The sequence below is a fragment of the Felis catus genome, chromosome B1 (assembly GCF_018350175.1).
Source record: "Felis catus isolate Fca126 chromosome B1, F.catus_Fca126_mat1.0, whole genome shotgun sequence".
NCBI lineage: Eukaryota > Metazoa > Chordata > Mammalia > Carnivora > Felidae > Felis > Felis catus.
Window position 1 is genome coordinate 157157571 of NC_058371.1, and position 144179 is coordinate 157301749.

At 33.9% G+C, this 144179-nt stretch overlaps 1 long non-coding RNA gene across 1 annotated transcript; it reads left to right on the plus strand.

Moving 5' to 3' along the window:
- The first annotated feature begins 15193 nt into the window (after positions 1–15193).
- Positions 15194–98848, plus strand: LOC123385061. The gene is made up of 3 exons (XR_006597076.1): positions 15194–15325; positions 87935–88095; positions 98633–98848. It is a non-coding gene; the product is annotated as an uncharacterized LOC123385061 (long non-coding RNA).
- The last annotated feature ends 45331 nt before the right edge of the window (positions 98849–144179 follow it).

The window sequence follows — 144179 nt, forward strand, 5'->3', positions numbered from 1 at the left end:
GTATAAATATTTTCACATAATAAATGTGATTCTGTAACTATGAGCTATATGTATTATATTCAAAGTAGCTCACAAGATCATTTAAAAATCTCTCCCACATGAAAATATGAAATATTCCTCAAGGTAAAAATATTCATGATTGTTCTGGTATTCTTACTTTAACATACAGTGTCTATTTACTATGTCAAAACTTTTGCCTGGGCAAGATAAAAAATAATAATAATAAAGTAAAACAAATGTTAAATTATGAATGACATATGAAACTAATTTCCTTATAGAGCTTGGCAATCATTTAAAAAGAAAGCGTAGGGATTTTATAAAACTATATTCACTTCATTTATATAGCAAATTATACTTATTTTTCACATCAAAGAGTCTGAAAGAATGGCTAGTAAAGGTTTGTCATAATGAAATGCATATTAAACTTTATCTGAATCAAAGTTACAAAAACAAGATCGTTATTTTGAATGTATTATCTAAATGGAAAGATATCTGGTATATGAACCAATTGATTTGTCCTGGAGAATTAGCCATTAAAGTAACAGTAACATCTAGACGTAAAAAAAAAAATCAAGTATTGTCTTGCAATGCAGTGATTTTTTTTTCCCTTGTACTAGAAAACAAGGAATACGGATGTGCTCAATAAACAGAGTTCTCACAAATGTGGGAATCTTTCATTTTTGTAAGCTGTCATAGGTGCTTGTTTGATTTCACTTGTACTTGGAGAACTGATATGGTAAATCATTAAGAAAAAAAAAGAGGAACTCAAATATTTCTGCTTCAGGTTTTAAGGAAAGTCAACATGCGATTCAGTGTATTTGGAAATGGTTGTTGTGGTGACACAACACCAGCAAAACTGATGCTAATAGTAAAGTGAAGAAGAAAAAAATGAATCATTCATGGATTGTTTTTTGATTCCCCAGCTACAGCTGAATTGACCTGTGCTAACCTTTTACAACATTCACAGGAAGAAACACTTACTGTTCAGAGCAGGGAACCACCCATTTTTACACCCACATAGTGCCACCAAAAAGAACTATATTATTTCTGCAATGTATTTTCAAGAGCTCCATTGTAGATATTGTTTGTTTCCATTAAGAGTATCAAGTTTGGATCATAATCAAGGGCTAGCAACAATTAACCCACAAGAGGACAACTAATGGGAACTTACCACCAAAGGTATTAAAAAAATGTTTCTTTAAAACGTAAACACACTAGTAAAATGAATACACTTTTTTTTAAATGAAGTTAAAACTAATTTCCAAAACTAGAAGAGCCTTTAAGGCAATTCATAGAGTTTATGAAATTCTTAGATGATTTAAATTAATTCATGCCTTTAGGTTACAACTTTATGTATCACTATTGCTGCTTAACTACTACTGGGTTTTCTCCAATATCTAAGAAGCTAAGAGTTTTATATTGCTCTGAATTACTGTTTTTAGAATTAAAAGACTCTTGTGGCACATACTGAACTTGCAGCTCTGGCTTCTGATCTCTGGAACTATAAACAATTTTACAACAAAAATCCCGTATAGATAGATGTATTTTCTTTAGGTATTTGGAAGACACTATTAATTTCTGCTTGTCTCTCTGAGAGGAAGCATTAAGTAGCTTTTCTAAATCATCATATTCCTCTCCAAAAGCACATCCTTGGCAACCAAGAAAAGATCTACGGAGCTCACCTAGAAGCTTAGTGAGTTCCCATGCCTGCTTGTGCTTTCTGTCTCTTGCTACATCTCTTAACTTTATTATAGACTTAGGTGGATATACACTATGGAGTCCAGGAAGTCTTTTCAAATACCCAACCCAATGTAATCAATGCAATACTGATTCCATTTTTTTAATGTTTATTTATTCATTTCAATTTTTAAAAAAATTTTGTTCATTTTTGAGGGGGGTAGGGGTACACAAAGAAAGAAACACAGAATCGGAAGCAGACTCTATGTTCTGAGCCAACAGCACAGAGCCTGATATGGATCTTGAACTCATGAATTCAAGCTCATGACCTGAGTCAAAGTCACAGACTTAACCAACTGAGCCACCCAGGTGCCCTTAATGTTTATTAATTTTTGAGAGAGTGCAAGTGGGAGGAGGGGTAGAGAGAGAGGGGAACAGAGAATCCCAAGCAGGCTCTATGCTGACAACATTGAGCCCAATGTGGGGCTCAAATTCAGGAACCAGAGGTCATGACCTAAGCCCAAGTTGGATGCTCAACCGACTGAGCCACCCATGTGCCCCTCAATTCAACACCGATTTCTAATTCAATGCTATTTAAACATAAACTCCTAAAAATAGTTGCATTTTCTTTATACAGAAAATCTCTGATAACTGCATGTTTTTCTAAATCTACATTTGGTTCCCATTTTATTATATTATTATATTGATTAATTTATTATAATTCTGTATGCAAACTTTCTCTGAAGAAACAAATACTAAACATGTTCATTGTTAAAGTCCATATAGTCTATAACAACAAAGAGTAACTCCTAAACTCTGCTAATAGTGAAAAGAGCCATAGATAATATGTAGAGGAATGAACTGTCTTCCAATAAAATTTTATCTACAAAAACAGGCTGATTGGCTCCATATAAGCCTTGTGCCCACACCTACCATAGAGGCAAACATTATGCAAAAGTAAAATTTTCATCATTGGCTTCATATTCACTCATATACATATTCATCCTCATGTATTAAGAAACATAAATTTTATTTTTTTTCAGGTATATTATGTGAAATGTTAGTGCTTGCAGGATTTCCTAGTGTTCAGTGTTTACTTGTGGGACAAAATAAAATAAAATAAAATAATGGTTCCAGAAGTCACAAGTTTCAACTTGAACCTTAAATTTGAATGTACTTTTGAAGTATAAATGTGTCCATCTTCTGTACTTTAAATCCATAATCATATTAACGTCAGTTTTTTGTCAAGATCTTTTTTAAAAGTTGTTAGGTTAATGTAATTTGTATACTAACAAAAAGCACATATATGCATTTCCTCCAGATTTCTGATACCTGCCAAAATAAAAATGTCATAACGATGTAGAAACTGACTTCTATCATATAAGATAAGTCACAATATTTCCAACAACTACCCTAACACTAGTTATGGCAGTCTTGTGAAAAATGACACTGATTTGATTCTTGTGATCTAGATTTGCATGTGCCATCTTTATGTAATCAAGTAATATTCTAATCTTTTTTTTTTTTTTAGCCAGCAATGAAGGCAAGAAAATTAAAGGAACACATATATGAAATGTTAAAAAAAATTATCTTTATGACTTCTCAGGTGATGAAATAAAAATTTAAAAGGTATGTTTGCTTATGTTTCTTACTCCTCTCATTTCCATATTATGGATATATTTGTAGAGAAATATTTTAAGACTGAAGGTACCTAAAATCATAAACATATAGAGTCAAGACATTAAAAATTATTGAAGTTCTAGTGACTAGAAAGGGAGAATAACAAGTGCATCCATACATTCATAAAATAACAAAATGTGCTGAGAAAACAGATGTGAGTTATAGGTATTTAAGATAAAGATTCAACTTAATTAACACTAAAGAGGAATCAAGCCAAATCATCGTAACCAAATGCTTATGTACTAAGAAGTTTGTTTGCTATCTATCCATTGTACAACTTACAATAATTCATTATCCTTTTACATTTCATAATAATGTAGTTTTTATGTCAATGTGAGGACCTAAATATTAAAAATATGGAAATAAAATAAAACAAAATGGCTTTTAAAATATAACCCAAAATCAACCTACTGTAAAATGACAGTAAAATCTGCCATTCTACAATTGTATCTCTGACTCTTGTATTTTTTTTTTCAACGTTTATTTACTTTTTTGGGACAGAGAGAGACAGAGCATGAACGGGGGAGGGGCAGAGAGAGAGGGAGACACAGAATCGGAAACAGGCTCCAGGCTCCGAGCCATCAGCCCAGAGCCTGACGCGGGGCTCGAACTCACGGACCGCGAGATCGTGACCTGGCTGAAGTCGGACGCTTAACCGACTGCGCCACCCAGGCGCCCCTCTCTGACTCTTGTATTTAATAAATATTTCATATAAAGGGCTCCTTCCTCAGTCTTTAGATTTAGTTTTTCTTTGGAAGTAATTTTTTTGCTTCCATATCAAATGATCTCATTTTCTTTGTCTCTGCCTCTTATACTTGAGGAAAATTAACTTCTCCCTTCTTCCATAGAGAATCATTCTCTTCAGCCCACTTACACCTAACTCTCCCTGTTAACTGGTGACTGTATTTATAAACATGGATTCAATGGAGTTGAATGACTGCCTAGGTTGAATACATGTTTTATCCTGTTCCCTGGGTGTTAAGTGCAAAACGCTTTGTTTGTTTATTTTATGAATGAAAAGTGGAAATATCACTGCAGCAAGTCACTGCAAAGTGTACACGGTAGTAAAACTGCTCTCCGTTCTCTTTTCTTTCCATGTTGGTCTAATTGCAGGTAGAAACTTGTTAAGAATAAACCAGGGTAGGGGTACCGGGGTAACTCAGTCAAGAGTCCGACTTCAGCTCAGGTCATGATCTCGCGGTTCGAGGGTTCGAGCCCCTGTCGGGCTCTGTGCTGACAGCTCAGAGCCTGGAGCCTCCTTTGGACTCTGTGTCTCCTTCTCTCTCTGCCCCTCCCCAGCTCATGCTCTGTCTCTCTCAAAAATAAACATTTTAAAAATTAAAAAAAAAAAAAAGAATAAACCAGAGTAAAGCTTCAGTCCACTGATGCCATTAGTTTATTTTATAAAACTTATTTTTATTTGAAAATTATGTCAGGGGAAAAAAAAATGAAAATATGTAATACCAGCGTAGCTATCAAGATAATGTCAAATCATGCCCCAACCTAACTCTACCCACATTTACAATTAGAGACTATAACAGGAAACTTTTTTAAAAACTATTAAGATTTTCTACAAAAATGTAATGAGTTCTGATTTATTATTGTTACTATAATTATTTATTATTATTTCTACTAGTACTTTAAGCTCTGCTGAATGTGTATTTTTCATCCATAAGAAAACATTTCTACAGCATTTTTAATCGAGACAAAGAATCTAGTGTCTAGAACTTACTCAAAAACATGTTTATAGACTTGTTATCTCTTGTCACAGTCTGACATTTATGTTCAAATATTTTCAGTCATCTGTATTGCACTATGCTTTCTAAGGAAAGGAATAGAACTTCAGCTAAAAAATGTTGGCATTTTTGCCAAACAGTGGCTATGTTAATAGGAGAATACCTCCTTTGTGACTCACATCTCTATGTGTGGAAATAGGAAAAGATTCTAGTAAAGATCTTTTTTGTGTAGACTTCTGAAGTACTCCATACTTTCAGAAGAAACTTTTTTTTTAATGAAAGAAAAAATACAAACAACATGTGGGTCATTGAGGTAATGGGAAGAGGTTTTAAATATCAAATAAATGTAAAAGTAAACTTAGGATGCCATAGTCATTCCTTCAGAAAAATATTTTTCCAGCTCTTTGTACCAAATACATTTCCAATAGTTTGTGCCAAACATATTTGGAGTTGTGATGGTGTGATGTTCTGTGGATTTAAAAAACACAAAAGATAATTTTTTTTTTAGTTACCAATTTAAGCATTGAAAAATGTCTTAAGTGTCTAGAGTGGTATACAGAGGACTTCACTGCTGACCTGGTTGCCTTCATGGGGTAAGGTAAATGAAGAACAGAGAATCTTACAGTAACTTTTCTTTTCTTTTTTATTCTTGGAGAGAGAGGGGGAGGGGAGGAGCAAAGAGAGAAGGAGACAGAAAATCCCAAGCAAACTCCTCACCATCCGCACAGAACCTGATGTGGGGCTCGAACTCACCACGTGTGAGATCATGACCTGAGCCAAAATCAAGAGTCTGATGATGAACTGACTAAGCCACCCAGGCACCCCAACTTTTGTTTTTCATATAAGACGCTCATAGATGCACGTAAGTAAGATTTAGTACTACATTTGGTCATTTCCATGGATTGAGCCTCGTCTGATGAGAAAATTAACCATTTGAAATGAAAACAGACAATAGTCTGGACAAAGCATACTGAGCAGAGTTAACTAGTTAGGATATCTTCTGTTAGCTCATTTCCAGAAAAGCCATAAAATGATTCAAAGAATCTCTATGTTTAATTCAGGCACAAAATATGGACATTCAAAAGATTGATGGGTCTAATAAAGAATTAGTTAAGTGACTGGCTAGAGCTTAACTATTTTTAGAGCACTTTGGTCTAATGACATTTAAACAGAAAATATAAAATTACCCCCCCCACACAAAATCAAGCAACACATAGCTGGTATTAGTTATTTGTTCTGACTAAAAACAGTAACATTTGTTATTAGCTTCTCTATGTTAAAATAATAAAAATTATCTCAATGGAATACAGGCAGTCTAATTCAAAACCTGTTTGTATTAATACTATAGTGCTGAATATAAATCAACCCAGATTAGATACCTACTTCTAACAGTAGTAAATTTTTAATTATCTATTATTTATAAAGTTAACTATAATGCATGTGCAAGTTAAATGCCATCATTCAGGAAGGAGGTTTAAAGCTTTTTTTCTATAAATCTTCCCTGTTTATATAAATAAACATGTAAAAAAAACAGAAGCCCACAATTGCAATTCCGTCATTTCTCTTATATTTTAAGTCTTCTGGCAGAAAAGAAAGTATTATAAATCTACAAAGGGAATGAATATGTATTATGCATCTACATATTATTTGTAATATTTATCATTTAATTTTAACATGAAATAGGCTTGCTTGTCTCTGATTCTTGATGGAAAAAATAAAATTCAGAGATAAACTTTATAAGTTAGTAGTTTAACAAGTAGTTAACTTAGTAGTTAACAGGTAGCTACTCAAGTTTTGAAACCAAGCCTCTGTTAAAACAAAGAACATTCGGGGTGCCTGGGTGGCCCAGTCAGTTAAGCGTCCGACTTCAGCCAGGTCACGATCTCGTCGTCCATGAGTTCGAGCCCGCGTCAGGCTCTGGGCTGATGGCTCAGAGCCTGGAGCCGGTTTCCGATTCTGTGTCTCCCTCTCTCTCTGCCCCTCCCCCGTTCATGCTCTGTCTCTCTCTGTCCCAAAAATAAATAAACGTTGAAAAAAAAATTAAAAAAAAACAAAACCAAAACAAACAAACAAACAAACAAACAAACAAACAAAACAAAGAACGTTCTTCAAATGTTTTGTATGATTCACAACCTGGACAGATTGATCATCTATATGATGGAGACCTGGTTACCAGTGAGTGCTCTATTTCATTTGACTATATGTGGCCCAAGTAATGGCAATCTGTTAAAAGATAACTTAAAGATAAAAATTATGATTTTGATTTTTATTCGTCACTACTCCACAAGATTGAGAGACCTTCAGCAACTCATTTAAACCCTGTATTGTCACCTTCTTGTGTTATATGTGAAATGTAATAATATTATCTGAAGGTAAATTATAAATTAAAGATACTATGAACTCTAGAGTAACCATAAATATTTATTAACAATAGTTACTAAGTCAATGGAAGAGTTACAGTGGAATATTAAAACATAATCAATTGATTTAAATAAAAATAGGAGGGGGAAAGAATGGAGTAGATAAATAATAAAACAAATATCATAATGGTAAATTGAACTATATCCATGTAAGTAATAACTATGTAAAATGGAATAAATGCCCTTTTTAAAGGTAGTAATTATTATACTAGATTAAAAAGCAAGACTCAGCTACATGATATTTACAATAAATGCACATAAAATATAGAGCTGCAGACTTAAACAAGAAAAAAAAAAAACCTGAGAAGTTATACTATGTAAACCCTAATCATGAGAAAGCAAGAATGGATAAATTATGTTAGGCAAAGTTGACCTGACAGAAAAGAATATGAACAGAGATAGATAATTTTATGATCATGAAGGTTAACATTCATTAAGAAGATATACAATTGTTGAATGTACATGTGCTTATTAATAGAAAATCAAAATACAAGAAGCAAAATAACTTCATGAATTATAGGGGGAAATAGTTAATCCACAATTATAGGCATAGATTTCAAGATTCTTCTTTCAATAATTGAAAGAAAAATAAGTGGAGAAAAAATTTAGTGAGGATAAAAATATCTGAACCTATTATTTCTACCCTAATTCCTAAAATATAAAAGAAGGTAACACTTCCCAATAAAAAGGATGAGTTACATTTTTACCATATGTAAATCAATAATATATGTAACACATTTTATTTTACCATACTTAACAATATGCCCAGTCTTTGTATGCCCTTAATGATTTAAAAAATATATTAAGAAACACTCTTAGGAATTGCATTTTTATATTACATTAAAAAAAATCTGAAGTGTTTTTAAGTTATCCCTATTATAAAATTTATTAAATTCAATGTGGAACATATGAAAAGCCTCTGAGGAAGACACGTGAAATAAATAATTTTTGTGAAATTGATACACTGAAGAACAATATATTACACAGGGTTCTAGGCTCCATATCCCAGATGTGTCTGCTAGGCTCACCACTTAGTGTTTAGTGCCTACTACAGTACCTGATCTACACAAGTATTTTACTTTTCTTTAAGTTTAGGTATTGGTTTTGAGAGAGAGAGAGAGAGACAGAGAGAGAGAGAGAGAGAGAGAGAGAGAGAGAGAGGGAGCAGGGGAGGGGCAGAGAGAGGGAGAGAGAGAATCCCAAGCAGACTCTGCACTGTCTGCACAGAGTCAGATGTGGGGCGCAAGCTCACAAACTGTGAGAGTTCATGACCTGAGTCAGAGGCTTAACCAACTGAGCCACCCAGGTGCCCCAGTATTTTACTTTTCTATAAAATGTTTCAATGATTAGAAATTAGCACAATTGTTCCTTAAAGAATAGTAGTTAATAAACTAAGGAAAGAAGGAGTAAAAAAGATAGGTTGCCTTTCTCTAATATGAAAAATAATGATTCATATAGAATATAAATAAGTTGAGATTTATGAAAAATATAAATTTGAAAGAGGTGGAATGTGGTTCAGGGAGGGGAAACAATTATAAATCTAAAGAACTAGAGAGAGATTTAAGAATTGAAAAGAAATGGATGGTTAATGTCCTTATGCAATGTTAAGTGAAGTTTATATAAACTTAGAGTAGAATAAGATGATAACAGAGGCCTGAAATTTCAAATGTGACCCCAAAGATATAAGCCTTGAAGTATAACTTTAAATAATAAATAGCTCATCAAAGTAAAACATAAATAAAATAGAAGGTAACGGACAATTTGAAAAATGTTCGCTTGCAAGGTAAATGTCAACATTTTCTTAAATAAAACTTACTGTAAGTCAGTAAGATTAGTTCCCCGACAGAAAATTGAGTAAAAAGCAGCATAAAGACGGAAAAGGAGATACATGTAAAAATATGAAAAACTCCTCAATATCTATGGAATCAAACCAATGCACATTTAAGTAGCAATGAGGAATTTTGATTTTTCAGATTGACAAAATTAAAATGAATAACAATGTACATTCTGTTGAAGATGTGGATGTCGTTCTGTTGGAGTTACTATAACAAAAATACCTAAAATGAGTGGCTTATAAACAACAAACATTTATTTCTCACAGTTCAGGCATCTGAGAAGTTCAAGACCTTGGCTATAGCAGAGTAGGTGTCTGGTGACATCCTGCTCCCTCGTTGATGGCCACAATCTCATTGTAACCTCCCATAGCAGAAAGAGAACTCTGTGGGACCTCTTTTATTACAGCATTAATCTCATTCATGAGAGATCTACCCTCATGAGCTAACACCTCCAGCAGGTCCCGGCTCTTAATACAACCACATTGGGTATTAGATATGAATATGAATTTGGGGGTGGAGGGACACAAACATTCAGTCCATGGCAGTGGAAATCGAGTACTGTCAAACACTTACTTGTCATATGAATATTAGGAATGCAAGTATGGAAATTCATGTCAATATTTATGCTCCCAAAGAAAGAAGAGGCAAGGCATGGGGAAAAGAATATGATTTCTTTACAAAATTTACATAAACTTTGGTCCAGCAGTTTATCTTAAGGAAATTATCTGACAAGTGTGCAAAGATTCATTTTTAAAATGAATTCATGAATCATAACCCCTATATTCCCTTTCATTTGTGGAACTCTATCTGCCAGGTAGTGCTCTTGGTGCTGGTGTGAACTTGATAAAGATGTATGTATAATAATATCTATTGCTACATTATTTATAATATTGAAACAATGGAAGCAATCTAAACATTAATACAAATACACTGATTATATTATATACACATAGGAATGTTATTCAGCCACTAAATAATGATATATGCATTTACTTAAAAGAACAGAAAATTGTTTTCTTTAATAAAATAAATATATTTGAATATAAATGATGTGAATAATGAGATCTCTTATTTTGTTAAAAATGTGCATTTGTGGTGTATTTACAGAAGGTTACTTTCCACATTTTTTTTCTCATCAGTCCTTTTATTTATGGAATAATGACCAAGATTTACTTACATAATTAAGAGAAAACTTTCCAAATAATGTAAAATACAACTTTTGACTCACAACATCCTTGAATTTCTTATATTAGTGCACATAATATTAGAATGGCTTTCAAAATGACCCACAATTTTTGTTTTTAATTAAGAGGCTTGGGTTCAGTCTCACACTGAATTATAATTTTAGCCTGAGGACATCGCACATATATTTTTGAAAATCTATGACTGCAATTCTAATATGCACCTCCAAATAAGGAACACTTAGTGACAAATATAGGCAAAAATACTGCCCATTTACTATTATTTACTGTTGGGCATTTTGGGGATAAACACAAAGGTTTCATGTGGCTCCTGTTCTCAAGGAGTTTACTTCCTATTAGAAGAATGGAGGGAGAAGGTGGATAAATTTGCATAAATCAGGTCAGACACAACCCAAGACATAATTAAATTTGTAGGAAATGGCTTCCAAGTGGAAGTTTTAGGAGGCTTCATGGAAATCATGTGGTGGAGACAATATAATGTTTTAACTGAAGGGGCTGGTATGTGAAAAGCCAAAATGAGAAACAGTGGGGGAAATAGTGGGGCTAAGCAGTTCAGTTTTTTTTTTAATTTATTTATTTATTTTGAGAGAGACAGCAAGCGTGCATGCAGGTGTGGGAGGGGCAGAGAGAGAGAGAATCCCAAGTGGGCTCCATGCTGTCAGCGCAGAGCCCCGAGGTGGGGCTTGAACTAACAAACCATGAGATCGGGACCTGAACCAAAGTCCAATGCTTAATGGACTGAGCCACCCAGGCTCCCCAGAAGGTCAGTTTACATGAAGCATGGGACTCATGAATGTGAAAGCTGAGACCAAAGCTCAGAAAAACAGAGTAGGGTAGAACATGGAAGTCTGGAATATCCAGTTTATTAATTTGAATTTCAGTCTATAGACAGTGAGGATTTTATTGACAATTTGGAATGGAAAATTGACATGAAGTGAGATTGATATTTTTTAGTTATGAAAAGAGAACGTTAAATAATTAGAGTAGAAACAATTAAAGATAGACAAAACACTACTGGCTTTAGCCAGGCTTTTAATATGTAATTCAAGAAGCATTTTGCCTTTATCACATCAGCCTATCAGCATTTGACTCTCCAGAGCAGCACACAGATATCCAAAAATATAATCGGACCATGTGACCTTTATGACAAAGATAAATGATAATGATAAAAAGCACTCAGATATCTGGGTTAACTCAATTGGACTTGAACATTTATATTCACAGGGGTTTCAAAATTTTCCCATGTGTGTCATAGAGGAGAATGACAAGAGAATAGGGTCACATGATCAGTTAATACCAGCATTAGGAGAGAGAATGCCAGCTCTGATGATTTGGGGGAGAGAGAAGCAAGTTTAAATTTCATCATTTCAAAATGACTTAAGGGGCACTGGGTGGTTAAGTGTCCGACTCTTGACTTCAGCTCAGGTCATGATCTCACAGTACATGAGCTTGAGCCCCGCATTGGGCTCTGCACTGACAGTGTGAAGCTGGCTTGGGATTCTGTATCCCTCTCTCTCTGCCCCTCCCCCATTTACTTTCTCTCTCTCTCTCTCTCTCTCTCTCAAAATAAATTTTTAAAAATGACTTAAAATAAAATTAATGACAGGGGCGCCTGGGTGGCGCAGTCGGTTAAGCGTCCGACTTCAGCCAGGTCATGATCTCGCGGTCCGTGAGTTCGAGCCCCGCGTCAGGCTCTGGGCTGATGGCTCAGAACCTGGAGCCTGTTTCCGATTCTGTGTCTCCCTCTCTCTCTGCCCCTCCCCCATTCATGCTCTGTCTCTCTCTGTCCCAAAAAATAAATAAACGTTGAAAAAAAAAATTAATGACAGAAATCCAGAGAAAGTGATAGTTTAAAATAATATGTGTATATGCACTTTTGTACACCCTGAGAATCAGAATCTAAACAGAAACAATGAAATATCTCATAGTGTTTAAGCCAGACTTGGTTTAAAACCTGTTTTATTTTCTAGGCCTTTGTTTTCTAATCACTAAAATGAAAATAAATGAGTTAGTGCAAGTAAGATACTTCGAACAATGCTCAGATTATGGTAATGGCCAGTAAGTGTTAATTGCATATCATTTTATAGTAGGGTTCACACAAGCCACATTTGTTTACATAATGTGACCTGGAGATATTTTACATGAGCGATATAAAGTGGATAAGAGAATGACAAACACCACAATCTAATCTGAGACACTCCACACACACACACACACACATACACAGCAGGTCCTCATATCAATTTCAACCTACCTTATCCCAGGTAGAGACAGCAATCTATAACAAGTGCAAAAAGGAAATCATACTATTTTTTCTATACCTTACCATTTTCCTTTTTCCTTTGGCAAATAAGTAAGTATTGCTGTGTTAAAACTGAAATATATATATATATATATATATATATATATATATATACTTCCTATCTATCTATAATTTAACTATGATGTATCAAATGTATTTACATAGGTATCTATCTCTCAATAGGTAGAGAGAGAGACAGAGAGAAAATACCCCATGGCTTTTTTAGTATACCTGAAAAAATGTTGATTATAAAATTATGTTAATGAATTAATTGCTTTATTTGGAAAAAAAAACTATTTCCAAATAGATTTAAATTATTTCTTTCATTTTATAAGTATGTACCAATCACAATATCTGAATACTGTGAGCTTTTTCTTATTAGTGACCAAGAGAGACAGGAGCTGATTCTTCTTCTAGTGGCTAAAAATAGAGTTGATGCCCCAAGAGATACACATATTTAAATACAAATGACCACAAGAAATGACCTAAGACAGCACTGGCTGTAAAATAAGCAGTAAAAACTGTAAACAAAATAATACATACTCTGAGTTGAAAAGGGAAAAATCAGTGTCCTGAAGCAGTGCAAAATGAGTCATGATAAAATTGACCTGTATTATACATGTTGAAAGATGGATCCAGTAAAACACCAGCCTCTGGATTTTCCAAACTAAGCAACCACAGGATGTGCTGTGTAATACAATAATTTCCAAAACAACATTTAAAAAAGTACTTGGAGACTTATGGAAGCTGATGAACCATATCTTAAGGTAAGTAATTATTTTACCAAACCAGGTGGAAAATGCTGGATTAAACAAAGGTACCACAGGGGTTTTAGCATAGGGGTTTTTCTTTCCATAGAGTCATAGTGGAAAATAGATATTTTTCCTAAAGTTGAAAGTCACATTGAGCTGTACTCAAAGTTTCTACACAAGGGAAAAACTAATTTTTTTGATCAGTCCCTTAAAGTAAATAAAAATTTCTTCAGCAGAGCATAAACTGGATTATAAAATGAAAATAATTATTTAACTATAATCTGGATACCTAAAACTGATGAGATCTCTACCCTCCTCTCCTGCCCCCTACTCCCATTTAAAGAGTTGAAATATTTGGTTTCTCAAGATCTCATTATGTTCGGAATCAGGAATCAGGCACGTTCTTCGCATTTCCCTCTCATTTATATCACATGGCAGTAACCAAATTTAAGTAGCCACACATGAGATGATTTCTTTTGCAGTCAAATTTCTTGCTGCACTGAGAGATGAACTTTATAACATTAGAAATATCTAATAATCCAAAGAAAGGAAGGTTTTACAGTACCATTCTAGTGGTCTTGTTCCTGTATCCCATGTGTGTGTGGAGTGTTTGGGGATGGACTTAATGGGTTAGTTTTTAACAGCCCCAAAGCTGAATATTTTTAATTCGTAATACAGTCGATTAAAACAGTGACAAAGAAAAAACTAAAATGGGAGAATAGATAGTTCAGTTCATGAGGTATGATACAACCCCCAACCCCAAATCTTCAGGAAAGTTTAAGTTTACAAAATGTTTCCAGAGATACTATATCTGAACTAAGGACTGGAGTGTCCCAAAGCAAGAAAGCCCCAGCTGCAATCTGCAGTAGGTGAGACTTTTAACTCTGTGATACATGCAAAGCATGAACACCTGAGTGTGGAAAAATTTCCCACCTTAGGTGAGCAATTCTTTGAGCCTCAACTTGAGCCTTTACAACTCTATTATCTTTCCATTTCCACTAAAAAAAAAAAAAAAAAAAAAAAAAAAAAACATCTTTGGCTTGGTCGCAACTGTGTTTAAGGCTCTGAGGAGAGTCAGAGATGAATAAAAATGTTTAATTTTAAAATAATAAAATCTGTCCTGGAGTCAGCGGAACATACTGACAGTAGATGACTAATCCATATGGCAGTTGTAGTTTCTCACTTGAATGAGTCCTCGTTGGCAAATTGCACAAGGGGAAAGGAGAATTATTTAGACATTAAGAAAAAGGAAATAAAATGCACGTGTAGCTGAAGTACATATTTTTGAAGTGCAGGACTAAGACAAAATGGAGACAAGGTATTGGTCATTAAGGTATCTTTTTTTTTTTTTTTCATAAAAAGTAGGGAACCTAAGATAAGTGTGTAGCAGGGAGGGGATTAGGTTGGAGAAGAGGCATTATGTTAGGCATTGTTATGAACTGAATGTCTGTTTCTCCCTAAAATGTAGAAGTTAAAGCCCTACCCCTCTACCTAGAAGGTGTTGTCTTTGGCAAGTAATAGAATTAGATTACATCATGAGGGTGGAGGCCTAATGAATGGCATTGATGCCTTTAAAAGAGGCACCTGAGATTTCACTTCCTGTCTCACTTGGTGAGGATACCAGAAGTAGGTTGTCTGAAGCTCTGAAATACAGAAGACGGCTCTCACCACCATTCTATGGTGTTGGCACTCGAAATCGGGACTTCCCATCCTCCAAAACTGTAAGAAATAAGTTTCTATTGTTTTTAAAGCACTCCGTCTACAGTATTTTTATTATAGAAGCCTGAAGGGACAAAGGCTCTGTTATGCTATTGAGAACTAGTGGTGAAAATTGTATTTTCCCGTGTTTTAGCGGAAGCTTTATAGAGAGTCTACCTTAGCAATGCTAAATTAAAAAGGCTGAGAAACATTAACTCATTTCCTCTTATGAATATCAGACTCTCTTGATTTAGGCTTATTCCAGGAATTTGGAGGTAGTATTGGTATACATCAGTGCCAGGAGCTCAGCTGAGCTGGGAGAGAGAGCTGAACGGCCAAGTGTGGGAGTAGGCAATTAAAGCAACAAACCAAAAATGAAACAGGCCTCTACTTACTGAAATGACATAAGCAAGAGTCTAAACCCGGAGGAATGAGGAATGGCCAACTTCCCCATTTCATTTTCCTCCAAGAAAAGATGTATCAGTAGAGGCTTGGGTGGATCATCACCAAGGTGGGGACGCTTCACTGTGGAGGATGCCCAGGATAAAAGTCTCTGGAAGGTTTATGGACTCTGAAGTACTAAACTTGGGGTAGGGGGAGGATGAAAGAGTAAGGCCAGGAGAGGAAAGCACTGGGACTGATTCAGAGCAAGGGGAAGTGTCCTCAAAGTTATCCTCCTCACCCCCAAAATAGTCCATCTCAGCAGAGGCTGCAGAAGGGGCCCTTGGCCAAATGCCTCAGCTAAAGAGACTTTGGAATGAAAGGACCTGTGCTAAGGATGTAAACATGGAAGCATCATGACCAGCCAGAGGGGCCTGAGACCCTGGTTGCCACTGCTTTCCCAGACTGCAATGTGTGGGTTATGGTGGAGTTTAGTGTAGAGAGAGCAGCTTTCCTCCACAGGCCTGTCAGATAAAGCCTTTATAATTGCCTATTATAGCAGGTCTGAAAATAACGTGCAGGTTTTTTAACCAGGAGCTCAACTCCTCAACCAGTTTTTCCATTTGAAAAATAAGAGTAATTACAATTGTTTTTACCTATTTCACAAGAGTATTGAATGATTTTGGTGAGATACTTGCATATTCAATTGAAAGGTCAAATAATGAGCAAATATTACTGTTTTTGAAAAGACATTCTTACAATGAAAGAGTCTACAATAAAATGAAAAACTGGTAAAAAAAATTACTTGTGATTTCATCTATTAATGGATTAACATGATTCATTATTTAATTTTAGAAGAGTGAGTCCCCAGGAAAACCACATATAAATTTATCTACTGTTATAGAAATGTCAAACCAATCCTGATGTATTGAGTGCTATAAGAATCAAAAAGATAATAAAATAAAAAGCAACACACTAGAACTCTTTTAACTTTTTAATAACCACCCCAAAACGAGAGAAACATTTAAACTGTTGGAGTAGTTTTCATGGAGACTGTGACAGTAAGATGAATTTATTTTCTGAGTATGTAGAAGTTATAGGAAAGTCTATAGGATTGAAAATACTATGACAAGCTTTCAACAAAACACAACAAGTCACAACTGCCTATTTTATACCTGTATTCCTGGAAATCTTCAAAAATAGATAAGAGAGAAAGCACATGGGGAAAAATATAGTGTATATAGATTTATGTATATAATTTATCTCCTAATACATAAGAGAGAGAATCCTTTCTTTGCAACTTTTTGTGTATTTCTCTGCTATAACTAAGCCATCACATATTTATCAGAGGCCAGAAAAAAAGCCCTGGAACACATATGCCTTAGTGCATAGCTTAAGCTTAAAGCCATTGAGCAGAAGATCTGATGAGAAAATACTCCAAAATATGTATAATGGACTATATCATCCTCAGAAAAAAAAGACTCAAAACTCAACTATTTGACAGAAAAAAACTTATTTAAAATTTCTGATAATAAAAGTTAAATGAACCTAGTTCGACACAAAAGATAAATAACCATTCCTTCCTGCCATAGTTTCATAAATACCTTCTCCATGCTCTTAAAGTAACACTAAAATTTGAATCTTACACACTATAATATTCATTTTTAGAATTTAATGAATTAAGTAACATAATTTTAGGAAAAGGAAATAATAGTATCAAGAGTACTGTTTTGGATCAAATGCAGAGGAAATAAGAAAAAGGCAGAAGAAAAGTAGTGTCCTAGAGTCTCTGAGAATTATTGCTTAGTCGAAGGTGGAAGAGAAAGTTTTTATGCTGTTGTGGCAGATGTGGTGATAGCATTTGGCAGTGATTTGTATTTTGGGGACAAAAATTCATCAAGGTCTGTAAGCAAAGATTTATATTAAATGTCATGGACAGAAACCAAATTTAATTTGTGTTAAATGAAGAGTCATAAGTTCACATGGTACGGTGGAACCACTGCTTATTAGAAATGAAAACTTAGACAACATGAGCCACTCAACATTTGTTGTATTAATTTAAATAATGGGAAAGGTAGGACTTGTCCAGATGTTTATGCTAAGTCAGTAAGTGGGTAAAGAAATATATTTTAAGGAAAGCTCCAATTATTTATTTTTTGCCTTTAACTCATGTTTTCTTTAAAAACCCATTGTGTATTAAAAAGTTTATTATAAATCTATTATGTGGTAGATAAGTTTATTTTTACTTTTTTTTTTAATGTTCATTTATTTTTGAGAGCGTGAGAGAGCACGCGTGCGAAGGTGAGCAGGGAGGGGCAGAGAGAGAGAGGAAGACACAGAATCCAAAGCAGTCTTTAGGCTCTGAGCTGTCAGCACAGAGCCCAACTCCGGCTCAAACCCATGAACTGCTCAAACATCATGACCTGAGCCAAAGTCTGACACTCAACCGACTGACACTCAACCACCCAGGTGTCACAAGTTGTTGTAGTTGTTGTTGTTGTTTTTAACTCAAGGCTAACTTTCTCTTGGTTACAAGCAAGGAAAAGTGCCTATCACCACTGACATCTAGATACCTTTAAATATTTTGGTTAGGGGGTATGCACCACTCAAGCTGAATAAGAAAATTTTCAGATGTGAACCCAATAGTGACAGGAGTACAACTAAAGGAGTTTCTATTAATTAAACTTCTCTTTTTCTTCACCAACTGGTAAATTCTGTAGAAAGAATCATAGTTTTTGTTATCTGTGGTTTGTCGTTCCACAGATGATTAAATTCCAATCTGGCTGATAAATGTTGAAAGTAATCAGGTAAAAACTGGTTTATTTTTATTGTACAACCAAGGTTTTTCCCTGTCAGTCTCTCTGTCTATCCCTCTTTGTATGTGTATAGATATGCATATGAAGACAAAACAAGGACTCATTCTTGTAATTCACACTTTTGTAATTCACAGGATCATGCCCATTGGTCCAGTCAAGAGACAAAAATATACATGTAAATACATATGAGGAAAGACCCTATAGGAGGACAGTGATGTAGCCAGATTAAAAATTAAGTATAACATTTTTATTGCATGTCATGCATTTGATTCTATTCAAAGATTCAGGAATTTCTAGTATTTTATAAAGCATCAGAGCTGTCCAAAGTGTTTACAACTTAATGCATACATTTCTTGATTATTATCCCCTCTAAACTTTCTCCTCCCTTAAATTTCCTCTGGTCCTTCTTAAAATCCACTTACTCTTTCAATAATTACTTTTCACCTACCTAGTACACTTGACACTGAGACTAGATGCATAGACAAGCTGTGATGACTATTTTCTAACAATATTACTATTGTTTTTCACTTTAACATTTAATGCCTCAGTGTCTTTCTCCTGAATCCTCTGAACAATTCTTGCTCTACTAAACACTTGAATATTTGCCCATTTTCACTCATATACCTGAATTTAATCATAATTTATAATGTGGGTTGATGTGTCTAAAATATTTCATTATAGGCTAGACATCATTTCTGAATTCCAGAGTGACTTATCCAATCAAACCTTACATAAAACAACCATCTCCAGTCCCATAACTACCTTTAATATTTTGATATGTATTTTCCTATGTATTGTGTCTGTGTAGTACATGTTTACATAGAGAAATAGAAAATATATTACAAAAATGAATTATATTTTAGTAAGTTTTTTTGTTTTTATATGTGTCATGCCACTTATACAACAAACTTATTTCATTTAATATTATGTTATACATAAGATGACAACCAAACCAGAAGACTTTTGAGAAATATGAAAATATTAAAGTATTTAATGTTTTATAATTAAAGTATTTATTGATCAAAAAATTATTTTATCCATGAGCCTGTAAACTAGCTTTATTCAAAATCCATTTTTAGGGGCGCCTGGGTGGCTCAGTCGGTTAAGCGTCCAACTTCAGCTCAGGTCACGATCTCGCGGTCCGTGAGTTCGAGCCCGCTTCAGGCTCTGGGCTGATGGCTCAGAGCCTGGGAGCCTGCTTCTGATTCTGTGCTTCCCTCTCTCTGCCCCTCCCCCGTTCATGCTCTGTCTCTCTGTGTCTCAAAAATAAATAAAACATTAAAAAAAAATTTCAAACTACATGTTTAAAAACATAAGTGTTTCTTTAAAAGTAGAATAATTCTGGGGCGCCTGGGTGGCGCAGTCGGTTAAGCGTCCGACTTCAGCCAGGTCACGATCTCGCGGTCCGTGGGTTCAAGCCCCGCATCGGGCTCTGGGCTGATGGCTCAGAGCCTGGAGCCGGTTTCCGATTCTGTGTCTCCCTCTCTCTCTGCCCCTCCCCCGTTCATGCTCTGTCTCTCTCTGTCCCAAAAATAAATAAAAAACGTTGAAAAAAAAATAAAAAAAAATAAAAAGTAGAATAATTCTGAGGTAATAGTAAAATGAGTATGTACATTAATTTTCTGAAAAAGCAAAAAAGTCCCCAACCAGAGTATTCTTGATGCATATTTGTGCAATTTAACCATTTCTTTCCATATATATTTTGAATATCCTCTCACTGATAATTCTATGAAAAATTATTTTTCTATTAGAATATTATTTATATGAAAATATATTTTTTAAAAAATAGGGTATATTAATTACCATTTTTGTTAAAATATAACTAACACACAGTGTTATATTAGTTTCAGGTTTACAGTATAATGGTTCAACATTTCTATACTTTCTCAGTGCTTATCAAGATAAGTGTATTCTTAATTCCTTTTGTCTATTTCACCCATCCTCCACCACCCTTCCCTTTGGCAATTCCAGTTTTTTTTCTGTATTTAAGAGTGTATCTTTTTTGTCTTGTTTTGTTTCTTAAATTCCACATATGAGTGAAATCATGTGGTATATTTCTTCCTCTGAATTTTCTTTACTGAATTCATTTGTAAGTTCTAGTAGTTTTTTTGGTGAAATCTTTTAAGGTTTTCGCTTAGCATTATACTCTTTAGCTCCATCCATGTCATTGTAAATGGGTAGATTTCATTATTTTTTTATACCTAACATTCCATTGTGTATGGATGTGTATGTGTATACATATATATATATATATATATATATACACATATATATATACACACATATATACATATATATACACATATATACATATATATGTGTGTGTGTGTGTGTGTGTGTGTGTATACACTACATCTTCTTTATCCATTCATTTATGGATGCACATGTGTTGCTTCCCTGTCTTGGCTATTGTAAATAATGCTGCAATAAACATAGGGGTGCATATAACATTTTGAATTTGTGGTTTTGTTTCCTTTGGGTAGATACCCAGTAGTGGAATTATTGGATCATATGTTAGCTATAATTTTAACCTTTTGAGGAACCTCCATATTGTTTTCCACAATAACTGTACCAATTTGCATTTCTACCAATAGTGCACAAGAGTTTCTTTTTCTTTTTCTTCACATCCTTACTATCACTTCTTATTCTCTTTTTGAATTCAGCCATTCTGACAGGGGTGAGGTAATATCGCATTGTGATTTTGATTTGCATTTCCTTGATGACCAATAATGTTGAGCATCTTTTCATGTGTCTGTTGGCTATATGTATATCTTGGAAAATTTCTACTCAGATCCCTTGCCTATTTTTTAAATGGATCATTTGTTCTTTTGGTGTTGACTTGTAGAAATTCTTTATAGATTTTGGATATTAACCCCTTATTGAATATATCATTTGTAAATACCTTCTCCCATTTAGTAGGTTGTCTTTTTATTTTGTTGATAATTTCCTTTACTGTGGAATTTTTTTTATTATGATGTAATCCCAGTTTATTTTTGCTTTTGTTTTTCTTGCTTGAGGAGACATATCTGGAAAAATGTTTCTACAGGCTCTGTCAAATAAATTATTGCTTATGTTCTCTTCTAGGAATTTTATGGGTTTAGGTCTTACATTCAAGTCTTTCATCCATTTTGAGTTTATTTTTGGAGATAATGTAATAAAGTGGTCCAGTTTCATTCTTTTGCTTGTCACTGCAAAATTTTCCTAGCACCATTTATTGAAGGAACTATCTTTTCCTCATTGTATATTCTTGCCTCCTTTGTTGTAGATTGACTATATAAGTGTAGGTTTATTTCTGGGCTCTCTGTTCTACTGATCTATGTGTGTATTTTTGTGCCAGTACCATATTGTTTTGATTAATACAAATTTGTAGTGTATCTTGAAATCTGAATTGTAGTAACCCCAACTTTGTTCTGCTTTCTCTAGGTTGCTTTGGCTATATGGAGTTCCATACAAATTTAGTATTTTTTCTAGTTCAGTGAAGCATGTTGGTATTTTGATAGAGATTGCATTCTCTCGTTGTTGTGTCTAGGATTTCCAGTACTATGTTGAATACAAGTGGTGATGGTGGACATCCTTGTCTTGTTCCTGATCTTAGAGAAAATGCTCTCAGTTTTTTACTGTTGAGTGTGATGTTAGCTGTGGATTTTTTTTAATGTTTTATTTATTTTGAGAGGGCAAGACAGAGTATGAGTAGGGGAGGGCCAGAGAGAGGGAGACACAGAATCTGAAGCAGGCTCTAGGCTCTGAGCTGTCAGCACAGAGCCCGATGCAGGGTTTGACCTCACGAGCTGTGAGATCATGACCTGAGCCAAAGTTGGACGCTTAACCAACTGAACCACCCAGGTGCCCCAACTGTGGATTTTTTTATATGGCCTACATTAAGTTGTATGTTCCCTCTAAAGCTATTTTGTTGAGTTTTTATGATGAATGAATATTGTACTTTGTCAAGTGTTTTTTTTTTTTTGCATCTATTGAGATGATCACATATTTTTAAATTTTTTTTATTGATGCAATGTATCACATTGATTAACTTCAGAATATTGAAACTGGCATCCTAGGAATAAATCCCAATTGATCATGGTAAAATATTTTTTAATGTATCATTGGGTTTGGTTTGTTAATATTTTATAGAGGATTTTTGCTTTCATGTTTATCAGAGATATTGGTCTGTACTTGTCTTTTTTAGTAGTGTCTCACTGGTTTTGGTATCAGGATACTGCTGACCTCATAGAATAAATAGAGGCTTTTAAATGTCTTACATTTTGGGGATTGGTTTGAGGAGAACAAAAGTTCAGTACTGGATGGCTTCACAGGTGAATTCTACCAAACATTTTAGTGAGGAGTTAGTACCTATGGTTTGATTATTTTATTATTTGAGTTGCCTACAATCTTTAAATTTCTATTTTATGGTTAAATTTGAAATTGCCAACATCTTTATTAGCTCATGTTTGCAGAATATATTATATTTTTCCTGAGAAATTTTTCTATATTTGCTGATGTACTTCATATATTCAGAGTAAAATTAGTTGAGTAAAAAGTTTTCACATTTCTGTTAAAGACAGAAATGTATAAATACATCAGTCCAGACGTTTTCTTGGATTTTGTCTCTTACCACCTTTCCGACTCTCTTTAGCATTTGTTTTTTTTTAGAAAAAAAAAAAAAAACTAACCAAGTAAGTCCTATCAGCTTTTATTCTTTTTTTTTTAAAGTTTATTGATTTTTTTTGAGAGAGTGCAGGCACATATACAGGGCGCGCATGCTTGCAAGTGAGTGCAGGGCAGGGGCAGAGAGAGAGCGAATGGGAGACCTAGAATCCCAAGCAATCTCCCTGTCGGCAGAGCAGAGCCTGACGCAGGGACCATGAACCCTGAGATCATGACCTGACCTGAAATCAGGAGTCAGATGCTTAACTGACTGAGCCACCCAGGTGCCCCCAGCTTTGATTCTTTTTAATGTTTCACCAAATTTTGATTCTGTAAAACTTAGGTCTTCTCAAATCATTCCATGACAAATAAAAGAAAATATTAAGTTACATATTTTTGAGCAAGCTACATATTAATCAACTTTCTTCTTCTTCTCTCTCTCTCTCTCTCTCTCTCACTTTTTCTCTGCACCCCCCCCCCACTTAAAAAATAAGTAAATAAACTTTTTCTTTTTTTTTTAAATTTTTTTTCAACGTTTATTTATTTTTTTTGGGACAGAGACAGAGCATGAACAGGGGAGGGTCAGAGAGAGAGGGAGACACAGAATCGGAGACAGGCTCCAGGCTCTGAGCCATCAGCCCAGAGCCTGACGCGGGGCTCGAACTCACGGACTACGAGATCGTGACCTGGCTGAAGTCGGACGCTTAACCGACTGCGCCACCCAGGCGCCCCGTAAATAAACTTTTCCTAAAAAAGGTGGGCACCTGGGTAGCTCAGTAGACTAAGCATCCAGTTTTGGCTCAGGTCATGATCTCATGGTTCATGGGTTCAAGCCCCACATTGGGTTCTGTGCTGACAGTGTGGAACCTGCTTAGGATCCTGTCTCTCTCCTTCTCTCTCTGTCTCTTTCTGCCTCTCTCTCTCTCTCTCTCTCTCTCTCTCTCTCTCTCAAATAAATAAACTTTAAAAAATATTAAGTTACATGTTTTTCAGCAAGCTACAGGTTCATCATCAACTTTCTTGAAATTTAAAAAACATAATTGAGTGCCTATTTCATTTAACATGCACATTAATTTTTAACTCATTGCTGATGAAAAGGTTCATTGCAAAATAAAAAGACAAAACATTATACTATATTTTTGTAGATTACCATTGGACAATAAATGATAAACACTTAAGTGTTCAAACTAGTCTTCATAAACTCTATGGGAGGACTGTTCAGCTTCAGGTTCTTATACTTTCTCTTACACTTAGATTATATTTTGTTATCTACTATCCTGATTCTGGCAGATTGTGATCCAGTGGCTTTATGCCACTTGCTGATTTTGACCTTCAACAACAAAAAAAAATCAGCTGATGCACTCTATATCTGGCAAATGCAGTAGAATCAAATGTTTCTTCCACCGCCATCTGAGATGCACATGAAAGTGTCGCTATCTCCTCTTTGGCAACAATCTGTTTTTCAGCTCTACATACTATTCTGGAATATTTCTCTCAAATTTTATCTCATGTTAAAGTCAAAACACTATTTACCTAACACATTTTTTTGCACATTACTAGATGAGACCATAGTGTAAGTAGCAAGCACGGGGTAGAGATCTACCAAACCTATGTCAGCTTATTTTCACACAGCTGTTAATAGTATGTTAACAATGAAATATTTAGAAAAGATTCTATACTGCATAGGCTACCAGGACAACAGGTATAAGGCAAGAATGTCTCAGGCAAGTTAAATTGAATGATCAAATATCTTACTTGGATATCTTTTCCTCACAGTTCATATCAAGATCTATATCTTCCTTTTAAAATATGTCTGAATATTTTATTGAAGAGATATATCAAATTTTTAAAAACTATTTTACCATTGACTGGTAATTAGAATCCAAATTTAAGCAACTAAAAGCACTGATTTTACATGTCTCATTGGAAATATGCATTTTACCTAGACTGATTTTGAGAACTGAAATGGCTACAGTCCAAACTGGCTGAGTATAGTGAATTTTAATTGATATAGAAACAGTAAATGGCCCTCAAAAGTGGCCATGGGCCAGTTTACAGTGGCATCAGCAGAGTGTGAGAATCCTCGCTTCAGCCATTGATAATACCGGAGTTAACATTTCCAATGCAATAATTAAGGAAACTCATTTTTAAGGTATAATTAAGATCCAACATTAGCTTCAGGTGTCAATATAATTATTTCATATTTGTATATATTCTGAAATTATTACCACAGTAACTCTAGTTAACATTGATCACCATACATAGTTAATAAATATTGTTTCTTGTGATGAGAACTTTTAACATTTATTCTCTTAACAACTTTCAGATATACAATACAGTCTTAACTGTAGCCACAATGCTGTACATCACATCCCCATGACTAATGTTACAACTGGAAATTTGTACATTTTGACCCCCACCTGGGGTGACCATCAGTTTGTACTTTATATCTATGAGCTTCGTTGTTGTTTGTTTTTTTACTTAGCATGTCATAAGGATCCACCCTTTGTTGGGAAAGATTTCATTGTTGTTTGTGGTGGAATGATATTCCATTGTACCTATATGCCACATTTTCTTTTATACATTCATCTGTTGTTGGACAACGGTTATTCCCATTTGTGGTGACACACGCTATAGTAACAGTAATTTAATGAACATATCTTTTGTTTTTGTTTTCTTTGAATAAACACCTACAAGTGGAATTTTGATCATATGGTACTTTTATTAATTTTTTCACGAACTTTCTTACTGTTTTCCATAGTGACTGTACCAATTCACATTTCCACCAGTAGTGCACAATGGTCCTCTTTTCTACAAATACATGTCAACACTTGTCATTTCTTGTCTTTTTGAACATAGGAATTCTAAGAGGTATGGGACAATATCTTATTGTGGCTTTGATTTGAATTTCCTTGATGATTAATGATGTTGACATCTTTTCATGTACCTGTTGGCCATCTGTATATATTCTGTAAAACATATGTATTTAATCCTCTGCTCATTTTTTAATCAGATTGTGTTTTTTTGGATTTTGTTGTTGTTATTGAGCTGTATGAGTTCTTTATATATTTTGGATATTAACCCTTATATCTGATACGATTTACAAATATTTTCTTCCATTCATTAAGTTGCCTTTTCATTTTGTTGATGGTTTCCTTTGTCTTAGTAATTTGATGCAGTCTCACTTGTTTATTTTTTCCTTTGTTGCCTTTTGTGTCAGATCCAAAAGGTCTCTGCCAAGATTGACCTTAAGGAAGTTATTAGCTATTTTCTACTAGGAGATTTATGGTTTCAGGTCTTACATTCAAGTCTTTATTTTGAGTTAATTTTTTTGTATGGTATAATAAAGGAGTCCAGTCTCATTCTATTGTATGTGTCTGTCCAGTTTTCTCAACACTGTTTGTTGAACAGACTGTTTTTTCCCTTGGCTCTTTTGTTGTAAGTTAATTGACCATATATGTGTGGGTTTCTTTCTGGGCTCTCTATTCTGTTTAATAAATCTGTGTCTGTATACCAGTACCATGCTATTTTTGTTTTTGTTTTTAATTTTATTTATTTATTTTAGAGAGTGAGCAGGGGAGAGGGGCAGAAGAAGGGAGGGAGGGAGAGAGAGAGAGAGAGAGAGAGAGAGAGAGAGAGAGAGAGAAAGAGAGAGAATGAATCTCAAGCTGGCTCCATGCTCAGTGTGAAGCTCAACATGGGGCTCAATTTCCTGGCCCTGGGTTCATGACCCAAGCTAAAATCAAGAGTAAATGCTCAACCAACTGAGCGACCCAGGTGCCCCAACTACCATAGTGTTTGGATTACTATAGCTACGTTATAATTGCATTGCTTTCTATTTCTCTCTTTAGGCCTTTTAATATTTATATAGTTTGGTGCTTCTATGTGGGACCATAAATATTCACAAATGTGACATCCTCATTTTGGATTGATTTCATTGAATCACTCAGTGTCTTTTGATTGGAGAATTTAGTCCATTTACTTTAAAGTAATTGATGGGGCGGCTGGGTGGCATAGTCGGTTAAGCGTCCGACTTTGGCTCAGGTCATGATCTCACGGCTTCATGAGTTCGAGCCTCGCATCTGGCACTGTGCTGACAGCTCGGAGCCTGGAGTGTCGGGCTCTGTGCTGACGCTGGGCTCAGAGCCTGGAGCCTGCTTTGGATTCTCTGTCTCCCTCTCTCTGCTCATGCTCTGTCTCTTTCAACAATAAATAAATATTTAAAAAATCCAGAAAAAATAATAAAATACAAAAATAAAGTAATGGAAACCAAGATCCTCTTGTATTGCCATCTTGAATTGGAACCTCTCATTTTTTGTTTTAATGTGAATTTCCCATTTCTTATTAGTGAGCTTGAATAAACTTTCTATGTTTATAATTTTTGCATTATCTATGCAGTGACCATTTTACTCTTCTCAAATCTTCCTCCTTGTATTCTTTATGGTCTTTTGATAATAAAGTTGCCCTGTGAATAAACTGCAGATTATTAGACCTTCGCACATCTTTACTCTGTCAATGCATATGTATAGCCTACTTTCATCTGTCTTTATGTAATTCTTTCATCTCCAGTCCAATGTAAATATTTAGATGTGGACTCTCACATTTCATGGGCAATTTTTTCCCTATGTCTTATTTATAACCCAATCTGTCCTTTTTGAGAATGCCATCTCTTTGCTTGACCACCTGGGAATTTTCTGAACTCCACTCTTTGCTAGACTATGTCCAAGTGAATATTGTTTTGGACTGGAAATGTGACAACAGAGCAGATACTACATCAAAGGACCTAGATCTTATAAGTTGGCTGTCATAGAATACAGCAGAGGCTAATATCAGAGACAGGATAAATAAGTAAAAGCTAAGTTGATGAAGGTTACTAGCTACTGGTTGCTGGCTGGTTGGTTCAAATTAATTATGGATGAGGTGGGGGCAGGTGAGAGAGAAGCAGGAAGAGAGATCGTCACATGAGCTAGGACACAGATACTATCAGGGGAAAAACCTGGAAATTTGAGAAGACATTCAATCAGCTGTCAATGGCTAGTGAAAATTTGTAGAGAGTGAGCTGGTTCAGAATTCTGCCACCTAATTAATACAAAATACAAGTCAGCCACAGAGGAAATGGATACTCTGATTCAAATTATAAATTTGCTGGTAATCTTTATAGTATGTTTCAGACCAAGGACCATAACTAAAATATTTTTCCCTCCAAAATAACAACTTTAGGGGTGGCTGGATGGCTCAGTCGGTTAAGCATCCGACTTCGGCTCTGGTCATGATCTCATGGTCTGTGAGTTCGAGCCCCGCATCGGGCTCTGTGCTGACAGCTCAGAGCCTGGATCCTGTTTCAGATTCTGTGTCTCCCTCTCTCTGACCCTCCCCCATTCATGCTCTATCTCTCTCTGTCTCAAAAATAAGTAAACGTTAAAAAAAATTTTAAATAAAATAACAACTTTACAAAGTCACCTTCCAGTGATTAGTCATAGCTATAAATAAATAATATTTCACCAGCAGTTTATAATTAAAATTTATCCTAACTTTAAGCTTAAAGTAGAACATAAATTTTAGAGGGAAAAATACAGCATGAGTTGAAGGCATATAACCAGGGTTCAAATGAAATCTGAGAAGTAAAGGAGCCTTCCTCTCTGGTGAGATTTAAGTTGGAGCTAAGAAATGAATTTTCTGCATAGCCAAGCGAAACGATGATGGGAAAGTTCTACTGCAGGGAGAAATACTTGTGAACCTTAAGATGGCAAGAAACTTAATAACCCTAAGAACAGATAGTTACTGAAGGAAAAGTGGTGAGGAATAAGGGCTTAGATCATCAGGAACTTACCAGCCACGTTAAAGATTTTTTTTTAATTTTTTTTAACGTTTATTTATTTTTGAGACAGAGAGAGACAGAGCATGAACAGGGGAGGGGCAGAGAGAGAGGGAGGCACAGAATCGGAAGCAGGCTCCAGGCTCTGAGCCATCAGCCCAGAGCCCGACGCGGGGCTCGAACTCGCAGACCGCGAAATCGTGACCTGAGCTGAAGTCGGACGCTTAACCGACTGCGCCACCCAGGCGCCCCACGTTAAAGATTTTGTAAGTTATCTCAAGAGCAAAGAAAGTCATTGAATGATTTGAAGCAGATGAGTGGCATCATTAAATTTGCATTAAAAATTAGTGCACAAATTTAATGGGCAAGAGTAGATTTTAGAGGATTAGTTGGGAAGGGGTTGCTATGGTCTAGGGAAGATAAAATGATCTCTCATGATCACTTTATTTTTGTTGCCTAACATCATATTCTAAAAAGCTCTTTTTATTCTCTTCTTTCATTTTTCTAATTTGTTTCCTTTCAGGAATTTAACCTTTTATATATTTATCTTAAGTAGACTTAAAATACAAAAATAACATGTCAATCATTTAATAATCTGTGTTGAAGCCTCATGTTTCCACCAATTTGAATTTATAGAGAAAATTATTTAATTTCAACTCTGGTCTAGGGAAGTGAGTGACTTTGAAGGATACATTAAAATAAATGAAGGCATTAATTAATGTATAAGCTACTGGTGAACTTTTGCCAGCAGTATGATTTGAAAGAGAATGATGGCTCCATTTAACAATCAATCCAGTAACATAAATCTGAATTCAGCACCTAAAATGGAAAATAAGTAGTTAAGATATTTTAGGCATAAAATAGATAAGTGCCAGGGACATCACATTTATTTTTATGTTCCAGCTCATGTACAAAGTCTAAATTTCTATTTAAAAATCTATTTTCCCTGCTGAATTCTGACTATATCTTCCTCTTTTTTTCTTAACTCTGAAGGTATAGATATTGTTACCTTTTATAAATTAATGACAAATGAATAAATGTGTCAGATATTATCACAGGACTATGTAATTGATTATATACATAAGGCTGTCTGAGACCATGTGTTTCTTATTCTCAGTCTCTGAATATGATTCTACCAGAATGTAGAAATGTGTTTAAATCTTTTTGTAAAGAAAGAAGACCTGGTTGGATTAACATGAAATCTATTACAGAGTACTGAATTCTTTTTCATTAACCTTTAGAATTTAAGTTGATTAATATGTCATTTTTTTAAAGACAATGTAAAATTGATTTCCATTTTACTTTAGACTTGAATGTCTACTTTCTTACAGTTCTTGGCTTATAGAACGAGATATATCCAGTGGCAAATAAAATAGCAAAACTCAAATTAAGTTTTAAATTAATTTTTAAGTAATACTATCAACCCTACATGTTTATTACCATAAAATTTCATGTGAGATTCTTTCAAAAGAATTAGGGGAAATGTAGTGTGCTTTTCTTCGTGTTAATTTTTGACCCATAATTGCAAGACTAACCTTAACTGTTCCCCATCCTGGATTCTGATGTGTGACATTTCCTATGAGTATTTTCACATTTTTATAGAAGTTTGGAATAGAAAATGGAATTTTTGTCTGGAATAGAGATTAGTACTCAAAAGAGTTGAGTTGACATCATACTATGTATCTAATAGTGTTATAGAAATATTGAAGTTTTTTTTTTTTTCCCAATCTTTGAACCACATTTGGAAGATAGAGGAACTATATATAATAGTGTATAATCAAATCCCAAATAGCTTAATGGAATATCAGGTGTATTATATCGAAAAATAAAACCACTGCAGTTACAACAGTTTCAAAGAGAAGGTTTTAATTGTTATTTTGTTCTATTTCAAGTTTTTATGTAAATTATAATTAGTTAACATATGGTGTAATATTGGTTTCAGGAGTACAATTTAGTGATTCATCACTTCCATACAACACCCAGTGCTCATCACAAATGCCCTTCTTAATACCCATCATCCATTTAGCCCTTCCCCCACTCACCTCCCTCCAGCAACCCTCAGTTGTTCTCTATCATTGAGAGTCTCTTATGGTTTGTCTGCCCCCCCCCCCCCAATTGTTCTTTTAAAGAAAAAGTGGATTCATTCACTTGAAGGGGAATGAATTGATTCTTTGTAAACAGATTTCTCTGTAAGCAGCAGGCTATAAAAATAAATTTAAATATGAATTTGGAGTATCCTTTATAGCCTGATAACACTGGAGCAGATCTTGTATTTATAGGGGTAATGTGCAGTATCTCAGTGTACCTTTTAACATTCAGTCAGAGAAACTAAACCACTAAGGTTTGACCCTAATTTGGATGCTGGTTAAATAGTCTCTATGAGGCTATTGTTTCTATCTGGTGCTAGAACTCACTGTCCTTAGGGCAGTCATTTGAGAAAGTAAGATACAAAGGAACCAGGGAAAGCTAGGATACTCTAGACACTGCAAAGCTGATTCTGAATTCAAGAAGATGGATTGCAAACTGATCTTCAATACTTCCAACCTCTGATTTATATGAAAGAAAACCTCCCAACAATTTATTAAGGTGATTGATATACCCAGAAGCTAAGTTCATAAGTGTACTTATTACTTTGAAATTTTATTATATTTAATAGTTGTCTCAGTGACTTCTTCTTGTATATTTGGCCAAGCATACTTTTTAATAATGCTGCAATCTAGTAAATTAGTAAATTAGTAAAAAATTAGTAAATTAGTAAAAAAAATTAGTAAAAAAATTGCAATTAGTAAATAAGTAAATTTGCAAATTAGTAAAACAAAAACAAAAACAAAATCCTACTTAGTTTTGACAAAATGCAATATAAATATTAGAAAGTTAATAAGTATGAATTTCAAGTCAGTCAGTATAAAGAATAAAAATGTGAGCCAACATCTATATAGAAAATTAGGTACTAAATTAAAAGATATTGCAAGAAAAACAAACATTGTAATGTCTATGTAAATATATCGCCTTGGGCCATCTCCCCAAAAAGATCACCAGAATAACCTGATGATCAAGTAGAGTCATGTTTATGGAATCTAGTGTAATAGAGAAGAAAACAATCCAAATCTCAGTGGGAGAAAGTCACTTTTTGTCTTTCTAAATATTTTTTTTAAGTTTATTTATTTTTGAGACAGAGACAGAGCATGAACAGGGGAGGGGCAGAGAGAGAGGGAGACACAGAATCTGAAACAGGCTCCAGGCTCTGAGCGGTCAGCACAGAGCCCGACGCGGGGCTCGAACTCACGGACCATGAGATTGTGACCTGAGCCGAAGTTGGACGCTTAACCGACCCAGCCACCCAGGCGCCCCACTTTTGTCTTTTTAAAAGACAAAAGTTTTGATCTGGGCTCCTCTAAGCTAGGGTGAGTTGTTGAAGTTGTTAAAATAATTGAGATCAGTCAATTTTTATGAAAAAGTAATTTAGCTTTGGTGTACTCATCAAAGAGAAGATCTTGAAGTGAATTTTGATAACTGAATTCTTTGGCATCATTAAGGTATTATTATTATTTATTTAGATGAATGAATGGTTTAGATAAATTCATTTGCAGGAGTTTCCTAAAGCAACAAATGATTTATATACTTGGTCAAGAATTTTCTGGAATTAAGAATTGTTATGTTGACACAGATGATCTCAATTTTCACCCCTGATATTTAAATATGTGGATAGATGGTTATATACATAATTTATAATATATATAATAACATATATAATTTCTCAGGTTATGTATATATCTCTGAATATATCTCAGAATATTATAAATTGTATAGTATTAGTTGTACACTGTAAATTATGTATATATATATATAGTTGAATTTTGAGAGTTCTTTGTACATTTTGGATAGCAGTCATTTGTGTATCTTATGAAAGTAATTTCTACAGTTTCTGACTTGCCTCTAGTTCTCTTGACATTGTCTTTTGCAGAACAGAAGTTTTAACTTTAAGTCCAGTTTATAATTTTTTTTAATGGATTATGCCCTTGATGTTCTATCTAGAATTATCATCACCATACCCAGGGTCATCTAGGTTTTCTCCTACATTACCTCCCAGGAATTTTATAGTGTTGCATTTTACATTTAGATCTGTGATCCATTTTAAGCTAATTTTTGTGAAAGGCAATAGGTCTGTGTCTAGATTCAATTTTTTTGTATGGGAGTGTCCAGTTCCAGAACCATTTGTTCTGCTGATCTATTTGTCTATTCTTTTGCCAATACCAAAACTATCATGATTACTATAGATTTTTAGTAAGTCTTGAAGTTAGCCCTCCAACCTTGTTTTTTTTTTCTTCATTGTGTTGTTGGCTATTCTGAGTCTTTTGTCTCTCTCTATAAACTTTAGAATAATTTTGATGATATACAGAAAATAACTTGATTAGATTTTGACTGGGATTATTTTGAATCTGTACATCAAGTTGGGAAGAATGGACATCTTGACAATATTGAGACTTCATTATCATGAACATGAAATCTCCATTTATTTAGTACTTCTTTTATTCATCGTAGTTTTGTAGTGTTCTTATAGATCTTATATATATTTTGTTAAATTTATACTTAAGTATTTAATTTGGGGTCAAATAATTCTCAAACCACTGAGTTTTGAAAGTCCTAAAGTAAAATCTTGGGGCTCATGAGGAAAATTTGTGTCCTTGCCTTTTTTAGCTTCTAGAGACTGCCTGCATTCCTTGGCTTTTTGACCTCATCCTTTATCTTCAAATCCAGTATTATATCATATACCAATTTATATTTCTCTTTCTCTGTCTTGCTCTCTTTCTTGTTCACTCTTGATTCTTACCCTCCCATCTTCCTTACATAACTCCCCCACCCTTGTTATTACATTGAGTGCACCAGGATAATCCACGACAATCTCTCTCCCTAATTACCCTTAACCGAATCACTTTTACGATGACCCTTGTCATATTTGGAGCCGTTGTTCAACACAACATACTATGTCTTCTAGTTTATTGTTTATCCACAATATTTAATGGTCTATTTTTCCTACTCAATATAGTCTTAGTTGTAGAAATTATAGTTTATGTCTCAAGAAATTGATTTTGTGTTCCTTTACATACCTTTGATGTTTCTATTTAACATCTACTTTCTTAAATATAAAATAGTCATAAGTCATTTGATATCCTTGCTTACTAATTCTAATTTTATCATCTATGCTATTTATATGTTGGTATCAATTATATTTTTAACATTAAAGTTGGTGTTTTACAACTTCTTTACATGCCTAATGATTTTTGAATGAATGCCAGACATTATATATTTTACCTTGCTGTGTGACATATGTGTGTTCCTATAACTATTCTTCAGCTTTATTATGGGATGTAGTTAATTTACATGAAACAACTTGATATTTTCAGGGCTTTTTTTTAACATTTGTTATGCAGAACCAGAGCAGCATTTACTATAGGGCTAATTTTGCTGCAATACAGAGTCAAATTCTCTTTAAATACTCTTCAGTGTTCCCTGTGAATTATGAGGTTTTCAGTCTGGCTAATGGAAATAGGAACAATTTTGTTCCCTCTTTGAGTTTGGGTATTTATTCTCCAAATCTTTCTGATGATCTTTTTCCTGGCTTTAGGTAGCTTCTTCACATAACCAAGTCGGTTGGGCTTCAGTTGATTGGGAGAACTATCTTCAGGTCTCCAGAGTTCTCCCTTATTAACTTTCTCTTTTCTATTTCATCTGCTTTGAAACTCTAGCTACTTTAGCCCTCATAGACTCCCAGTTCCATCTTCAAATCAGGAAGATGGCCAACTCTTATTTGGTCATCCCTGTCATCAGGTTATAGTCAAGAAAGAAACTCATTCCAGGCAGTCACTTCTGGCATTGCAGGTCTCATCTCATTTGTTGTTGTTTCTCAGGGATTACTGTCTTTTGTTGGCTAATGATTCATAAAATTTTTAGATATGTTAAAAGTGCCTATTTAATTTTTTTTTAGTTTTTGTCTTTTTTTTTTCAAATGTAAGGGTAAATCTGCCACCATTATTCCATCTTGATGAGAAGTAGAGTTTCTTAGAATTTCTTTAAATGACAAAGCATCATAGACAGTTGGGAGCTGGAAGGGACCTTCCAGAGTTTGGTCTATATTATAGTGGCTCTATTTTAAATACCAATGGAAAATTTTCAAAGCTGATGTGTCTGACACCTACCCAGTCTAAATTAATTAAAACAACCTCTGTGAATATGTGGTGGGAGGAAGGAGAAAACATTTTGGAAAGCTTTATTAGTGATTTTTTTTCTCATTTCTGGTTAAACATCAAAATTTATTCCTAAGCCTTAATTTCAGAAAGAGAAAATTTGAGATGCCTGCCTAATGATAAAATTACACTTCAAGTCTAAAACCCAATACGTTAGTTAGTGACCAAGTAGAGAATAGGAACTAAAGTTCTTTTATTAAAATGAGATTTTTGTATATGCCAATATTATTTTATAGAATATCCAAATACTTTTTGTTGTTGTTGTTTAGCCCTACTAAAATCTGAAACTACAGTGGTTTAGGAGAAATGGGAAAATATAATCAAAGAAGTTACTATTTATCCCACATTTCTAGGGATATAATCCAAGCACACACATTCCAATTTCAGTGCCCTTTCCACTAGAATTTTTCATTACACATGAAGACAATTTATGGAGGAAAAAAATAAAGATCAGCAATGAAGCTAAACATTTTCTCCATAATTCTTGACTATGAGAAGGTACAGGAGCTGAATTTTATGTCATGCTCAGAGGTGCCATTATGCCTAGTTCAGTTCCTTTCACTTTATTAGGATTTTAATGGATATTTGTAGAGAGACTAATTAATTTCCTAATTGAAAAACATGCTTCCTTTTTTCTTGTACTTTTTCCTCCATATTTCCATCTGCTTTTTGTTGGTCATTTCTCCCCATGAGATACTAAACTCACAGTGTTATAATGGCTATTTCAAGTGCCTTTCTCCCAAGTTTATATACAGTGTTCAAGTAGTACTTTGAGAGTTCTCTCTTCTTCCCCACATCTTTGATTTCTTACATTGGACGAATCAGCAGCATGAGTTGAATTATGATTTCAGTTGTGAAAATTGTTTCCATTTTCCAAAGGAAACCTACAATTTTGTTCTTTTGTGTATTTAAATGGTGACTCTGCATTTTCCGAAGTGATTTCTTTCACAATAAAAAGCTGTCTTAATTCTAAACTGAAAACCAATTGGCACAGATAAAAGAGTGTTGCTAACAAAGAGCACATCCTCATACACAAAGAATTGCATTCACAAGAAACATTCAAAGAAGTCTACCTGAGTAACATTGTCAGCTTTTTTTGTAAAAGTGTCTAAAAATAGTCTGTATTATAATCCAAGTTTTGTTAAATGAAGAGGCAGGGAAATGCGAACAAAAGTTAATATCTCATTGTGAGTCAAGGAAACCTACCATAATGTTAATTTAAATAGCAATTAAAATACATTGATTTTTTTTTAAAAAGAAACAAGTAAATTTAAAGCAAGTTTCAAGCTTTTTCAGGAGCTCTAAACCTTTTATTCTCCTGTGAGGATCTTAAATTTCCAGAGAATTGTAGGAGTGACTAATTTTATTATCCTAAGCAGAAATTATTGTGAAAATTGCATTTAAAGTAAAACAAAAAAATATAATCTTTCATTAGTCAAAAGTTCACTTTGATTTCTTTAATGTTAACCAGCCTGAAAAAGCAATAAAAAAAAATGGGAGGAAAGTATGATGATCTCTGCCAAAATAAAATTTATTTTTTTTAATTTTTTTAACGTTTATTTATTTTTGAGACAGAGAGAGACAGAGCATGAATGCGGGAGGGTCAGAGAGAGAGAGGGAGACACAGAATCTGAAACAGGCTCCAGGCTCTGCACTGTCAGCACAGAGCCCGACGTGGGGCTCAAACTCACAGATGTGAGATCATGACCTGGGCCGAAGTCGGACGCTTAACCAACTGAGCCACCCAGGTGCCCCCAAAATAAAATTTAAATAAGAGAAACATACACTCATAATCTAATGAATTTATTTACAATTTTTAAAAAAATATAATTGTAATGTTTATGTTTAGGAGAGAGAGATCAGGTGAGAAACAGAGAGAGGGAGACAGAGGATCTGAACTGAGCTCTGTGCTGACATCAGAAAGCCCAATATGGGGCTGGAACTCAAAAACCTTGAGATCATGCCCTAAACTGAAGTGGAACGCTTAACTGCCTGAGTCACCCAGGTGCCCCATCTAACAAATTTATTTGGACCAGAACTGACATCTACTTCTCAGTCATTATTAATGAGTACCTTCTTGATGTAGGTATTTTGAAATAGTTATTATACATAAATGAATATAGAACACAAAATTTCCATAGTATCTCACCCAGCTACACTTCTAGATTTAATGTATACTATCTAAGCCTGAGATCACGGAGAGGATGTTCATTAACATTGCATATCCTGAAAAAAAAAATATGGGCTCTACAGTGAGAGGGGTGTAACTCTGATTCCATTTCTAGTATATAGCAATTTTGTGGCTGAGGCCATGAAATGTGGAATCAGAAACACATAGGCTTATAATGCTGTTTTGTTATTTTGGGTTTTTATTAACATTAGTGGAGAACATACAAGTAGAAAAGCTTAACACAATTCCTAGAATATACAAATTTTCAGCATATTACTTTTTGATTAGCTGTAGCAAAGTCACATTAGCTGTATGACCACATATATCAAGATGCTATGGGTTCACATGAGTGTATGTTTGTATTTTAACAAAAAGGGGTACAGTGACTTTATTAGAGGATTTTGAAAACCGTTAATGGGATAATGTATGATATATAGTTTGTGGTTTTCATGCATGGGAGATAGTTCATATCTATTTAATTTGTGGCAATCCATAATTTTCAAAATCACCAGATAAGTGATGAAGGATTTGAAAGTAATTAAGATACAATGCTTTAAGCTTAATGGTTAAAGCTTAGAGTTATGTCTATTTATATGTATTTATATCTACATTTATTTATCTAATCTTCATGCCAATTAAGGACAACTTCACAGATTTATTTATGAAGGGTCCTTCCTTGCAAAACTGTACAAACTATCATATTTCACCTCCGTTGGCCTTATGAATGGCATTCCATTTCAATTTGGTTATATACAACAGGAGTCTTATAAGACTGAGACTACTCAAACAAACAAACTCCAGGAAAAAATATAAGAGCAGACACTATTTTCTATTTTTTTAATTAATTAATTAATTAATTGATTAATTTAAATGTTTATTTTTGAAGAGAGAGACAGAGAGAGACAGAGAGTGAGCAGGAGAGTGTCACAGAGAGAGAGAGGGAGACACAGAATCTGAAGCGGGCTCCAGGCTTCAAGCTATCAGCACAGAGCCTGATGTAGGGCTTGAACTCACGAACAGTGAGATCAGACCTGAGCTGAAGTCAGATGCTTAACCAACTGAGCCACCCAGGTGCCCTTATTCTATTTTACTAATACACATAAGGATATTTTATTTATATTTATTTTATATATTTGTGGTACTTTTTATTTAGATATAATTGACATACAATATTAATTTCAGGTGTATATGGTAATGGTTCAGTATTTGTGTATGTTGTGAAATAACTAGTTAACACCCATCACCATACATTATTACAAACTCTTTTTCTTGTGACAAAAGCTTTAAAATGTACTCTTAGGAACTTTCAAATACACAATACAGTAATAGTAACTATAGTCACCATATTGTACTTTGCATCCCCATGAATTATTTATCTTATAGCTTGAAGTTTGTACTCTTTAATCCCCTTACTCATCCTCCACCCCCAATTCTCTGCCTCTGGCAATCATCAATCTAGTCTTTGTATCTATCAGTTCATTTGTTTTTATTCCATAATTAAATGAAAACATATGGTATTTGCCATTCTCTTCCTTCACTAAACATAATGCCCTCAAGGTCCATCCATGTTGTTTATGGCTGAATGGTATTCCTGGTATGTGTGCATTCCATATTCTTTATTCATTCCTTCATTGATAGACACTTAGATTGCTTTAGGCTATTAAAAATATTGTAATTAACATGGGGCTGCAGGAGCACCTGGGTGGCTCAGTTGGTTAAGCATTGACTTCAGCTCAAGTCATGATCTCACGTTTTGTGAGTTCGAGCCCCACATTGGGCTCTGTGCCATCAGCTCAGAGCCTGGAGCCTGCCTCAGATTCTGTGTCTCCCTCTCTCTCTGCCGTTCCCTCTCTCTCTCTCTCTCTCTCTCTCTCTCTCTCAAAAATAAAATTTTTTTTTAAACATAGGGCTGCATATATCTTTTTGAGTTAGTTCTGGATAAACAGAGTGCAATTGCTGGATCATATGGTAGTTCTATTTTTTTTTTTTTTTTTTAAAATTCCATACCTTGTTCCATGGTGGCTGCAACAATTTACATTCCCACAAGCAGTGCACATATTTCCTTTTCTCTACATCCTTACAATACTTGTTAATTATTGTCTTTTTGATAAGAATAATTCTAACAGGTTTGAGACGGTACTTCATTATGGTTTTGATTTGAAATTCACTGATGACTGGTGATAATGAGTAACTTTTCATGTACCTGTTGGCAATCTGTATGTCTCTGGAAAAATGTCTATTCAGATCCTCTGCCCATTTTTAAAATTTGATTGTTTTATTGCTACTGAGTTGTGTAAGTTCTTCATGTATCTGATATATGATTTGTAATTATCTTCTTTTCTGGGTATATTGCCTTTTCATTTTGTTCATGGTTTCTTTTGCTGTGCAGACACTTTTTCTGTTTTTGTTGCCTTTGATTTTGGTATCAAATCCAAAAAATGATTTCTAAGACAAATGTCAAGGTGATTACAGCCTGTTTTGTTTTGTTTTGCTTTGTTTTTCTAGAAGTTTTATGGTTTCAGGTTTTAAAAGTATGTCTTCCAGGTTTTACATGTATGTCTTTGGTCTATTTTGAGTTTACTTTTGTGTTTGGTGTAAGAAATTTGTTCAGTTTTATTCTTTTGCATGTGACTTTTCAGTTTTCCCAATACCACTTGTTGAAGAGACTGTCCTTTTCCCCTTGTATATTTTGGCTTCTTCATTGTAAACTAATTGGCCATATATGTGTGAGTTTATTTCTGGGCTCTCTATTCTGTTTCATTCATCTACATGTCTGTTTTTATGCTAATACCATACTGTTTGGATTATTATCACTTTGTAGTATAGTTTGAAATCAGGGAATGTGATGCCTCCAGATTTGTTCTTTTTCAAGATTGCTTTAGCTACTCATGTCTTTTATGATTCTGTATAAATTTGGGATTAATCTATTTTTGTGGAAAATGCCTTTGGAATTTTGAGAGGGATTGCATTAAATCTCTAGTTTGTTTACAGTAGCATGAGCATTTTAATAATATTAATTCTTCCAGTTCATGAGCATGGAATATCCTTCCATTTATTTGTATCTTTATTTCTTTCACCAATATATTTTCAAGTACAGATCTTTTTATTTTCTTGGCTAAATTTATTCTTAGACAGTTTATACTTTTTGATGCAGTTGCAAATGAAATTTTTTCTTAATTTCTTTTTCTGACAGCTCATTATTAGTGTATAGAAATCAACAGAGTTTTATAGATTTTTGCTTTCTGCAACTTTACTGCATTAATTTATTCTAACAGGTTTTTAGTGGAGTCTTTAGTGTTTTCTGTATAGAAAATAATGTCATTTCAAATAGAGACAGTTTTACTGTTTCCTTTGTTTCCCTTTTCTGGCTTAATTGCTCAGGCTTGAACTTCCAATACTATTTTGAATAAAAATGGTGAGAGTGGACATCCTTGTCTTTTTCCTGATCTTAGTAGAAAAGCTTTCAGCTTTTACCATTGAGTATGATGTTAATTGCTGACTTGTCATACATGGCCTTTATTATGTTGAGGTATAGTCCCTCTATACCCACTTGGTTGAGAGTTTTTATAATAAAAATGTGTTTAATTTTGTCAGATGGTTTTATTGCATCTACTAAAATGATATTAATTTTAAAATTTATTTTGTAAATAAGGTATAGCACATTGACTTAATGGATGTTGAACTATCCTTCCATACCCGGAACAAATCCCATTTGGTTATGGTCGATGAATCTTTTAATGTATTGTTCAATTCAGTTTGCTAATATTTTATTGAGGATTTTTGCTTCTGTGCTCATCAGTGAGATTGGCCTGTAATGTTCTTTTTGTGTCCTTATCTGGTTTTGGTGTCAGTGTAATGTTTGCCTTGTAAAATCAATTATAAGTATTCCTTCTTTTTTTTTTTTTGGAAGGGTTACAAAAGGATTAGTATTTTTATCTTCTCCTTAAATATTTGTTAGAATTTAGTAGTGAAATAATCTGATCCTGGAATTTTTTTGTTGGAAGTTTTTTGTGTTTTTTTTTTCAATTGGATATAAATGACATTTAACATTTTATAAGTTAAAGATGTTCAAGGTAACAATTTGATATTTGATATGTTTATTTATGGTAATATTACTGTTCTAGTAATATTTAGCACCTCTGTAATATTACGTAATTATAATTTCTTTTTAGGGGTTGGGATAAATAAGTTTTGGTCTCTTAGCAAGTTTGAGTAACATAATATTGTTTATATTTAGTATACTGTGTATTAGATCTATATGTCTTATTTACTAGTGTATATATATGTGTATATGTAGCATATATATATTATGGTGTGTATATATATATCATGATGTATGTGTATGTATGTATAGATAAGTTTTTATCCATTGCTGGATATTTATGCTATTGTCATATTTTGGGTCTTGTGACTAATGCTGTGGTAAACGTAGGAGTGTATATATCTCTTCAAAATTCTATTTCCTTTGAGTATATATCTAAAAGTGGAATTGCTGAATCATATGGCCAATCTACTTTTATATTTTGAGGGACTTCCATATTGTTTTCCATAGTGGTTATAAGATTTACATTCCCACCAACAGGATATAAGTGTTCACTTTTCACATTCTTGCCATCACCGGTTGGCACTTCTCTTCTTGATGACAGCCATATCAACAGCTGTGAGGTGATATTTCATTCTGGTTTTGATCTTAATTTCCCTTTTGAGTATCTTTTCACCTGCCTGTTAGACATTTTTCCAAATAGGACATCAAGGGAACTACTTAGTTTTTCTGCAATCTTAATCAAATTTCTTATCTTTTTTGTTGTGTGAACTTTTTATATATTTTAGATATTAATCTCTTTTCTGATATATGGTTTACAAAAATTTTCTCCCATTCATACGTTGTTTATTTTTTTATTTTGATTTGCAGAAGCTCTTGAGTTTGATAAGTCCCATTTGTTAATTTTTCCTTTCGTTGGTGTTTTGGTATTATCCAAAATAACACTGCAAAGACCAAAGCTACTTCCCTGTGTTTTCTTCTAGGAGTTTTATGGTATCAGGTCTTACAAGTCTTCAATCCATTTTGAGTTAATTTTTGTGTTGAGGGACAGTGGTCCAGTTTCGTTGTTCTGCATGTGTTTGTTCAGGTTGCCCAACACCATTAGTTGAAGAGACTATCCTTCCCTCTTTGAGTGTCTTGGTTTTCTTGTCAAGTATCAGGTGGCCATATGTGCCAGAATTTAATTGGGTTCTCTACTTTGTCCCATCATTTTATGTGTCTGTTTTTATGCCGCTACCATGTAGTTTTTATTACTATTCTTTAATAGTATAGTTTGAAAATAGCTCTGGTTTGTTTTGCTTCTCAGGATTGCTTTGGCATGCATAAACTGCTGGAGTAAAAACAAAAACTGGTGGCAGAATGGGTGGAAGTGTGGGCTTAGCACCTGGGGCCTGGGTGTGCTTATGGCCCAATAGGCAGATCTTAAGTGGGAGAGTTTAACAGGCCCTTGGGTGCACCTTTTTTCTGCAATTTTTTGTCCCCCTTCTGCTGTTTCCTCTTTCCTGTTTGAGTGGTCCTTCCTCAGGAGGAGCAATGGGTCCTTTCTAGCTGCAGCCCACGTGGTCTGGAAAATTTTCACTCACTACTTTCACTGTCTACTTCCTCTGTTAGAGTGGTCCCCACTGCTGCTGTTCTTCCTCACAATTCCCTTGACACTATAGCTTCCTCTGTGGTCCAAACTACCCACTTACAGATGCACAGATGGATGCATCTCTGGTGTCCTGGTGTGCTGTGTAGAGGCACTTTTGTTCAGTTATGGATGTCCAATTACTTGTAAATCAAAAGGGAAAGAAAGGAATGACTCCCACTACTCTGATGCCGATATCACCAGGAAATTTATGATTTCTGATTCAATATCCTTGGTAGTAATTGGTCTGTTTGTATTTTCTATATATTGATTCAATCTTGATAGGTTGTGTATCTAGGAATTTATTTCTTCTAAGTTGTCAAGTTTGTTGGCCTATAATTGCCCATAATAGTCTCTTATCATCCGTTGTATTTCTGTGGTATCATTTGTAAAGTCTTCTCTTTCATTTTTTTTTGAATCCTTTTTATCTCTTGTTAAGTCCAGCTGAGTTTGCCAGTTTTGTTTCTATTTTCAGAGAATCAGCTCTTAGTTTCCTTTATCTTTGCTGTTTTCCTTTTAGTCTCTATATCACTTATTTCTGTTAGTATTTCCTTCCTTCTAATTTTTGGCTTTGTTATTTTTTTTGTTATGTACAAGAAGATGTTTACGAAGGCTGAAAATACTCAATTCCTATTATATTGCCCAGGGATAATAGCCAACTTTTGTATAAATCTCACTTAGTGATAAACTTTGCTGTAAGCTAGACACATCTAGTAGTATCAACAGTTGTCTGGCATAGTGACCATTATTGTGCATCTAAGAGATATTGAATAATTTACAAATACTCAGAGTTCATAGGTGGAAAAACTGATCTTAACAAGTTGACCTCACAGCCACATTTAAAATCGCTATGCTATATGATCGTTTGCTATAATTTTATATAAACACTGATTTATTTCTAAAATTGTGATCTTTTTGTAGTCCATTAATCTATTTTCCTATAATGATTTCGGTACCTCATAGTTTTTGATATTTTACTATCTAATATATCTGTTAAGATTTGGAAATTTCATCCACTTAAAAAAAATGTTTATTTTGAGACAGAGAGAGGCAGAGAATTGCAAGCAGGCTCTGCGCTATGGAGCCTGTCATAGGGCTTGGTCTCACAAACTGTGAAATGATGACCTGAGCTGAAATCAAGAGTTAAATGCATAACTGACTGAGCCACCCAGACTCCCCAGTTTCATCCGCTTTTGATGTTGCTCACTTTATAATATTCTAGAGATGCCTCCAGTGTGGTCTGGCATAATTTTACAAAAGATATCTATTTGTGTTTTTAGTTTTAAATTGTTTGTTAATTTCTTCTTTGTTGTTGTTTCTATACTGTTTCATGTTTCCTTTAGCTTATTATTATTTTTGTTTGTTTGTTTGTTTGGTTTTGTTTTTTGGCCAAACTGTTAGTTCATGGATTCTTACTAGAAATGGACTTCATCATTTTCTGGAACTTCCAAATTCTGTTAGAGTAATTTGAAGTTCAATGAATATACAGTCTCCTGTGTTCAACAGGATTGAGTGCCTAAATCTGTTTATGATTTAAGATTATCTAGTCTTAGATTGTAGAGAAGTCTAGAATTTGTGAGTAAAATACCAACTTTTAAAGTAAATGAATCTGAATAATCTAGTCCTTATTACATCTAGCAAATAAAATTAAAATGCAGACATTAGGACTGAAGTAAAATTTCTTTGCTTCTTTTTTTTTAATTTTAATTTTATTTTTTTTAATTTATATCCAAATTAGTTAGCATATAGTGTAACAATGATTTCAGAAGTAGATTCCTTAGTGCCCTGTACCCATTTGGTCCATCCCCCCTCCCCCAACCCCTCCAGTAACCCTCTGTTCATTCTCCATATTTATAAGTCTCTTCCATTTTGTCCCTCTCCCTGTTTTTATATTATTTTTGTTTCCCTTCCCTTATGTTCATCTGTTTTGTCTCTTAAAGTCCTCATATGAGTAAAGTCATATGATTTTTGTCTTTCTCTAATTTCACTTAGCATAATACCCTTCAGTTCTATCCATGTAGTTGCAAATGGCAAGATTTAATTCTTTTTGATTTCTGAGTAATACTCCATTGTGTGTGTGTGTGTGTGTGTGTGTGTGTGTGTGTGTGTATATATATATATATATATTTATATATATATATATATATATATATATATACCACTGCTTCTTAATCCATTCATCCATCAATGAACATTTGGGCTCTTCCCATACTTTGGCTATTGATGATAGTGCTGCCAAAAACAAGGGGGTGCACGCGTCCCTTCAAAACAGCACACCTATATCCCTTGGATAAATGCCTAGTAGTGCAATTGCTGGGTCATAGGGTAGTTCTATTTTTAGTTTTTTGAGGAACCTCCATACTCTTTACCAGAGTGGCTGCACCAGCCTGCATTCTTACCAGCAGTGCAAAAGAGATCCTCTCTCTCTGCATCCTTGCCAACATTTGTTGTTACCTGATTTGTTAATGTTAGCCATTCTCACAGGTGTGAGGTGATATCTCATTGTGGTTTGGATTTGTATTTCCCTGATGATGAGTGATGTTGAGCATTTTTCATGTGTCAGTTGGCCATCTGGATGTCTTCTTTGGAGAAGTGTCTATTCATGTCTTGTGCCCATTTCTTCACTGGATTCTTTGTGTTTAGGGTGTTGAGTTTAATAAGTTCTTTATAGATTTTGGATACGAATCCTTTATCTGATATGTCATTTGCAAATATCGTCTCCCTTTCTGTCGGTGGCCTTTTAGTTTTGCTGATTGTTTCCTTCACTGTGCAGAAGCTTTTTATTTTAATGAGGTCCCAATAGTTCATTTTTGCTTTTGTTTCCCTTGCTTCTGGAGACATGTTGAGTAAGAAGTTGCTGTGGCCAAAGTCAAAGAGGTTTTTGCCTGCTTTCTCCTCTAGGATTTTAATGACTTGCTGTCTTACATTGAGGTCTCATCCATTTTGAGTTTATTTTTGGGTATGGTATAAGAAAGTGGTCCACTTCATTTTTCTAAATGTTGCTGTCCAGTTTTCCCAGCACCACTTGCTGAAGAGACTGCCTCTATTCCATTGGATATTTTTTCTAGTTGGCCATACGTTTGTGGGTCCATTTCTGGGTTCTCTATTCTGTTCCATTGATCTGAGTGTCTGTTCTTGTGCCAATCATACTGTCTTCGTGATTATAGCTTTGAGTATAGCTTGAAGTCTGGGATTGTGATGCCTCCTGCTTTGGTTTTCTTTTTCAAGATTGCTTTGGCTATTCGGAGTCTTTTCTTGTTCCATACAAATTTTAGGATTATTTGTTCTAGCTCTGTGAAGAATGCTGGTGTTATTTTGATAGGGATTGCATTGAATATGTAGATTGCTTTGGGTAGTATTGGCATTTTATTTTTTTTTCAACATTTATTTATTTTTTTTGGGAGAGAGAGAGACAGAGCATGAACAGGGGACGGGCAGAGAGAGAGGGAGACACAGAATCGGAAACAGGCTCCAGGCTCTGAGCCATCAGCCCAGAGCCCGACGCGGGGCTCGAACTCACGGACCGCGAGATCGTGACCTGGCTGAAGTCGGACGCTTAACCGACTGCGCCCCCAGGCGCCCCAGTATTGGCATTTTAAGAATATTTGTTCTTCCTATCCAGGAGCATGGAATCTTTTTCCATTTTTTTGTGTGTCTTCTTCAATTTCTTTCATAAGCTCTCTATAGTTTTCAGTGTACAGATTTTTCACCTCTTTAGTTAGATTTATTCCTAGGTATTTTATGGTTTTTTGTGCAACTGTAAATGGGATCGATTCCTTGATTTCTCTTTCTGTCGCTTCATTGTTGATGCATAGGAATGCAACAGATTTCTGTGCGTTGATTTCATATCCTGCAACTTTTCTGAATTCACAAATCAATTCTAGCAGTTTTTTGGTGGAATCTTTTGGGTTTTCCATATAGAGTATCATGTCATCTATGAAGAGTGGAAGTTTGACCTCCTCCTGGGTAATTTGGATGCCTTTTATTTCTTTGTGTTGTCTGATTGCAGAAGCTAAGACTTCCAATAGTATGTTGAATAACAGTGGCGAGAGTGGACATCCCTTTCTTGTTCCTGACCTTCGGGGCAAAGCTCTCAGTTTTTCCCCATTGAGGATGATATTAGCGTTGGGTCGTTCATATATGGCTTTTATGATCTCGAGGTATGCTCCTTTTATCCCTACTTTCTTGAGGGTTTTTATCAAGAAAGGATGCTGTATTTTGTCAAATGCTTTCTCTGCATGTATTGAGAGGATCATATGGTTCTTGTCCTTTCTTTTATCGATTGATGAATCATGTTGTTTTGCAGATATTGAAACAGCCCTGCATCCCAGGTATAAATCCACTTGGTCGTGGTGAATATTTTTTTAAATGTATTGTTGGATCCTGTTGGCTAATATCTTGTTGAGGATTTTTGCGTCCATATACATCAGGGAAATTGGTCTATAGTTCTCCTTTTTAGTCGGGTCTCTGGTTTTGGAATCAAAGTAATGGTGGCTTCATAGAAAGAGTTTGGAAGTTTTCTTTCCATTTCTATTTTTTTGGAACAGGCTTCAAGAGAATAGGTGTTAACTCTTCCTTAAATGTTTGGTAGAATTCCCCTGGAAAGACATCCGGCCCTGGACTCTGGTTTTTGGGAGATTTTTGATTACTAATTCGATTTCCTTACTGGTTATGGGTCTGTTCCAATTTTCCATTTCTTTCTGTTTCAGTTTTGGTAGTGTATATATTTCTAGAAATTTGTCCATTTCTTCCAGAATGGCCATTTTATTGCCATATAATTGCTGATAATATTCTTATTGTTTTTATTTCTGTTGTGTTGGTTGTGATCTCTCCTGTTTCATTTTTTATTTTATTTGGGACCTTTCCTTTTTCTTTTTGATCAAACTGGCTGGCTAGTGGCTTATCAATTTTGTTAATTCTTTCAAAGAACCAGCTTCTGGTTTCATTGATCTGTTCTACTGTTGTTTTTTGTTGTTGTTGTTGTTTTTGTTTTTTGTTTTTTTGGTGTTGATAGCATCCATTTCTGCTCTAATCCTTACTATTTCCTGTCTTCTGGTTTTGGGTTTATTTGCTGTTCTTTTTCCATCTCCTTAAGGGTAAGGTTAGGTTGTGTATCTGAGATCTTTCTTCCTCCCTTAGGAAGGCCTGGATTGCTATATACTTTCTTCTTATGATTGACTTTGCTGCATCCCAGAGGTTTTGGGTTGTGGTGTTATCATTTTCAATGGCTTCCATATACTTTTTAATTTCTTATTTAACTGCTTGGTTAGCCCATTCACCCTTTAGTAGGATGTTCTTCAGTCTCCAAGTATTTGTTACCTTTCCAAATTTTTTCTTGTGGTTCATTTTGAGTTTCATATTCATGGTATGATCTTGATGTTTTTTGTACTTACTCAGGGCTGAGTTGTTTCCCAGTATATGGTCTATTCTGGAGACCGTTCCATGTGCACTGGAGAAGAATGTATATCCTGCTGTCTTAGGATGAAATGTTCTGAATATATGTGTTAAGTCCATCTGGTCCAATGTATCATTCAAAGCCATTGTTTCCTTGTTGATTTTTTGATTAGATGATCTGTCCACTGCTGTGAGTGGGGTGTTGAAGTCTCCTATTATGATATTACTATTGATGAGTTTGTGATTAATTGATTTATATATTTGGGTGCTGCCACATTTGGCGCATTAATGTTTACAATTGTTAGGTCTTCTTGGTAGATAGACCCCTTGATTATGATATAATGTCCTTCTACATCTCTTGATACAGTCTTTATTTTAAAGTCTAGATTGTCTGATATAAGTATGGCTACTCTGGCTTTCTTTTGTTGACCATTAGCATGATAGATGGTTCTCCATCCCCTTATTTTCAATCTGAAAGTATCTTTAGGTCTAAAGTGGGTCTCTTGTAAACAGCATATAAATGGATCTTGTTTTCTTATCCATTCTGTTACCCTATGTCTTTTGATTGGAGCATTGAGTCCATTGATGTTTAGAGTAAGTACTGAAAGATACGAATTTATTGCCATTATGATGCTTGTAGAGTTGGAGTTTCTGGTGGTGGTCTCTTGTCCTTTCTAATATTTGTTGCTTTTGATATTTATATTTATATTTATTTATATTTATATTTATATTTATCATTTATATTATTTTTTTCATCTTTTCTCCCCTCAGAGAGTCCCCCTTAAAATTTCTTGCAGGGCTGGTTTAGTGGTCACAAACTGCTTTAATTTTTGTTTGGGAAAATTTTTATCTCTCCTTCTATTTTGAATGACATCCTTACTGGATAGAGAATTCTTGGCTGCATATTTTTCTGATTCAGCACGTTGAATATATCCTGCCTCTCCCCCGGCTGGCCCGCCAAGTTTCTGTGGATAGGTCTGCTGCAAAACTGATCTATCTTGCTTAGTAGTTTAAGTAACTGACATGGAACAGGAAAAGTTTACAAAAATATACTAGTAACTTTTTATATTGTTACCATTAAAATGTCCCTCAAAAAATGCTTTCCAGGGGCGCCTGGGTGGTGCAGTCGGTTAAGCATCCGACTTCAGCCAGGTCACGATCTCGCGGTCCGTGAGTTTGAGCCCCGCGTCAGGCTCTGGGCTGATGGCTCAGAGCCTGGAGCCTGTTTCTGATTCTGTGTCTCCCTCTCTCTCTGCCCCTCCCCCGTTCATGCTCTGTCTCTCTGTCCCAAAAATAAATAAACGTTGAAAAAAAATTAAAAAAAAAATGCTTTCTGAAACCAGATGCTCCTTTTGACTTTTGATTAATCTTTTATATATGGAGGATATTAGCTTATATTTACTCATTGATTGATTTAACATATAATCACTGAAATCTTACTATAAACCTACCATGATACTAAATAATGGGAATGCAGCCAGAACTAAAATAAAACACCCTGCCTTCATGGAGTTTATGTACATGGAGTAGATTATTTTGTATGTGCCATAAATTAAGCAACCGGCACATATTTAAATTGGGTATTATAATATCCACACATTTTCTATGTATATTTATTCAACATTATTTTCATCAAAATAAAGTCATCTTTGAATATGTCAATATTCTATTTTTTGTGTGCCTAAATTTCCTCTGAATTAGATGGTGTAATATCTAACAGAGTACTGTTCAAGTTGTTTTACTACTTAATTCTTACCTTGTAAAACATAAGTACCTACTACAATCATCATCTAAATTGTATTAGAAGGCCACTTCTATATTTTATATGTATTCAGCATTCATTTGGTTAACTCCAATTTCTCATCCTGTCATGTAATAGCAATAATAGACACAATGTAAAGACCTGCAAGTATATTTAAGTAAATTATCACAGCCTTATTCATTTATGTTAGCAGTTGACCTAATTGTTTAAAACAAGATTATTCATAAACCACAATATGCATTCAAATAATCCTATTGTCACCACCCAAAAATCAAATGAACTAATCTAAGAGTTACTGTAATAAAAATAGTTTATAATGGTAGGTATATTTTTTAAAAATAATTCCAAAATAATTGAATAAAAGCAAATAAAACTAGAAATTCAACAAAATTTTTTGAGACAAATGCATTTGTTTTTCAGAAATAATTTTTAAGACATACTATTTGATAAAAATACCAAGGACATTATTGTCTGGCTTAAAAGATAAAATAAAATGAAACAGATTAATTAGACAAGGACACAGAGCTAACAGAAGCTTCATAAAACTATAGATAGACCAGTTTATTAATACTTCATGATTCCAAAAAATGCATTCTTAAACAAAAAATACTTTGTTGTATAGAGAATCATATTAGAAAGTATAAAATTACTTGAAAAAAATATTTCTAAATTTTAAACAAGTAGAAAATGTTTAAATGATAGCTTGATTTTTACAATATGGTGGCTGAATATAAGATAAACATACAAAACCAATGGATTTTCTTGATTTGACAAGTCTTTGGTGAAGGAATGGTTTTAAAAAATTGCAACTATAAGAAAACCTAAAGAATATCCAGGAATTAAATTTATAAAAAAAATTTATGACAATTATAGGTCAAACTTAAATCTTTTTTTTAATGTTCATTTTTAGAAAGAGAAAGAGAGAGCCTGAGAGGGGGGAAGGGGAGGGACAGAGAGAGAGGGGGACACAATGTGAATCAGGATCCAGTCTCTGAGCTGTCATCACAGAGCCTGATGCGGGGTTCCAACTCATGGACCATGAGATCATGACCTGAGCCAAAGTCGGTCAACTGACTGAGCCACGCAGGCACCCCTACATCAAACTTAAATCTTAATAAACAAATAAAAAGCTGAATTAAAGGCAACTGTGCATTACATACTTATTTTAGCAAGTATATTGTACTATCACAATCTGAAAATTTCCAAGATTTACTCAAAGCAAAATTATTTTTATGTAACCTTGCTGAGACTATAAACAAAAACATTATAAAACACATTTAAAATAATCTTGTAATGACCTTGTAAAGCATAATTCTAACGTTAAAAAGAAATGGCACTGTTAAAAAGAACCTATGATTTCTTCTCAGTTCCCTCTTCTTTGGAGTGCTTTGCCATGAAGGTAAATGAAATCTTAAAAGAAAAAAAAAAAAAAAAAAAAAAAAGCTTTTAACCTCAAACTTAATTACATGGTAGGAAAAGGAATAAATACTTGCTAGTGATGAAAAAGCAAGAGAGGATGGACTCTGACCTATTTCTTTTTTTTTTTTAATAATTACTATATTCTTATATTTTGCGTGTTAGTTACATATATATTCTGAGATTAGGCTCTATCATTAAGTTTCAATTTTATAATAGATATATGCAGTAATAATACAAAATATAATGTGTTACACATCTATTTCTACATATATTAGTCATTTACTTTTTAAAAATCTTGTAAGCTTGGCATTACTGTTTCCAGCATTACTGCATGCAAGGAATAACACAATTATTGACATTAAAGGACTTGTTAAAGTACATACATTAAAAAAATACATAACAGATTTGAAAATGAAAAACTTTGAGGCTAATAGGCCTAATGTTTTGAAGTCTATTGATTGTTTGATAAAACACATATTTGTTGAATATACAATAGCTAGGACAGAACTAACCCCTGAATTTAGAAAACAGAGAAGCTAAACTATTTTTAGAAACAACACACTTGAACTATTTGTTCAAAATAAAACATTTCCTCCATTACAAGGTTAATGAGCATTTTGAAATCTCATAAACAACCTTAACAGAGTGTATGCAGTCCTTCTGGAACATTTTCACCATTGTTATGGTATCCTAGCCACCTGAGGTTCCTGAAAATACAGATATAAAACAATTATTGGGTAACGTGGAAAAAAACACAATCTTTAAAAAAAATACACAATCAAAATAAGGTTAAGGTTTTTAAAAGTGTATTGGTTTGCTTTCTAAGTATGTAGTATCCCCAATAATCAAGAATGAACACAATTATAACAGACGTAGCATTTTAAATTACCTATCATCCTATTATGTGTGTATGTATACGTATGCACTATTATGTGTGGACAATTATTGGGATTATTTTCTCTAGAATTATATGTACAATCTTGTATACCTTTTTCTTCCTTCCAAAATTCTGTATTTTCAGTTTTGTTTTTCACCAATGAGAACTTTAAAATGCCAATCATTTCTTTGGAAAACAAAATTAGTTTATCTTAGTGGTATCTAATTATTTCCTTCATAATTGTTGCCATATCAAGATATATGTGCTGTTTATTTTTTCTAAAACTATAAAAATATGAGAGACTATAAAGGGATTCCAAAGAATGTATTGATATTCTTCACATGAATATGATTCTATTGCTAGTTTCCCTCTTCTCCTTCTATATGAATATATATGTTTGTATATTTGTTTTTATACGTCCATACACATTTATACATACTTGTATAATACAGATTATTTACATTCATGAATACTATTTATAATCATACTGTGAACTAATGCAAAATTATTTGGAGTACATAGAAAAAATACATAGGTCAGGTATATTTATGCTTTTATTTTTTTATGTTTATTTACTTATTTTGAGAGAAAGAGAGAGCATGAGCCAGGGAGGGGTAGAGAGAAAAGGAAAGAAAGAATCCTAAGAAGATTCTGTGCTGTCCGTGCAGAGCCCAATGTGGGGCTTGAGATCAGGAACCGTGAGATCATGACTTGATTTCACAAACCATAAGATCATGACCTGGTTGAAACCAAGAGTTGGATGCTCAACCGACTGCACCACCCAGGTGTCCCATTAAAATCTAAATCATTAATGGAAAAAAATAAAATTTCAAATGTCGTTTTTGCAATGGTGAGTAATCAATTTGCAAAATTCACTGGAGCATTTCAGAATAAAATCAACTATTGAACTGAATGAGAGTCCCATGGAAAAAAAAAAGACTCCTACTCACAAGATAGTGTCAGTTAGATAATTTTACATGACTTCACACCAGTTTTGTCATAAGCTGTCAAATACTTCTGAATGAGTAAAAAAATAATTCAGTGAAAACCTGACAAAATATGATTATTCCAGAATAAAATTCCATATTAACATTTTTCATAAAAGAAATTTTCCTGTGTATATTTTAAATTTTTTGTTGGAACGATTATCAATTTGACTAAATTTAGTCTTTATCAGTTCACTATTAGATTAACAAAGTATTTTATTCATCTCAAAAATCAAGCCTAAAATACAATTTGTGTTTTGCTTATGATGAACCTTTAGATTCCTTTCATACATTAAAAAAAAATAATGTTCAGTTATTATTGAGACAGACAGAGAATGAGCAGGAGAGGGGCAGAGAGAGAGGGAGACACAGAATCTGAAGCAGGCTCCAGGCTCCGAGCTGTCAGCACATAGCCCAGTGCAGGGCTTGAAGTCACAAACTTGAGATCATTACTTGAGCTGAAGTCAGATCCTTAAACAACTGAGCCACCCAGGCACCCCTCCTTTCATGCTTTTCAATAATTTGTTGAATTTGTATATTCTTTACATTAACATAATTTTGATTTATTTTTATATTAATATTCTACATTTAAAAGACTAGTTAACCACAGCAAAGAAAAAATGAGTTTTCTACTTAGAGAACAGATTTTGATAGGAATTTATATACTTTCTGACATTTTTTCTCACTCCCTTTTTTGTATGTGTTTTTATATTTCCTTAATCATTCAACTTGGCAGGCCACGTGAAAGAATTAAAGCATAACAATCTTCCCTAACGCCTAAGAATACAATATATGGTTTGAGTTTTCTTGTCTCATAAAGTGCTTGAAAGCTTTCATTGGCATTAAACTGAAGCTTATAGATTTTCTGGACCTAAAAATCATAACGTCCAAGAAAATTTGTTTATTTTGCATCCTTTTTAAGCGGATTAAATTACAAAACATAAGCATTCTCTCATAACACAATAAAAAAAGATGAAAATGTTGAAGCAAAAAAAAAAAAGACTGGAACATAGATCCAATTAGCTATACATATAAATATAGAAGTTCACAAGACACAAACAGACTTAATGATGAAGTAAATAATATTTACTTTAAAAGACATTTTTTATTATCTAGAAAACAATTGATTCTCTCCATTGAAAGTTTGAGTTTGAAGATAAAAAATGTTTAGACATATTCTTGAAAAATTCCTGCATTCAAAGGATAAAGAGAATACCATACAATGTGACAAGAATAAAAAAAAAAAAATCTGAGGGGAAAAAAAAAATGAGACCATCATCTGAGTTCTTAAAGAAATACTAAGGGGCACTTGGGTGGCTTGGTTGGTTGGGCGTCAGACTTCCATGGGTTCGGGCCCCAAGTCAGGCTCTGCGCTGATGGCTCAGAGCCTGGAGCCTGCTTTGGATTCTGTGTGTGTCTTTCTCTGCCCCTCCCCCACTCATGCTCTGTCTCTCTCAAAAATAAACATTAAAAAAAAATAAAAAATAAATACTAAGATCTGGAAAGTTAAACAAGATCAATAATAGCTTATTAAAAAACATTAAAAAGCAAATGACTAGATCAGTTAGCAGGAATAGAATTTGCATATGAATTAGAGAATTAAAGATCTACCAAGAAAAGGAAGCATAAAAATATTAATAGCAGAAACTATAATGTTATTATAAAACTATGTGTGACATAAAATTAAGAGAAATAAATTATAAATTGCTAGACTTGTGCTTAGGGAGGGAAAGTTAAGGGACTTTTAGCAGTGGACCCAATTTAACAGAAAAAAATTAGGAATTATTCAGTTCTCCAATACTCTTAGAATTCTATGTCATATTTATTTGAATATATTTGACAAAAAAAAAATCACTAAGTCAATTGTGTAATTTCAGGCAGAAAGAAAAAAATGACTATTCCAAAAAGTAGATATTTTGGATCAGAGAACATGACCTATAAATCTAAATAAAAATGTAACCAAAATATCAATACATCTTGTGAAATTAATATATTTCCAGATAACCTTTGTATCCCAAAATTAAGATGATGTGAAACTAAGATTTAGAAAGCAATAAAAAGAGAATCATTCATCTAAAACAAATGTCCAGTAAAAACTAGATTCAAGGAGAAATATTTGTCTTTATATGCCTTTATTTTTTCTAATTACAAAAAGTCAAATTAGAAATAAACGAAAAATTGAAATAATATAGAAAGTAAATTCAAATTTCTAATTTTAGAAAGGTTGGTAAAATAAATAATCCTGAATATATTTTGAATAAGAAAGAATGAGATGAATAAAATTATGTAATAATAAGAAATAAACATAAGAAGTACAGTTAAAAATAATGAAGAGGAGGGGCGCCTGGGTGGCGCAGTCGGTTAAGCGTCCAACTTCAGCCAGGTCACGATCTCGCGGTCCGGGAGTTCGAGCCCCGCGTCGGGCTCTGGGCTGATGATGGCTCAGAGCCTGGAGCCTGTTTCCGATTCTGTGTCTCCCTCTCTCTCTCCCCCTCCCCCGTTCATTCTCTGTCTCTCTCTGTCCCAAAAATGAATAAACGTTGAAAAAAAAATTAAAAAAAAAATAATGAAGAGGGGCAGTTGGGTGGCTCACTTGGTTGAGCGTAGGACTTCAGCTCAGGCTTGCTGCTGTCAGTGCAGAGCCCTCTTGGGATCCTCTGTCCCCCTCTCTGCCCCTCCCCTGCTTGTGCTTCCTCTCTCAAAAATAAATACATTTCAAAAACATTAAAAATAAGAGCTTATTACATATAATGCTATGGAAAATTATTAAAAACCTAAAGAAAACAGATAATTTCTTAGTAGAATTTAAGTACCTAAAATTGACCCAAAACTTAGCAGAGATTGCAACTAGAAGACATGAGGATTACTTAAAATCTACCCTTGTAAAGACAACACAAACTAGAATATTGCATCTGATCTTCAGAACACTTGAACAATAAACTGGAAAATATGTTTTTTAAGACAAAAGAAATATATCAATTCTCCAAATCATTCTAGTAAGACAATACAATTTTTATACTAAAAGCTTCGAAAAATTATACAAAAATGACCATCATTTTTCCCAAAAGAAAAAGGTTTTCACATTAAACATTAAGATGATCCAGCAAAATAACAGCATAAGATATAATTCATTAAATCAATAAATCAGATTTCTTTAGATAAAAGTTATATTCCAGTCACAAATAAATGGAGAAAAAAAGATTATTTCTCTTTGTAATCTAGCAATTAATGCCATTTAGTGGAGTTAGATAAATTATTACTTGTACCATTGGGAAAATTGCAAAATAATTAAGAATAAATTAAATATGAAATGGGAAGAAGAAAACTACAAAATCTTAATAACATGAGGCACTATAATAATGGAAAGATATGTTTCCATTGTAATAGGAATATATATCATAAAAATCTGCTCAAAATTGATGCAGCAATAATTTAAAATTAGAATCCCTATGGAAATTTTCATTTAAACCTAATAAACAACCTCAAATCTTATATGGGGAGGCAAAGTTGTCCCTTGCTTCTAAATTATGCATATTACTTCCTACACTTTAGCTGAAGAATGCCAAAGCAAGTATAAAGAAAATGAAATGTGTCACAAAACAGAATATGAAGATATTATAAAGCCACCAATAGTGTTATTATAGAAACTGATAAATAGATCAATGATAATTCAGAAATAAATCTCACTGTAAGTAAAATATTAACATTTTAAATGGAAAAAGTAAAACTCAATGGAGAAAAGATAGATTAGTTAATAGTGCATGTATAAAGAACTATACATCTGAAAGGAAATAAAATAAAGCTTCTATCTTTATCATATGTAAAAATATATTCCTGATGGTCTAAAAATGCATATATGAATAAACAGTTAATATGTTGCCACAAAGTGTGGAAAAAGCAGAGGAGAAATTCTTAACCAAGACTAGTAGCTTAGATGCCATATAGATACAGATATATATATATGTATATATATATATATATATATATATATAGTGCCTTATACTTCAGCATTAAATACTATAGAGCAAGTTTAATTATAGTTTAGGGCTAAAATATAAGGCACTGTATATAACAACAATATGCACCCAGTATATTTTGAAAAAATTAGCAATGTGCAAATTAAGCAAAGTATATCTGTAAAATGAAATGAACTTTTATAGAATCTCGAGAAATTATCCAATATAAGTATGTAAGTAAAAGCAGCAGGGTTTGCTTTTTTGTTTTTAAGATCAAGTCCAAGTAACAAATCATATTTATAACTCCCCACATTGACAGTAGCCAGGGATATGCAACTCAAGTTAAATTCATGACGTTAAACTATAAAGCAAAACCAAAACAAACTCTACAATTTAATACTAGCTTGGAATGTGAGCAAAAGCTAAAGTTATACATTAATGATAAAAGTCAACTGTTAACTTCTCTATAGATAAAGAGTATCCATATATTCTAACTCCGTAAGTCCACACCTTGAAAATTTATACTGTAAGCACTTTAAAAAATTAGCAAGACGTGTACAAGAATATTATTGTGTTTTCTTTTTTTGTTTGTTTTACTTAAATTCAAGATAGTTAACATACAGCATAGACTTGGCTTCAGGAGTAGAATCTAGTGATTCATCTCTTAAATATGACACCCAGTACTCATCCAAAAAAGTGCCCTCCTTAATGCCCATCATCCACTTAGCTCCTCCCCCCATCTACCGCCCCTCCAGCAACCTTCACTTTGTTCTCTGTATTTAAGAGTTTCTTATGGTTTGTTTCCTGCTCTGTTTGCGTCTATTTTCCCTCCCCTTCCTCTGTGTTCATCTGTTGTGTTCTTAAATTCCCATATGGGTAAGGTCATTGGGTATCTGTCTTTATCTGACTTATTTCACTTATTATACCTTCCAGTTCCATCCACATTGTGGCAAATGGCAAGATTTCATTCTTTGTGATCACCAAGTAGCATTCTATCATATATATAATGGATATATATATATATATGAGAGAATATATATGGATATATATATATATAATGAATATATATGTAATATATATAAATACTCATCACCTTTATTCATTTATCAGTCCATGGACACTTGGGCTCTTTCTATAATTTGCCTATTGTTGATAGTATGGATATAAACATTGGGGTACATGTACCCCTCTGAATCAGCATTTTTTTATCCTTTGGGTAAATACCTAATAGTGCAATTGCTGGGTCGTAGAGTAGTTTTATCTTAAATTTTTTGAGGAACTCCATACTGTTTTTCAGAGTGGCTGCACCAGTTTGCATTCCCAGAACAGTGCAAAGGGTTCCCCTTTCTCCACATCCTTGCCAACATCAGTTGTTTGCTGAGTTGTTAATTTTACCTATTCTGACAGGTGTGAGGTGGTATCTCATTGTGGTTTTGCTTTATATTTTCCTGATGATGAGTGATGTTGAGCATCTTTTCATTTGTCTGTTAGGCATCTGGATGTTTTCTTTGAGAAAGTGTCTATTCATGTCTTCTACCCATTTCTTCACTGGATTTTTTTTATTGTGTTTTGTATAGTGTCTAAAAACTAATATTAGTGATTCCCATAAAAAAAAAGATGGTAGACCATATCATAGTTCTCCATACCATAAAACTGTTTCAGAAAAAAATTTTCATTTTACCTGTTTTGCATGATTTTCAGAGATAATTTCTGTGTAAGGGAAAAACAAGATACAGAAAATAAATATGTGTGTCTCTAAGATTTTCTAAAATGAATACATGTGCATAAAAATATGGAATATTTATAAAAAGTTATCCAGAACCAGAGATGAAGGGCAATGCCAGTAGGTTAAAGGAAGAGAGGTAGAAACTCTAATAAAAAGGACAGAAATAGTTTTCTAAAAATACAGATTTCCTATGATAAAAAATATATATGAACACATATGTATGTATGTATACATATATGATATAACATTGTTTTATAAAATTAGGAAATTGTGCTTATATATCATGAAATTATGAAATATACTGGAAAAGAAAAAAATTATAAAGTTTTTAGTCCTGCTTTTCAAATTTAAATTCATACAGTTCCATACTTTAAACATAATCTTTATTTTGGCTTTATTATTATTATGAAAATATATCTAATTAGCAAATAAATCATATGGCATGTTCTGAGGATGGACAAGGTGATTTCAATTTCAATCCCTTCATATATTTCTATCTCCATAATTCTAAATATTTTTATCTGTTGTCCAGAGGTTCATACTTAGTTTTGTACATCCTGATGATGTGCCCAGAAAAGCACTGCCTAGATTATGAAATAATTAGTTAATGCAAATCTGAAGACTGTCCAACAGACATGCATGAATACAGTATCTTTATTGGAATTAAAAAGCTTACTATAGACATGTATAAATTTGTTTATAATAAATAATGACTCCTTTAATGTGCTAGTAAAATTGTCAAATTTTAAAAAGTGTCTGGATTCAATCCAGAGCCAATAATAATTTTATTTAATTTCTGATGAATATTTGAGTTGGATTATTAATTAGGTTATTGCATTTCCTTTCTCTTTACGTTTGTGATTGATATGCTGTTTCCTTTATTAATTCAATCATTTACTGAAATTGACTTAAGTACCCTGAGATGCACCTTTATGGTCCTTCTTTTTGTGAATGTAATAACTTAGCGACCTTGAGCTACTACACTTGTGTATAAAATAAAGTTGTGCTTAGATAAAATTCTAAGAAGCAAACCTAAATTCTTGAGAAATTTATAATGGATAACATGATGTAAACTATATTTTTATTTTATTGATTTTATTGAAATATTTTGGACTTATGAATATTGTAATCCTTTTTAATTTTTTTTAAGTTTTAGTTCTACTAGAGTTAACATCCTGTGTTTATATTAGTTTCAAGGGTACAGTATAGTGATATTGCAATTCCATACATCACCTGTTACTCATCAAAATGTACTTCTTAATCCCCATTGTCTATTTTACCCATCCTCTCCTCTGGTAACCATCAGTTTGTTCTCAAGAGTTAAGAGTTTGTTTTGTCTTTTTTTTTTCTTTGCTCATTTTTTCCCCTTGATTTGCACATATGTGTGGAATTTACATGGTATTTGTCTTTCTCTTACTGGCATACTTCACTTAGCATTATACTCTCTAGCTCCATCAATGCCATTGCAAATGGCAAGATTTCATTCTTTTTTATGGCTGAGTAATATTCAGTTGTGTGTGTGTGTGTGTGTGTGTGTGTGTGTGTGTATACATGCATACCACCTCTTCTTTATCCATTCATGTATTGATGGACACTTGGCTCTTCCATAATATGGGTATTATAAATAATACTGCTATAAACATTGGGGTACATGTATCACTTTGAATTAGTGTTTTTATATTTTTGGGGTAATACCCAGTAGTGTGATATGTGGATTGTAGTGTAGTTTTATTTTTAACTTTTTGAGGAAACTCCATACCATTTTCCATACTGGCTGCACCAGTCTTCATTCCTATCAATGGTGCAAGAGGGTTCCCCTTTCTCTGTATTCTTGCTAACAAAAAAAGACTTGTTATTTCTTGTGGTTTTGATTTTAGCCATCCTGACAGAAGTGAAGTGGTATCTCAATTTAGTTTCGATTTGCATTCAAAAATTCCTGATGATGAGTGCTGTTGAGCATCTTTTCAGGTGTCTGTTGGCCATCTAGATGTCTTCCTTGGAGCAGTGTCTGTTCATGTCTTCTGCCCACTTTTAAATGGATTGTTTTTTGTGTGATCATTTGTACATGTTATTTATATACTGTGGATACTAACCCTTTATCAGATATGTCATTTGCAAATAACTTCTCCCATTGTGCCATTCTGTAGGTTGCCTTTTTACTTTTGCTTCTCTGTACAGATAGTTTTTTTTGTCTTTCATTTCCCTTGCCTCAAGAGACCTGTATAAAAACCGTTGCTATGGCCAACGTCAGAGACATTACTGCCTGTGCTCTTTTCTAGGATTTTGATGGTTTCAGGTCTCATATTTAGGTCTTTCATCCATTTTGAATTTATTTTTGTGTATGGTGTAAGAAAGGGGTCCAGCTTTATTCTTTTTCATGTAGGTGACCAGTTTTCCCAACACCATTTGTCAAAGAGACTTTTTCCCATTGGATATTCTTTTCTGCTTTGTCAAAGATTAATTGATCATATAATCATGGGTTTATTTCTGGGTTTTCAATTCTGATTCATTGATTTATGTGTCTATTTTTGCACTGGTACTATAGTTTTGATCATATAGCTTTATAAAATAATTTGAAATTTGACTTAATATTTAAAAAATAAATACTGTAACAGCTTAAACCATGTGAAAATTTTGTTCCATTTAAATGAAACAACATGTTGAATTGAGGAAAAAAGTACAGGTATTTTCATAAACATGTTGAAGTAGTAGTCTACCAAGATACTGGCCGGCTATTACACATGGTTTTGTTGATATCAACATTTTCTCCCCCGCCCCCCCCCCCCCCCCCCCGCCACCCCACCATAGGATTTGTAGCTACTTTTCAAAGCTGTAAGAGATCTTTAAGAATTTAGCTAAAATCTCTAGTTTAGCTTTTTGAACACTTAATTTCAGGTTCTAGTCTACATATATTTAAAATACATATAACTCTTTACATGTTGTGGAATCTAATGTAAATTAGACCCTTATATAAATTAACCATAAATAATATTGATTGAGGAGAGAGTGTCAGCAAAATGAAAATTGCTATTTTGTTTCATTATGCTAACATTTTAATTGGTAAATGAAATGATATAAAAGTTCTATTTACTGTAATTCATTGTGAACATTGAGACCTGGGATTGGTGATCAGCCCATTTATATTGATTTTTGATGTATATTGCTTGATCATACTTTAAATAGAGCAAACTTCAGTATATGCATAAACAGGCAGAATTCTAATTCTTAATAATTCTGTATAATGAGACCAGTCTCTTCTAAACCAGTTATAATAGCTTTGCTTTCCCCTGAGTCATTTGGTTCTAAAGAAGAATGTGTAGACAAGCTAGCCTTTCCTATCAGTTCCCAGGAACTAGGAAAAACCTGTACATTTAAAAAAAAAATACACCAGTATATCTGATCCCAGAAATTGAGAAAGATGAAGTATTGGATCACTGCTTTCCTCAAATTACAAGTTTGGAAGTGTTGGAAGAATGGAGGTAGGAAACTTGAAGCTCATTTACATAGCTCTTTCCCCCACGATGCATCAGAAAAGATCATTTGCCCATATTAAAAACTGGTGTTTGTTGAAAGGTTGAAATGTCTTCCTCTGCAGCCCTTCTCAAGTCACTCGTGTGTGAGGCGAGGCTGTAGTTTTCAAATTCTCAGACTTGAATGTTCAACTCTTTTTGGCTTCAAGAATTGATTCATGTTACTCAAAATGACAAGAGTCTGGTTGAAATATTAAAAGGAAAATTCACACCTTTAGGAATAGATTTACACATTTTCAATATTTTAAATACTAGTTTTTATCCTTCAGCATACTTCTTTCTCAGCATTTCAGTACTCGGAAAATCAAGTTTTTATCAGAAGATTAATTTAAAAAAAGTTGTTTAATGAGCAAAACATAGATAAAAAGACATAGTGGTCTTGTAAATTCTTTCCCTGTGCTGAGGCACATTTGTTGACCTCTTACCCTCTTACTATTCTAAAACAGACTATATTAAGTACCTTATGTGTCGAACAGATTACATAATACTCCCTTGTTCAATGCAAATTTATTATGATGACATATTGTTTTGTCTAGCTACTAAAAAGCACATTTTAAAATGCAGCAGAGGCAGCTCAACCCTGAAAAGATTGATATACTGCTTATTGGCAAGTTTAATTTTCTGTTACACAACAGATGAGGAAGGTGTGATCAGTTATCGAAAATTTAAAGAGCTATATTTTCTTAGTTGATTCAAGTGAAGTGCATAACTGAATGTAACACTATATGCATAATTCAAGTCATAAAAGTGTTTAAAATATTACTCCTATTTGAATCTAAAGTGTTACATAAACTTATAAAGCTTGCTAATGAAAAACATAGGCAAAAGCAAGTATAACTTTTTTTAATGTATAGACTTTTCTGTGTGCTTTAGATGTGTTTTCCATGTATTAAACCACTCCAGTGTGCTTTAAGCTTTTTTTCCTTCCTTCTTTTGTGCTTACAAAAATTCTGTGAGGTTTTTGAATAGTTGTAGACACTGAAGTTCAGAGAAATAACTTTAAGTACTCTTCTTTCCACATGCATACATACATACGAAGTGTCTTTCACACTGTTTACCAATTGTTTCTGTAACTCATTTTTGAATGGGTGACATATTTTCATCAAAGGACCAAACATTCATTTATAATTTGAGTATGTTTATGATAATGGAACGATTATCACAATACTTCTTAAACTACATTTTAGTAGTACTTCTTTTTAATAGATTCTACTACTTCTCTTTAATAGTTTCCCAAAGATGTGAAGGGTTAAAGGATACGAATGCATTTTCATCTTATAATGCCAACCCTTTTTGAAAGTAATAGAATGATCAATGTTGATGATTTTTTGACACTGAGTTTTCAAATGTGGTTGATTTAGTAGGCAATATCTAATATATCTCCGTTTGAGTTTTATGAATTAATATTTTTGCTTACTATGGTATGATTTTAAAAATGGGTGAAATGCTTATGAGAAATACAGTAAATAGATTTTCTCAATCACATATATATATGTGTGTGTGTGTGTGTGTATATATATATATATATATATATACATACATTTGACACAGTAAGGTGAAATTATGTAATTATAACTATGACTAGGTTCTATACAATTATACTTTTTAATCTTAGACTATTATCTTTCCAGAATTAGGCAATATTTTTTATTTTCTAATGTTGTTTATGGTATATTCTTCAGATAAAAAAAATATAGTATGATAAGGGGTTTGCCTAAACATTTTTTTCAAAGTTGCTATTCTTATTCAAATACCCTTTTGTGAGTTTTCTCTATTAGTTTATGTGTTTTAAGTTATACGCATAGAATAATAGAATACTCATAGAAATAATAATACTCATAGAAATAAATACCATTTTTCTGTATGTGTTCTGTTAATTCATAAATTAATACTACACTTTTATTTTGGTTGAATTTAAATAGATCTGATAGAAATACTCAAAAACCAAGCTTATTCAAATTAGTTAGTTCATCATCTTCTCTATATGAACTTTGGAATGATTTTAGAGAATCTTAAAGATAAAATCTTTTGGGGTCTAGATTAAAATACACTAAACCTAGCACTCAGCCATCTTTGCATTATGCAGTCTTCTATCCAAAGATATAATGTATCTCTCTAGTTATTCAAATCTTTTATATTACTTAATAAACTTTTATAGCATTCTTTATAGAGGTTATGTTTCTTGGTCATGTTCCTTGTTAAATCTATTCTGTAGAATTTTATGGTTCCTGGAGCCAAACTCTCTTCTATTGTTTACTGTTGGGATTCCTCTTGCTACAAGGTTATACCTCATAACTGGAATCACCTTTCATTGGACTTCTGGCCTTGCTCCTTTGCCATACACACATTGAATGAGACATCGTATTGACTAAATTAATCTTGAGAGCTCTATTTTTAAAGATCTAGCATTCTCAAAAAAAAAAAAATCTAAAGAGCAGAAGACTCTTTTAAAAGACCATAAAAAATGGGGCGCCTGGGTGGTGCAGTCGGTTAAGCGTCCAACTTCAGCCAGGTCACGATCTCACGCTCTGTGAGTTCGAGCCCCGCGTCTGGCTCTGGGCTGATGGCTCAGAGCCTGGAGCCTGTTTCCGATTCTGTGTCTCCCTGTCTCTCTGCCCCTCCCCCGTTCATGCTCTGTCTCTCTCTGTCCCAAAAATAAATAAAAAACGTTGAAAAAAAAATTAAAAAAAAAAAGGCCATAAAAGAGAGATGATATTAACGATAATTTAATAAAAATTTTAATACTATCATGGTTTTGAGAATCTGTTCAGCAAGTTTGTAGCTGGATAACTCTTTTGTTTGGAATACTTTCCTATCCCAATTTGATTTATGAAACCTTACCCTTCAAACCACACCTTCAAATAGCCTCTATGTTAGGTCTTCTCTATTAACCCTTCCCAAGACCTCCCACACAACATCCTTAAATTCTCAGGCTGAAACCCCTAGAATTTATCCATGATATCTTTGATTTTAAATATTTCTGTGTATGTATTTTATCATCTAGATTGGAAGAATACTGGATTATTCAATACATAAATGAATAGCTGAGTGAATATATGAATGATGAGTAAATTGCCTACATAAAATGATCTCTGACCAAACTACAAATATTTTCTTAGGCATGAATCCTACAGAGTAGCAAAGAGGAACATGTGACAGGGTGGAGGGGCTTGAGGTGAGCTCTATAAAAACTTCCATTGAAGAAAATATTCAAGTCCTACAAATTTAATAACTATTACCATGTATGATCTGTACGATATGTTTTCTAAAGAGTTTATGTGTACATATTTTCTTAGTCCAAAATAGTTTTTTTATTGCACCTATTTTACAGTTTTGAGAACTGAAAGAAGAGGCTTTAAGTTACTTGCCTATGGGAGAGTGAAGAGCCAAAATATGGATTAGAACACAGGTGGTCTAATTTCATGGTTTGTTTTTAGACATCAACCTCTAATATGACTTTAGCATATCTTACTGTAAACAAAAGATGAGGATATTTTCCTCTGGACAGTAACGTCCATTTTAATTGACCTATAAAATATTAATTATTTTGTTAACTCCCCTTCAAAAGCCTTCCACTGTTCCTTGGTAATCTGTGATTGCTTTATCTGCCATAAACTGGATAGAGAGCCTTGTTACCATTTCAAAAATAAAGTTAAAAATATGTCTGGAGACTAAAGGAGTACCTCAAACTGCTTGCATTATATCTTAACTGAAAAAGGCACTTACCTGGGTTAATAGGCTATTTCTTTTAGTAGCTAACTAAATTTTTTACTTTTTTTTTTCTTGGCTCTTTTAAACAAAGAAAAATTAATTGCAAGAATACTACAATATTGAAAGAAATGATGTATATGCCCTTTCCAGATTCAAAAATTGTTTACATTTTATTCCAAATACTTAATGTGAACGAATGATTATGATACTGTCTTCATCCTTAAATATTTCACTGTGCATTTCTTATAAACAAAGACCTCCTCTTTCATGAACAATGTAAAATCATCAAAATCAGGAATTTATCATTAACACGATACCATTTTCAAATCTCCCATCTCCTTTCAAATTTAATTTTCCTAAAGTATCCTTTTTTTGAGGAATAAATTTAAAGAAATGCTGTTCTATTCATTTTTGATAATCTAAGCTTCAGGAAAAAATAAGAAACTAGGTGCCAGCAATTGATTTTAACTATTTAATATAGATTTATGTTACATCCCTTGTGATATTCTTTCAGTTTGAATTTTCCTTCTAGTCCAATTATTCTAAGATTTAATAAAATAAGATATTATCAATCTTATTGCTGATAGCAAATATTTTATTTTTGGTGAGAAATTTAGCCGCTATTTAAGTTTTACTAACTAGCAGAAATAACATCCTTTATTTTTTTTTTTTTTTCAACGTTTATTTATTTTTAGGACAGAGGGAGACAGAGCATGAACAGGGGAGGGGCAGAGAGAGAGAGGGAGACACAGAATCGGAAACAGGCTCCAGGCTCTGAGCCATCAGCCCAGAGCCTGACGTGGGGCTCGAACCCACAGACCACGAGATCGTGACCTGGCTGAAGTCGGACGCTTAACCGACTGCGCCACCCAGGCGCCCCCATCCTTTATTTTAAATAAAACTTTCTAAATGATGCTGTATTTTCACTTTTCAAATTTAAGAAATCCAGCGAAATGTCTTATTTTTCATGGTTGTAAGGAACTAATCTAATAACCATATATATCACAGATAATCTGAAAAATCTATTTGGATGCATAATCAAATATGTCGTTGTTACCAAAAATTTAAATTAGATAATAAAAAGTATATTTTATAAGTTTTATATTTTATATTATATAATGTATACCCATGCATGTATTTATGTATATATACATATATAATCTATTCTATAGAATATAATCTATTTTTACATCAGAGGCTTTATAATCCATTTCCTATGAAATACTGTTGTTGCTGTTGTTTTTTAATAGCCTTCATAGTCAACATCTTTTTGCCTACGTCAAAACTTTTGTTGAATAAAATTTTAACTTGGAAGACAAAGAGCCTAGAGTTATTTTACATATATAGGTAAATCGAAGGTAAGACATACACAAAATGGTTAAAGACTTAAAATATTTCAGTTATGTACATTTGTACTTATGAAGCTCCTTTTGGGGTACCTGGGTGGCTCACTTGGTTAAGCATCTGACTTCAGCTCAGGTCATGAACTTGCAGTTTGTGAGTTCAAGCCCCTCTTCGGGTTATGTGCTGACAGCACAGAACCTGGAGCCTGCTTCCAATTATGTGTCTCCTTCTCTCTCTCTGCCCCTCCCCCACTAATGTTCTGTCTTCCTCTCTCTCTCTCTCAAAAATAAATAAACATTAAAAAATTTTAACTTATAAAGCTCCTTTAATATCAGATAAATATAAGAACAAATTTAGTCCAAGAAAAAAAATATAAATAGGTTACTGAGCATTGCACAAAAAATATGAAATAATTTACAGTGTGATAATCATTTCAGGTACATTAAAAAGTATTAGGAATACAATTGATTATTTTTATAATTATATGTTCTTTATTCTTAAATATGTCTGTGTAAATGGGAACTAAAATATAAAATACTAATTCTGTAAGCCTACGTGTATTTTTACAAAAGTTCTTACATGAAACATTTGTACAGAAAATATGGAATAAGGAATCAGTATTTTTGCTTAAAAAGCTATTCATAATTGAGTATACGTATTGGAATAAATGTTTACCAAGAAGTTTTAGTGTGGCATTTTTGACTTTTGAAACTTTAAGATTATCTATAATATCTGCAAGAAGTTCAAAATGCTTGAAATGGTTTTCACTACATTGATATAAGGTACTCTTTAGAGTCTCTGTAATTAGCTATTGAGACATAATCTTTAATATATCATATTTGGTAATGTTAGAAAATGGAAAGTTTAAACTGTGCAACATCAAAACTTTAGTTGAAAGAGATTGTCACCTGAGTTCCAACATAGTTTTTGAAATGATCAAACTCTGTATGTGTTTTACAAAAAACATTGGCCTCAACTTTTTACCCATGTGCCTTAAAATCACAACATATTTAGTGTGGTTCACTATGATGTGAATATGACATCAAACTCATTTGTTGAAAAAATTTTTTTCCATTTAAAAGGCAGTTCTGAGGACGCTGTAAAATTGCCTTATTCTGCAGCCTAGCTCTTTTCTGGAAGCATATATTGGAGCATATAAACACGGGGATTATAGCTATATGGCATAGGTATTTTTCATCTTATCCTTTTTTTAGTCTTTTCCAACTTATCCACAAAAGCATAATTATACAAATTATAATAAAATCATTAAAACTTTTTCTATTATTTAAGAAGTTATTATCTTTGATCTCAATGAAACAGGAAATTTTGAGGTTAAAGAAAACCACAAAGGGAGCAAGCATAGAAGCAAATATTGCCATGATTATCTACATGAAATAACTGGGACAGATAAGTAACTAAAGCTGATCTGTGTTTTCTAGCATGTAAAACTTTCTCAAATTATGATATAATTATGTTTGATTTTTTAATCTGAGTAGTAGATATTGCTTAAAACACTTAGAAACGTATAGATTTACATACCAATATTGGTGCTGTAGCTTGTTTATTTATGTGGTATTTAGTACGTTAAATTTATAATCCTTAGCTTTCTGCTCTTTAGCGATGTAAGGTACCTTCAAATGTTGTAATAAGTATTAAATGAGAAACTATTTGACATGGTAGAAAGAGAAATAAAGACTCAGGAAGTAGATAAAGCCTGGGACATATTAGTGTTCAATAAATTATAGATAGAATTATGAAGTTGTTTTTATATTCCTTTTTGATAATTTAGAAATCTGAAATTCTTAATTTCATAACTATTTGTGTAAATACTCCTTGAATAATGCTAAGGCTATTTTCCTGTAGACATAAAAATGTAACTCCAAAGAGTTAGCAAAATACAACCTAGCATCCCCTGAACTTCAAACTCTAGAGTCTTTCTCCTTTTTTTAAAAAAATATTTTTAAATGTTTATTTTTGAAAGAGAGAGGAGGGGGAGGGACAATGAGGGAGAAAGAGGGAAACATAGAATCTGAAGCAGGTTCTGGGCTCTTAGCTGCCAGCACAGAGCCCAATGCAGGACTCAAACTCACAAGCGGTGACATCCTGACCTGAGCTGAAGTCAGACACTTAATCGACTGAGCCACCCAGATGCCCTATATAGTCTTTTTCCTTAATCAAAAATACATTTGAGTGCAAGCTAATGCTGTGTTTATGGTACAAATTGTATGTTCTATGTATTCTATGTTTTACATTTTAAAATGCGAATAATGAAAAATTGGGATTTTATTATTTCCATTTCCATGTTAGTGGTAAAACTGATTTGCAAAAAAAAAAAAAAAAAAACAAAAGAACAAAAAAAAAACAAAAACAAAAAACAAGTCAAACTACATTTCAACATAGCTCTCCCATCCTCAATTTTTATTACTTCTCATTTATCTTGAAATATTGAAAAACTTAAGTCTATGTAAAAGTTAAATTTGTCAAATTTATTTGTTAATATACTTTCAGTTGGCTCAGATATTCTTTCTCTTAATTTTGATGACATTATTTCCCTGAACCTGTCAAGAGAGGACAAACTTAGTGTTTAGCTATTGTTTTAAGTTCAAATGTGAAGTTTGTTTTTTTTTTCCATGAACCCAATGTTATTTACCAATATTCCCTGAGCACATAGTTTGGGGCTATCAGATACATCTCAGGGAGAAGAGGCTGAAGGCCAGAAGACAGTGATAGGGTGAAGGAGGAGAAAGGGACAGCAAGGATGGATGGGTCCACACCCCTCTTGAGGTGTCCTCCAAGGGCTCACATGTATTCCTGAGGAGAGGGGGAGGTGAGGTCTCATTCACGATTTGGGCTTGGATACACCAAGTCCAATGAGTCCAGCCAGCCTTCTCATGCCCAGGGCCATGCCTCCATCAATTCTGGGTCAGAATCCAATGCAATAATATATCTATTTATTGTAAAATAGAACAGGCATTATTCTAATAGGTCAGTAGAAATACTGTAATGAATTTTGGAGAATATACTCTTCAGTGTAAGACTAGACCTGTCTTTGACTTAGTTTGTTTAGACGCAGTAGTCCTCAAGCAAGATGGCATCACTCCCCTAAAGGGCATTTGGGAAAGCATGGAAACATTTTTTCAATGATGTACTTGCAAGGCTATTTCATGAAATTTTTTGAACAGGGTCAGGAACAGTAATCCTCTAATAAGAGGGGCATTCCTATATCAAGAATAATGGTCTCACACAAAATGCCAGAATCTTTCCTATGAGAAACACTAATATGCAGTATATATATTTTTTTGGTTTAGAAGTGCAGTGTCAAGCAAATGACAGGAGTTAGAATAAAATGTGAAACATCTCCATGAAGCTATAATACAGAAGAAACTGTCAAGAAGAGATAACAGGGAAGAGTTACAAGTTCTAAGAAGCGACAGTAAGATGTGGAACTTCCTGGAAAGTGAAATAAAAGGAAGTTGAAGACCAATGACTTGTTTTAAAATGCAACTTTCTATAATGAGGGGAAGTCAAATGATTGTACACTATAAGGCTTAGCACACAATAATCCCTTAATAATTGTGCATTAATGATAATAATGGCCATGGGTGGAATAGAAGATAAATTTTAAAACCCACAAGGAAATATGAAGTAATGTATTCTACATTTAAATGTCCTATGAAAAATGCTTCATGGACATTTTTACAATAGGATGGTGCCTTGAAAAGTCTCTGTTTAAGGAGTTGATGCATCCTTGTATTAATAGAATTTATCTAATTATTGAGAGTGCTTAAAAGGAATGTAGCCTTGTTTTATAATACCTAAAACAAGAGGATTATTATTAGCTTTAACAACTGCATTGGAGAATAAGTAGAGCAGAAATACTGATAGAATTAAGCAAGGGCTTTTGGTTGGTATCTTAGATTTTTTTTTTTTCCATACCTTCCTTTTCTGACCCTTATGCATAGTCACTCATGGGTTCCCATTTATCCCACTTCCCAGAGAACAATCTGATAAAGATCTTAAAATGAATCTCAGCTTGTTGGAAAAATTATTAGGAACAACTTTAAAGTTCTGTAGAACTGGATAATGACATTCTGTAAGCCAGGGTTTCTCAGTCATCAAACCTCTAACTACTGTCCTGTGGTTGCTTTCCTAAATACTGGATAGTATGTCAGGGCTGACTAGGTTTGCTAGTGACTTATATCTTAGAATATATCAAACAATAGTAATGTCCTTTATGATCTTGGAGATTGAAGAGAAATATATGCATAATCCTTTCAGTTTGTCTCTATTTCAATCAAGCTAGGGAATGTTCAACTAGTTTGGTAAGTGCATAAATAAAAAGTTATATGTAACATAGGTCTAACATACACAGAAACTATTCATTTATCTATGAGGCTAGAACTCTACAGAAGATATATTTCTTGGTGATAACATTTAAAAGGGGTAATAAAATCTCTTTTTGAGAAAAAACAGATATTAACTACTCCTGTTTTGATATTAAGGGGGAAATATATTTTTAAAACCCCACGTTCATTTTCTGAGCAAAATGTATTTCTAGGAAAAGAACAATGGTCTTTTAATCGAAAGGCATGACTTAAACATTGGGGTTGAAACCATTTTTTAAAATCTGGACCCTTAAATACGTCATATTCTCTTTATTTAAAATGAATGATGTATCATAAAGTTAATAGCTTTTCTATTGGTAAAGCCTCCCCGTGTCTCTCTGATGTAGTAGTGGTCATAAGCAGAGTTTAGTGGGCTAAGGACAAGCACATAATTCCAAAATTATCTTACCATTTCTTCCTTAGTTTTAGATTAAAATATTCTATATAGGAACAGAAGAATTTGTGCTAACACTGCTTATTTTTGCTTTGCACAAAACATCCAACAGAATGTTCTATAGGCTGAAATCAGACTGGAAATCTGGCACTAACAAAATATTGAAGACAAAACAAAACCCTATTCCCTTAATTCCTATAAACCTTATATGCAATCCTAGATATTGGTGGAGGTGAATTTTAACTAGTAAATTGTTTTCTTTTCCCTTTAACATAATCTTTGCCTCAAATGTAATTATTTAAAAAGACATGGGTAGATAAGTTCAAGTTAAGCTATAGAGGCCTACTTGGACTGTACTTGCTAAGCCCACACATTTGATCTACAGTAGTGAAAAACTGGCCTCAACATAAATAGTTGCAAACCATTGAAATAAAAATACAAAATTTTTATTTTGTATTTACAAAATTTACCAAAGTACTAAAAATTAAAGTTGTCCACTTAGTAATGAAGTACATGCCAGTTTACATAGGAAATTCCACTCAATTTATTTTACAATGAGTTTTATTTTTCTAGGATTCATTATTAAGCATCCATCCATCTTTACTTTCTACATTTAAAACCAAGTAAGAGATAAAAGTATTAAACAGGTACCAATAAAATTAGGAGTTTTAGCATTGATGTATTGGCGAAAAGATCAAGAACTTGGCTTACTTTAATTTTTGGCCACAATTCCCTTCCTAATAATTCCACCTGAATAAAAAACAATCACTCAAAACTTCAAGTCTGTTCTTTTCAAGGAGCAGAGTTTGCCACTGTTACCTTACATTGTGGGGCAAGAGCACACTTGATCACCTTCAAGTATCCACCATGAACATCTGAGTGGAAAAGACATGTGTTATGTTTCTAAAGGAGACCTTAATCATGAAGTATTGAAAACACTGTATTGGACCACAGAATAAAATGTATTAATTCATATAAATAATATTGTTGGGGCACTCAATGTACCAATTACTTTTTTTGTGTGCTTGAGAAGCAGCAAACTGGACAAAATCCCTACACTCATTCAATTTATATTCTACTGACAGAAAGGTATATATTGCATACATAAAATAGAAAGCTTGAGCATGGCAAGTGTCAAGGAGAAAAAAATGAAGTTTTGTATGATGATATGTGATGTCTCCAAGGAATGACTGAAATTATTGATAGCATAGCTAAGGAAGCTCTCACTGCGAAAATGATCTTTAAGAATTTAAGGTAGTGAAGGAATAAGCCTTACTGATATCTGGAAATAGCAAAAGCAAAGGGTCTTCCAGAGATTGGGAGGATGCAAATGTGGAAGAATAAGGTGTTAGGAGATATGTCCAAGGACACAGTAGAACTAAGCAGCACCTTAAAGGACAGAGTAATTGAATCTTCTCTGAATAAGAAAGGAAGCAATTAAAGTGTAAGCAGGGAAATAACAGTCTAACTTGCATTTTTATAGAATTCATAGAGTTCAACTTCTATGTTGACAATAGACCAAAGAAACATAAGGATGGAAGCATAGAGACACTGAGGAGCTGACTAAAAAGATCATGAGTGACATATTGGAGCTTGAAACAGAGAGGTAGCAATAGAGCTGTTGAAAAGTAAATTATGTTCTTTACATAAGTCCAACAGTATTAACTGCAGGACATTTTTGAGGGGAAAAGAGGGAAGAATGCAAGAAAAACAGAATTGGTTGGAAATTAATGGGTTAACTTTATATTAGAAAAGGAAACTTCAGAAGCCTACTAGAAACTTGTAAAATTTTCAAGTAGTCAGTTGGGTATGTAACTCTAGAGATTCTAAGATGCCTGGCTCAGAGATATAAATTTAGGAATCATCAATACACAGATGCATGTAAAGACTGCTATCAGATGACATAATTTAGGGAATTAGCATAGACATCAATATTAAAAGGCCAAAAATAGAAGTATGGAGAACTCCAGTGTTAAAGAATGTGTAAATAAAAGTAACTCTGCAAAGGAGACTGAGAAAACGCAACCCAAAGAAATGATGCATATTTAGAGTCCTGGAAGCCATGTGAAGAATATGTTTTGATAAGAGAAAATTATACTATTTTCATGTAGCTTGTATTTCAAGCAAGATAAGTATTGAAATTGAATGCTGTATATAATAAAAGAAGATAGTGTTAAGAGCCATTTTGGTTGCAAAAGTGATTTAAACAAGTTCAATGAGAAAAAGACCAGATGAATTTGAAGCATAATCAAAACAACAAGTCTTCTCCCCACAAGCCTAACTGCCAAGCTAAGTTGGATAACAAAGAATACATTTAAAGGTCAATATCCTGTGCACTAAAACTATATCATTGATGAAATAAATTGAAGATGACACAGAGAAATGGAAAGATATTCCATGCACATGAACTGGAAGATTATCAAAATGTCCATATTACCCAAAGCAATATATAGACTCAATGCAACCTCTTCAAAAATTTACAGAAAGAGAAAATTTATGTGGAACCACAAAAGATCCTGAATAGACAAACCAATACTGAAAAAATACCTCAGATTTGAAGGCATTATATTCACTAATTTCAAACTATACTACAAAGCTCTAATAATCAAAGCCATATAGAACTGACATATAAAAACAGACATAGAGATCGATGGTACAGAATAGAGAGCCCAGAAATAAACACAAGCATAAATGTCAATTTATGACCCACCAAAAAGTCAAGAATCTATAATGGGGAAAGGATGGTCTCTTCACTAAATGGTGTGGGGAAAATTGGACTGCTATCTTATACCATTCACACAGGTTAATTCAAAATGGATTAAAGACTTGAATGTAAAAACTGAAACCATAAAAATTTAAAAGAAAACATAGATGGTCAGCTACTTCACACTGGTCCCATCAGTGAATATCTGGATTTCACTTTAAAAGCAAAGATAACTGGGTGCCTGGGCGGCTCAATTGGTTGAGCATACCACTTTGGCTCAGGTCATGATCTCATGGTCAGTGGATCAACCCACATTGGGCTCTGTGCTGACAGCTCGGAGCCTGGAGCCTACTTCGGATTCTGTGTCTTCCTCTCTCTCTGTCCCTCCCCCACTTGTGCTCTGTCTCTGTCACAAAAATAAATGTTAATTTTTTTTTTAAAAAGCAAAGACAACAAAGAAAAACAAGTGGGACATCAATTGAAAAGTTTCTGTACAGCAAAGAAAACCATCAACAAAATAAAAAAGCAAACCACTAAATGGAGAACTCATAAAACACAATAGCAAAAAATCTGATTTAAAAAATGGAGAGAGGACCCAAATAGATATTTTTCCAAAGAAGATATTCAAATGGACACTAGGTACAAGAAAAGCTGTTGAACATCACAAATCATCAGAGAAGTGCAAATCAAAACCACATTGAGGTATCACCTCACACTTGTTAGAACGGCTGTTATAAGAAAGACAAGAAAAATTAAGTTTTGGCAGGATGTAGAGAAAAGGGAACTCTTGTGCACTATTGGTGGGAATATAAATGGTGTAGTCACTGTAGAAAAAGTATGAATTTTTCTCAAAAAATTAAAAATAGAACTGTCATATGATCCATTCAGCCCACTTCTATGTACTTAGCTGGAGAAAACTAAAACATTAATTCAAAAAGATATGGATGCCCATTGCAGCATTTATAGTAGGCAAGATAGGGAAACAACAGTGTATCAGCAGGTTAATGGATTAAAAAGTACGATACACACAAAATGGAATATTATCCAGCCATAGGAAAATGAAATTTTGCTGTTTGTGATAACACATATGGAACTTAAGGGAATTGTGCAAAGCGAAATAAGTCAGACAAAAACAAATACCATATGATATTTATATGTAGAATATAAACAACAAAACAAAAATCATAGATACAGAGGATGGAATGGTGGTTTCCAGAAGAGAGGGGACAAAATATGTGAAGGGGGTCAAAAAGTACTTCCAGTTATAAAATAGGACATGGGGACTACTATACAGCATGCTGACTATAGTCAATAATATTGTAAAATGTAGTAGGACGTTGCCAAAAGAGTAAATCCTAAAAGTTAAGGTAATATGATGGCAGATGGTAACTAGACTTACTATAGCGATTATTTTGTAATGTGTACAAATATTATGTTGCACAACCTGAAACCAGTGTTATAGGTCAATTACACCTCAATTAAAAAACGTTTATAAAGAAATACTTCTGTATTTCTGTGACAGAAGAGCACACATGTGCAAGGGAAATTTCCCAGAAGATAGAATTAGTTAATTTGAAAACAGGTCAACAGGAATACAGACTAAACCTCTCTAGAGGAGGGGGAAATGATTACAAACCTAGAAAAGAGTATACAAGAAAAGCAGGACACAATGAAAATATTTATCATGTGTACAATTAGAGCCCTAGGGGTACCTCGGGGGGTGGTTCTCAGTCGGTTGAGAGCCCTACTCTTGATTTAGGCTCAGATCATGATTCCAGGGTCATGAGATTGAGACTATGAGAGAGATTCTCTCTCTGTCTCTCTGGCCATTTTCCCCACTTGCGCTCTAAAATAAGGAAAAATAAAATAATTGGAGTCCTATATGGATAGGAGATAGGATTGAGGTGTACAATATATCAAGAAATAGAGCTAAAAATCTTCAAAACAAATAAAAGGCATCACCCTAAACAGAGAGAAAGAAAGGAAGAAAGGAAAGAAATATATAACTCAGTAAAATTGTCAAACATACACAAAAAGAAAATCTCTAAAAGCAACCAAAGAAAAATATTCAACAGTAGATCAAAAAATTTTAGTGATTCATTCAATAGAATACTTATAAGTAGCAAACTCAAAAGAATCTCACCAACATAATGTTGAATCTAAGAAACCAGACAGGAAGTAGCATATACTCTCATTTCACTTACATAAAGTATAAAGACAAACTAATCCATGATTTTTGAGTTCAGAATAGTATCTACCTCTGGATAATGTAATGATAGAATGGATCTCAAAAGGAGTTTCTGGGGTAATATTCCAGATTATATTTATTAGTTTGTGATTATATCTATGTATTAACTTTGTGAAACTTGATTTTGTACCATATTTATGGTTTATATATGTATACATACTTAGTTTTACCTCATAAATATTTTAAAACATTTATATCAGTGGAGAGGGATAGAAAGTGGCAAAATTAATTTTTTCTTCATAACTCTCCTATCCTACAATTTTTTGCCCCAGGAGTACTTGACAATCCAAGTGTACACATTTGGGATAGTATTACAAGTGCTGAAGTTAAGATGAAATTGAAAGCTTCTTTTGGAGTTTCTACTAATTTAGGTCATAGATATAACAGGTGGGGCTAGATGTATTTGGCATTCTAAGCAGGCTGAAAAAACTTTGTACAAATCAAGAAATATAGAACAGCTTCAAAGTTCAAGCAAGAAGACTAGTAGGATGGTCATCTATATTGTCAGAGACATTATGACAACTGTAGTGATGGTAAGAAATTACCTAAACTTGTATATAAAATTACAGCTTATGAGAAATAAAAATATAGATGTGGTAGATGGAATTCTAAAACGCTCCCCCAAGATTCCTGTCTCCTGGCGTGTATGCTCTGTATAACCACTACCCCTTGAGTTTGGGTGGACTCTGTGAATCTGAAGCTGTATTTACATCCTTGTTTATGTTACATTATTTGATAAAGGTAGTGGGATAAACACCTTTATAAATATGTTATGACATATAAGACTCTGTCATACTAGAGTTAGAAGGAATTATTTTGTTGGTCTTAATGATGTAAGTTACAATGTTAGGACCTGTGGTAGTGGGTGGGGGAGGGGGCATGTGGCAAAGAAAGGGTAGTCCTTTGCTAACAGTTTGCAAGAAAATACTAAATACTAAATATTAAAACTACAAAAAAATGAATTCTACTGGCATTTAGTGAGCTCAGAAGAGGACCTAAAGTCTAAGATGAAAATGCGGCCAACTTTTTTATTTAATATTGACAAGACCCTTAGCAGAGGACCCAACTAACCAATACTCAGACTCTTGACCCACAGACAAGAGGTGGGATGACAATGGTTGTTTTTATGCAACTGTGGTAATTTTTTATTCACCTAAAGAACATGAATACAATATATAGGAGTATACATTTTAGTGTGTGCATGTATATATTCTCAAGCAAATGAAGTATTTCATTAGATGTCCTATGAAAGATTCAATATTCTAGAAACTACTAGTTTATCATTTTGCTCACTACTCACATTTGGCAATTTCCTCTTTTACAACCTGACTTTACCATATTGACTTAACAAAAACCAGTTAAATGGACACATTAACAAATCCAGCTGTCTATAATGGCCGATGATTTATGAAGTGAGCAAGTATGAAAGCTTTATGCAACTGACAGCATTTATAATGGGTTGTTATAATCTTATCCAATTAAAAAAATGTTTCTTGGTGTGTTTGAGTATCAACTAAATGGAATAAATAAGCAATTGCAGAGAGTGACACAAAATGAATGAAAAGTAAACAATAGAATCCATGAGGAAGCAGAAGCCTTGAAGTGTAAGAGTGCAATAGAGATTAACAGAACACAAAGAAGAAAAAAAATATGATTATAGTAATAACCAGTGAAAGAACTAGGTCATGAATAGAGCAACATCCTGCTATTGGGGTATTAGACCAGCTTTCATATTTAAAGATCCTCCATAATATACCAAATAGTACATAAAATTCAAGTTTTTAACAAGTCTAGTTTGAAGTTTCATAAACATTCCTCTGTGTAGTCATTTAGTGAATCCCCTTTAACTAACAGTGTTTGTAATTTGTTTTTACAATACAATAGAACTAAACACAAAATAAACTATGGGGGAAAAGGGAAAATTAGATGAGTAAGCAATTAACACAAGCAGAAGCACATATTAGAAATTAACACAGGAAATCCAATCTTCCTTGTAAAAAATGCAAATTTAAGCAAGCATGAGAGCATTTTAAAGTTCAAATTAGCAAAGATGTAAAAATAATATAGTATTAAATTTTAGTCTGTGTGTGATAGATGGTGACCTTTATACTGCTTTCAGCGACAAATTACCAAAATAATAATTCCATATTTGACCTAGAAATTCAACACACATGAATTGACATAAAGGGCTACACACTCAAATCCTCATAGGAAGATTGGACAGTGCCAGGCATATGACAGTGGGAATAGTGAAATGTTCATTAATGAATCCCGAGTAAAGGGATTTAAATTCAATTATAATAATATTTTTGGAATGATGTCAGTGAATATGGCAAAGACCTCAAAAATTCTTGTCATTTGTAAAAGCAACAAGAATACTGGGAAGAAATTTGTCAGAGTCAACTTTTTCGGAACTCTAGAGATTACCTGAAGACTCGCTAGCATCTGAGGCTTGCTTATGCAAGGAAAACTGATGAATCTCATTTTCAAGGGAAAATTATGTCATTCAAAGAAACAGGATATTATTTCCCATAGGAAGCCCAGATGTTGTCTTTAATAGAAAAAAAGATTTAAACCAACAATTTTAATATACAAAAAACGGAAGGAAACGGTCTAAAGACTTAAGGAGGATATTACAGTAATGTTTCAGCAAATAGAGAATATCACAGAAAACAGAAATTATAAAAAAAGAACCAAAAAAAATCTAAAGTTGAAAACAATAATAACTAGAATTTAAAATTTCATTAGACGGCAGAGTAGCAGTTCTGCATAGATAGAGGAAAGAGTAAGCCAACTTGAAGAGGAGTTAATTGAAATTATTCAGTCTGAGGAACCAATTTATTTTATGAAGAAAAATTAATTAAGTCCCAGAGTCCTGTGAAAATTAAGTGTACTGATAGGTGCACAATGGGAGTTCCAGAAATAGAATATAGAAAGGGAGGAACAAAGAAAATGAAAAAAATAGCTATGAAAATTTACAAAATTTAGTGATAAATATTAATCGATGCATCTATAGTATTCAGTGACCTATGATTTCAATAAATTCAAAGAAATCCATAACCAGACACTTTATAATCAAACTGTCAAAAGATAAGACATAGAATCCTGAAAGCACAAAAAGAGAAGTGAGTCACCACATTCAAGCGCTCCTCAATAAGATTTACAACTAATTTCTCATCAGAAATTATGGAAGCCAGAGGCAGTGAAATGATATATTCAAAATGTTGAAAGAAAGAAAAAAAACCTGTTAACTAAGAATTCTATATTCAAACAAATATTTTTTTTAAACAGTAAGAGAGTAATTAAGGCAATCAAGACAAAAAAAAAAACCTAATCTTTAAATCTCCTGATATAATACAGGAGCTTCTTTGGGCTCAAACAAAAAGACACTAAGAGTATCTGAAATTCATTTAAATAAAGAAAATACAAGGAACTACATAGGTTAATCAACAACAGTGTTATTGATTTTTTGTTTATAAATTATTTTCCCTTTTATCAGATTTAAAAGACAACTGCATAAAGCAATAATCAGAGATATGCTAATGGAAACACAATGTATAAAGACATTATATATATGAACATAAAAGTATAAAGGAAAGAAGAGGGAATTAAACTGCATTAGAATAGATTTTTGGGTGCTGTTGAAATTTAGTTACTATTAATCTAAATTAGATTATAATAATTTTAGGCAATCACTAAGAACACACAAAATATACGGTAAAAGAAATGACAACTGTGTTAAATTTGTATGCTAGAAAATAACAATTTATCAAAAAGGACAGTAATGGAGAAATAAAGAAACAGAAAAATATATAAGGCATATAAAAGCCAATAACAAAATGATGGACATAAATTCTACCTTTGTCCTGTGAATGGATTAAACAATGTGATTAAAAGACAGTTGGCACACCATCCAGCAACAATAGAATACATATTCATTTCAAGTGCACTTGGAACATTCACCGGGGTAGACATTATGTTATGCCATAAAACAAATTTCAATAAATTTAAAAGGATATAAATCATACAAAATATGTTCTCTTACCACATGGAATGTGGTTGGAAGAAAATTTGAAAAAGTCAAAATAATGTGGAATTTAAGCAACAATTTAACTAATGCATCAAAGAATAAATCACAAGGAAAATTAGAAATAAGTGTAGATGTATGAAAACAAAAACATATCAAAATTTATAAGATGTAGTTAAACTTCTGCTTGCAAAAAAAATACAGTTGTAAACACATATATAAGAATGCCTTCAAATAATGTAGTTTCTACATAAAGAAACTAAAAAAAAAGATAAGTATTTGAACAGAAATAAGTGTATCATTAGAGAACAGAAATAATAATATAGAATAGCAACAAAATCAAAATTAGCTTTCAGAAATTAAAGTCACCAGTGACAAAATTGACAACCAAGCAAAGACATGAGAAGACACAATTTCCTAAATACAAAAATTAAATAGTTACTGAAATAAAAATGATTGTTGGAGAATACTATGAACAATCGTATGCTAACAAATTATATTACCTGGATGAAAGCGTCAAATTCTTAGAGACAAAAACTACTGAAACTGATTCAAAAGAAATAGAACACCTGAATAGGACTCCAGGAAGTACAGAAATTGAATTAGTAATCAAAATACTTCCCACAAAGAAAATCTCATGCCCCGATTGCTTCTCTAGTGAATTTCACCAAATATTTAAGAATAATTAATATTGATTCTTCACAGACTCTTTCAAAACATCAAGAAAAGAGAACTCATGGCATGCGTGGTGGCTCAATCGGTTAAGGGTCTGACTTTGGCCTACATCATGATCTCGCAATGCTTCAGATTCTGTGTCTCCCTCGCTCTCTGCCCCTCCACTGCTCATGCTAGGTCTCTCTCTGTCTCTCAAAAATAAATAAAAATGTTAAAAAAAATTTACAAAAGAGAACTCCTACCATGGTGTAAATATCACTCTATTACTAAAACTGGATGAAGACATTATAAAGAAAACTACAGACAAATAACTCTTGTGAGTATAAACCCCCAAATCCTCAAAGTAACAAACCATATTTGAAAACACATAAAAGGGTTATGCAACATGACTTACTAGGATTTATCCCAGGAATACTAAGGTAGTCCAACACACAAAAAATAATTAATGTACTAGACCTACTAATATATTAAAGCCAAAAAAATATATGATCATCTCAATTGGTATAGAAAAACATTTAACAAATTCAGCAATCTTTGATGATTAAGCACGCGCGCACACACACACACACACACACACACACACACACACACACACACCCACCAAACTAGATATATAAGGGAACGTTCTCAACAGGATAGAGGTCATCCACACACACACACACACAAAACAAACAAAAACCCACAAAAAAACAATGCAGTTAACATCATAATGATGAAAAATTGTAGGCTTTCCCTCTAAAATTTGAAACAAGCAAAGATATCTGCTGTCTCTAACCATATTCAAAATTGTACTGAAGATTCTAGCCAGGGAAACTGGGAAGGAAAAGAAAAAGGCATTCAAATAGAAAAGGAAAAAGTAGAACTATGTCTTTTTGTAGATTTCATGATATTGTATACTGAAATTGCTAAGAAATTCACAAACATGGAAATGTACATACATACATACATACACATAGAGCTAGTAAACAAGCTCTGCAAAGTTGAAAGACACAAGATGTAAAGTTAATTGTGTTTCTAGGGGCACGTGGGCAGCTCAGTCAGCTAAACGTCAGAGTCTTGGTTTCAGCTCTTGTCATGATCTCCAGGTTTGTGAGTTCAAGCCCCACATGAGGCTTTGCCCTGAGAGTGCAGAGCCTGCTTGGAATTCTTTCTCCCTCTCTCTGTCTGACCTTTCCATTGCTCACTCTCTCAAAATAAATAAACTTAAAAAAAGAAAAGTTAATTGTATTTCTATAAACTAGCAATGAACAATCCACTGAAAATAAAATTAATTCAATTTACCATAGCATCAAAAACAATAAATTATTTATGAATAAATTTAACAAATGTTTAACATGTGTGCTGGAAACTACAAAACAGAAAAAGTTAAGATCTAAATCAGTAGAAAAATATTACATATTCATTGATTGGAAGAGTTACTACTCTTGAGAGGGCTATACTCCCAAATTAATGTATAGATTCAATGCAATCTTTATCAGAATTTAATTTGGCCTCTGTAAAAATTGGCAGGGTGATCCAAAAGTTCATATGAAAATGCACAAAACTTAGAATAGCTAATGAACTTGATAAAGAACAACCACGTTAGAGGACTAAAAGTTCCTTATTTCAAAACTTACTACTATAGTAGCTATGGTAATTAAGATTTTGTTCTACTGGAATAAAGATAAACATACAGTTCAATGAAATAGAATTGAGAATCTAAAAATAAAGTTGTATACATCTAAGATCATTTGATTTTCAACAAAAGTGCTGAGAAGATTCAGATTTTTTTTTCAACAAATGATATTGGGAGAACTGTATATCTGTATTCAAAAGATGTAATTTGGATGCCTACTTTATACCATATGCAAATTTTAATTAAACATTGAATGAAAGCCCTAAATCCAAGAACAAATTATACAATTCTTAGAAGAAAAAATAGGTGTAAATCTTTGTGATTTTGGATTAAGCAGTGGTTTCTCAGACATGACATAAAAAGCACAAGCCAACAAAAACAGATAAAAATGACTTTTTTGCTCCAAAGGACACTATCAAGAAGGTGAAAAGACAATCCTCAAAACGCAAGAAAATTTTGCAAATTCCTACTTCTTTTCAGCAACTGAACTTGCTGTACAGGAGTTTTCCTTTTCTCTGACTGAATATATCATAAAGGTATAATATTTAACTCAATACTTTTATTATAACTCAGGAAAATTAAAGTAGCATGACTTAGTGCCAACATAATTGGCTACACAGACACATGTGCTCGTTGAGAGATTTTCCATTATTGATTAAAAGGTAATAACACAGATAATTTTACTTTATTTTTTCTTCCAGTTTATTATATTAAAAGCCACAATTTTTAATCATAGTGATATCAGAGAAAATTTCAAAAATATTACTTTGGACCCCCAGTTTAAATGAATAAAACTTTTAGTTATGTAGTTTTAGATATATATTTAATTAGTTATATGAACAATAAAATTGCTAAGAACATATATTTTTCTAAGCCATGAAAGATTCTAATTCTGTCCAAATTTAGGAAATAAGAAAAAAGATGGAAAGAAAAAAATTGATAAATCTAGTACTAGGTATTTTGATTTATATTAAATAAAATATTAAATATTAATTATATTTATTATTAATAAAATATTAAAATGGAGATGCTCATATAGGTAGGAAATATAAGGAGCCAATTGTTGAAACAATAGCAATATATTTTCTTGCTACATTTACTCTATTTCTAAAGCACGTATGAATATCTCCTTTTTAATATAACAGCCAAGTGTTACCCTAATATAAATCCCCTATATTTTCTTATATCTTTATACAACAAATCACAGAGAATCATTTCTGCTTCCATGGATTCTTCTCATCCTATACTTGAATCATCTTTCAACAACCTGAGATTTACATGTCTTTTGTCAATTTTCTATTTTCTTTCCCCCAAAATTACTAAAGTAAAATGTTAGCACTAATGAAGAATTACCAAAAGGTAGGAGTACAAGAAATAAAGGACCTTTCTAGAAACTACTGTAAATCTCAATCAATTTTATAAAATGTACAGCCCTGATAGTATTCTGTAATGAAAATCACTTGCCCTTATTTATTTGTATCCTTTGTTTTATTCCTGGTGGTGACACGTGGCAACACTCCCTTACCCTTCAATTCCTTACCACATGAAAAAGTAATCACATTTCTCTCTTCCTTAATGATGGCTTCATAAAGGCCTGAGAAGATCTTTAGCATAGAACAGTAAGAGTCTGCTCAGATCTCATGGGTAAGAAGCCCTGAAAGAAATCCCAACTGATACCTAGGGGTACATTCTAATTCTGAACTAGCAACACATTTTACAATATTGAACTATTCTAAAAATTCATTTGAAATGTAAGTCAGTGCTCACAAAATATTAGCAAATCACATTGAACGATACATAAAAAGGATCACTATGATGAAGTGTAATTTATTCTAGAGATACAATTTAATATCTGTAAATCAATGTGATACATCACATGAACAAAATGAAAAGTAAAAATCATATGATTATCTCAATATGCAGAAAAAACATTTGACAAAATTCAACATCCATTCCTGATAAAAACTCTCAGTGAAGGGGTATGATCCCTCTAAACCCACAACTTAATGAAGGCCATATAGAAATAACTCACAGCTAACATGATGTTCAATGGTGAAAAACTGAAAGCTTTTCCTTTAAGATCAAGAACAAAACAACAATGTCCACTCTCATCACTTTCATTCAACATAGTACTGAAAGTCCTATCTATAGGAACCAGACAAGAAAAAGTAAAAGACATCCAAATTGATAAGATAAACTGTCTCTATTGGCTGAAAGCATGCTACTATAAATAGAAAGCTCTCAAGACTCCAAGAAACCATTAGAATAAATGAAATCAGTTAAATTATAGGTCCAAAATTAACATAGCAGAAATGTGTTGTACTTCTATACACAAATAATGAAATAGCAGAAAAAGTTAAGAAAATAATTCATTCATAATTGTACCAAAAATAATAAAATGCCAAAAAATAAACTTAACCAAGGAGGTAAAAGACCTACACTGTGAAAACAATAAAACACTGATGAAAGAAATTGAAGATAGCATAAACAAATGGAAAGATATTCCATGCTTATGGATTAGAAGAATATAATTAAAAGATTCATAGTACCCAAAGCAATCTACAGATTCAATGCAATCCCTATCTAAATACCTATAGCATTTTTCATAGAACTAAAACAAAAAATCATAAAATCTGTATGGAATTACAAAAGACCCCAAATAGTATGGAATTACAAAAGACCCCAAATAGCCTAAACAATTGAGAGAGAACAAAACTGGAGGTATCACAATCTCAGATTTCAGCATATATTATAAAGGTATAGTAACCAAAGCAGGATGGTATTGACACAAAAATAGGCCTATAGATCAACAGAAGTAAACCCAAGTGTACATAAATAAACAGATAACAAAGATGTGGTATATATATATATACATATATATATGTATACATATGTATATATATATACACACACATACCACATATATATATCATATAATATAAATATGTACATATATAATGTATATATAATATACATAATATTATATATATAGTAATAGCACTGTAGGTTGACAGATGGTAGCTACACTTGTGAGCATAATGTATAGAGATATTAACTCACATTATATACATATATTATGTGTATATACATATATATGTGTGTGTATATAATGTGAGTTAACACATTATATACATATACATATATACATAATGGAATATTACCCAGCCATAAAAAATGAGAGCTTGACATTTGCAACAACATGGATAGACCTATTAGGCTAAGTGTATTATGCTAAGTGAAATAAGTCAGGGAAAGACAAACACCATATGATTTCACTGAAATGTGGAATCTAAAAACAAAACAAAACAAAAAGGGAGGGGAAAAAACCCATAAATACAGAGAACTGGTGTTGCCAGAGGGGAAGGAACTGGGGGGGATGGGCAAATGGGTGAAGGGGAGTGGGAGGTACAGGCTTCCAGTCATGGCATAAATAAGTCTCAGAGATGAAAAGTATAAGCACAGGGAGTATAGTCAATGATATCACAGTAACACTCTAGGCTGACAGATGGTAGCTACACTTGTGAACATAACAAAATGTATTGAGATGTCAAGTCACTGTGTTGTACACCTGAAATAAATGTAACATGTGTATCAACTGTAGTTCAATACAAAACTTGGAACACCAAAACAAAATATAATTCAAGAATATAAAATAAGCACTCCTGAGCCTTTTTTAAGTAATTACTTTTTCTGTGTTATCGGTGTCATACAAATACTTTGGGAACAAACACAGTTTATTGTATATTCTATGTGACTCATAAGTTATGAATAAATGGTGAATTTTAAGTAATAACAGTAAGAGCGTAGTTAATATTTACAAGGTTAAAAATTAAATGATATTGTCCTGATGATGTTGTTTCTCACTGTCCCTTTTACAAAAATATGGGAATCTTTCTAATTTAATAGACTGAATCAAATAAGCATTATGTTGCTATCCATACAAAACATTTTCTCTATTGAGATTTTCAATTCATTTTTCATGTGAATAGCTTTGATAGGGGTTTTCAAACATTTCTGACAACTACAATTGGTCCTTAAACTCTTGTCATCAAAGTGTCACCAATACTCAAGTTTGCATATAAATTCCTATTCTCCATCATATACCATGTGAATGAAGAAAATAACTGTTTGCTTTTCAGTTGGATAAAAGCATTTCAGAGGAACTACATGTGTTATGTTGATAGCAAGATTTGGAAGACAGCTGCTGGGGATGATCACCATAAAAGCACCTCTGGGAAGGATTTAAAGACGTGTGTTTCAAGGGTGACTGTTCCACGTAGCTGAGACACCACCAGCCATGGTAAGATCCACACATTCCAGTAAACAAATTTTCTAAATCACCTCTTTACCTCATGCATCTCCCATTAGCACAGCCACCTCCTTGTCATTCACACCGATGTAATGATCACTTCTGCAGCATTTACACCCTGAGCCTGACTGGCTGGTTGCCTCTTACTCAGTGGCAAGATTATTGATTGCAGATGCTTATTAAGCAAGTATGAGGCAATAAGCCGTGAGAGCTGTTGATAATTCAAGAGGCAAAGCTAGTAATTATATAGGGATCAGGAGGATTATTACATACATGGCCTTGGTAAATATGACCGATTGCTATCGCAGTGCTGTGATGACTTTTTGAATTTAAAGGTATTATTATTGATTTTTTTTGTTTTTATTGCATTTTAAATTGACAGATTTTTTATGCAAAAGTCCATTCTATCTAACTGCCAGATCCTGCTACTGTAACTTGATGATTAATGGACACGTGCAGCAGTTAGAGTTTCTACTGCTCAGTCCAAGACAAAGTCATGCAGCAGTTAGAGTTTCTACTGCTCAGTCCAAGACAAAGTCATTATCTTTTTTCCTCCAGATGTACTTTTCTTTCATCGTTTTCTGAATGTAACACATATTGTGCAGGAGAATTTTGGGTCATTTTACTTTTTATCTATTGGCGCTGTTGCGCTGCTTATAAAGACGCCACTTAAAATCATTAAATATATTACAGTGTCTTCTAGTTTGCACTCAGATAGGACTATGTCTTCCTGACTTTTTCTTTTGTAAGTTAAATTGGTCAAAGAGACACAATTTTCAAAAGGTAAAATGTGACAAAATTATGAGGAAAACTAGATAATGCCAAAAGTCTGAAATTTGAACTTAGCAAAGCAAACCCATATAGTAATTCATTATTATAAATGGTCAATATTGTGATTCTTTGAGGCATTTTAAACTGAAGTGGTAGAGAAATGTCAATTTTCTAAAATACTGATCAAATATATAGAATAGGAGGAAGTATATATTTTATTGTATGTTCATATTCAGCACAATTTTAGTTTATCTGAAATATGCACTAAAGAAGGAATTCATATTCAGAATTGTGGAAGTTTGCAAGTTCTAAAACCAGAGATTATAACATCCAACTACACCATGGAGCAGATAAATAAACAGATCCCAGAAAAGAAAAAAGTAGGCTGATTTATATCAAAGTTAAATCTGAAATAACAATATTATTAATACTCTTAAGATGATCAACATTTTTTGACTATATGCCATACACAAACTTTATATTATCCTGATGCTAAAGTAACTTTATAAAGTGGGTATTATAATCTATTTGTACATAAAAGGAAACTGAGTCTAAATTAGTCATTTTCCTGAGGATAGATTACTCATAAAAGGAAGAGTCAATACAATTAATACCTAGCCACAAACTTCTTGGCTTAGTTTCAGCATTATTGGTCTATGACTCTAGTATAGTGATTTTTCTCTTAAACATGTATTAATTCATTCATACATTCATGAGATATTGAAGGACTATTATATGATAACATTCTGTAGAATATATGGACAGGGTGATGATAAAGATGGGTAAGATCCCTTCTTCATGTCTCTCACATTATAATCAAACAGGGAAAATACATAATCTACTGGAGTATAAAATAGAATGATAGTGCTATCAAATTTTAATGATGTAAAGAGACAAAGAATGGTAATGACAAATTTTATAAGGGAAAATTAAAGGGAACGAGTTACACATATGTAACTGTGCCTGCAAAAACAAGAGCCCGGAGTCCAGTGGATATTAAATTTAAGTTTGGGGCACCTGAGTGGCTCAGTCAGTTAAGCATAAGACTCTTGATTTTGGCTCAGGTCATGATCTTGTGGTTCATGAGATCGAGCCCCATGTAAGGCTCTGCACTGACAGCACAGAGCCTGCTTGGTATTCTCTTTTCCCCCCCTATCTCTCTACCCCTCTCCTGCTCATGCTCTCTCAAAATTAATAAACTTAAAAAATTTAAGGCTCTTGTAATATGTCTAAAATTAGATATAAATTAGTTGGCTATATATGTCTAAAGCTGTACTGTCCAATATGGTCACCACTAACCACATATGGCTATTTAAATTTAAATTAATTTAAATACAATTAAAATTCAGTTTATCATTAAGACTAGCTAGATTTTAAGAGCTAAATAGGGCATGGGACTACTGCCTACCATATTGGATGCTACAGATACGGAACATCTCTCATTGCAGAAGTTTCAATTGGACAACACTGGTTTAGAGTTCAGAGAATAGTTCATATGTGGAGACATGAATTTGGGAATCAAAAAATGACTCAATATTTTTTCTTATTTGAGCAACTTGTTAGTGATATGTGTTTCTGAGATAAGTTAGAGAAAAGGTTAGTATGTAAGTTGTGGACTGAAAGTTTTCCATCTAAGGAATATAAAATTGAATAATAGAATATTTAAAACAAGATAAAATATAACAGAATATAAGGAAATTTATAAGAATGTCAATATGAAACTTTAAATACTATTTTCCTTTGTGAAGAAACTAAATCCCTACAGCCTCCTGAATATATGTTATAATTTTTGAATATCTATTCAGGACTTTTTTTAGTATTATCTCCAATTCATATAGTTCTGTTCCTATAGATCCAAAATATCCTATGGATACTAAAATATAACCATGAACATCCTAATTCCTTTCCCAGGATACTGGTAGAGTCACCCATTCCACTTTCACATATGCACAAGAACCAACATATTTGCTGAAAATTAAGATTAGAAAAGTTTAGCTCAAACCATCCAAATAACTCCATTTTAGGACAAAAAGGACTGCATAACCAATATCCTTATGTGTCACATGTGTAGATTTTCTTTGATCTTATCCATCTTTCAATACGTTTTATTCTTCCACCCAAATCTCAAATCCCTGCTGTTACCAAGTGTAAGATTCAAATTCTCAGACCTTACTATGATTTACATATGCTTCTATATTTAAATTGCATTATTAAAAATGTAAAAAGTAAATGAAAGCTGTACCCTATTCCTACCATAAAATTAATTTTAGCTTTCTTTCTCTTTTGGTTTCCTTCTTATTTCTTTCTTTCTTTCTTTCTTTCTTTCTTTCTTTTTCTTTTTTTTTTTTTTTTTTTTTTTTTGCTAATTGTATTTGGAATAGTACATCTGCTATTATTTTAACTTTTTTTTTAAATGTTTGTTTATTTTTGAGAGAGACAGCGCATGAGTTGGGGAGGATCAGAGAGAGAGAGAGAGAGAGAGAGAGAGAGAGAGAGAGAGACAGACAGACAGAGACAGAGAATCCAAAGCAGGCTCCAAGCTCTGAGCCATCAGCACAGAGCCCAACGTAGGGCTCAAACCCAGGAACTGTGAGATCATGACCTGAGCCAGTCAGACACTTAACAGACTAAGCCACCCAGGCACCCCCATCTGCTATTATGAGAATACTGAAAACGTTTTAAAATAGGGATGGTTTGTTCCTTTAAAGGTGAGAGCTACCCTGTATGTGTGTGCGATCACTAAAAACAGTGCAAACATATGGCAAAAAGGCAAAGGTTGTCTAAATAGGTCAGAAAAGGACTTGACAGACTCCTATAGAAAATGAAATAAGCATGAGAAAAATCTATTTCTAAATAAAATATTTGGTAAATATTCTTTCAACTGATAAAAGTATTTTAATAATTGGATTTTTCTTTCCCAGAATAATATTCTTTATTCTTTGTAAATATTAAGATATTATAAATTTAATTCATTGTTGTAAACTATGTAGGCCACTAGCCTCTTCCATGCTAGAACATCCAATAAGTACCATTCAATTTACTGATAGATGAGAGGTATGAATAATTATTACATATTCTTTGGACTTATCAAATTCAAGGCAATTTCAATCCAACACTGAATGCAGGCATTTGTATTTAGATCAGATCAGCAATGTTAATTACTAATGAATTTTATAATTATTCTTCCTGAATATTAGTGACAAAGATAAGACATAAAACAAACAAATTTAATTGTTCTCAGATTTATTCATGAACAATTATTTTGATCAAAACAATCCAACATGCTTTTCAAAGTCACCTGGTAGAAGATTCATAATTTCTGGCTAAGTGGCTGAGCAATTATACGTGTTCTTTTTTTTTTTTTTAATTTTTTTTTAACGTTTTATTTATTTATTTTTTTTTTTTTTGAGACAGGGAGAGACAGAGCATGAACAGGGGAGGGTCAGAGAGAGGGAGACACAGAATCTGAAACAGGCTCCAGGCTCTGAGCTGTCAGCACAGAGCCCGACACGGGGCTCGAACTCACGGACCGTGAGATCATGACCTGAGCCGAAGTCGGCTGCTCAACCGACTGAGCCACCCAGGTGCCCCTATACGTGTTCTTAAGACTTCAGTACCTTCGAAAGAAATCGTGTTGCCAGTGCATGTTACACTTCACCTTTGGTTTAAGATCTAACAGAACACATAACTTTTTCATGAGTTTTAGGTATTCTGTAATATTTTTTTTTATTTATCATTGAAGGATCCAGGCTTTTCTAGATATTTTCATGTTTTGTCACTTCCACTTTCCTATTTGAATAAATCAGCCTGATAACCAAAATTATATAGATCTTATTTATCATCAGAGGAGAGGTGCAGTATATTAGGACAAAGGAGTAGAGGTTTAATTAACTTTTTTTTTTTTTTTTTTACAATTCATCTCCAGGTATTTTTGTTTTGTTTCGAATTTTCATTTAAATTCTAGTTAGTTAGCATAAAGTGTAATGCTGGTTTCAATAGAATTTAGTGATTTATCATTTAAATATAACACCTTGTGCTCATTACAAGTGTCCTCCTTAATACCCATCATACATTTAGCCCATTCCCCATCTACCTCCCTCCATCAAGCCTTAGTTTATTCTCTATAGTTAAGAGTCTCTTATGGTTTGCTTTCCTCTTTTTTCCCTTCCCCAATATTCATTTCTTTCTCCAATTCCATATATAAGCGAAATAATATGGTATTTTTCTTTCTCTGACTTATTTTGCTTAGCATAATACACTCTAGCTCCATCCACATCATTGCAAATGGCAAGATTTCATTATTTTTTGATGGCTGAGTAATATTCCATTGTGTATATATACATGGACTCTTCTGTATCCAGTCATCAATGACAGACATTTAGGCTCTTCCCATAATTTGGCTATTGTCCATAATGCTGCTATGAACATCGGGGTAAATATGCCCCTTCAAATCTGCATTTTTGTATCCTTAGGATAAACACCTAGTAATACAATTGCTGGGTTTTATGGTAGTTCTATTTTTAACTTTCTGAGAAACCTCCACACTGTTTTCCGTGAAGCTACCCCAGTTTGCATCCCCACCCACAGTGTAAGAGGGTTCCTCTTTCTCTATATCCTCGCCAACACCTGTTGTTTCCTGTATTGTTAATTTTAGCCATTCTGACAGGTATGAGGGAGTATCTCATCAGTTTTTATTTGTATTTCCCTGATGATGAGTGATGTTGAGCATCTTTTCATGTTTCATCATCTTTTTATGATGTTGAGCATCTGGATGTCTTCTTTGGAAAGATGTTCATGTCTTCTGCCCATTTCTTAACTGGATTGTTTGCTTTCTGGGTATCAAGTTTGATAAATTCTTTATAGATTTTGGATACTAACCCTTTATCAGATATCTCATTTGCAAATACATTTTCCCATTCCAATAGACTGCCTTCTAGTGTGGTTGATTGTTTCCTTCACTGTTCAGAAGCGCTTTATCTTGATGAAGTCCCAATAATTCATTTTTGCTTTTGTTTCCCTTGTCTCTGGAGATAAGTCCTATAAGAAGTTGCTATAGCCAAGGTTAAACAAGTTGTTGCCTGTATTCTTCTCTAGGATTTTGATGATTTCCTTTCTCACACTTAGGTCTTTCATCCATTTGAAGTTATTTTTGTGTATGACGTAAGAAAGTGATCCAGTATCATTCTTTTGCATGTAGCTGTCCAGTTTTCCTGACACAATTTAAAGAGATTATGTTTCTTCCACTGGATATTCTTTCCTGCTTTGCCCAAGATTAATTGGCCATATAGTTATGGATAGGAATGAAGGTTCTAATAAGATGTCCATTTTAGGAAGGGACCCAGATACATATTATGGCCAAATGTTAAGTGTTTGAGAATTAAGGTCAATTATCTATCATTGTCATTATACCAACAGGGTAGACTGAATTGGTGGGATACTAGATACCTCTAAAATTTGAGATAGTTATTATAATTGTATTACTAAAGCTTTGGTAGACAGGTTTTTAAAAATGTCAACTTGTTGCATGGGTATAATAGTTTCTGAGCACAAGAATCTTCTAGATTCTTTTATAGTGAAGTTATTATACTTCAAGTTCATGATATAAACAGTCATTCATATTCATTTGCTATTGTAAAAGAGTACAAGTCTTACTTTTGGCTTCCTTTTTTCATGTAAAAATATTGTTGAAAGGATGCTGATGACAAGTTATTACATTTATCTTCTTTAATAGCAGGTATGATAAAGACTAGTTTGCTCTTCAGTCTTTCAATTTAAAGATTTGATGGTGGTGATGGTGGTAGCAGTGATGCTGCTGCTGCTGAAGATGTTATTTAAGTTCCTGAAGCACAAACTAAAGAGTTATGCAATGCCCAAGGAACATAAATTTGGCCATTTCTGAAGCCAACCAAGATGTTTATCCTAACCCATATTTTTGTCATATTTTTACTTACATTCACTTCTTTACATAATCACTTGTAGAAAAATATGCTGTTACACCTTAGATTTAGAAATGTGGCAGCAATGTAATTAATACTCAAAATAATGAAATAATTTCTGAAGTTTTTCTGTATCATCTTCTGGTAGAAGAACAAATCGGATTTTTTATAGCAAGCAGGAAGTAAGAATTATTTTTCCTTTTGAGGCTCAGCACTTCAACTATTTCCTTCAAGAGTTTCTGGCAAACTATTTGGTTTAATCTCAAAAAATCTCTTTACTGAAAATGTTGATAGCTATTAAGAATAACTTAGAGAATTAGTTATTGGTATAATCTTGCTATTTAGTATTGATCTCCTTACCTTACACTATAAAGATTCTTTGAGTCAAGCATCCTTTTACACATTTGTTACTTCTCCATTTTTATTTATTTTTTTTATTTTTTTAACGTTTATTTATTTTTGAGACAGAGAGAGACAGAGCATGAATGGGGGAGGGTCAGAGGGAGGGAGACACAGAGTCTGAAACAGGCTCCAGGCTCTGAGTGGTCAGCACAGACCCCGACATGGGGCTTGAACTCACCTACCAGGAGATCATGACCTGAGCCGAAGTCAGACGCTTAACCAACTGAGCCACCCAGGCGCCCCATTTCTCCACTTTTAAAAAATAACTTTTACTTCGTAGAAAACTTCAAAATCAGTTGAAGAAAAATGACATAAGAGGCCCAGTATTTTTTGCATATGGTCTATAATTCTCTTATATTACACTATAATTCCATACTGAATATTCAATTAAAGTATATTAGGGGAATTATCCTTATCATTTCTTAACAAATTTTAATTACAACCCTGTTTGTCCCATTGCTATTGAAACTCACACACATATTTTCTTCAGTGATTTTTTTTCCTATAAATATTTATTCTATTGGATTCACTATGATTTTGCTGTGTTATGCCTAGACATCTTGTGGCAAGCAAGTAAAAAAAAAAAAAAAGCAATGATTCATCATGCTGTCAGACTTGATAGAATTCTGATGCTTTATCTAGGTCTAGATATCTGATGAATAAAGCAAAAAAATAAGACATTTAATGATTTCAGTTGCCCTTTGGTGCATAGCAACATATAATTAAAGAAAATGTTCTAGTAATGTGTTTTTTTTTCCTTACAGTAAATTTCTGAGCCACCATAACTTTAAACAGATAGTGCAAATTCTTCTTCTACAAATGTGAAAATGGTGACAGTTTCTAGCAAATTACTTTAAATTTTTAATTTAAATTTTGAGCTTCCAAAATGACAAAATTATGAAGAAATATCTTTTTGAGCAGTTTTTAAAAATTTGTTTGAAATTTAATTAGTGAGAATAAAGTGTGTTTTGGAAAAAACACTTTTTCATATTACTGTTATTTTATATGTGTGTGATTGGTATTATAAATAATATCAAGGATTTGTCAACTTATGAATATGTCAAAAAGTTAACATTCTTAAAAGATGTGAAGTTTCAAAATAGAATTTTTCTTGAAATACTTATAGCTTATGTGGAAATATGTAATTTAAAGAACTGTTCAAATGCTATTTTGACATTTTTTTTTATTTTGGGGAGGCAGAGAGAGTCAGAGTGTGAGCCAGGGAGGGACAGAGAGAGAGAGAGAGAGAGAGAGAGAGAGAGAGAGAGAGAGACAGAATCCAAGGCAGGCTCCAGGCTCTGAGCTGTCAGCACAGAGCCTGACACGAACCCATGACCTGAGGTGAAGTCGGACAGTTAACCAACTGAACCACCCAGGTGCCCCAAGTGCTATTTTGATATCATAAAAGCTAATATCCCAAACAGTAAAAATTAGAGTTAGCTATATTATAATCACTGTAATCTTACTTGGCATTAGTAGTTAAACGTCAAAGAGATTTGTGGACTCAAGGATATTTTTCTAATAGAAATACGTTGTTAATAATACTGTTTTAATATTTTATCTATTTCTCTATTTTTAAAATATTTAACATTATTTATATCCAATTACATACTATATACATATTTATAAATGTGTATACAAACCAATAGAAATTGAATGTGTAAAGAGTACAAAGGGATTTTTCAATATAAGTTATGTCCAGAATATAAATATGTTTTAAAATTAAGGTAATCTTGGGGCACCTTGGTGGCTCAGTCAGTTAAGCCTCTGACTTCAGCTCAGGTCATGATCTTTCACTCTTTGAGTTTGAGCCCCATGTTGGGCTCTGTGCTGACAGCTCAGAGCCTGGTGCCTGCTTCAGATTCTGTGTCTTCCTCTCTCTCTGCCCCTCTACCTCTCATGCTCTCTCTCGCTCTCTCTCTCTCAAAAATAAACATTTAAAAACTAAAAAAAATAAAAATAAAAAAATAAAATTAAGGCAATCACTTTAACTCAAATAAAACATTTTTTTTTCATAGTACTGGGATTACACTGACTAAACAGGATGTACCTTATGAGATGACTTTGTAATTGATCACACACAATAGTTCCATAAATGTGACTGACATACACACTTATATAGAATTTTAAAGGGCAAAACTAAATCTGACACAAGTGATAGATTGTATCTGAATATGAAGAACAAAGCTCAACTCTGGTATACCAATAGCTAATCAAATACTAATAAGTGCAGGATGAAAACTCTTATTTTACTCAATCCTAGAGCAGGTATCTCATACTTAAATCAGAAATCCAGTTTACTATTCTGATTCTATTGAAGATTTAGACACACACAAAATCTATTGACTGCATTACTGATTAAGCACTAAATCTGAAACTATATATGCTTTATTGTGTAAACTTTTCATAAGTCTTAAAAATTTAACATTATTAATTTTAGATATGAGAAAAATTGGTTACCAGACTAATCACTAGCCAACCTTGGATTGGTACACAAACCAATATGGCTGCAACATCCCTTTATTATATCTTATTTTATAATGTCTATATTATAATTTATGTGATGAATAAACATATGAGTAGTTAAGTGTATATGATAAGTTCACAAAATGAGTAATCTCTGAATCAGTGATCTAAACATGATCACTAATGCAGAGGAACTTGAAGAAGCAGATCAGAGAATACATAATATCACTTTCTCATGAGTGGTCAAAATTGCATCCCAAGTAGAAACAGCATCCTGCATGGGAGACATAACTTGTTTGTAAACTGTCAATTATTGAATCACGTTAATATGCTTGCAAATAGTCTTGTGTGTATAACCAACAGAAGACTTGAGAGGAGACATATTTTGTTATAAATAAACAAAATGTATGAAGAGAAGACATGAAAAATTTAAATATAGATTCAAAAGTTAGTGGAATAGTAATACATCTAATACAGTTACATTTACAAATGTGTCACTGAAAGAAAACTTTACAGACCATAGCAAACACTCACAAAAACCCGTGCAGTGCAGGGGATTTCCCTGGAAAACACAGACCATACTCAGGATATTTTGAATACTACCATGAGCCATGAACTTTGGTTTTGGAATGAACTTTTGTCAACAAAACCTGCCTTGACTTCTAACTTTCTATTAAAAGTGCTGCTGCTAATCTAGTGATTGACATACTCAAAATTGTCACAAGGGTGCTGTCTGAAGCAAACCTGCTTTGTGAGAAAAACAAAATTCCTGGAGGTCAAGACTCAAGTATATGTATCTTTTCATAGTCTTGTCCTTATCCTAATTTACATAATATGCTTAGATCTCTACCATTAGGGTCCTCAGGACCCACAGCTGTTATCTGCTACACGTTTTATTTTTTTTTTCTAATTTAGGAAAATCCAGAGGCATTTATATATATTTTTATGTTTAGGTGACTCAGAATCAAGCCAAACTGATGGTAATTCCAGTTCTTATATCTCATCCCAACTCTAACATCTGAGCTTGTTGTCCTGCCCTTATGATGAAGATTACATCTGCTACCATAACTACTGGATCCTTTTATTGGTTCTGAATCTAAATTGTAGTGATAATCTGTCCAGTATTTAATTCCATCATAACTGACTCCTTGTACTTATTCTCTTCTCTTCCTAAGTCTTTAATAAATATCTTATATTTTCTAGGCATACCTTTCATTGATATTTTACTTCTCATATTACTATGAAGTATTTTATGTTATTTTACAGATAGAAAAAAAATTAACAACTTATTCAGAGTTGCACTGACATTCCTTGCACATGAAAACCAAATGAAAGCTGGTGTAGCTATGCTTATATCCAAAATAGACTTTAAAACGATAACTTAATAATAAAAGACACAGAAGGGCAATACAAAAGGATAAAGGAGTCAATTAAACAAGAAGATCTGTACATATATATGCACCCAACATAAGAGCGCCTAAATACATAAAGAAAATATTAGAAACCAAGAGGGAAAGGTAGACAAATATAATAATAGAAGACCTTAATGCCCCATATCAATGGATAGATAATTCAGACAGAAAATCAATAAAGAAATATAGGCCTTAAGAAAAAGAAAATTAGACCAGATGAATATAACATATATACAGAACATTCCATCCAAAAGCAATAGAATACACAATCTTTTCAAATGTACATGGAACATTCTCCAGAATAGATCACGTTGGGCCACAAAATGAGTCTTAATAAATTTAAGGAGATTGAATTTATAGCAAGCATCTTTTCTGAACATTGTAGTATAAAACCAGAAATCAATTACAATAAGAAAACTGTAAAATTCACAAATGTGTGAAAATTAATGTTACTAAATAACCAATGGATCAACAAAGATAGCAAAAGAGAAATTAAAAAAAATAAATAAACAAGGATGGAAATACAATGTACCAAAACTTATGGGATACAGAAAAAAAAATAGTTTTAAGAGAAAGTTTATAGAGATAATTGCCTAGCACAAGAAACAGGAAAAATCTCAAACAACCTAACTTTATTTCAAGAAACAAAGAAAAAAAATAAAATAAAAAAATAAAAAAATAAAAAAATAAAAAAAACCTCCCCTATCCCCCCCCCACACATACACACACACACACACACACACACACCACAAAAAATGAAGCTCAAAATACATGGTAGAAAATAAGGATCAGAATGCAAATAAATAAAGACTAAAAAGTCAATATAAAATATCAATGAAACTAAGAGCTGGTTATTTGAAAAGACAAAATTGATAAATCTTTAGGTAGATTCATTAAGAATGAAAGAAAAAGGACTCAAAATCAGAAGTGAAAGAGTTTACAACTGATACCATAAAAATAAAAGTTTTACATAAGAAACCATGAGCTATATTCCAATAAATCTGAAAATCTACAAGAAATGGATGAATTACTAGAAATATATAGCCTACAAGAATGAATCATAAATAGAAAATCTTAACAAAGCTATTATAAGTAAGAAGATTGAATCCATAATTGAAACCTCTTAACAAATAAAAGTCCATGGCTAGATTGCTTCACTGGTAAATCTACCAAACATTCAAAGAATAATTATCAATTCTTCTCAAACTCTTTGAAAAATAGAAGAGGAAACACCTCCAATCTCATATTACAAAGCCAGCATTACTTTGATACCAAAACCAGATAAGGATACCACAAGAAAAGAAAACTCCAGGTCAATATCCCTGATTAACATAGATGAAATAACCCTCAACAAAATATCAGCAAACCAAATTCAACAATACATTAAAAGGATAATACACTGTGATCAAGTGGAATTTACTCCAGGGATGCAAGGATGGTTTAACATTGACAAATCAATGTGATAAAACCACATTAACACAATACAAAATAAAACTCATATGATCATTTCAATATTTGTCAGAATCATCTGACACAATTCAATATCCCTTTATGGAAAAAAAAAATACTTCTCCACAAAGTGGGTATAGAAAGAACATACCTCACCATAATAAAGGCCATATATGACAAGCCCATAGCTATCATTATATTCAATGGTAGAAATATGAAAGCTTTTCTGCTAAGATAAGGAACAAAACAAGAATGCCCAATTTTACCACTTTGATTCAAAATAGTATTGGAAGTTCTAGCCAGAGAAATTAACAAGAAAAAGAAACAGCCTCCAAATTGGAAAGTAGAAGTAAACTGTCACAATTTGCTGATGTTACTTTTACATAACCCTAAAGACTCTCCCCAAAAAACTGTTAGAAGTAAAATAATAAATTCAGTAAAATTCCAGATGGAATATCAATACAGAAATATGTTGTGTTTCTATTCACTAATAATGAACAGAAAGAATTATTTAAAAATCTTTTATAATTGCATCAAATATAAAAACAAACAATCCTAAAAGGATTTTTAGATTTCTGTAAAACCCTAAGAGACTCCAGAAGTAGCCAAAGCAATCTTGAGAAAGAAGAACAAATTGGGAAATGTCATACTCCCAGATTTCAAACTTTGTTACAAATCTGTTAATCAAAACAGAATGGTACTGGCACAAAAACAGACACATTAATATAATATAATATAATATAATATAATATAATATAATATATGTTACATATATTATAATATAATTGTATTTATTACTTTATAGATGTGTATATATACACATAATGTAATAATAAATATATAATGTAACAATGTATAATGTAATAATGTATAATGTAATAATATATAATGTAATATATAATATATTATATAATGTATACATATATATGTATAAAATCAATGAAACAAAATAGAAAGCCCAGAAATAAACCCATGCATGTATGATCGATTGATTTACCACAAAGGAGCCAAGAATATACAATTGGGAAAGGATGGTCTGTTTAATAAATGGTGTTGAGACAACTCAACAGCCACATGCAAAAGAATAAACTGGACCACTATCTTGCACCATACACAAAAGTTAACCCAAATGGATTAAAGCCTTGAAAATAAGACCCCAAAACCTAAAACTCCTAGAACATAAACTCCTTGACGTCAACATCATAATATTTTTGGATTTGACACCAAAACAAAGGGAATACAAGCAAAAAGTAAACAAGTGGGACTATATCAAATTAAAATTTTCTGTACAGCAAAGGAAACCACCAACAAAATGAAAAGGCAACTGACTGAATAGAAGATACTTGCAAATTGTGTATCTGGATAAGGGGTTAATATCCAAAATATATAAAGAACACATATAACTCAATAGTAGAAAAACAAACAATCGGATTTAAAAAATGGGCACGCGATCTGTATAGCCATTTTCCCAAAGACATACATTGCCAACAGTGATATGAAAAGATGCTCAACATCAGTAATCATCAGGAGAATGAAAATTTAAACTGCAAAGAAATCACCTCACACTTGTTAGAATGTCTCTTGTCAAAAATACAAGAAATAACAAGTTTTGGTGAGACTGTAGAGAAAAGGAAAGCCTTATGGACTGTTGGTGGGGATGTAAACTGATGGATCTACTACGGAAAATAGTGTGAAGTTTCATGAAAAAATTAAAAATAGAACTACCATATCCAGAAATTCCACTGGTGGGTGTCAATTTCCAAATAAATTGACACTATTAGCTCAAAAAGATATATGCACCCCCATGTTCATTGCAGCATCATTTATAGTAGTCAAGATATGAAAAAAAGTGTGGTATATACAGTGGGTATTAGTCAGCCATAAAAAGGAATTAAATTTCACCATTTGCAACAACACATGAACCTTAAGGGCATTATGCTAAATAAAACAAATCAAGTGGAGAAAAAAGGCTCATAGCTACAGAGAACAGATTGGTGGTTACCAGAAGCAGTGGATAGGGGGGAGGGTGTGCAAAATGGGTGAATAAATGAAGTCAAAAGGTACAAACTTCCTGTTGTAAAGTAAGTAAATTATGTTGATATAATGCATAGCATGGTGACTAGTTAATAATAACTATTGCATATATAAAAGTTGCTAAGAGAGTATATCTGAACAGTTCTCATTTCAAGACAAAATTCTGTAAATATGTATGGTGATCGATGTTAACTAGACATACTGTGATCATGTCACAATTACACAAATATCAAATTTTTATGTTGTACACTTGAAACTAATGTAATGTATGCCAATTACCCTTTTTAAACAAAAAGAAGAGGGGCGCCTGGGTGGCTCAGTCGGTTAAGCATCCCACTTCAGCCCGGGTCACGATCTCGCGGTCCGTGAGTTCGAGCCCCGCGTTGGGCTCTGGGCTGATGGCTCAGAGCCTGGAGCCTGCTTCTGATTCTGTGTCTCCCTCTCTCTCTGCCCCTCCCCCGTTCATGCTCTCTCTCTGTCTCAAAAATAAATAAACGTTAAAAAAAATTAAAAAAAAATAATAAAAAGAAGAAAAAAGAAATAGGCTCTGGAAAACCTGGAAAAGTAATTTTAAATGAATAAGTATATACAATAAGTATATTTCATATTTATATAAAATGAATGAATATAGAATGGAAAATGCCAGGTCTTTAATGACCAACAAACCTCTCAATTTTATCCCTATCAGTTTTAATTGCCCATTAATTCTAACATTTGACATCTCTTCTTCCATGGAATTCACTTTAATAAATTAGAACTTAGAATCATGGGATGAATGGACACAAAGTTGATTCTTGACCTGTTAATGAGATAAGTGAAAAATTGCATATTTTAGGAGTCTAAGACCACTAATTGTGTGTTTGCATATTTCTTTAGACTCACAGTTATCCCACGTTTCAAAGGCATAGGGATCCGATTTTTTTTATTATAGTTACAAAATTTAGGATTGAAAATCTACTAAAATGACATAGATAACTTCATCGACAACAAGAACATGGGTCAGCATATAAAATCTAATGTGCTTATTGACCATACCTCTGAAATTTTATTTAAATATAAATATGGCCCCCCAAAATATAAATATGGCCAGAAATGCTTTGATTCTCTTCTTTATATCTATTTTGATATGTCGAGTTATTGCAAATTTAAAGAGAAATGTACTTACTGAACATAATAGTTTCTTTCTTTAATGTTTCTTTATTCTGAAAGAGAGCGTGCACAGGCACAACTAGGGGAAGGGCAGAAAGAGAGAGTTGGGGAGAGAATACCAACCAGGATCCACACTGTCAGCTCAAAGCCTAAAGCTGGGTTCCATCTCAGGAACCATGTGCCAAAATCAAGAGTTGAACACTTAACTGATTGAGCCACCCAGATGCCCCTAAACATAATAGTTTCTAGAAATTTATTTCAGTGGGTGTTTATATTTCTGATAGTTTACGCTTACCCTATTCCTTACATTATCTAATAAAAGCCATTCTTCACACTCTACCCCTCAGGGAGAAAAACATTTCATGAACCCAAGCGCTACTTGGCTATTGTCTACACCACTAGTCTACTCCAATATCTGGCATATAAAACCAGGACACTTCATTGTAGCATTGGAGTCTTGCTCTCACTTGGCCTAAATCTATAATCTATTCATCTAATTTTTTTTTTTATTTCTTCTTACAGAAACTGATCACAGCTGATTTCAACTTTATCACCAGGAACAAAATATATTCTAGATACTAAACTCCACTCCCTTAGAGACCTATCTGGAGTTTTTATAAAAGCATACACATTTATGAAAAGGTAGACCTAATGTTTTCTATTTTTTCTTCCTATTGTTATTGATGCATCTCGACTTGAAAACACTCAGGGTGATGTTTTGTTTTAGAAGCACGAGTTTCCCAATTCATCAAAAACTTCCCCCTCTGAAAGACATAAACAATAAAACCAAACATAACCCAACTATTAGCCCACCATAAAATGGATCCAGTCCCCTTATTCAGCAATTTCAAATGGCTCCATCATTCTACATGGTCACTGTTACATAAACCACTGAGTCCTTGCACCAAGAAAATGAAACTACGCCTTCATTCATACTTGAATTTTTGGCACTATAAAATCTATAACCAAGAGTAAGTTTCTATTTCCTAACAGTGAGTCTCTTATTAAATTACAGATTTGAAGAACTCCTAAACTTCGACAGCCACAATTCTTACATAAAATGACAACCCGTGTGCATTTGGTTAATAAGTACATAATAAGCATGAGGATGAGAACTTTCCACTAAATCTATAGCTAAACAATGAAAGGAGATGGCACCAAACGTCTGCCAAGGCAAAACCAGGAGATATACAAAAAATATATAAAAAATAAAAGTAAAAAGAGATGTGGCTCACAGATCTGATTCACTTTCCTTGAAATGTAGCTTTTGCTCTATTATCTCCTGAAATAATTGGCTTTATGCCTTCTTGATGTTGGCTTTGCCTGATTCTTGATAACAGCTTGCTTTTTTCCTTGGTTCACTTTTTTTTTTTTTTTCTCTTTGCAACTCCAGTGCTCTCATGACTATGTTTCAGTTTGCCTTTCCCGGCATCGTCCTCCACATGAATTTAAGCCTGCTTCTTTGAATTCTTTGCTCTGCAAAATACTATCACATGGCTCTTAAGCTTTTTGTCCTAAATACTTAAACATTCCAAGTGTCAATTAATTTGAGTCAAAGCCCAACTGGCAAATACTTTCTTCTGTTCAACAATGCCAGGTTTTTGTTTTATTTTTACAAATTTAAAAATAATCAGGGAAAGTCTGTTTCATGTCTTAGCTGTTAAACATTTAAGAAAAGGGGCACCTGGGAGCACCTGAGTGGCTCAGTCCATTGGGCATCTGACTTTGGCTCAGGTCATGATCTCACATTTCATGGGTTTGAGCCCCGCGTCAGGCTCTGTGCAGACAGCTCAGAGCCGGGAGCCTGCTTCAGATTCTGTCTCCCTCTCTCTCTCCACACTTCCCCTAGTCTGACCATCTGTCTGTCTCTCTCTCTCAAAATAAGTAAATATTAAATAATCAATAAATAAATAATTTAAGAACACATGTTTGCCTTCTCAATATAGCAGAGTAACACTGAAGTAACATGCACATTGTGATTAAGCAATTGTTGATATAATGTCCAGATTCAATAATAAAAGTTTCAATAAGTTTGACCGGATAGTTCCTGAAATCTTCTACAGAGGGCATGTTGAACTTCCGTAAAAAAGTGAATCATGAACATTAGTATTTAAAAGTTTATAATATGAACAATAATCCTTTGGCTGAATAAATCAAATCAAAAATAGTTAATGAAAAATAATTTTAAAATTTAAAATATTTATTAGCTTATATGGCTTTGAATGCAAAGTATTAACATTTTCACAGAAAGATCTCAAAATTGCTCAATATTTTAAAAAGCACTAATAAGTGTCTTAATCTATGGAATTATTATTCTTGGAACTATTTTTATGATAGGGTTTGAGTTGCAAACATGCTATAAAAATGCAGTATTTGGCATCCATTCTTATTTTTGTAAACATATATTTTTCTCTCATTTAATTCAATCTATAGTCTCTCTGGGATCTTTCCCACTACTGAAGATACTGATGATTGCTATAAAATAACATATTTGAATTATCTGCTCTACGCCTCTAATTAAAACCCTGAAAGTTAGCAGTTTATGAAACACTGCATTGTGTATTATGTTTATATTTTATTTCATGCTTTTCAAAATGCAGAAAGACTGCTGTTAGGTGTTCCACTGACAGACTGTGAGCGTCCAATTAGAATTTAACACTTGAATATTTGTCAAATTTGATTGTTACTTTAGATTGTGTAAATTGAGAAGAGGATACAGTGTTCCATTTAAATAAATCAAGTTGAACTTTAGTTTTTTTCTTAAGCATTGCAGTTACTGAAAACTAGCAAAGACCTAATAGGAAAGAAATATTTCTCATGCATTCATGTTGTTGCTGACATAGAGAAATAACTGAAAATACAGGAAACTCATTGGATGATCTTGGCCAGCCATCTGTCTTAATAGAATACATTCAACCCTCTTCTACAGGTGCTCAAATGCAATTGTATGAGTTAATGGTGAAACCAAGTACATGGAAGACAGACCCAAAACTTCTTTAACAAAAACAGTTTTGCTTTTTACCTGTTTGGTAGAGGCATAATTACACATATATATTCAATGGCAAAAGATCTTTCCAGTTATAAACTAATAAATTTCCAGTCTGTCCTCAATCCTAACACAATGAATATTTGCTTATATAACATATAGCATTCAATTTTCATAAAGGAAATACCCTCAATAATATTCCACTTTTTTAAAAAAAAGTTTTATTTCAGCTATTTCATACTATATCTACTTGATTAATTTACTATCACCTTGAATTCTATTTCCTGTCACACCCCTTCCTCCATTCAAACCCACTATTTTCATATCATTCTTCTCTTTAATACATAGATATGTTTTTTACATTTATTTATTTTTGAGAGACAGAGACAGAGCACAAGTGGGGGAGGGGCTAGAGAATCCCAAGCAGGTTCCAGGCTCCAAGCTGCCAGCACAGAGCCCAACGCAGGGCTGGAACTCATGAACCGCGAGATCATGACCCCAGCAGAAGTCGGACCCTCAACCAACTGAGCCACCTAGGTGCCCCAATACATAGATATGTTTTAAGACTGGGAGATAGGATTCAAAATCATTTGTATTCTTTTTTTGGGCATCTCCTAATGTTGTTTCATACTGGAACATAAAATTCATATTGAGATTGTGGGATATCAAATAGCTATGTCCTGGTTAAGGAGATTGTAGGGAAGCATCACACTGCTTTCTAGCCTTGCTGAAAACATTTGACCTGTATCTATTTAATGTATATTTAGGGGATGGGTCCTGTTTGTGGTCATTAATTCCTTAGACCATGTTATCTATGGAATATCTTAACTTGTCCTCAATCCTGCCTTTTGGCATCTGCTCTTTTGTAGTCTTGGGAACACCTTATGCTTTACATGCTGTCTATACTTTCTTGTTGGCACATAGCCATTGACATATTGTACAATGTTTTCTTTATAATGTGTGCCTAGTAAATACAGGAGCTTGAGAGCAGTTCAGGGAGACTTCCCTGAGCCTCCCTCTCACCTCTCTTGATTTGGGGGTCTTAAATAAGCCTTTCTGTGGTCCTTGGCCTTGTTGGGCAAAGCCGAAAGCCGAACCCACAATTGGTGACCTCTATGTGATGAGCCAGACCCACGATTGGCGACCCTGACTTGATAAACTGAACCTGCATGAGATTATTAATTTCGGTGATGAGGCGGCATTCTTTTCCTCTCAAATATTATGTAATAAAATCTTAGACACTATTTCAGTGCAGGGCCTGCTCAGTACATGGTTGTTAAATGAACAAACACTGGAATAGGAAAACAAGACAAAAAACAGAATTCAGCTTTTCACTGAGACCTGATCATTAGTGGAAATAAATCTTGAGACTGCTTATTAATCAAATTCAAAAGGTGTCATGTTCCTGGATTAGGGGTATGTAAAAGTATTCTGAATTGTGTTATTCTGACAATATGATACAAGCTTTGGGTTACCCTATAATTTAATTAGTCATTTATTCTATTTTTCTTGTTTTTATTCCTTTGGGATAACTAAGAGCTGCCACTTTTTAATTGAAAATTATGATTTTTTTTTCTTAAACTCTGTATTTCACTTATCTATTCCATCCATCTTGATGCTATGTAGACCTAAATTAAATACATCAAGCACAGGGAATTCATTCTACTTTAATTAGTGATCAAGCATAACCAAGGAATAGGCAGTTTTTAGAAAGCAACTGAATTAAATAAAGGGCAAGCTGATTCATGTATTCAGTTGAACACTATAGTTGCTTAATATAAATACTGCCAATAAACTTTCTATGAATTTTTTCCTACTCAATAATTATTTAAGAAATTTTTTTTTTAATTTTTTTTTTCAACGTTTATTTATTTTTTTTGGGACAGAGAGAGACAGAGCATGAACGGGGGAGGGGCAGAGAGAGAGGGAGACACAGAATCGGAAACAGGCTCCAGGCTCTGAGCCATCAGTCCAGAGCCTGACGCGGGGCTCGAACTCCCGGACCGCGAGATCGTGACCTGGCTGAAGTCGGACGCTTAACCGACTGCGCCACCCAGGCGCCCCAAGAAATTTTAAATAGCACATGTCTTTGATCATATAAATTTAATGCGGAGACAAACTGGAAAATGCCTAGCTAAATTTCAGTAAGTTATACACATATGTATTTATAAACATATGAAACATTTTTATAACTCTATTCATTTCTTGATTTGTTATATATTTACTATTCTTAGGATATTTGTAGAGCATACAGCCAGATGGTTTATTTTAAAAACAACATCTAAACAGCTAATGTTTTTGTGTAACTATTTATCATAATCATCGATTATGTAAAACTTTACCACTTTATCAATGAAGAGGTCATAGTTCAAATATTAAATAGAAATTTCCCTCAAAGTTCTACAAACATAATGTGACTATAATACTAGCTCCTGGGGCGCCTGGGTGGCTCAGTCGGTTAAGCATCCGACTTCGGCTCAGGTCATGATCTCATGGTTCGTGGATTCGAGCCCCGCATCGGGCTCTGTGCTGACAGCTCAGAGCCCGGAGCCTGCTTCTGATCCTGTGTCTCCCTCTCTCTACATTTGCGCGCTCTCCCCCACTCACGCTCTGTCTCAAAAATAAACAAACATTAAAAAAACTATAATACTAGCTCCTTACAGCATATCTATCCACAAGTCTTTAGATTTCTTTATTTGATAATGTGTAAGCTAAAATGCTACCGTCAAAATTATTGATTGGCAAAGAAATCCCAAATAAAAACAAGTCAAAGTAGAATGCAGGAAGGCATGAGACGTCCTATACAACTCATTTATCAAGCTGACACACAACTATCAGTAGTAGTATATTATTTTAAAATAAATACCATATCAATCCAGCCACTACATTAGTGTAATGTGAATGCAACTATTTGCCTTTAATCAAACTTGACAATTATTTTTTTGTTGTTTGCTTTTACCTTCAAGTCATGGGAGTATCATTTTGATAGTGAAGCCTGAGAAAAATAACATTAAAGCTAAAAAGAAAAGGGAGATGTACACTTAGATACCCTGGAAATAAAACATTTTTTTTAACTTTGAAAACAAGTACGTGTATACATCTAGAAACCAAAACGCACTAAAATCCTAATTCACATTTCATCCTTATTTTTAAATGAAAATGAAAACACAGAAGATTTTAAAGATTCAAGTTGTTCCTAAAAGGAGTATATCAAAACATTTATTCCTCTCCATAAATTTGGCCACCAAAGTTTCTGGAGTACTGTGTATATGAGTATATTTATTCAAATACTTTTATTTTGTTGCTTATATAATTTTTATCTATCACATCATGCAAATTGCACCTCCCCCTGAACACTGACATACACATGCACATCAATTTCTTTTAACCATTTGCTTTTTTAATATTTTAGGGACTTTAAAGAGTATCAAAATATGAAAGTGCTATTTAGTTAATGGTATCATTCTTGATATTTTGGCTAATGAGAATTTTTTTATGAGAATTAATTCAAACCCCAAGTATATGTTACTCTCTCAACTATAAGACTAGACTGTCAAGAATTTTTAGAGTAAAATGTTCAGCTGAATCAAATTTTCCGGGATTTTTTTTTTGTTTTTTTTGTTTTTTTTTTTTAAGTTTATCATTACTTTTATCTTTTATTGCCCTGGAAAGAATGTGTCTAGCATAGGTTTCAAAATCCCACTACTTTAAAGTCTTTAGAATAATCTATTTGTCCCTGTTGCACTGTTTCAGCTCCTAAAAGTTAATGTTATTACTTGTTAATATTTCACCTGATAATTAGTATATTATCAAGAGAAGATAAAAATATGAAAAATAATGCCACTAGAATGTTTCTCATTTATATTTTCTGTGCTTCTTTGTCTGTCTGATTTACCCATCTTATGAGTTCTATACCACATAATATGATGCAATGTCTCAAAGTTTTCCTCATCAAATAGTTATTAAACTATTATTTGGCCAAATTGACTTGTGCTCCTTTTTAGCAAGATCCAGGCTTAAATTTGCTAGTTTGAGGCCTAATCAATACTGTGATAACTGTTCCATTAATCCTCTCTCACTGCTTTTCTCTCTCATCTTTCCAGAAAGCTGTTCACTGTTGTTACCTCACAGTAGACCATTGATTTCCTGAGTAATAACTTTAGAAGCTTATCACTATTTTTTTTTCCTTTTTCTCAACTGCAGAACCCAATCAAGTTTTGAGACATACTACTCATTTTTGATTATGTAAAATGGAATATTCTGTAGTCCAACGTAATTAACAGAGAAGCAAAAAAAAAAAAAAAAAGCAAAAAAAAAAGGAAATAAAAAAGAAAAAAAAAGACTTAGTCAATTATTCCAAATGGAATAATTAATAGGGTTTATAATATTTGGTTCCATGGATTGCAACAATTTGTCAATTCCCAAACACAAGACCTCTGGAGAAATTTAAATAATTTTCTTGTTCAACAACATGGAACATGATGAAAATGTATTTAGACATCAAACATGCTCAAAATTACAGTAATAGAGAAAATTTTTATAAGCTGGAGGTTATGGATGCTACATGAAAATATCAGAATTTTAAAACTCTAGCTATTGTCCAGTAGCCTAAGCCTTAGCTTTTGTTCTGACTTGAAATTCATATGTACAAAATGACAACTTATTTCTAATGCTTTTCATAGACATAGGAAGGGCATGCTATTGATTGGTTTATCTTACTCATGTCTGATTTCTAATGATGTTTTACAAATTAGTTCTTTGAGATTTATCTGCTTAATCACACTCATATATATTATTTTAAGCTAATACCCCTCATATCACCTGACGTACTTTGTAATAGCGACTGCTGTGGCTTATGGATATAAAAGCTCCCAGTTATTTGACAGTTTTACAATGCCAATTCTGTCCATTGGCAGGAGAATACAAATTATGCTTTAAGGGAAAGAGTATGAGAAGTCTGGATCCTTGAGCATATTTCACATGCTCAAATTTTATCCCACTACTGCCAGAGGCTTGCAGGGTACTTTTGGTCTACATAGAAGCGCAAGGCAAGAAGTAAATATTAAAATTTGTCAGTTGCATTATGACCACTGAGTAATTCCTCTTGACTATACCTTTATCAAGAGGCAGAGAAAGGAGTTTTCAGTTGGTAGCTACCTGGTTGTTTAATGAAAGAGGCAAAGGAAAAGAATGTGTAGTGGTATACTTGTAAGCTGGCATTCTGGAGGGAGAAAGTCCCAATGTATAGTGTTTGCTGATTTCTGTGGTGAAAATCCTCCCCATAATGGTCAATTTCAAACTACCAACAGTTTAGCTACTGGTTTGCAAATTCTTGAAAATTTAACAATCAGATATTGTGAGCCTGTTAACAGCCAGTTCTAGCACACCAATAGGGGATCACACAGTCAACATTCTTTAAAATACAAACATTAAATTTTAATTTATTTTAAATCTTATGTGTTAATAATGTAATTCTCCACAGTACTTTTTGGGTATCTGCATGTGCATGCATACATACACTTATGCACACATTCGTACACATTGACAAGTTGCCTTGACTGATTCTCTTTAACTACATTGCTAAAATAGTAAATTCTAAAATTTCTGGAATGTGCTTACTCTACCCTAAAGAAAGATCAAATATATAATAACAGCCTTTACCAGTCCGTCATCAAGCCATCAATCAACTAAGTAATAAAGATATGTTTGTTGGTCTTGCTCATATGTGCATATTAGATGCTTATTAGCTGCCCTGAAGTTCCTAATTATGTATGTCATCCTTTTTATATAGACTAAATTATTAGTAGTAATATAATAAATGATCAGACATTTTAAACTATTTAGGAAACTGGGTATATTCATGATTATACGACTTATTGTTAACTATCACCAGTCAATAGGATAAGCAATTCAATCAATAACAAACCATCTGGATAAATTTAAAAATATATTTCTTATCCTTCAGTTATTTTAAATTCTAACATTTTATTTCATATGAATAGATAATTGTTCTTTTATGCAGGACCTAGCTTTAACTCCTCAGGAGTGTTCAGGACAAAGAGTTCCTATGGAGAGAGCAAATCTGAATCGACTTCCCAATACAAACATAGATGCTTCTGCCACCACAAAATAAAGAGAAAATTGAAAAAACTATCTGTGTAACCCAATGAAAGTTTTAAAAAACAACACAGCTTTTATTCCAGTCCATACCATAATACTGTCCCTTCTGCTACTCAACACTGGTGAAAACAAATGCATAAATGAATTTTCCCTTCCTCCTTATGTTATAATTTTAAGTAGAATAACATAAGGATGTTAACATTTAAAGTGTGTAGAAATGTAAAACAAACGGGTCAAAATTTAACTTTAAAAAAATAGCTTTGCATACATTTACACTTTATACGAATATTATGGTAGTCATTTATTTCCTGAAGGACTTAGCTAAATGGTAACAACACTTAATAATCCACTCTAGGGGTGCCTGGGTGGTGCAGTCGGTTAAGCGTCCGACTTCAGCCAGGTCACGATCTCGCAGTCCATGAGTTCGAGCCCTGCGTCGGGCTCTGGACTGATGGCTCAGAGCCTGGAGCCTGTTTCCGATTCTGTGTCTCCCTCTCTCTCTGCCCCTCCCCCGTTCATGTTCTGTCTCTCTCTGTCCCAAAAATAAATAAAAACGTTGAAAAAAAAATTTAAAAAAAATAATAATCCACTCTAAACATGGAAACTGTGTGGACTGATAGATTGGTTTTTTTTAATTTTAATTTGCTGATTAGGTTTTCTTTTAACTAAACCAGCCAATCTTTCAAAATTACTATATAATAAGAATGATTCCATTTTTGGGGCGCCTGGGTGGCTCAGTCGGTTAAGCGTCCGACTTCAGCTCACGTCACGATCTCACGGTCCGTGAGTTCGAGCCCTGCATCGGGCTCTGGGCTGATGGCTGGGAGCCTGGAGCCTGCTTCCGATTCTGTGTCTCCCTCTCTCTCTGTCCCTCCCCCGTTCATGCTCTGTCTCTCTCTGTCTCAAAAATAAATAAACGTTAAAAAAAAATTAAAAAAAAAAAAGAATGATTCCATTTTCAATGTTGTAAATCTATTTCTCTTCCAGTTCATAAGTATTTATAATCCTTCTTTCACCACTATTTTCTACATATAATTCTAAGTAAGCTACCTTTTATATTTTGTGGATTGACACTGTAACTTATTCTATAGGAAAAAATTGAACACACTTCTGGTTTTATTTCTGACATGTAAATATCTTGGGAGTTGTTACTCCTATCTTTAAAACCAGAAAAAAAATGTAATAACTTATATCAATAATGTTTTTGAATCTTTCAGACAAACAGAAGTTTTGGGGCAACTGATACTCCCCAAATCTAGGCAGTCAGACATAGATTCAAAGACATACAAAAATTACAAGGCATGTCAAAAGGCAATAATCAAAACAAAAACCAAAAAGATACAGACAAAAAAACAAAGCACTCAGAAGAACCAGACTTAGATATGATCCCAATGTTTGAAATCATTGGCCAAGTAATTTATAATAACTCTATGTATAGAAAAAAGATAAAGTTCCTTAGGTCTGGATTATTGAAACTCTGCACATTTCCATGACCTGCTTTATAGCTGGTCCCTGACTGGCTCCTGCCCTTGGAATATTCTGCCTGATAAGAATGCTTTTATATGTCTGAGGCATTGGGCCACGCACTACCAGCTTAAGCAGATAGTTATTATGGAAAATGGCAGTTTTTGCTTGGGAAGAATAGAGTCTAAATACCTAGATCAGTTATAGAGGTACTGCATGTTGATGTGACCAATCCTCAATAAACAACCCTGAACACCAAACAGGGAGCTTGGGTGAGCTCCCTGGTTAGCAATAGAGACATACTTCAGATATTATGGGTTCAGTTTCAGACCACTACAATAAGGTGAATATTGCAATAAAGTGAATCAAATGAATTTTTCAGTTTCTTAGTGCATATAAGTGTTTACATTATACTGTGGTCTATAAAGTGTGCAATAGCATTATGTCTAAAAAACACTGAATACCAAAAGTTTACAATACTTCATTGGACTATGGGGAAGATAGAGTAGGAAAAGGATCATGAGCTCACCTCTTCCCATAGACACATCAAGGCTGCAACTACATATAATGGAACTCTGAAAATGACCTGAAGACTGGCTGAACAGCTCTTCCACAGCTAGAAATATAAAGAAAAAGACACTTTGAGGGGGTAGGAGGAGCAGAGTCATGGTTGGCAATCCACAAGTGGAAGAGATATAACAGGCATGGAGATCCTCCCTGAGGAGGGTTCCAAGCCCCATATTGGGCACCCCAGACCCTAGGGACCTACACTGGGAAGAGTCAGTGGGTTTCTCTGTAGGAGGGCTGGACAGCTATAGGAAACTGAAACTATGCTCTTACAGGGCCAGTGCACTATATCACTCAGCTCAAGACCCAGGATAAAAGCAGTTTGGAAAGCACCTAGATTATACCAGAAAAAAAAAAAAAATTATTGACTCATTTTAGGAAATGTACCAAGCAACTGAGGAACAATAGGAACTTTCTCCGGGATCGGAATTACTAGCAGGCATGATTTTTTTTTTTTTTTAATTTTGCCCTCCTTTAGCCTACCTGGTCAAACACTGATGGGAGCCAGTTTTGACACTCTCCATTTGCCTTGAAACCACTGCTTGCGCAGCCCCAGCATTCCACTGCAGACCTGCCCATCTGAACCTCTCACTTCAACAGGAGCCTCTTCAGGGAAGCTCCCAAACTGCCACACCTGGTGGGCATCCCTGGCTAGCACTGGTGCCCCTTCAAAGCAACTCCTGCCTTCTAGAGGTGGGGGGCCAGCCCTGTCCACCAACAAGCCCGCAACAGCTATAGCTGGGCCACTCAGCCAGCTACCCCAGGGGTTAGTCCTGCTCACTAGTGCAGCTGCAGTAGTCACAGCCTAGCCCCAACAGTAGCGTACAGGCAGCTCACACAGGGGACTTATGAGGAATAAGTTTAAGAATCCCCTGAGCTTGTACCAATAGGTTAACAAAGCTTAGGACAAGAGCATCCAGAATAGGTAAACAGGGCAAGTTCCCCCAGCATAGAACAAAAGCAGAAAGCTGCTTCCACAGACAAAAGCATCCAGAATAGGTAAATAGGGCAAAAGCCCACCTCAAGAGGATAAAACTGCCTGGAGCTAATTAGCAAAAGAAAGGTGCCTTGGTGACCTGGAGGTAGCATGTTCTATCTGTCTTACCCCCTAGGCAAATTAAGATAAACAGACACAGCTCCTGGTGCCTGCTATAACAGCTATCTGTTTGGCACCGCAATTCTGTTTTGTATTGACCCAAACCCCTAACACCGAGTATCTTTGAAACCCCCTTTCTCTCACACACTTGAATTAATGATCGTTGTTTCGTTGTCTCTTTCTGCATGTCCATCACATTTGTAAATCTTCTGATCCTAATAAATATGGAGCAAGGACCCTTACTCAGGGCTCTTGTGTCCTTCCAGACATTAACCTCTCTTGCATTCAATTCTGCATCTGCTCTTTTGCTGGACAAGAGAGAACTCCAGACTCAAAGTCTGCAACAGGGACATACCTGGAGTGCTTGGCTCTGATGAACAGAGAGATTACACCACTGGGTCCCACAGGATGCCTTCCACATAAGGCCACTACCTTCAAGACCATGAGAAATAGCTTACCTACCTAATACTTAAAAACATTATGTCCACAGAGAGTTGGACAAAATGAGACACAGGAATATGTTCTAAATAAAATAAGACAAAAGCCTCAGAAAAAGAACTAAATAAAATGGACATAAAAAATCTACCTAATAAAGAGTTTGAAGTTTGTAAAGATGCTTAATGGACTTAAAAAAATATAAATAACTAATCAGTGCTGAACTTTTTAATAACTAAATGAGAAATACACTAGAGGGAATCAATGGTAGATTAGACAGTGCAGAACAAATCAGTGATTTGGAAGACAGGGTAATGGAAACCACCCAGGTTGAATAACAAAAAACAAAAGACTTAAAATATGAGGATAGGTTAAGAGATCTCTGAGACAACTAAAATTTGCATCAAAGCGGTCCCAGAAAGAGAAGAGAGGGGAAAAAAGGGAGCAGAAAACATACTTGAAAAGATAATAGTTGAAAATTTCCCTAATCATGGATAGGAAATAGACAACCAAGTCCAGAAAGCCCTGAGAGTCTCAAATGAGATGAACCCAAGGAGATCCACAAAAACACACATAATGATTAAAATGTTAGAAATTAATAATAAGGGCATAATCTTAAAAGTAGCAAGATAAAAGTAAATAGTTACATGCCAGGGAAACCCCATAAGACTATCATTTGAATTCACAGCAGACACTGTGCAGGCACAAGGATGTGACATGATATATTGCAAATGCTGGGGAGGGGCACCTGGGTGGCTCAGTGGATTAAGCCTACAATTCTTGATTTCAGCTCAGGTCATGATCTCATGTTTTGTGAGATTGAGTACCTGCATCTGGCTTTCCCCTGATAGTGCAGAGCTTGCTTGGGATTCTCTCTCTCCCTCTCTCTGCCCCTTCCCCAATCACACATGCATGTTTGCATTCTCTAAATAAATAAATCAAATAAATAAATCAAGAAATAAATAAACCAAGAAATCAAGAAATCACTGAGAAACACATAAATAAACCTATAACCAAGAATACACTGCCCAGCAAGATTGTCATTGAGAATTGAAAGAGAGATAGAGTTTCCCAGACAAACAAAAGTTAAAGAAGTTCATCATCACTAAACTGATTTTGTAAATAATGTTAAAGGGACTTCTTTAAGAGGAAAAGAAATGGCCATAGCTACAAATAATAAAATTATGAAAGGAAAACTATTCACTGGTAAGAACAAAAATATAATAAAGGTAGTAGCTCAATCACTTAGAAAATAAGTATAAAGGTTAAAAGATAAAAGTAGTAAAATCAATTATTCCACAAAAATTTATTAAGGATTACACAAAATAAGAAGATGTAAAATATGATGCCATATAAATAAAATGTGGAGGGGGAGAGTAAAAATGCAGTGCTTTTAGAGTGTAAACTTAGGCATCCATCAAATTAATATAGACTTCTATATACATAAGATATTCCATGAATCTCATGGCATTCACAAACCATAAACCCATAAGAGAATCACAGAAAAATAAAGAGAAAGGAATCTAAACATGACACTAAATAAAGTCATCATGTCATAAGGGAAGAGAATAAGAGAATAAGAAACAGAACTATAAAAATAACCAGAAAGCAATTAACAAAGTGGCAATACATTCATAATGATGAATATTTACTTTAAATGTAAATAGACTAAATGCTCCAATCAAAAGACATAGCATGACTGAATGGATTAAAAAATAAGACCCATCAAAAGCAAAGACAAAAACCAGACCCATCTATATGCTCCCTACAAGAGACTCACTTCAGACCTAAAGACACATACATGCTGAAAGTGAGGGATGGGGAAAAATATATCATATAAATGAGAAGAAAAAGCTGGGGTAGCAACGTTTATATCAGACAAAATGGACTTTAAAACCGACTATAAGAAGAGACAAGAGAGCTAAGTTGCATAATGATAAAGGGAGGCTTCCAATAAGAGAACAACAATTGTAAATATCTATGCACACAATGTAGGAGCACCTCAAAACATAAAGCCAATATTAACAGACATAAAATGAAAAATTTACAGTAATACTGTAATAGTAGGGAAGCTTAATACCCTACTTCAATGGATAAATCATTCAGACAGAAAATCAATAAGAAAACAGCAGCTTTGAATGACACATTACACAAAATGGAAATAATATGTGTACATATATATAATATTCCACTCAAAAACAATAGGATACACATTCTTTTCAAGTGCATATAGAACATTCTCCAGAATAGATCACATGATAGGCCACAAACCGAGTCTCAATAAATTTAAAATATTAAAATGGCATCTAGCATGTTTTCAAAACACAATGATATGAAACTAGAAATCAGTATGGTATAGAAAGAGAAATTAAGAAAACAATCCCATTTACTATTGCATAAAAAAGAGTAAAATACCTAGGAATAAATTTAACCAAGGAGGTAAAAGACCTGTACGTTGAAAACTATAAGAAACTAAAAACAATACAAATAAAAGGAAAGACGTACCATGATCATGTATTGGAAGAATTATTATTGTCTAAATATCCATACTACCCAAAGCAATATGCAATTCAATGCAATCTCGATCAAAATACCACTAGTATTTTTCACAGAACTACAATAAACAATCCTAAAATTTGTATGGAGCCACAAAAGACCCCGAATAGCCAAAGCAATCTTAAGAAAAAACAGAGCTGGAGGTATCATGATCCCAGATTTAAAATTATACTTCAAAGGTATAGAAATAAAAACAGTATAGTACATAAAAAGACATGTAGATCAATAGAATAAAATAGCCCAGGGCGCCTGGAAGGCTCAGTCAGTTAAATGTCTGATTTTGGCTCAGGTCATGATCTCATAGTCTGTGAGTTCAAGTCCTGCGTGGCACTGTGTGCTGAGAGGTTGGAGCCAGGAGCCTGCTTCAGATTCTGTGTCTCTCTCTCTCTCTCTCTCTCTGCCCCTCCCCTGCTCACACTCTATCAAAAATAAACAAACATTAAAAAAAATATAAAAAATAAAATAGCCCAGAAATAACCTTACATTTGTATGGTCAATTAATCTATAACAAAAGATACAAGAATATACAATGGGGAAAAGACAATTTCTTTAATAAATGGTGTTGGCAAACTGGACACTACATGCAAAAGAATAAAACTGGACACTTCTATACACCATATAAAAAATCAACTCAAAGTGGATAAAGACCTAAATGTAGGACCTGAAAGCATAAAACTAATAGAATAAAATATAGGCAGTGAACTCTTGGACATAGGCTTCAATAATATTTTTCTGAATCTTTCTCTTTAGCCAAAGGGGAAAAAAAAGCAAAAGTAACAATTAGGAACACATTAAACTAAAAAAGCTTTTGCACAGTGAAGAAAACCATCAACATAATGAAAATGTAATCTAGTTAATGGGAGAATATATGTGAAAATTATATATCCAATAAGGTGTTAATATCCAAAATATATGAAGAACTCACAAGTCAACACCAAACTATCAAATTATCTTACATACCCCAAAAATTGCACAGAAGCCTGGGAGCACAAACTCCACAACTAAAGGTAGAGAAGAGACCATATCAAAGGTAGAAACTGCAGAGACACAGCTTGGGAGAGAAATAGATGATGGCCACTGAGGTGGGGAAGGAGCCATGGTCACAGAGAAGGGAAAAAGACAGACTAACATACATGAGGAAAACAAGTCCCCATTGCAGTTGACTCAGAAAGTGAAGGGTGGGGGGATAATTTCATGAGTACTTGCAACCTGCAGTGCTTAAACCTGGAGTTTTAAAAGTCAGCATTCTTGGCTGGAATAGAGCCTGCAGGGTATTGTGCTGCTCTTGGAAAGGAGACGGGCTAACAACCCATGGACATATAGTGTGGAGACAGATATCTGAAGAGCACCTGGGGCACACAGTGGGGAGGTTAATTTCTCATGTTGGAATTCACAGAGAGACCCCTCCAGAAACAAAGGAACTGGCGGGTGCTATTTCCCTTCCTGGTCCCGCAGCATAAGCACAGGGCTACCTGCAGGAACCAGCACAGTGCCAACACACTAACTTGTTTATACCAACCCCCACCTTTGACTCTAGTGGAACCACCCCTCCTGGTCAAGGTTGCCTCAGGTCCAGTGCGGCAGTCTCATCCCCCAGAACACCAGCCTATACCCTACAAACACTACAACTTCTGATCTGGGAGTTTTGTAAGCCTTAGGTTCCAGTGATGGTGGTGCCAGGTCTCATTGCACAAGCAGAGCACGCCTAGTTAAAATTCACCACATCCAGTCCAGGAACCAAACACTGCCCACCAGAGGCAAAGAGGCTCTGCAGATAACTGGCCTGAAGGATAAAGTGGCCAGGACACAAGAGCAGAGCACACACAGCAACGCTGGAGACACTCCCAGAAGTGTTAAGTCTTGGGGAACAGGAGACATTACACTGCTGGGTAATACAGGACCTCTTCATCATAACGCTATTACTCTCAAGAACAGGAGACAATTTGACTTTCCTAACACAGAGAAATAGGTACAGAGACTTAGACAAAGTGAGAACACAGAGTAATTTGTCCCACATGAAACAACAGGACAAGGCTATGGCCAGAGATCTAAGCAAAACATATATAAGTAACATGCCTGATAGATAATGTAATAATAATAAAGATACTCATTGGACTTGAGAAAAGAGTGGAAGGCATCAGTGAGACACAACACAAAGATAAGGAATAACATAGCAGAGATAAAGGGCTCAATAAACGAAATGAGAAATTCACTTGATGGAATGAACAGAAGGATGGAAGAAGCAGAGGAATGAATTGATTACCCAGAACACAGAATAATGGAAAGTAATCAAGCTGAACAAAAGAGAGAAAAAGTAACTACACAAAATGAGAACAGACTTAGGAAACTCAGCGGTTCTATCAAACATATTAACATTCATATTATAGGGATCCCATAAGAAAAAGAGAAAAGGGGGGCAGAAAACTTATTTGAAGAAATAAAACCTCCAGATCCAGGAGGCACAGAGAACCCCCAATAAAATTCACAAAAGCAGATCCATATCAAGACTTATTGTAATTAAAATGGCAAAATGTATTGATAAAGAAAAAAGTTTAAAGCAGTAAGACAAAAGAAGATATTTACATACAAAGGAAACCCCATAAGGCTATCAGAAAAGGCTATTTTCAACAGAAACTTTGCAAGCCAGAAGAAAGTGCATAATATATTCAAACTGTTGACTAGGAAAAATCTGCAGCCAAGAATATTCTATCCAGCAAGGCTATCATTCAGAATTGAAGAAAAAATGAAGTTTCCCAGACAAACAAAAGCTAAAGGAGTTCATGACCTCTAAACCAGCCTTGCAAGAAATGTTAAGAGGGACTCTTTCAGTGGAAAGGAAACTCAAAAGTGACAGTATAAGAATAAAAATTAATATTTCTGTAAAAATCAGTCAAGGACTCACAAAATAAAAGGATGTAAAATAGGACACCATATACCTAAAACATGGGATGGGGGGAAGAGGAGGATTCAAACTGTCCTCTCCAAACCCATTGAAAAAAATTGGTTCAAACTTTAATGACCATCAACTTAATATAGATTGCTAAATGCAAAAGATATTATATACAAATCTAATGCTAACCACAAATCAAAAACCACTAATAAGCCCCTGTCACTGAGCCACCCCTCATGGTAGCTACACTTACCCTGGTGAGCATTTTGTAATACACATAATTGTCAAATCACTGTGTTGTACACCTGAAATTAATATCTTATGTCCACTGTCTTATTTTCAAAGAGTACAGTTAGAAAGTTACTTTTCCATATTATTCAGAGTAACACCTAAACACTACTTTGATCTTTCCAAAAAAAAAAAAAAAGGTGGATTTTTAAAATATGAAAATTACTTTATAAATTATTTGGACATGATGACCAAAAAATGCTTTATTGATTTAAAAAAAAATGCTAACCTGAAGTACCTGGGTGGCTCAGTCTGTTTAGCATCCAACTTTGGCTCAGGTCGTGATCTCACAGTTCATGAGTTCAAGCCCCGCATCAGGCTCTGTGCTGACAGCTCAGAGCCTGACACCTACTTCTTGCTTCTGATTCTGTATCTCCCTTCCTCTCTGCCCTTCCCCCTGTCTCTCTCTCTCAAAAAATAAACAAACGTCACCAAAAAAATGCTAACCTTCATCTGAGCTTTCAGCCAGTTGTAATCTTATGGCTGGTGAAGGGTCTTGCCTTGGAGTTAGGCTTCTGACTAATCAGGTGGTAGTTACTGAAGGTTGGGATGACTGTGGAAATTTCTTAAAATGAGTCAACAATGAAGTTTGTTGCATTGATTTTTCTTTCATGAAAGATTTGTCACATTGGATGCTGTTTGATTGCATTTTACCCAAAGTAGAACTTCTTTCAAAATCAGGCAATTCTATCAAACTCTGCCACTGCTTTATCAACTAAGTTTATGTAATATTTTAAGTTCTTTGCTGTTATTTCAACAACTTTCACAACAATTTCACCGGAAGTAGATGTTATCTAACCACTTTCCTTGCTCATCCATAACCAGAAACTGTTATCTACTCAAGTTTTATCATGAGATTGCAGCAATTAAGTGATAACTTCTAATTCTCTTGCTATTTCCACATCTCTGGTGATTTTCCCACTGAAGTCTTGAACTTCTCAAAGTCATCCATGAAGTTGAAACTGACTTCTTCCCAATTCTTGTTCATGTTGATCTTTTGGTCTCTTCCCATGATTCACAAACGTTCCTAATGGCATCTAGAATGATGAACACTTTCTGGAGGTTTTCAATTCACTTTGCCCAGATTCACTAGAATAATCACTATCATGGCAGCTATAGCCTCACGAAATGTATTTCTTAAATAATAAGATTTAAAAGCCAAAATTATTCCTTGATCTATGAGCTGTAAAATGAGTGTTGTGATAGCAGACAATGTTGAAAACATTAATCTCAGTGTAAATTCCCATCAGGGCTCTTGGGTGACCAGGTGCATTGTCAATGAGCAGTCATATTTCAAAAGGAATCCATTTTTTTCCTGAACACTAGTCTCAACAGTATACTTAAAATATTCAGCAAACCATGTTGTAAACAGATGTGCTGTCATCCAGGCTTTGTTGTTCCATTTATAGAGAACAGGTAGATTTAGCACAAATTTTAAGGATCCTAGGATTTTTGGAATAGTTAATGAGCATTGGCATCAACTGAAAGTCACCAAATGCATTAGCCCCCAATAAGATTAGCCGGCTCTTTGAATCCAGGCATTGACTTCTCCTCTCTGGCTATGAAAGTCCTAGATGGAATCTTCTTCCAATAGAAGGCTATTTCATCCACATTGAAAATATGTTGTGTAGTGTATCCACTTCACTAATTACCTTAGCTAGATCTTCTGGGTAACTTGCTGCTTCACCTTGCATTTTGAGGTTAGCAAGATGGCTTATTTCCTTAAACCTTGTGGACTGACCTCTGTTAGGTTCAAAGTTTTCTTACATAGCTTCCTTACCTCTCAGCATTCACAGAATTGAACAGAGTTAGGGTCTTGCTCTGGATATGGCTTTGGCTATAAGGGAATGTTGTGGCTGGTTTGATCTTCTATCCAGACCACTCACACTTACTCCATGTTAGCAAGAAGGCTGTTTCACTTTTAGCATTCATGTGCTCACTGTTGAAGCACTTTTAATTTCCTTTAATAACTTTTCCTTTGTATTCACAACCTGGCTAATTGTTTGGCACAGGAGGCTCAGCTTTCAGCCTATTTCAACGTTGATGTGCCGTTTTCAGTAAGTTTAATCATTTCTACCTTTTTTATTTTTCATTTTTATTTTTTTTACAAATATGAAAATTTTTACAAAAAATGAAAAAATTTCATTTTATTAAATGAAAGAGAAATCTGCTTGATGGATCAAATGAGAAATAGATACACAAGAACTTTATATCCCATTTCTCAGAGGAGGAAGGGCCCTTTACTGGGATGGGTCACCCTGCTATCCCAGGGGCCCAGCTGGCACCCAAGGCTATTCTCAGCTCCACACATGCATACATATGCCTCCCAGAATCCTTCCCCACTCAGGCAGCTCTAGATGCCATGCCCCATGTCCTGCTGGTCCCCATCCCACAAGATGCACTGCAGAGCCTAGGGACCCCTTCCATGTGGCCAAAATGTGCTGCACAGGGCTCAGTAACATCTTTGGCACACCGTCTCCTGGGACACTATCCCTTACAAAAGTAGACTTTCTATAGTAAAACCTCTAAAAACACCTATCTCTGAAAAATTTAAAGTGAGAGTTGTGTAACTTTTCTTTTCACTTACAACTTAAAGGCCACTAATGGTTATTCATTTGTTTAAGTTCAATATTGTTGTGTCTCAAGGTATAGGGTGGCCCAAGGAGAGGGAGAGAGATGTGGGGATGGTGGGTTGGTGAAGAAGTCTGAACACACACAATATTGGTAGATTAAGTTTGCCATTTTATATGGGCACAGTTCAAGCCACCTCAAACCAATTATAATAGTGACATCAAAGTTTACTGATCAAAGATCACCATGACAAATATAATAAAGTTTGAAACATTGTGACAATTAAGAAAATGTGAGACAGACACAAAAATGATTAAATGCTGTTGGAAAAAAATGGTGCCAATAGACTTGGTCCATACAGAATTGCCACAAAACTTCAGTTTATAAACATGCAATATCTTAAAGGCATAATAAAATGAAGTACAATAAAATAAGCTATGCCTGTTCTCTGGATGTGTTGTTCTACATCATTGAAGAAGCATCAAGCATGATTGTGCCACTCCACTGAGAGAAGATGCCTGAAAGCATGTTCCTTGTTTCTCCTGGATTATCTCCTTTAGTTTTTATGTGTATTCTTTCAATGTAACAAGTCATGTGTTTATAAGTTTTTCTATATCTTCTATGTTCTTCTAGTCAATCACCAAGGTGAGGTAGTCTAAGGGATCCCAACACAGACTCGAATAGAAATAAGTAGGAAACATGCAAAATCAGATGGGTATAACATCAGCATAGAGAGAAAATCTACAAGTCAGAATCAAAAAGAAGAATGGCTAAAAGTGAGAAGAAAAGAAAAGAGAAAAGAGAAGAAAGAAAAGAAAAAAATAGTAAGGGAAATGAGTAGTTTTGACAGGTTCATCAGTAGACCCAACACAATTGAGGGAAAATATTAGGGAACTTTATGATAGGTCAATGGCAATGTCTCAGATTGAAACTCAAAGATAAAAAAAAAGAAATATAGAACAGTTCAGCCAAAAAATCTGGGACAATATCAAAAGTTTTAAGATTTGCATAATCAGAATACCGAGAGAGAAATATTTGAAGAAATAAATGAACAAGGTGCAATTGAATTTTCAAAGATGAAACAGACAGGAAATGCCTCCAAGTTTCTTATATTTCAGAAATAATGTTTAAAAAGGCAATAAGAGGGGCGCCTGGGTGGCGCAGTCGGTTAAGCGTCCGACTTCAGCCAGGTCACGATCTCGCGGTCCGGGAGTTCGAGCCCCGCGTCAGGCTCTGGGCTGATGGCTCAGAGCCTGCAGCCTGTTTCCGATTCTGTGTCTCCCTCTCTCTCTGCCCCTCCCCCGTTCATGCTCTGTCTCTCTCTGTCCCAAAAATAAATAAACGTTGAAAAATTTTAAAAATAAAATAAAATAAAATAAAATAAAATAAAATAAAATAAAATAAAATAAAAAGGCAATAAGAGACATGGAAGGGACATACAGATAAGTGGGTATGGCTGCTTTAGACATGTGCTTGCATATATGAAATGAACTTCAACATGCACAATATCTTTTAATGCATATAAGCTTTTTCTCTTGTGTTCTAACAAATACTACCTTTGATGTTAATTATCCTACAATTTGAAAACTTAGCAGATTTAGCTCATATTAAAATTAGGACATGGACTATCTTGGGAATACAAAACAAAAACAGAGACTAAGTGGTTCCAACCAGACAGTTTCTTGATTTTAAGATCTGTATCTTATAGACTTTTATATTTCAAGTGCTTGGTACAGAGTTCACAGAGTGACTGAGAATTTCAAGTCTATTAGGAAAAATAATGAAATGTCTTTTTAAGTCAAAGATTTTAGAGGAAATAAGTGTTAGGTGTCAGGAGCATGTTTCCAGTTCATCTAATTTTCAAGTCACCTGTCTTAACTGTGCAGATAAATTTTAGGTGTAAGTATAATACATATTGTGCCTGAATTATTTCTGATGAGAATTTGGTGACCAGAAAAAAATTGATTAGATGTTGGTAATCTGCTTCAAACAAAAATTTCCTTTTCATGTAATGTCTCTATGCATATTAGTTCAATAGAATTCAGAGGTTAAGAAGGGTGATACAAACATGGCATTAGATAACTTTTTTATCGGATCAGTGTAATAGTTCGAGTCCAAATATTATCAATGTATAGGTCACTAATTATAATGTAATATAATTATTCTTCTTTACTTTAGTTTTATGTTCTTTTGATAGATGGAATTTCTGGATCTTTGTCTATAATTCTAAACTATAACACAGTTTAAGAATGAAATGTATATGAGGGTGACTACAGTTAATACTGTAGTGAATATTTGAAAGTTGCTAAGAGAGTAGGACTTAAAAGTTCTTATCATGAGAGAAGACACTATGTATGGTGATGGGTGTTTGCACTTATTGTGGTTATTGTTTTGTACTGTATATAAATATTGAATCATTACATTATATACCTAATATGTTATACCTCAATGAAAACATTGAGAGTTTGAGTAATAGTAGACACAGAAAAGATAACTTGTTTGAAATAACTGCAGAAAGGATAAGTGTTCATAAAGGAGAAAAGAGGTATGTATAGAAGAGAAAAGAATATGGAATTGAGTGATGTAAATAAAGTTTTACTACTGGTCTATGTAGGCATGGAAAATAGGATGAAGAGGTCGATACTATTTTAAGATAATACCAATACACAAATAAAGCATGAAAAGCCTACAATAATTTTCTAGATATTAGGTATTAAGATATAGTGTGGAAACACTAACAAAGCGGGCTGAAAACAGTTCTGATTTAATCTATTGGACTCTAAAATCATCACAATGTTTCATAGATTAGGATCCTAATTCTGTGTGTGTGTGTGTGTGTGTGTGTGTGTGTGTGTGTGTGTGAGAGAGAGAGAGAGAGAGAGAGAGAGAGAGAGATTTTATATAAAAATGTGTGTGTTTAAATATGTATTGGATTTTTAAAATAGCAATATGTATAAAGTAAGATTACCATACACAGCTTTTGTAATATTTTTTAACTTAATGCTATATTTGGTTAAAATTATTTTTTTAAATTTTTAATGTTTATTTTTGAGACAGAGAGAGAGAGAGAGAGAGCAAACAGAGGGCAAGTGGGGGAGGGCAGAGAGAGAGGGAGACACAGAATCCAAAGCAGGCTCCAGGCTCCAAGCAGTCAGCACAGAGCCTGACACGGGGCTCGAACTCACGGACCGTGAGATCGTGACTTTAGTCAAAACTGAGCCACCCAGGGGCCCCTCATTAAAATTATTTTAAATCTTTACCTTTAAAAATTACCTTACAGTCCATCATACAGATGCATACTACAATATTGAATGATTCCTTACTTTGGAATATTGATTTAGTCTCCTTTTACCTTTTATTCATAACGGTGCAACAAACATCACTGCACATACCAATAAAACATTTTGTTTACTTTATTTTAGGAAAAAAAAATCCTAGAAATAGAAATACTGGGTCAAGCATAAAGAACCATCACATATAATGAAAAGTTGCTTTCTAAACATGGGGTGCCTGGGTGGCTTAGTCAGTTAAGCGGCCAACTTCAGCTCAGGTCATGATCTTGCGGTCTGTGAGTTCGAGCCCCGCGTCAGGCTCTGTGCTGACAGCTCAGAGCCTGGAGCCTGTTTCGGATTCTGTGTCTCTCTCTCTCTGACCCTCCCCTGTTCATGCTCTGTCTCTCTCTGTCCCAAAAATAAAATAAACGTTAAAAAAAATTAAAAAAAAGAAAAGTTGCTTTCTAAATGTATTGCTATTTATGGAATGGTACTTTGAAACCAAAGTAATAGGAGTTTCTAAGGAAGAGCATCATGCAATGTTTTTTTAAAATAGGAGATATAGGAACCAGATAAAGGTAATGTCATGATGGAAAGTCAGTAGTTCTTTTCAGTCCATCTCCTATGTGCATAAGTACAGAAGCATCCTAGAGCCTGCTATTTGGATAACAAAAACAAGAGAATGATTCTTTCCATTTTACACAATTTTGAGGTCTTGAGCTTTCTTTATAAAACTTCTCCCTAATTTACACACATTACAAATATGCACTGAATCATTTCTTGGCTCCTTACAGTGATTATAGTGTTTGCTACTTTCTTCTCTTTTTTCCCCTCTATGTATTATTTTGAACTTTTCTTCTGCTTCTTGGTAAATGCCGTTATAATGTGAATTCCTTTCTGAATGGTATTGGAGAATAATTACACTTGTTGAAAAGAATTCAAGAGAAACCTCCATTTTGGAAACAGAATATCTGTGTACAACAATTACATATGGTAAACTTTAAGTTCAGCATAAAAGGTGCTTTCTAAATTTTCAAACTGCCCTTCATTTTAGTTAAGTATTCGTATTATCCAACTTTGAATAGAATTTATTAATATAAAATATGAACTTTTTGTACTGCATATACATAAAAAGACTTTACCAGAAATATTCTTTGTTCAAGAAATATTTTTTTTACAGGGTGCTTCAGCATTTATTTGAATGTGTCCTCTGTTGGTAGGATACTTTCAATGGAATAGTCAAAAAAGAGGTTGCTGAATGCAAACATCTTTACTTTTCACTTTTTGTGTTCATTTTATCCTTTTTTCAATGAATTCTCCACATTTCAGGGGGAGTAATCTTTTAAAAATTATATTTCATTATGTGATAATTCTGATTAAAACTATGGCTTTACGGAGCACCTGGGCAAAGAACAATGATGTTAACACGGTTTACAAGCCCTGGGAAATCAGGACTCTTCCTATTATCCAAGCTTCTTTTCTCTTGTATTATTCTTTGTCTCTACTCACACAACTTATTCTACCACCACTACACACCATATACTACATGCTATTTTTCATCCAGACATAATTATCCATTCTTATGAGACACTGGTTTACTGGATTTCCTGTTTTGTCAAGTTATTTGTTTATAGTGCGATTTTCTTCAAGTTATTCATGTCAAGTGCCTACCCCTTTGTTTGCATTTGGATAAGTTCTACTCAACTTTTAGGATTTAACTTAGGTTTCGATTCTACTAGAAAGAAAATTTGATCATACATATTTGGAATAAAACACTTTCTTATGAAGGCAAAACTATCTATTCCATCAGAGTATTGATCACATTATATTGAAATTGCAGCTTGCTGTGTATAAACCCTTAGACTAAAAACCTGTTGATGGCAGGGGAAACATCTACAACTACTCACTAGTTTACCGTATGTCCAAACACTATCTGGCATATATTAGCACACTACAAATATTTCTTTAATGGACAAGTAAAGCAATGAGAGAATGAATGGTTTGTATTCCATAATTTACAAGTTTATGAGAACAGTTGAGACAGGAAAATTCAAGTTATAATATGAGGAATAACACTCATTTTGCTGTAGAGTTAACATTAAGATATAAGGAGTGAAATTCTGATATAAATGATTATTTCTGACAGAGAAAATGAATAAAACCCTTAGCTTCTGCCAAAAGAATTCCATTTTTCTCAGATCACATCTTGATTTTACTTTTATTTCCCCAAATTCTACTGATTCCTCTGGTGTTTGTTCCAACTTATTCTTGATATCTGCATATGCACATGGCTTTCCTGTATCTAAGCACTATTGATGAGAGAGTGTGGGGCAAGCTGAGGGCAAAGTATAGGCTAACAGCACCACCACCACCACCACCACCAACCTGTCCCCCCAGGGGAATGTGTGTAATATTCCTTGGACACTCCTGGCTACCCAAGAACAAAGGAAAAGGGTTTAAGTGCTTGCCATGGTAATATGGGAAACTAAGGCAAATGAAAAGTTAAATTTGCTTACTGCCTATAGCCCATTGAGAAGTCCTTGAAACCAGCAGACTGACCTCCCTCTAAGAAGCGCAGCTGCCTCGATGATGACACTTTGCTAGGGGCAAAGAGAATCTTAGCTTAACATTACCCAACCTCAAGTATCCTGTAAGTCTACTTCTTTTATCTCAATTGCCCCAAGATATATGCTGGCAATCATACTCCAAGCTTATGACCCCCGATATACATCTGAAGGGTCTCATGACTGAGGTTTTACTAAACGGTAATAAATGGCATTTTCCTAGCAACAGCTAGCCCCTCAAGGTCCTGGAAACCTTGCTTCCAAAATTCCTTAGAGACTTACTCTATCCCTGACCCCCTGCCAGCCTGAGGGTATATAATGAGTTACCCCTCACAACCCCAGTGCAGCTCATCCTGCCCATGGGTCCTGTTCTTATGCCTTAATAAAATCACCCTTTTGCACCAAAGATGCCTTCAAAAATTCTTGGCCATCAGCTCCAGACCCCACCACATCCCACCATCACTCTAAAACTTCATCACTACCAGATTATGTTATGAGATGAAGGTAGACATTAGGTTGGGCACAAACATGGAGACGATTCCTCTTACTGCTTCAAAAGTTAAGAGCTGTCTTCATTTGCTCATTTGAAATTGCTTTCGATAGCAATGAGAATAATAAAACTTATCAGAAGTATTTCCTGGACAGATGACTATTTGCTCTTTGTTTTCTGTGTCAATCTTTAAGTTACTGTGCAATTCTCAATGTAGAACATATAGCAAGTGTTTGGAGTACATTGACCAAATAATACGATCAAAATGTAGTTGAAACATTGCTTCTGGGGCAGCTCAATGTTGTATTTCAATCCACTATTATTATGTCGATTCATAAACAAATTTATTTATTCAATAGATGTGTATTGAGCTTATCAGCATTAAATATCATAATGGGTGCTAATCTCGTTGATTCTGTCAATTGTTTTTATAGAAACCTCCAAAATATTTAGTATTGTGTAAATGCCTTGAGTGTTCTGAGGTCTGCAAATATCTCCAACATGTTCACATAATTATTCTTCCCCTTACTTAGCATGCTCTAGCAATACTACCCTCTTTTTTGTTTCTCAAAACAAGGCAAGATTTTCCCCTTTCTTGATGATAGACCATGCTATTTTATTTACCCAGAATAATTTGCTCCATATTTTTACATGTTTGGCCATTTTTTACCCTTCACATTTCTACTACAATTGTACCTCTTAAACTATCCTTGACCACTTCAACTAGAAATTTCCAACCGAACTTATTATTACCTATGCATTTTCGTCATAGCACTTATTTATACTCTATTTTACTTTTAATCTATCTCTGATCTGTGTAAATTCTACAATGTCAGGATACTTCGCTGTATCTCCAGAGACTAAAACAATGATGAATAAATTAATAAATGAGTAAGTAGATAATGAAGGAATTATACTAATACACAATACACTTCTTCCCCTGAAATATCTCCAGAAATGTTTGCACTGAGACAATTCCAAACCGAAACAGATTATCATCAGTTCCATTTCAAGGTTGTGATGTAGACCAACATCATGCCGCCCTCCAGAGCAATGTGACTAGAGTCAAGGATCTAGGTATTTATTCTAAGGAATATCACAGCCTAGGCATTCCTAAGCATCATTTGCACAATCTTATTTAAAATCCTTCCTTCACACATGCCTTTAAATATCCTAAGAAAAGAAAAACACCAAGGATACTCCTATAGCCAGAATTTTCAGGTTATGTTTTCATCTTTGTGTTTTCTTTAGGTCAGTTTTTAACTTCATAGTATGTCAAATGATTACTTCTCTGCTTCCATGAAATGATTGTGTACATTATCATTGAAAAACCAGTTGAGAAGTATATGTTGAAGATGAGAATTTCTACTCACCAACAAATTTCCCCCTAAGAAAACCCAAATCCCAAATACCACAGTTTGTAGAGAAATCTATTTTTCTGGTGACAGGACTAGCCTTTGAGTATTCCATTCATCACTTCCTTAGCACAAAACTTCTCAGCACTAGAGCCTTTTTTCTTCCACAGTGACAAAATAGATGTTGCTGGAATCTATGGAAAATTGGGTCAGTAAATCAGGAGACACTGATCTGTTTTAAACAAAGATCAAGTTTGGAGTTCTTTTAGTCCTTTTAACTCCTCAGACCAAAAAGTGTGAATCATAGTTGATGGGAAATCTGACTTTTTTCCCCTCATTTTTGATACCATTATGCCCTCCTAGCTTTTTATCAAATCTGTCATCTAATGAACTGTTTACTGAGACCAAAAGGAGAACTTTCCACCAAATGGTATAATTGACTGAAAGAAAGAATATTAGAGTTCTCCAGACTAACAAAATCAATCAGATCTCTTTCTCCAGTTAGATTCTATCAATAGATAGAAGAATAAGTATATATATTCACCAAAAGCCATATAAATATATAGAAAGGGAGATATTATACAAATTGGCTCACATGATCCTGGAAGCAGAGAAGTCCCAAGGTATGCCATCAGCAAGCAGAAGACTTAGAAGAATCAGTGGTACAGTTATAGTCTAAGTATGAAAGTATGGGAAGCAAGAGAGCTGATGGTCTAAGTTCTAGTCCAAGTCCAAAAGGTAGAAGACTAATGTCTTAGATTGAAGACAGTCAGTAAGGAAGAGAAGATTCTCCCTTCCTTCATATTTTTGCTTCATTTATGTCTTTAACAGATTGAATGAGACCCACCCACACTGGTGGGCAATCTTCTTTACTCAGTCTACCAATTCAAATGTTAATCTCATCCAGAATACCCTCACAGACACACTCAAATAATGTGTAATCAAGTATCTGGGTGCCCTGTGACTCAAACAAGATGACACATAAAACTAATCATCACAGAAAGGATTTGAAAAATGGGTTTGTACAGAAAGACCAATTATTATATGTCATTATCTATGTTCATAGACAATTCACAGAGATAAGGAACAGAGATGAGGTTCTCCAGAAAAGCCTCTTGGTGTCAGAAAATTATTTGCAGTATAAACATTAAAGTATTGGGATTGTAATGGACCAATACAGGAGAGAAAGGGTGAAGACTTTAGTTTTTTTAATGTTTATTTTGAGAGAAAGTGTGAATGGGGGAGGGGCAGAGAGATACAGGGAGAGAAAGAATTGAAGCTGCCTCCATGAAGCTTGTCAGCATGGAGCATGAGGTGAGACTTGATCTCATGATCTTCATGAGATCATGAGATCACGACCTGAACTGAAATCAAGAGTTAGACGCTTTTTTTTTCAATATATGAAATTTATTGTCAAATTGGTTTCCATACAACACCCAGTGCTCATCCCAAAAGGTGCCCTCCTCAATACCCATCACCCACCCTCCCCTCCCTCCCACCCCCCATCAACCCTCAGTTTGTTCTCAGTTTTTAACAGTCTCTTATGCTTTGGCTCTCTCCCACTCTAACCTTTTTTTTTTTTTTCCTTCCCCTCCCCCATGGTGTTCTGTTAAGTTTCTCAAGATCCACATAAGAGTGAAACCATATGGTATCTGTCTTTCTCTGTATGGCTTATTTCACTTAGCATCACACTCTCCAGTTCCATCCACGTTGCTACAAAAGGCCATATTTCATTCTTTCTCATTGCCAAGTAGTATTCCATTGTGTATATAAACCACAATTTCTTTATCCATTCATCAGTTGATGGACATTTAGGCTCTTTCCACAATTTGGCTATTGTTGAGAGTGCTGCTATAAACATTGGGGTACAAGTGCCCCTCTGCATCAGTACTCCTGTATCCTTTGGGTAAATTCCTAGCAGTGCTATTGCTGGGTCATAGGGTAGGTCTATTTTTAATTTTCTGAGGAACCTCCACACTGCTTTCCAGAGCGGCTGCACCAATTTGCATTCCCACAAACAGTGCAAGAGGGTTCCCATTTCTCCACATCCTCTCCAGCATCTATAGTCTCCTGATTTGTTCATTTTGGCCACTCTGACTGGCGTGAGGTGATATCTGAGTGTGGTTTTGATTTGTATTTCCCTGATAAGGAGCGACGTTGAACATCTTTTCATGTGCCTGTTGGCCATCCGGATGTCTTCTTTAGAGAAGTGTCTATTCATATTTTCTGCCTATTTCTTCACTGGATTGTTTGTTTTTCGGGTGTGGAGTTTGGTGAGCTCTTTATAGATTTTGGATACTAGCCCTTTGTCTGATATGTCATTTGCAAATATCTTTTCCCATTCCATTGGTTGTCTTTTAGTTTTGTTGGTTGCTTCCTTTGCTGTGCAGAAGCTTTTTATCTTCATAAGGTCTCAGTAATTCATTTTTGCCACTGTTGTTTAACATAGTGTTGGAAGTTCTAGCATCAGCAATCAGACAACAAAAGGAAATCAAAGGCATCAAAATTGGCAAAGATGAAGTCAAGCTTTCGCTTTTTGCAGATGACATGATATTATACATGGAAAATCCGATAGACTCCACCAAAAGCCTGCTAGAACTGATACAGGAATTCAGCAAAGTTGCAGGATACAAAATCAATGTACAGAAATCAGTTGCATTCTTATACACTCACAATGAAGCAACAGAAAGACAAATAAAGAAACTGATCCCATTCACAACTGCACCAAGAAGCATAAAATACCTAGGAATAAATCTAACCAAAGATGTAAAAGATCTGTATGCTGAAAACTATAGAAAGCTTATGAAGGTAATTGAAGAAGATATAAAGAAATGGAAAGACATTCCCTGCTCATGGATTGGAAGAATAAATACTGTCAAAATGTCAATACTACCCAAAGCTATCTACACATTCAATGCAATCCCAATCAAAATTGCACCAGCATTCTTCTCGAAACTAGAACAAGCAATCCTAAAATTCATATGGAACCACAAAAGTCCCCGAATAGCCAAAGTAATTTTGAAGAAGAAGACCAAAGTAGGAGGCATCACAATCCCAGACTTTAGCCTCTACTACAAAGCTGTAATCATCAAGACAGCATGGTATTGGCACAAAAACAGACACATAGACCAATGAAATAGAATAGAAACCCCAGAACTAGACCCACAAACATATGGCCTACTCATCTCTGACAAAGCAGGAAAGAACATCCAATGGAAAAAAAGACAGTCTCTTTAACAAATGGTGCTGGGAGAACTGGACAGCAACATGCAGAAGGTTGAAACTAGACCACTTTCTCACACCATTCACAAAAATAAACTCCAAATGGATAAAGGACCTGAATGTGAGACAGGAAACCATCAAAACCCTAGAGGAGAAAGCAGGAAAAGACCTCTCTGACCTCAGCCGTAGCAATCTCTTACTGGACACATCCCCAAAGGCAAGGGAATTAAAAGAGTTAGACTCTTAATGTACTGAGCCACCCAGGAGCCCCAGGGTAAAGACGTTCGATAAGAAAAGACCATGGCTGACTCCAGCAAGATTTTTAAATTTTTGCTAGCCACAGAAATAAAGTTTGTTGTCTGAGATTGAATAGATTTTCTAGTTTTATTCTGTTTATAGCCTTAAATCTTACTCTTCTCAGTGAAGCATGCATTGAGTTAACTGCTAAGTTAATTGAGACTTCAGGAAACAGGCAAAGAAATTTACATATATATGTATATATATTTAATATATAAATTCACTCATAAAATAAACTTTTATTTAGTTACAAACCAAACATATTGTTTTTGCCTGAGGTTTTGAAATACATGTGTTTTTTTTTTTCCTTTAGCTTTCTCTCTGCTGACTGAGAGCAGAGTGCAAATAGTGGCAGGAGTGATTTTTTTTTTAAATGACTGTATTTGAAATTTTCTCTGGAGGCTATTACAGATTTTCCTGAAATCTCACAGGAAGCATTCTTATGAGACATCTAGGTCACACTTATAAGCAGAAGTCAACAGAGAATTTCATGGAGGTTCTTTAAGCCAAACAGTGCAGGAAATTTTTCAATTCAGCCTAATGAGTTATTTTTCAGGTTGATACATGAGTACATATTTAGGGAAACTTAGTTTCACCATATGATATCTGGCTTCATATCCTACACAATTATGTCTTTCCGAGGTCAAGGGTTCTTAACATTTTTTTTCAAACGTGGACCCTTTGACAGTTGTCAGGAAAAGCCTATGGAAATCTCAGAATAATGTGTTTAAGTGTAAAAAAGCAACACACGGGGACTATAAGAAGAAAAAATCTATTGCACTACTAGGTATTTATCCAAGGGATACAGGTATGCTGTTTCGAAGTGATACGTGAACCCCACTGTTTATAGCAGCACTATCAACAATAGCCAAAGTATGGAAAGAGCCCAAAGCCCAAATGCCCATCAATGGATGAATGGATAAAGAAGGTGGTATATATATACAACGGAGTATTACTTGGCAATCAAAAAGAATGAAATCTTGCCATTTGCAACTATGTGGATGGAACTAGAAGGTATTATGCTAAGAAAAATTAGTCAGAGAAAAACAATTATCATATGACTTTACTCATATGAGGACTTTAAGACACAGAATAGATGAACATAAGGGAAGGTAAGCAAAAATTAATATAAAGACAGGGAGGGGGACAAAACATAAGAGACTCTTAAATATGGAGAACAAACAGAGGGTTACTAGAGGGGTTGTGGGAGGGTGGATGGGCTAAATGGGTAAAGGGCAATAAGGAATCTACTCCTGAAATCATTGTTGTACTATATGCTAATTGGAGGTAAATTTAAAAAATAATATTAAAAAAATTTTTAATAAATAAACATGGTTATCAAAATAGGGGGAAAACATGTGCTATATTTACTGGGGAAGCCAGTGTAATAGACCACTCAGATCTCTCCATTCAGGATAGAACGTGCTGTAAGAAGCACAATGGTCTCATTCCCCAGTTGTCTTACCTGCAGGCTCCAGTGGGCTGAACCCAGCAATGACACCATGACTAGGCACAGTAGAGTTATAAACTCCGGGCACTCCCATTCAACATGGACTTCTTTCAGCAGTGATCCTTGCACTGTGACTTCTCATGGTTCTGTCTAGGACTTTCTTGGAGATGCCTATAGTCTGAGCCTCTGCCTACCATTTCTTTTTCCTTCTCTGTTTCCTTTCCTAGGTTTTGTATCAACATCACAGTTTAACACCACCTCCCTTGCTTGCTCCCTCTGCTCTTCACCTTCACAGGCATTTCCTCTAATAGTATTTTTGTACTCTTAGTTCTCTTTCAATATCTGTCTCCCAGAGAGCCCAGTCTGACACATCAATTAAGCAACCATTAACTAATAACCCACTATGTAATTAACTCATTCAACAAAATAATCTAGGAGAGTATCAAATAAGTGCAAGAATTAAATGATTATGAGCCTACATTTATTTCAAAGTATCTTCAACAACTACAATATGGTGAAAAAAAATCTGTAAATTTTTTGGTAAAAAATTTACCTTGGTAAAATTCCAGGTACTGTTATATTATATTCCAGGTGTATTATGTTATAGCACATACACATAATTGATGGAAATGTTAAATTTTAGCACGAGAAAAGTTAAAGGTATAGCTGACCCATCTAATTTTAAAGGTATGCTGAATACCATTCAGGGGTGTTCAAGGATTCTAGAAAAACTATGTTAAGCAAGGTGCCTAGAATGTTGGTACAAAGTCACGGGTTAGTCTTACGTAAAGCTTATTTTACTTGACTTGTTAGACCACAAAATATTACCTACAACTACAAAAATCTATGTGTGACTTTTTCTTATTTATTTACTCCAGTTTCTTTTCTTTTGCTTTTTTGGGGGGTATTAGATATATTTATCTACAACTATCCATAATTTTTAGCAGAACTGCTATTGTTCTTCTTTTGCAATTTATAAATTGGTTTTCTTCAAAAACCAATTTATAAATTGCATCTAAATACATACTGTTTACTAAATTTCTATTTTTGTACTTGAGTTCAACTCTGTTGCTTACTCTTCTAAGACATACATAAATGCACACACACATACTTCGTTATCTCCTCAATTTCTGGGATTATAGCCACTTTTGCCACTTTTTAGATAGGAGCCCAAAGATTAGTATATATTCAGTAATTTTCCAAAGAACAGTCACAACAATAGCAATTTCTTTTAAAAAGAATGCATGGAGAGATTAAAAGCAGCTGTAATTTGCTTTTTGTAAGAGAAAGGATAATTAACACACATACTTACTAAAGTTTTCATATTTGATTATGTACAACTTGAGTGATGTTTGAGATGTGACCTCAGATCAAAAAAACTAGGCATTCATATGAGAAGTCAAAATTAGATTGCATGAAAAAAAATAGATTGCTTGGAACTTTTATTTGTCACTTCTACTTCATTCCTTCTATCAACTTCAGACTTACGGGTTCATTCTCATTGTTCACATTTAATATATTAAGTTTGAATCACATCTTTCTTAGTAGAATCTACATTTTCTTTGCGGATCATTACATCCTCACCTTAGCTACTTGACAATTTAAAAGCAATAAGCTTTACCTATTTTCATTCAGTTTTTCAAAAAATTATAGCATGTATCCAGTCACCATTAGTAACTGACATGTTGAAAACATCAGCTCGTGAATGGTCCCCTCTGAGTACAAAATCTTTTTTATCTTTATGCATCTCTCTGTTATGGAAACATCAAGTCATTTTCATTGTAAGCTTCAGTCGCTGGACTTTTTCCTTACTTTTTAGTCAATCTCATTCTCCTGACTTCTCTTACTATTCCAATCTACTCAAATCCTGGCTCTGTATCATTAAACTTTTTAAATGTTTCATCAGCTGGTACTAAATTGGCTTATACCATGGGACCCAAACGTGCTTCTGTACAGGTTCTATAAAAATCATGCTACCCAATATTCACAAAGAGTGTGCTGCTGGAAGTGCCTTGACTAACTAACTAAGGACATCTAAATATCATTGGCAATGATGCTTAATGGGGATCGGGAATACTTTTGAGCAGGATGAAGCTATGATAGAAGCACTATCTTGTTATATGTACTTTACAGTCTGAAACTGATAGAAGAGGAGTTATAGTCAAGAAAATCAATTTTGTATCTTCCATAACAGTCTAGAAATCCTGATTATTTTTATTATCATCTAGGTATAGAAAGCCATAACTTTATGCTTCTATCTTCTAGAGAAGAGGTCATTAAGTGTCCTAGAAGTTTAAAATTATGGAATGTCGTGACCTTAACTCTTAGAGATCATTCACTGAGTTATATTTACAGGGACAATAAATTTGTTAGAGAGAAGGCAAAGGAGAGCCAAAAAGTCCACCCTATGTTTTACTGCAGTAGAGAGAGAGAAAACAGCAGAATATCCGTTAATACTCTGAGGAGTCTGGCTTAATTTAGTAAAGATGTAAATGTTCTACTTTTCATCCCTGTTGGTAGTTCATCCCTACCAACAATCGTAACAGAAAAATCTCAATCTTAAAAGTTAAAGAATATTGAATGATGTAAAACCAGAAGTCGTTTCTGTCTGTCAATAAATCTATTCCACATTATAGATATTGAATCTTACAGTGTTTTCTGATTAAAATATTTCCATTAACACCACAATTCAGATTTCACCCCCAAGAAGATGAAGAATGGGATCATGCCTTTGTGTAGCAGACATTGAAAGAACTTTATTGAAGAGAGGTAAATTTTCTAGAATCACAGCCTAACATGAATTTTTGGTACATCAGATAAATGTGGCTATAGATTTTGATATACAAATAATCAAGCTTATATTTAAAGCCTGAACTTTACGAGATCATAGCAAAAGAGTTTCTATAATTATTATAAAAACTGAGTTAATATCCCTTCTAGCTGAGGTGGACAAGGAATATGGGGCAATGTTATTCCCTTGCAAGGGTCAGTCACAGAGAAATACAATAATATATAAAATTTCAAATATGGGACTTGGAAACACATTTTACTTATTGAATTTATGAATGAAGGAACCCTTTGGTGAGAAGTATTAGGACTCCCTCATTTTGCTATGTACCCAACAATATTGGTTACTTTTGGAGGGCAAGCAGTATTCAACTCCTATCATACAGTTTATTATATTTCACTAATACCTATATGCATTATTACAAAAACTTCTAAAATAGGGGTCCATACGGGCTAAACACTCCAAAATAATCAAGAGTACATACATTGAGGCTGGGTTTATACACACACTTTTACTGTAACATGTTTATCTTATGAATACTTCATTGCAGCTTAAGAAAACTATATGTGTATGTGTATTTGTACTTCTACTACACTTTAAAACATATACAAAACGTTTAGAATTTTACTATTTATTTCCAAAATGCTATAAATAATGACTACTCCTCATTTGTCATGCCACGTTTAAAATACTTTTGCATATCCATTCAAAGGTCACTTTAATTAAAAGAAAAAAAAATGTGCCAACTAATCTTTGACAAAGCAAGACAGAGTATCCAGTGGAAAAAAGACAGTCTTTTCAGCAAATGGTGCTGGGAGAACTGGACAGCAACATGCAGAAGAATGAAACTAGACCACTTTCTTATACCATTCACAAAAATAAACTCAAAATGGATGAAAGATTTATGTGAGACAGGAAACCATCAAAACCCTAGAGGACAAACTAGGCAACAACCTCTTTGACCTCAGCCGCAGCAGTTTCTTGCTCAACACATCTCCAAAAGCAAGGGAATTAAAAGCAAAAATGAACTATTGGGACCTCATCAAAATAAAAAGCTTTTGCACTGCAAAGGAAACAATCAACAAAACTAAAAGGCAACCGACGGAATGGGAAAGGATATTTGCAAATGATATATCAGATAAAGGGTTAGTATGCAAAATCTATACAGAACTTACTAAACACTGAAAAACAAATAATCCAGTTCAAGAAATGAGCAGAATACACAAACAGACATTTTTCCAAAGAAAACATCCAGTTGGCCAACAGACACATGAAAAGATGCTCAGCATCACTCATCATCAGGGAAATACAAAACCACACTGAGATAGCACCTCACACTGGTCAGAGTGGCTAAAATGAACAAATCAGGAAATTACAGATGCTGGCAAAGAAGTGGAAAAATGGGAACCCTCTTGCACTGTTGGTGGGAATGCAAACTGGTACAGCTGCTCTGGAAAACAGTGTGGAGATTCCTCAAAAAATTAAAAATACAACTACCCTACAACACAGCAATAGCACTACTGAGAATTTATCCAAAGGATACAGGAGTGCTGATACATAGGGGCACATGTACCCCAATGTTTATAGCAGCACTTTCAACAATAGCCAAATTATGGAAAGAGCCTAAATGTCCATTGACTGATCAATGGATAAAGAAGATGTGGTGTATATATACAACAGAATACTACTTGGCAATGAGAAAGAATGAAATCATGCCATTTGTAGCAACATGAATGGAACTGGAAGGTATTATGCTAAGTGAAATAAGTCTATCAGAGAAAGACAGATATCATATGTTTTCACTCATATGTAGATCTTGAGAAACTTAACAAAAGACCATGAGGGAGGGGAAAGAGAAAAATTAGTTACAAACAGAGAGGGAGGGAGGGAAACCATAGACTCTTAAATACAGAGAACAAACTGAGGGTTGATGGGGGGTTTGAGGAGAGGGAAAAATGGGTGATGGGCATAGAGGAGCAACCCTTTCCTATGCTCCTCCATAGAGGAGCATCCCAACAAGGGCCCTTGTTGGGATGAGCACTGGGTGTTGTATGAAGCAATGAACCATGGAAATCTACCCCAAAAACCAAGAGTACATTTTATACACTGTATGTTAGCCAATTTGACAATAAATTATATTTAAAAAATAGCAAACTCCATAATATATAAATAATAATAATATTGTAATAACTTTGTACAGAAACAGATGGTAACTAGACTTCTCATGGGATCACTTTGTAATGTACAAAAATACTGAATCACTAAGATGTACACCTGAAACTAATAGGATACTGTATGTTAATTATACTTCAATTAAAAAGTTTATCATTGCTCATAATCAAAAAAGAATGTGTTTTGTTAATTTTAATTCCCAGTTTCTTTCCTAAAACAACAGATATCCAGACAGATAGGAAACATCTTAATGATAAGGATGACTTTGACAGTTTCATAAAATATCTATTTCACAATAAATTCCAGAAATTGTCATATTTAAAAAAAAAAAAACATTGTGATTAATGAGAGAAACAGAACAATTCTAAACTTGGCTAGAAGACCGTACATGTAGTATAGGGTTTTGCATTTTAAGTCATGTACAAATTTTACTTAGCAAAATAAAAATTCTAGGAGCCAACTTAATTTGGATAGGGTCATGTTAATTACTTGGACAAAAATGACTTCAGTGGTTAAGAAAGGGATCATAATAATCCTTTCTTGTGAAGTCTTGTGTGTCGGGAACACAGTTAACATGTACTCATTAAATGACTTCCTTTAATAAATGCACTATTAGTTTGAGATGTTTAGCATTTGACTGTAAATAGTTATAATTGCATGCAGAGAAATTCATCAACAAAGAGGTATAAGCAACTTTTGATAGTCTTGTTTCTAGTAATTTGCAGTAAAAATTTCACTGTTTATTAACAAAATTTCTATTAGTGGTCAAGTTATCATCCTATTTAACTCACTAGGTAAATTCTAGCTACATAATAAATGCAGCTAATAATCAAGGGCCTGTTAATCCAAAAGAAAGAAAAAAAAACTCATTTATACGTGATTAGATGGGGAAAAAAAGGTTATGATTTAGGAGTTCAATCAAGGTATGTATAATGAAATCTGAAAAATTCTCCAATCTCAGGAAAGTCTTCAACTTGGCCCAACAGAAAATAAGACTTTAATCCTACAATGTACGGAAGGAAACCACTTTAGTGTTTTTTTTTTTAAGTTTTTATTTATTTTTGAGAGAGAGAGAGATGCCTGAGAGTCAGAGAGAAAGAGACAGAGACAATATCCCAAGCAGGCTCCACACTGTCAGCACAGAACCTGATGCGGGGCTCGAACTCATGAACCAGGAGATCATAACCTGAGCTGAAACCAAGAGTCAGATGCTTAACTGATTGAGCCACCCAGGCACCCCAGGACTTTAGTGTTTTTATCATAGTGTATCATGACTTTTCATTCTATTTTTATTTCTTATACTCTGAGAAAATTTGATGCATTGTAGAAATATGGAATCTCTCTGGGTTTAACCTGATCATTTCTTTCCAAGGCTCTTGGAGATATGGTTGCTTTGAGGTTTGTTCCTTCCGCAAAGAGAATTAGACTAGATATCCTGAAAGAGTTTTGAATTTTATTGTTTTGGGGTTGTGAACAATGCTTAGTCACTATCCCAATTGAAGAAGAACGGTCTCAGATTTAGAAAAAAAAAAATGGATGAAAGACAATGTTTAGGTTTTCACGCTTAGGCTTCAAGAGAGGACTGTAGTTCCAATAAATTAATTTTAAAGAAATGAAGATTAAAAACACATGGGAGAGTATTTACATATGCATATCTTTAAATATCTGATTAGAGGAGAAGGCTTAAGAAAAGTGTGAAATACACGATACCCTTCCTACTTCTCCCTATGGTTTTTGTCAGCTACAGTGGCCTCATCCATTATGGAATAGTTCATACTTACTATCCTCCCTTATCCCTGTCCTTTTTTCTCATCTGCTACTATGTTGGCCAGAAGTTCCAGTGGTTTGGACACTTCGCTTTTGCATAGAATAT